This window comes from Eptesicus fuscus, chromosome 21 (genome assembly GCF_027574615.1).
Source record: "Eptesicus fuscus isolate TK198812 chromosome 21, DD_ASM_mEF_20220401, whole genome shotgun sequence".
Taxonomy (NCBI): Eukaryota; Metazoa; Chordata; class Mammalia; order Chiroptera; family Vespertilionidae; genus Eptesicus; species Eptesicus fuscus.
In genome coordinates this window covers 23,033,403-23,176,039 of record NC_072493.1, presented here as the reverse complement: position 1 = coordinate 23,176,039, position 142,637 = coordinate 23,033,403, and the positions used below count along the sequence as shown (strand labels likewise).

At 51.6% G+C, this 142,637-nt stretch overlaps 2 protein-coding genes and 1 pseudogene across 2 annotated transcripts; 1 reads left to right on the top strand and 2 right to left on the bottom strand.

Moving 5' to 3' along the window:
- Positions 1-65,682: 65,682 nt before the first annotated feature.
- On the top strand, positions 65,683-141,898 carry ACSF3 (acyl-CoA synthetase family member 3). Its single transcript, XM_008139765.3, has 10 exons — positions 65,683-65,719; positions 72,995-73,702; positions 74,810-74,965; positions 89,025-89,179; positions 90,897-91,045; positions 105,349-105,461; positions 124,328-124,454; positions 137,006-137,140; positions 137,286-137,397; positions 141,570-141,898. The coding sequence occupies exons 2-10, from the start codon at positions 73,019-73,021 to the stop codon at positions 141,715-141,717; spliced, it is 1,779 nt and encodes a 592-aa protein (XP_008137987.2). The 5' UTR covers positions 65,683-65,719; positions 72,995-73,018; the 3' UTR covers positions 141,718-141,898.
- On the bottom strand, positions 101,827-102,222 carry LOC103284459 (60S ribosomal protein L22-like). Its single transcript, XM_054711090.1, has one exon. It carries the CDS (start codon positions 102,220-102,222, stop codon positions 101,908-101,910), a length of 315 nt encoding a protein of 104 aa, XP_054567065.1. The 3' UTR covers positions 101,827-101,907.
- Positions 121,039-123,982, bottom strand: LOC103284675 (Y-box-binding protein 1-like; annotated as a pseudogene).
- Positions 141,899-142,637: the final 739 nt, after the last annotated feature.

The window sequence follows — 142,637 nt, the reverse complement described above, 5'->3', positions numbered from 1 at the left end:
ACGCAGTGACAGCTGTTGAGTGTATGGACGCGACGGTCCTACCAACGAGCACCCGAAGAAAAGATGCTGAAGCCGCTCTGCACAGCGTCTCCAGGCAGCTCCATCCTCCGTCGCCCCATCCCCGTCATGCCTCTCTCCATGTTGCATCTCCTGGATCCTGCCGTCAAGCCTGTCATAACCAGGTTTCCACGGGGTGGACAAAGGGAAGAGGGGGGACCACCTTCCCCTAAAACAAAACACCAAGGTCCCCTGGACGAACAGATGGGACCTTGGAGGGAGGCTAGTGGGTCCCAGGCTCTGTCCCCAGGGTACTCTTCTTCCAGGAGAGGTTCTTCCAACGTTGGCAGCAGGGCTTTGTAGAAGCATGGTCTGTGATGTTAACTTTGCGTTAAGACCAATATTTTTAAAGCTATTAGTATGCATTGTACATGGAGAAAGTAAATAGTGTTTGTGAAGCTTTGGTTAGGGCAGTGGTCGGCAAACTCATTAGTCAACAGAGCCAAATATCAACAGTACAACGATTGAAAATTTCTTGTGAGAGCCAAATTTTTAAAACTTAAACTTCTTCTAACACCACTTCTTCAAAATAGACTCGCCCAGGCCGTGGTATTTTGTGGAAGAGCCACACTCAAGGAGCCAAAGAGCCGCATATGGCTCGCGAGCCGCAGTTTGCCGACCACAGGGTTAGGGGGATGATGTGTGAGTATAAGGATTGCCAGTACTGCTCACCAGCCACCCTCACTCTTCTGTTTTACACAGTCACTTGTCCATGCTCACAGAGGCTCCGTGAGCTGGCTGCGGGCATCCCCTCCATTCCACAGCTGAGGAAACTGACGCGCAGGGAGGTTAACTGCACATGGTCAGCTGGGAGCTTGGAGTCAGCTAGCTCCGTGCTCCAGCTTGAATGTACCCACATAGGCCCCCTCCGTTCTCTGAACCTCCATTTCCTTGTCTGTAAGTGGGTATGACCCCAGGGACTTCCCAACAAGGACGCTGTGAGCGGTAAGCAGGGCACACACTGGGAGATGGGCACCGCTGCTTGCAGACGCCCCTGCAGCACTTCCCTGTGCCCCCACCTCCTGGGCCCCAGTGGCAGACAGGGCGAGGCCTCCTCCAGGCTGAGCCAATGCCAGCAAGCACCTTCAAAGGAAAATTTACAGAACACAAGGAGAGAGGCCATAAGGAAAGCCAAAGTCCCAATTCCCCTAACTCGCCGGGCACGCGTGGTGGTTATGAAGAGCCCACCATGTCCTTGGGGGCATCAGACCCTGCACATTAGTGCAGCTGGCCTCTGGCCAGTGGGGGCCATTTCTCCCCGCACCGTCCTCATAGCGGCTCCTCATCACGTCGACTCCAGTGCCATCGCTCCCCTCCCTTGAGGCTGCTCTGCTTCTGCATCTGGCTTCATTCATAAGCAAATGCCAACTCACGCAGATCCAGAGCTCCTAGTCAGCAGAAAGCTCTGGGCAAATATCAGCAATCATTAATAATCATTAATGAGAATTATAATGGGCAGGTCTCTCTTGAGAGTGGGCACCCAGTGGGCACAGGGAGCTGTGGCTGACCCATTTACCCCCCCTCCCGCCCCCCGCCGCTCTTTATCACAGTCTGGGCTGTGGCTGCTTCTGTGTGGTTGGGACAGTCCATGTGGTTCTGGGACAGACCCGCCTCCTCTACAAGGCGTGGCTCTGATGGGCAGGTGGCCCTAGTGTTTCCAAGTGTAGAGTGTGGCTGGGTGAGCTGGTATCTAGAATTGGCTAGCATCCCACCATCTTTCTCTAAGCTTTGCAAGGAAGACGCATGAACTGGGGGGGGAAGGGGGGGGAGGGGGTGTCTGTGTGGTCAATGGGAGCCCTGGCTCCTCCTCTTTCAAGCTGTGGGACCCTGGACCAGTCACTTCCTGCTCTGAATCTCAGTTTTCTCATCTGCAAAAGAGGCATAACAGTGCTGACCTCACAGGCCAGTCTGGGGCTGACATGAGCTAACATGTGGTGCAGGCAGTGCAACCGGGACAGAGGGGTCACAAGGTTTCTGTGGCAACCCCAGCCCTGTTGCATTGGCCAGGCCTGCCCAGGAATGACAAGCAAGTGCCTGCCGTCCTGGTGGTGATGCCGAGGAGTGTGGGGCTCTGATGCTATAAAATGCCCGGGAGCAGAGGTCCTTCTAGAACTGCACCTCTGGCCATGGTGCTGAACTATGGGAAATGTTGTGGGAAATGTTGCTCCCCTACCCAGGCGCCCCATCCAACCTTTCCAGGCAGCTTGAGCCAGGTGAGAGGCAAGAACGTGTCAGGAAGGATGGGAGAGCAGGGGGAATACAGAGAGCCAGAAGGAGAGAAGGAAAGAAAGAGAAACACAGAGAGACAGTGGCAGAGAGAGAGAGATAGTGGCAGAGACAGAGAGATAGTGTCAGAGAGATACAGAGAGATAGTGGCAGAGAGACAGAGAGATATAGATAGTGGCAGAGAGTGACATAGAGAGATAGTGGCAGAGAGAGACAGACAGAGGCAGGCTGAGAAACAGACAAGGGGGCCTTCAGTGACTTGTCACCAGGACAGAAGAGGAACTCCTGTGTTGCTGTCATTTTTCAACAATCGTGGTTCCTCTGGAGGATATATTTCATATGGTTACTTGCCACAGTTCTCCTTCCAGGTGCTCCACTGTGGTCCCCCAGCAGGTCTGTGCGAGAATCCCACAGAGCACAGCCAGAGAAGCAGACCCATTGTGCATGTGTGTACGTGTGTGCGCATGCACGGGTGTGTTGTTAGAGGTGTGTGTGTGTGTGTTTGTGTGTGTGTGTGTGTGTGTGTGTAGATATAAGATATAAGATATGTATGGATTTGTGACAGTGAGTTGACTAAGTTTGGCATCTTGTTAAACAGCTACTTAGGGCTGTTGTCTGAAGAAAGGTTTCTGAGAAGTGGGGGGAGGAGAGCACACGCCACCCCACGTGTGAGCTGGAACTCCAGGACAACAGCCCCAGGTGTCTCATGCTTGTGCCTGTGACCTGAGAGTGGGGGAGGCCCCCTCAGGGGATGCTTGGCCCCGAGAGGGAACGTGGGCAGCCTATTTCCCAGCCCCACTGCCCCAGCCCCGGGCCCTTCCCTGTCCCCAGGGAGCTTTGGTGGGACCACAGCGGCCCATGGCAGGCCCGGCTCTATCTCTTCATCCCCACCCAGGCCAAGCCTCCAGCCCAGAGAGACGTGGAGAGATTCTCAGATCAGGAAACCACGGGGGAGAGCTTTAAAAAATGCAATTAGAGGGAAAATAATTAAATCCAATTAAAAACAAGCCATGAGGGGAATTCTGGGGACTCCTGGCCGGCTGCTATTTTCTGCTGCTTTTCCACTGAACGCCCAGCCGCTCCACCCGCCCTTGGCAGCCTTCCCGGTGCTCACCGGCGCGGCTTTTAAGGTGGAACAAAGGAGGTCAGGCACCCACAACACCTGTGCTTCCCTCTCCACGTCCTGCCCCCTACTGTCCTTTCCTGCCTCCTAGGTCACCTCCATGTCACCCCTTCTCCCTTTGGGGTGCCTAGTGAGTCCTGCTCTCCCCCAGTCAACCCCAAAGCAAAGAAAGCATCTGAAATGCATTCACTCAGGGCTGCCTCCAGATCCTCTGAGTTTGTGACCTTCATTCTGTGGCATCAGAATGAAGGTCACAATGATAACCCGGGTGCTTGTTAAATGGATTAGCTGGCCCCAACCCATCCTGGCTGGTGGATCTTGCGACTGAATTTATAGGAAGCCCCAGGCAATGCTGGTGGCTGGTGGTCCTAGTCCGGAGCCCCCCTTTCTGAGAGGATTAACCCTCGGCACAGAGAGAAAGCCTGGCCCGAGGCTTCACAAGAGCACTGGGATGGCCACTGTGGAGGAACCCCAGGCAGGGGCCAGCACCCAGGGGCCGGGTGAGGAAGGCAAGAATGCCTTCTGTGTCTGAGGGCCTGCGTAGGAACCATCTTGCTGGGATGGGCTTTCTCAGGAATCTGGCCGCATTCCTCCCCTGAAACATTCATTCTCAGGTGGGGCCCAGCTGTTTGCCAGGTGGGGACTGAATTCTGGGCCGAGTTCCATGAGGCAGTCTCCCCAGGGCCCAGCCCAGAGCAGGCCTGCGTCAGCGACACGGAATTGTTCAGGGCCGTCAGCGGGACAGCCGCAGAGGGATCGGCTCCTGCCAGGTCATTTGCACACCTCGAGCAGCATCTGGCCCTTTGCATGACAAGTTCCTAGTCCTGGGGGCTGAGATGGAAGCCCTGCAGTGGGAGGGCTGAGGGGGCCAGTCTGTCCCCAAATAGTGCTCCAAGGTCATTGCTGACCAGAAATCTATTCTTGGAGAGAGAGCAGTGCCTGGAGGAGGCACCATTTTTTATTTAAAATTTTTATGTTAAATGGAGAATAAATACCAACAATAACGACAAAGGCCAAATGCTTAGCACTTTAAGGCAGCCCCCAAACTTCCCTTCCATCCCCACTCCAGGACCTCTGTCCCCCATCTTCCAGAGACAGCTGTGCACAGATAAGCATCTGTGTGATCACATGGTATCACATGATGCTCAAGTGTGCAAGTTTGTATGATCACATGATTCCAAGTGAGTGTGAGCATGCGAGTGTGCGAGCTACCTGTCCGTGTCTGGCATCTTACATTTTGTACCTGTCCAATGGCAACAACTACAGAACAGTGAGGCCCATTGTCCCTGGTGGTCACACTCATGGAGGGACGGGAGTCTGCCCACCCCCAGAGGTTCTGAGCTCATTCCCAGAGGTGTCTGGGGCAGAAGTTATTTTGTGTTTTTAACTTCTCAGATAATCTCAGCATCCAGCCAGTACTGAAAACCCCACGGTGGAACCCAGTTGTGTGACTTGCCATTTTTCCTTTGACATGTCTAGTTCTGTTTCTACAATTCTCTTTATTTTTTATTTTTTAAAATCTTTATTGTTCAGATTATTACAGTTGTTCCTCTTTTTTTTCCCTCCATAGCTCCCCTCCACCCAGTTCCCACCCCACCCCATATCCTTACCCCCTCCTCCACTGTCCTCATCCATAGGTGTATGATTTTTGTCCAGTCTCTTCCCGCACCCCCCATACCGCTTTCCCCCCAAGGATTTTCAGTCCACTCCCTTTCTATGCCCCTGATTTTATTATATTCACTAGATTATTCTGTTCATCAGATTTTTTATTCACTTGATTTTTAGATTCACTTGTTGATAGATATGCATTTGTTGTTCATAATTTTTATCTATACCTTTTTCTCCTTCTTCCTCTTCTTAAAGAATACCTTTCAGCATTTCATATAATACTGGTTTGGCGGTGATGAACTCGTTTAGCTTTTTCTTGTCTGTGAAGCTCTGTATCTGCCCTTCAATTCTGAATGATAGCTTTGCTGGGTAGAGTAATCTTGGTTGTAGGTTCTTGCTATTCATCTCTTTGAATATTTCTTGCCACTCCCTTCTGGCCTGCATAGTTTCTGTTGAGAAATCAGCTGACAATCGTATGGGTGCTCCCTTGTAGGTAACTAACTGTTTTTCTCTTGCTGCTTTTAATATTCTCTCTTTGTCTTTTGCTCTTGACATTTTAATTATGATGTGTCTTGGTGTGGTCCTCTTTGGATTCCTTTTGTTTGGGGTTCTGTGCGCTTCCTGGACTTGTAAGTCTATTTCTTTCACCAGGTGGGGAAGTTTTCTGTCATTATTTCTTCAAATAGGTTTTCAGTATCTTGCTCCCTCTCTTCTTCTGGCACTCCCATAATTTGGATGTTGGTACGCTTGAAGTGGTCCCAGAGGCTCCTTACACTATCTTCATATTTTTGAATTCTTTTTCTTTTTGCTTTTCTGGTTGGGTGTTTTTTGCTCCTTCGTATTTCAAATCTTTGACTTGATTCTTGCAATCCTCTAGTCTGCTGTTGGATCTCTGTATATTATTTTTTATTTCAGTCAGTGTATGCTTAATTTCTAGTTGGTCCTTTTTCATATCCTCGAGGGTCTCACTAAATTTATCGAACTTTTCTAGAAAATTCTTGAAAAACTTTATAACTGTGGTTTTGAACTCTATATCCATTCATTTGTGTTCCTCCATTTCTTTCATTTGTGACCTGTTTCTTTGTCTCTGCATTTTGGATGCTTCCCTGAGTTGATAGAGTGGCTTTGTGTGCTAGGTGTCCTATAGGGTCCAGTTGCTCAGCCTCCCCAGTTACCTGAGGTGGACTCTCTTGGTGCACCCCTTTGTGGGCTGTGTGCACAGTCTTGTTGTAGTTAAGCCTTGATTGTTGTATCACTGAGGGGAATTGACCTCCAGGCCAGTTAGCTGTGAGGATCAGCTGTGTCTACGATGGGAGAACTTCTGTGCTGGAGACACCCTTAAGGGGCAGGACTTGCTTCAGTGGGGCTTTGGTGCTCACTGAGTCTGCCCCCTGAGTGTGTCCCTTATGGATCTGAGGAGTTGTAATCTGGATGGTCCTACTCTGGCCCCTGGGTACACTGGCTCTTGGATCTCAAAGGAGGTGCTAATTTAGCCTCTGCCTGAGGCCACCCAGCAGGAGTTATAGAGAGATCTGCAGATTCCTCTTCTTTGTTTGGGTTTTGGAGGTGCCCAGATGAGGCCCAGCTGTGAAGCAATGCAAGGTGCTGTGGGGCCTTGGGCCTTCTTTTGGATGTTCTGGGTCTCTCTGACTCAGCTGCAGTTTGTTAGATAAGTTTAGATTTCAAAGGACCAGGCCATTCATATTCAAATGCCTCTGCGCACAGCTTGGATGGGGCGGAGTCTCAGGGTGGAGCAAACAGCAATGGCTTCCCGTCAGCCCTGCCCTAAGAGGCCCCCAGGTCTCAGTGTCCCACAGTAATCACTGCAAACACCTCTGAGAGAAAGCCACCCTCGAGTTTCACCCACTGCCAGACAGTCCAGTTTCTCCCTGTATGAGTCTGGGTCCCCAGAGTCTTGCCCGGAACTGGAGTTCAGAGCAGTTAGGAGCTTGTGTCTCCCTCCTACTTGAAAAAGACAGCTGCATACTCAGTTGCCAGCCCTCTCCGCACGTGCCTCTATACCTCTGCACTTTACTTCTGCAGCTCCTCTGAGTCTCAGTGTGCTTTTCTCTTCCTTTCTAGTTGTAGAATTTCCACTTAGCCAGCCTTCCTGTGGTTCTGGATGATGTCCGTTTTGTCTTTTAGTTGTAGTTTTAAAGTGGTTGTGTGAGGCAGCAAGTTCAGGTGTTTACCTATGCTGCCATCTTGGTTTCTCCTATATGGCCATGTTTTATTTCTACAATTCTCTTGAACATGAGCTTTTTGTTGTACTTAATCTATAGTCGTTCCTCAGTGATGACATTTGGGGTATTCTCATTCCTCTGCCTCCACAAACAGGCTGTATTCCCTGGGCAAGCACATCAGAGGTGAATTCCTAAAAATGGAGTTGGTGGGTCAAAGGGTATTTGAATTGAAAATCCATTTGGATATTGTCTTTTTATGTCTTCATTGGGGGAGAATACAGCATACAGTCTTGCACATTGGAAAGAGGGTGAGCATCTTCTCACTTGTACACAGGAAAGTTATATTGTGTTAGTTGGGAGCATGCTTGATTATTATTGTTGTGACTTGGGAATTCAAGTCTGAATAAAAGGATGGCTTTTGAGTCATCAAAAGGTGGAATAGGGAAGATATTGTAGATCTGCTCTGTTCCACCATCTTTCTATTTGGAGAGACAAAAAGCTACTGTATGGTTCTGGACTCCCTTGCAGCTAGCTTTCTGGATGCAAATGAGGCTCCACTAACTAGCTGTTTTCACAGAAGTTGGACAGGCCCTGGTGGTAATCAAAATCGTGAAACATGACTATCTCCAGGGAAAGTGGACAGAGTCTTACACACACACATGACACACACACAGATACATACCACACATACTACACACACATAGACACACATACACACCACATCACACATAGACATACATTCACACATAGACACACCTATACACCACATATACACTCACACACTACACAAAAATATACACGCCACATATACCACACCATACACATAAATACACACTCACACATTCACACCACACCACAATACTCACATCCCACACACATGTATTCATGCCACACCACACATACACACACACCACACCTTGCACTCCCTGGGGGCTGCCGCCCAGCGTCTGGGCCTTGGTGATTGTCCCCCTGCAAGGAACTTGCCCTGCAAAGCCTTCCTCTGTCCTGTAGGGTCTCAGGTCTTAGGACTGGGTCTCTGCATCAACAAGGGGTGGGGATGGCAGCTGGGCTTGGTCCACCCACATCCTGGGACCTGCCCAGAGGCCCCTTCTGGCAGCCTGCCTCCTGTCCCCCAAACTCAGACCCCATCCATTGTGGGCTTGAGGCTAACAGTCTCCCAGAGCCTCCACGGCCCCACCCCTTCTCTGCCCCCTTCCCCCTCTCCCTTTCCCACTGCGCTTGAGGCTGGCTCCTCCACGCATCAGATTCCCATGTTTGGTAACAGCTGGCTGAGCTTAATTAAGCCCCACAGTGCCGGGTTCCACCTGGCAAGGAATTAACAACAATAACAAAATAGCAAACATCTGAGGAGGGGTGTAAAGAGGCAGGCGGCGGCGGGGTGAGGGCCTCCTGAGGCAGCTCTCAGGTCCTCTCTGTCTCCGACCGACCAGTGCTCGACATTTTCTGTGCTGGCATGGTGGCCTTGGTCTGCAGGTGCCTCCATGTCCTCACTGTGCAGGCAGCAGCCTCACTCCACAGATCTCAGGTCTTAGGAGCTGGGGTCTCTGTATCAGTAGGGGCTGGTTGTGGCAGCTGGGCCTGGTTCACCCACATCCTGGGACCCTGAAGAGGGCCAACTTTGGGAGGCTCCATAGCGTGCGGGGTCCCTGTGTGGCTGTCCATGGCATGGGCAAGTTCCCACCAGGATCCAGGCAGAATGACACGTGAGCTGTGGTGGAGGCCCCATGCACTGTGTTCCAGGAGTGGGGAGGCTGGGCGCTGGATTTTCAGTGGAAATCAGAGGGCTTCCCTGATGATGTTCTGGCTCTCTGTAAGGGGTGAGGGCAAAGGCAGAGGCAGTGGAGGGTCCAGAGCAGGGGCTTGGAAGAGCCACAGAGCCAGCAGTGTCCCTGGACAGGCTCATGGCCTTGGGAGCCATGGATTCTTTTGCTCGTGGACCTGGTGCTCTTCAAAGGTGGATCTGGGAGGGTCCTGAGTCCCACGCGGTAGGGCTGGAGTTGCAGGGAGAGTCGCCTGACTCCCAAGCTAGTGCTCTGTTCACAGCACCAGATACACCTATCACCACCCCAAGGTGAGAGTAGGGCTCCCCCAGGAAGCAGGCTCAGGTGACTCCAGAGAGGAGAACCAGCAATGAGGACGCACCCCGGGAAGGCACTTTCCAGGAGACTCAGTGCTGGGCAGGACTGGTTAGTGAATTGTGAGGTCCACCTGTGCCCTCAGATTGCTTTCTTTAAACATGTTATTCGTAACTTGTAACACAACAGCTTCCAAAAGGACTTTGGGACACGCAGGAAAATAATAGAATTGTGCAAAGTGGCAGGTTGAGTGCATAAATTATTATACTCCAAATAGGTCTGAAGTTGTATTCCGAACTTCCCGGCACCTAAGGCAAGAAGGGAGGCAAGAAGGAGGTGTTAGCTATAGATTGATGTTTGTATGTTCAGATTTTCCAGGAAATTGTAGGAGAGAAAGGATCTTTCAAGAGAAAGCCATGAAAGGCCTAGGATGGGTCCCCCATTTCTGGCCTCAAGAAAATCAATTGACCTGCTTAAAGCAGGAATAATAATAATGTCACCTGCTCCCTGGGCGGTGAGCAGGCTCAGGAGCACAGTGCAAACTGTAAGATGAGTGTGGGACTGTCAATATAATGGTTACTGTATTACAGTAAGTTCCTGAGAGCAAGGATGCTGTAACACCTTCCAATCAGGTCAACCATCTGTCCTTGTTTTTTCAAACCAGCCCTGGTCTGTGCCCGTTGTCCTGATGTAACTAGCAGGAGAACCCCCTTTCACTCTCTAAGTGTCCTGTCTTGGAGGACAAATTTCATGGTCAATACGTCCTATATAATAAAAGCCTAATATGCTAAGTGTCTGGTTGGCCGTTCAACCAATCAAAGCATCATAATATGCTAATAATATGCTAAGGCCACTCAACCACTCGTTATGATGTGCACTGACCAGCAGGGGACAGACGCTCTGACCAGTAGGTTAGCTTGCTGCTGGGGTCCGGCCAATTGGGACTGAGTGAGACAGGCCAGACAAGCCCTGGAGCCCTCCTGCAATCCCTCCTCAGCTGGCCAACCTCCCATGTCCCTCCCAGGCCCCGATCGTGCACTGGTGGGGTCCCTTGGCCTGGCCTGCACCCTCTTGCAATCCAGGACCCCTCGGGGGATGTCGGAGAGCCGGTTTTGGCCTGATCTTGCAGGCCAGGCCGAGGGACCCCACTGGTGCATGAGTTTATGCACCAGGCCTCTAGTATATTTATATTTTATTACTAATATATTAATAAAATGGGGCATCTGATCTCCAGGAGCATGTGTTATGAAAGAGTCACAAGACACTTAGTCCACAGGACAAGCAGAGATGTTGTCCAAAAGATGTCACTTTGAAAAACATAGGTTGATTCCTCAGCTCACAGGGATCTTTATCCTTTGTCTCCAGGGCTGTGAGTGAGAAGGAAAAGAAGTGGGTCCTGGCAGGTGTGGCTCAGTGGTTGAGTGTCGATCCATGAACCAGGAGGTCAGAGTTTGGTTCCTAGTCAGGGCACATGCCTGACTTTCAGGCTCAGTCCCCAGTAGGGGGCGTGCAGGAGGCAGCCCATTGATGTTTCCCTCTCATCATCGATGTTTCTCTCTCTCTCTCTTCCTCTCTCTCTGAAATCAATAAAAATTTTTAAAAAGGGAAGGAAAAGAAGTGGGAAGCATGCTCTATGTACTCTCCTTGCTGTGGGCACTTGGAGATTGCTCTGCCACCTCCTGTGTAACATTGGCAATAAAGAGAACTTCTCTGAGGCCCTCATCTTCTCATCTGCACACTAAGGTTGTTGTGAGTGTGAGAAATGGTTGGATAAATCAGCAGGCGTGGTGCCTGTGGCAGACATGGCAGAAAGGGAGGTGTCATTATGGTTCCTGTCATCGTCATCACATGTGCATTAACCTTTCCACACCTTCTTCAGCAAAACCCATGACTCACCCTTCCTGGGACGGCTTCCACCCTTTCCAATGTGTGTGGGTTAATTACAAATTCATTTTGTTATCAGATATACGTCTTTTAAAATTTCTATTCCTTCTTGTGTCAGTTTTGGTAATTTATGTTCTTCAAGGCATTTGTCCATTTCCCTTAATTGTTGAATTTGTTGGCATTAAAATTGTTCGGGCTGGCGCCATTTTGGGGCTCAGTCCATCTGATTTCCCAGATGGCCTAATAAATTCATAATCCTTTATAAAAATTGCTTGTAATATTATCTTATTTTCCTTTCAATATCTATAGGATATATGGTGATGTCCTATCTTTCATTCCTTCTACTGAAAATTTGTATTCTCTCTCTCAGTAATCTAGCTAGGAGTTAATTTTATTAACCTTTCAAAGAACTAACTTTCGGTGTGTTTTTTTCTATCATTCAATTTCTGTTTCATTGGTTTCTACTCTTTATTATATCCTTTCTTCTACTTTGAACTTAATTTGCTCATCTTTTTCTAGATTTTCAAGGTGGAAGTGTAGAGGTTTTATTTAAAACCATTAGAGCCAAAACCGGTTTGGCTCTGTGGATAGAGCATCGGTCTGTGGACTGAAAGGTCCCAGGTTCGATTCCGGTCAAGGGCATATACATTGGTTGTGGGCACATCCCCGGTAGGGGGCGTGCAGGAGGCAGCTGGTCGATGTTTCTCTCTCATCGATGTTTCTAGCTTTCTATCCCTCTCCCTTCCTCTCTGTAAAAAAATCAATAAAATATATAAATATATATATTTAAAACCATTAGAGTTTTTAAACACAAGCATTTAAAGCTATAATTTTCACTTTAAGCACTGCTTTGGCTATAGCACACAAATTTTGATATTTCATGTTTTCATTACTGCTTAGTTCAAAATATCTAATTTTCTTTATGATTTGTTCTACTTGTGGATTATTTAAAAGTTTTTTGTTTAATTTCCAAACATTTTAGAGAATTTTACAGATATCTTAGTGTAGTTGATTTCCTACTGTACTACAACTAGAGACTATATCTTGTATAATTTTAATATATTTCCATTTACTGAGACATTTAATGGTGAATACTCCATATGTATTTTTAAAATGTGTGTTTATTCGGCTCTTGTTGGGTGGAGCACCCCATAAATGTTAGTCAGGTCATGCTTGATAGTGTTGTTTAAGTCTTTACATCCTGGCTGATTTTCTGTCCATATGTTCAGTCAGTTATTGAGAGAGGAGTATTAACATCTCCAACCATAACTGTGGATTTGTCTCCCTTTAGATCTGTTAGTTTTGGCTTCACATATTTGAAGCTCCTATTGAGTGTGTACTCATTTGTGAGTGTTTTGCCTTCCTGATGTGTTGAAAATACTTATATTTCATCTTCATTTTTGAAGGACTTTTTTTGTTGCATATGGAATTTTAGGTTCACAATTTTGTTTTTAAAGATGTCATTCTACTGCAAAGAAGTCGGCTGTATTTCTCATCGTTTCCTTGTATGTGATATGTCTGGTTTTCTCTGGCAACCTTTAAAGTGGTCTCTTTATTCTTGGTTTTCATATGTTCCTAAGTATGGTTTCTAAAAATGTTTATGTTGCTTAGGTTTGATTGATGTATGGGTTGATATTTTTCATCAAATTTGGGAAATTATCAGTTATTATTTCTTCAAATATGTGTTCTGCCCACTCCCTTCTTCTCCTCCTGGCACTTATATATACACATAGACGGCTTGATATTGCCCCACAAATCACCGAGGCTCTTTGTTGGTTTTTTAAAGGTTCCTTTCTCTCTGTGCTTAAATTTGGATACATTTTCTGGATCCATCTTCAAGTTCACAAATTATTTCTTCTGTAGCCTAATCTGCTATTAGACATACCCAGTGAATTCTTCATTTCAGGTTCTGTATTTTTCAGTTCTACATTTTCCACTAAATCCCCCCTACCCCACATAGTTTCCATTCTGTGGAGAGTTTTCATCTCTTCACTCATGTTTTTCTTTTGTTTTAAATCTTTCTTCTGTAATTTCATCATCTGTGTCATCGGTGGGTCTGTTTTATTGACCAGTGTTTCTCTTTTTTTCATTTTCTAGTTAAATTTTCTTGCTTTCTTGCAATTTTTAATTGTATGCTGGACATTGTGAACCCCTTTATTAAGAGTATGGGTTATGTTTTGTTCTTTACAGAGTGTCCAGTTTTGATCTGGTGGAGAGTTTACTAGAAGTTTTGATCTGTTGGAGCTTGGTTTGGGGCTTTGTTAGGGCAGCATCTCAAGCAATCCCTATTCTAGCGCTAGAATAGTCCTGCTTCTGAGTTCTGAGATGCTCAGTGTGGTCTGTCTGCTCCAGCTGTTTGGAGTGCACAGTGTCTCCCAGCAGTGTATCAACATACACACATGTACACATGCATACACAAATGTACAAATGGATACACAGGCATGCATGCACACATGTGAGCATTGTCAACTCACAGCCCTTAGTGGTTCTCTGCCAGGTCTTTTTTTTTTTTTTTTTTTTTAAATTTCTTTATTGATTAAGGTGTCACATATTTGTCCTCATCCCCCCATTCCCATCCCACCCCTCTCCCCACGCATGCCCCAATCCCCTGTTGAACTTAACCGTTGGATAGGCTTATATGCATGCATACAGGTCCTTTGGTTGAACTCTCCCCCTCCCCCCCACCCTCCCCCTACCCTCCCCTATCCTCCCTCTGAGGCCCGATAGTCCGATCGATGCCTCCTTGCTTCTGGTTCTGTTCTTGTTCCTCAGTCTATGTTGTTCATCATTTCCCCTAGATGAGCGAGATCATATGTCACTAGATATATACTAATAAGAACTGAATGTGAGACGAGCAATAATAGTTATGCTGACAGGCAAATGAATCAATCTGTAGCGAGCTTCCCCCTGGACCAACAGTTCTTTTGAGACCCAATTTCAATGTCCAGTAGTTCCTTATGTGTACATGTCAGCACTGACCCCTCAGCTCTGGATGGTAGACAAATGGTGGTAATGGAGGTCCGACTCCCTCTGGTTTGGTCTCGGCCGAACCCAGGGGCACGGCATCACCCGGACTAAGGGGCACGTGGCCTCACCCATACCCAAGGGGCGCGTGGTCTCACCCGGGCCTGGGACCCAGCCTCACCCGGATGGATCCAGGGGCGCACGGCCTCACCCGGACCCAGGATCTGGCTTCACCCGTACCCAGGGACGCTTGGCCTCTCCCAGACCCAGGGGCTCGTGGCCTCACCCGGGCTTAGTTGCACAAGGCCTCACCTGGTTCCAGGGACACATGGTCTCTCCCGGACCCAGGGACGCTTGGCCTCTCCCAGACCCAGGGCCACTTGGGCTCACCCGGGCCTAGGTGCACGAGGCTTCATCCGGATCCAGGGACACATGGTCGCACCCGGACCCAGGGACGCTTGGCCTCTCCCAGACCCAGGGCCACTTGGGCTCACCCGGGCCTACGTGTACGAGGCCTCACCCGGATCCAGGGACACATGGTCTCACCCGGACCCAGGGACGCTTGGCCTCTCCCAGACCCAGGGCCACTTGGGCTCACCCGGGCCTAGGTGCACGAGGCCTCATCCGGATCCAGGGACACATGGTCGCACCCGGACCCAGGGACGCTTGGCCTCTCCCAGACCCAGGGGCACGTGGCCTCACCCGGGCCTAGGTGCACGAGGCCTCATCCGGCTCCAGGGACACATGGTCGCACCCGGACCCAGGGACGCTTGGCCTCTCCCAGACCCAGGGCCACTTGGGCTCACCCGGGTCTAGGTGCACGAAGCCACCCGGACCCAGGGGCGCGTTACCTCTCTCAGACCCCTGGTCGCATGGTCTCACCCGGATCCAGGGGCTCACGGCCTCACCCGTACTCGGGACCCAGCCTTACCCGGATCCAGGGACCCACGGCCTCACCCGGACCCAGGGTTCAGATTCGCCCGGACCCAGGTCTGCCAGGTCTTAAGGGTCCCGCCTTGCATATGCACAGCTTACGATTCAAAGACTCAGGGAACGCCATGCAGACTTCTGGGCCTCCTTTACACGGCTTCCTTCTCTCTGTACTCTGCAAATTGCAGGCACCTCGGAACCCTGACTTCCTGTGTTCCCTCTACTTGTCGGGACCACTGCACTATATTGAAGCTCTGCTTCCCTGTGTTGGTTTGGGAAGGGCTTGCAGGCAGAAAACTGGGGTGAATTGGAGCTGTCTGTTGTGCAATGTCTGAAAACATTTGTAGCATGTATTTTGTCCAGTCCAATTGTTGTCTATAGCAAGAGGGTAAGTCTGATGCCCTCTGTTTCTATTGTGGCCAGAAGCAAAAGCCCACCATCTACTTTTGCAACCTATTGCCTTCCATTTGTAATGCCCTTTCTGAAAACACCAGTTCCACCAAAGCCCCGCTCGCTCCTATGGACCCCATTCAGATGCTATGTCATCAGTTACTTTCCCCCATCCCTTTGGGGGTGGAGCAGTCTCCACGCTGAACCTTATCCCATTCTCTCAGGTGTCTTCGCTGGCTGTGCATCTTCTGGACAGTGAGCACCTTGGAGTCCAGGACTCTCCACTGTGCTCGGTAAACACCCTTCAGTGTCTGGCACATTGCAGCTTTGATAAATGTGAGCTTATTTAGTTATTGCAACAGCAGAGGGAACTGCTCTCCCTCTACCGCTGGCCTCTCAGAGTGGACATTGAGAAGAGTGGGGTTGAGAGTCCTCGGCTACAAGAGATCCAACCCTTTCGTTTTCTATATGAGGAAATGGCCCCAGGGGAGTTTAGTGATGTCTTTTAATATGCCATTCATTTATTCATTGTTTGACAAAAAGTTATCGAGCACCCACCATATGTGAGGCTCTATGGCTAGAGATAAAATACTTTGTCCTAAAAAATCTGAGACTAGGGTGAGATGGAAGAAATGGGGGGGGGGTGGGGGAGGGCAGGGGGCGGAGAATAAATGATGTCTACTCAGGGACCCTGAGAAGTAGGAGCGAGGAGGGGCTCAGCCAGCTTGGTGAGGACATGGAAGATCTTCTAAAATAGTGGTCGGCAAACTCATTAGTCAACAGAGCCAAATATCAACAGTACAACAGATTGAAATTTCTTTTGAGAGCCAAATTTTTTAAACTTAAACTTCTTCTAACGCCACTTCTTCAAAATAGACTCAGCCAGGCCGTGGTATTTTGTGGAAGAGCCACACTCAAGTGGCCAAAGAGCTGCACGTGGCTCACAAGCCACAGTTTGCCGACCACGGTTCTAAAAGAAGGGAGGCCAGAGCTTCCTCATCAAGGAAGAAGAGCAGGAAGAGCATGGGTGGGCCAGGGAGAGGCCCTGAGAGGGTGGGTCTGCGGAGCACATGTGGGCTTGCCAAGGATGTGGGGCACTCATGTGCCAGAATAAGGAGGATGAACTTGAAGAGGAGAGGCATGGAAAGCTCTAAACCAGGTAGTGTGTCCGCTGTGTGCATCTCTCAGCCACTGAGGCTGGAGGAGAAAGAAGTGAGGAGGCAGGGAGTGTGGTGGGAGCTCTTATGGCAAGGAGCCGTGAGGATGGAGAGGGGATGGTGGGCACAGGGGGACCAGGAGATAGACAGGGAATAAGATCCAGTCACTAAATGCCAACTTGCTGTCCCCAAGCTGAGGCTAGGCCCAAGGTCATAGAAGAAAACAGAGCTTCACAACTTTTCACTCAACATGTGTTGGGGAGTACCTACTGTGTGCAGATGATGCTTGTGAACAGACAGATGTTTTACTCTTACCACACACCTTAAGAGACAAAGGCTCAGACAGGTGGTGTCTTGCTCAAGTTCTCACAGTACAGCTGACTGAGCTGGGGCAAAACACAGCCTCCTGACTCCGGTCAAGCGCTCTGCTGTACACTGTCTCTCTTTGGGTGTCCCCACAGTGCAGGGCTCAGTGGTGATGAATATATGGCCAGAATGCCACACACATTCTCACATGTGCACCATGCACACACAATCACTGGCACAGAAGCACATGTGCATACACACAAATATACTTGTATACACTGTCACACATGTATGTGAATGGGTACACATGTGTATGCACTCTCACACTTGTGTGCTCACACTCCCATGCACTTGTGAACACACACACATATGCACATGTGCTCACACACTCATACACAATGTATACATGCACACACAAATGTACAAATGGTCACACGTGTGTGCACACACATGCACACTGACACACATATGTGCATCTGCATACATTCATATCCACACTATTATTCCTGTGCACATGTATGTGCATGTTCGTGTACATCTGTACACATGTGTACACATGCGTGCATGCACATACTCTCCTGGGCCTCTGTGTATACTCATAGTGCATGAACATTCATACATATGTATGCTCATTCCCACAAATACACAAGCATGCACAAACTTCCACTCTCATATCCATATGCATATATACATGTGTGCATACTCACACATGCTCACGTTTATACATGTATGCACACATTCTTACAATGTGAGCTCACAATCCCACACTCATGTGCATGTGCACACACACCACTCTGAGTTCAGGTGGAGGGGAATCATGGGGAGCTGCCCTTGCCCCCTGAGTCTTGGCAGAACACTCTTGAGCACGCAGGGAAGGCTGGGCCGACTGTGGGCACAAGGTGGCAGGAAAGGGTGGTGGGTGGGAGGGTGGGGGGTGCACAAGGGGAAACACCTGCCAGGTGTGGGTGCCCACATACACATGCCAGGCCAGCTCTCCTTGGGGACCTGACAGGATGCCTCACAGTGAAGTCTCCAGGGAACCCCAACACAGCAGCACCAAGGCCAAGTGCACCCTGCCTGGGGGTGGCCAGCACTCTTAGGAAAGGTGATGAGAAGTGGTGGGTCCCCACAACCTTGTCTGGCCCTGTGCTTTCAGATAATGAAACAACTTTGTTTTGACTATGCTTGCCAATGAGGGGGGCAGGCAGAGCCACAGTTTCCCTTCGCATGTCCCTGGCCCCAGGGTGGCTGTGCTCTTGGGGTGCTGGGTGCCTACAAACAGCATCCATCCCAACCCTGACCTGCCCCTCCCCATGCCCCACTCCCTGTTCCGTCTGCAGCTTCTTCTCTCGCTTTTCTCCTCTTTCTCCCTCCACTTTTGTCCTTTTCTCTTTTTCTCTCCCTTCAGACCCACCCTCTCCTCCTGCAGCAACAAAGAAATCGACTGTCAGCCAGCCCTCCATCCCCACCCCACGGCTCTCTCCCAGAGACACTGATGCGCAGACCTGTTTATTAACTTGCCAATCTTCCTCTCCTCCCCTTCTCTCCCCTTCTCTTCCCTCCCCCTTCCCTTTATCCCTCTCCCCCCTCCCATCCCTCCCCTCTCCTCATTTTTCTTCTCTCCCATAGTCTTTATCTTTTTCTCTCTCCCCCTTACTCCCCTTTCTTTCCCACACATTCTTTCTCTGTTTTCCTCATTCTCTCTTTCTCTCCATCCTCCTCACCCCCCACCTCTCCCCTTTCTCTCTCCCCCCTCTTAAAAGGCAAGAGAAATGGAAGTCAAGATCTTCTCTTGGCGATAATTATTGAAAAGTTCAGTGCAGAGACAGACAGCAATGCTGTGAGGAGGAGAGAAGGGGGAGAGAATATTAAAATGCATGTGCACAGCTTGGCTTTGCAGCAGATGTTGGCATAATTAGAGAGGAAAAAATTATGAAATTAATTTGTGGTTCAATGTAAATTTCAGCAATGGGGGAAAGCTGGGCTCAGTCACCTCATGTGCACAGATAGACACGCACACACGCGTGCGCTCACACACACACACACACACACACACACACACACACACACGCAGAACACCCCAGCTGCCAGGGAAGTGGTAATTGTCAGAACCTATCCAGGGGGAAAGACTGGCATGAAAAACAGGGAAGAAAGGGGGGAGTGGATTCCTCCTCTTAAAGGCACAGGTACTCTGATGAGCAGGAAGAGAAATGCCCCTCCCCCAAGGAGGAGGCAGGAACTTGAGGTACTGTCCAGCGGGTCAGGGTTCGAGCTCAAGCCCTCTGCTATCGCAACAGCCCAAGGAGGACACTGCTGCCCTCAGCTTGGGAGAGGTGCTCACACAGCTGGGTGCAGCCTCTTGCCCCGGGGTGTCCCTGCACCACCACTGTGGACAGCTGTCCTCTGACGGAGGGGCACAATCGTTCAGGACCCTCAGCGTGGTGTGATACGCTTCATGGTAGATCAGAAAGGAGAGAAATTCACTCTGGGGGCGGGGGCAGCAGTCCAGCTGGTCTGGGGGTTCGGTCAGGCAGTCGGAGTGGGCCAAAAACACCCAGGTGCACAGGCCCTGTGAGCGAAGCCAGGGAGGCCGGGTCATGCAAGTTTGGGGGCAGCGTGTTGTCACTCAGTTTGGCTGGTTGTGAGGTACACTGAGGGGCAGGTGCCCAGCCAAAGCATTGTTCTTGTTCAGGTGGCACTGGGGAGCCGTGGAGGTCCCGGGCAGGGGAGGGGTGTGCACAGAGCTGTGTGGCTCCTCTCACCGAGCCTCCTAGCCTGGGCTGCCTCTTCCTCTCCTTTATTCTCTGCCCTTGCCACATGTGGCTTCCCTCCCCCTTGTTCCTCCCCGCCCCCACCCCCATTCCCACCCCCTTGAAAGGAGACTGCACGTCCCCACAGCCGGCAGATGTGGCAGAGGCTCCATCTCCAGGGACCGCACAGGCCGGGCCACCCCTCCGGTGCTGTCCTCTACCAAGCTGGGCTGGCTGAGACCCTCGGCGCCTCAGTTTCCCTATCTGCTCACTGAGGGCTAGGCAGGGGCTCCCCATCTGCATCCTGGTGCCCTAGGCTATGGCAGGGGAAGGGGCTGTGGCCGTGGAAGCCTCTGCCCTTTGCTCTGACTGCCCCACGGCCTCCCCAGCCCGAAAATAACGACAACTTATTTGTAAGTACAACACCTGCCACCCTCCCAGCGCACCCCGCCATGCTGAGGAACCACCTCACAGCCCGACTTGGGAGCTCCAACCTGAGCCTGGGAGCTCCAAAGCCCTGCCCCCCACTTTCCGTGGCCTCTTCCTGGCTGTAAGCCTCCCCATCACCTTCCTCAGCTTGGTCCTTTCCAGGCATCCCGTCGAGGTGCATGTCCCTGAGCTCGGACATCGCACCTCATGCCCTCGAGCGCCGTTCCTGCCTGTGTGTGCCTCTCCCCGGTCACTCCTAGTCACCCTCTCCACTTCGTCCTCCAGCTGTCCTGGACACAACCCCTCCGCGGGCCTAGGCCACTCAGCCCTATGCTCCCTGGGTGAGTCTTCACCCTGATGTGCCAGACACCAGGCCTTCCTCGTCCAGGCAGCCCTCCCTGACCACCCTCGGAAGAGTGGGTGCTCATCCCGCACTGTCAGTTGTGTCTGCGCCCCTCCCCACAGGGCCATGAGCCTCTTCAAACACCACACGGTGCGCTGCAGGCCCAGGGCTCATGCCTTCGGGCTCCTGGTTCTGCTCTGTCCTCTCAGGAGCCATGTCTGCACATCCTGAGATTCATTACAATGCCATTGGCTCTCCTTTGCCCCTTAGATCGGCCTCCCCAAGACGCAAGCACTGGAGTCCATGGAGTGCTGGCCCGTGGGCCATCTGAGCAGTGGCTCCACAGGGTGGCTGCTGGTTGCAGAGTCACCTAGTAGGGGCTTTGTCACAGCAGAGGTCAGGGGTTAAACGTGGCCCCAGGGAGCCCTAGGCAACTGCAGAGGAGACAGCTGGGTGGTGATGGGGCTCTGTGATTTGTCCAGAGCCATTCAGTTCTTGGGGCTGGGGCTGAATTTTCTCTACCTGTCAGGGCCCCGTGGACCCATACCCTGTCTGCTGCCCCCTCTGGTTGGGGACATATCTTGTGCAGGACTCTGGGCAGAGGCTGGAGCCTCTCTGAGACTCTCCTAGTAACTCAAGCCCTGCCTATGACAGGGCTCAGGCCTCTCATGACCCTTGACCCTGCCTGATGTCAGGGCTCAGGCCTCTCACCACCACTCCTCCTCTCCACCCCCTTCCTGCCCTGCTTGGGATCAGGGTGCCAGGTGGTTTCTGGTCCTCTCCAAGGTGCTGAAATAGTACCAAGCTGGGACAAGGGGCCTGGGAGCTAGGAGCATCAGTGGGCTTCCTCTGACTGTCTCTTATCCCTGCCTGGCCAGTAGAGGCCGATGCCACCTCCACATTCTCTGATCTTGGCTCCCAAGAGTGAGGAGAGAAAAGGGCACACACAGGCTCTGGGGGCAGACAGATCAGTCCCCATGCTGCTCTCCCACAAGACTGAGCTGTGTGACCCAAACAGATGGCATTACCTCTCAGTTTCCCCTGCTGTCCAGTGGGAGTAATGCCGCCCGCCTACCCCACTCAGATGGCACAGAAGGAGGGGTGATGGAGATCAGTCTCAGGCTCCTAGCGGCCCGAGTGCAGGGGTGATGTTTGCTACTTAGGCCAGCAGCCAAGGGGCTCACCTGCTCTCCCTGAATGCAGCCCTGGGCTCCCTCCAGTCCCTGGCCAGGGAACTAGCCTCACCTCTTTGTTACTCTGCATTGTTTCAACCCCCCTAAACTTACATCTTACTTATCAGCTAAATAAGGAGCAACTGAAAGGGAGGCTGAGGCTGGTGAGGACTGTGTCTGTGTCCATTTCAGGTGGGAACCTTTAAGCCTGTGTGCACATGGGCATGCCAACACTTGAGGGCAAGCTGGGGGTAGGCTGTATGTGGAGGAATGAGTGTGCCAGTTGGGTCACGTGTCTGTACGTCCATCCGTGTGTGTGTGTGTGTGTGTGTGTGTGTATGTGTGTGTAGACATGCATGTTCCCGGGGTTATTCCCAGCAGCCCCCACCTCGCTCCGCTCCCCAGCTCATTAAGGCTCTCCCATTATTCTGACATTTGTGCGCGTCACGTACCGGCAAGAAGTAATTTACTTAGAAGAAATTAAAAGTTCATTTTAATTGAGCGCACACTGCAGTATGCAAATGAGCACATTATGCACCCGATGCAGAGACAAAGCTATAATCAGTGGTTAACCCTATGCACGCCAGCTCCTCAGCTCCGGTGCTGCCTTGGCTTTGAGGGCGGGTGGTCCTGGCCTTATGGAGATCTCCCTGGCCCCAAGTGGGAGGGGGCTGGCCAGGCCCTCTATGAACCTTTTTTCCAGATGTCGACAACTGCATGAGCCCCAGTGCCCTAGGAAGAGATCCAGGCTCTGAGCCCACCTCAGGCTCCCGCCAAGGCCCCAGACAGCAGGGACTCAGCCTGTCCCCGGAGCACTCCATGGGGCTGACTTCACCAAGCTCCCAGCAGCCCCAGCCAGCCCAAGTGCAGCAGCAGAGAATGCCTGAGGCCTGATGTTCCTGTCCCATCACAGAGGGATGGTCTCAGGGGGTGGGTGCTGAGGACATACTTTCCAGACCTGTGGCTTGGGGGCCAGCATCCAGTGTGTACCCTGACCCCATGAGAGAAAGATGGTGGTGGTCTCCCCTGAGAGGTAAGCACATCACTGCAGCCCAGCGCCTGGTGGAATGAAGCAAGCACAGGGTGATCTGCAGGGCCGGTCCCACCATGTCCTTCATATGCTCACGCAGTGCACATCTGCCCACCTACCACCATCTACAGCTGCAGCCCCGGCAATTCAGAAAGGACCAGTGGCTTGCCTGAGTGATGGAGAAATCTCAAGAAACAAGGCTGGCATCTGTCCTTGTGACCTGCGCCAGTGCTCCACAGCCCCGTGTCCTGGTGTGGGCACCAGGCCTGCTCCAGTATCCAGGGAGATACTTCAGATCCTTCCCCAGGGCCTGAGGGACCTCCAACAGGTGTACCGCCTCCACCCAAAAGATCAGGAAGTCTGAAAGCCTCACGGAGAGGTGAGTGTTAGCCATGTGACTGTGGTGCGGGGCACAGCCTCTGACCTGACATGTCTCCTTTCCTCATCTGTCAATGGGGCAGCATCAGGCCACGGGGGCAGTGTCCAGTGTCCTTTGTGATGTGTAGGTGTGGCCTGGGCAGGTCCCTGCCTGTGTTCCCTCTCCTCCTCTTCCATCCCTTCCCTCTGTCTTCTCTCTGTGTCTTTTCTTTGGTCCTGCCGTGCTGATGGCAGGCCGACACCTGTTTAGCTTACCCATTCCACCCCAGAACAGTGGGGAGCAGGGCAGGCTTCCCACCTTGTCTCCCACGGGGGCTTAGCCCTGGGCTGGAAGCCAGGCTCCCCCTGGAGCTTCAGTTGGTCCCTGGGAGGTTGTTTTTACATTGGATTTTCTCTACCTGTCAGACCTGGGATTTTTAATGACAGTGAAAATGAAGCTGGTTCGCAGATGTGAGCTGACAGCCAGCTGCAGGAGGCAGACAGATTACCTCCAGACCCAGCCCACATCGCCCGTGGAGCCGAACAAAGGAGCCATCCTGACTCACTTGGATGAGCGAGACCGGCAGGGGGCCGAGCAAGCTGCTCTCACCCACTGCTGGGCAGCACCCACCCGACCCGTCACAGCTCCTTGGGGGCCTGTGTCCACATGCTCAGGGGTCTGTGCTCCACTGGCTCCCCCCCGCCAGCGACAGCCCCTCACCTCTGCCCACGGCGCAGCTTTTGTGTCCATTGCTGTTTCATCTCACACGTTCCCTGAAGGAGGAGGTATTGGAGTTGGAGGCTGTTGCCCCACATGAGATTTGAGGGAACTGGGCTCTCAGACCCAACAATCAGCCAGTGGGACCTTGAAGGTGGTTCTGGACTCACTGGGCCTGGTTGGGCCCAGGAATCTGCATCCTGAGCAGGTGTTTTGGGAACTCCGTGAGGGTGGCTGGGACCACCCTGAGAAGCCCTATGGGCACCCTCCCTCAGCACCGCCTGCTGACCCTGGGCCTCCTCACTTCCCTTTGCCGGAGGCAGGAGACCAAGGGTGGTGGTGCTGGCCTGCGCAAGACTGGGTGCCGGGTTGGGCTTAGTTCCCTCCCCCTCTACCAGGTGCAGCAGTGATGTCAGCCCTTTCGAGTGCCCTGCAGTGACTTTTTCCCAGCCTGGGGTGGGCGGGCGGCTAGTCTGCCTCTGTGTCCGCCAGGCTCCTGGGCTGTGCCCCTGACAGTTCTCCAGAGCACCAGCCCTCCACCAGAGTCCCTGCAGGGTGACACCTGAGAGACCAGGGAGGTAGGGTGAGCCACTCTGCACTGGCTGTGTGCTTTGGGCAGGTTAGCCCGCTGTGCCTCTGTTTTTTCTACACCACAGCCGCACATCTTGGCACCTTGACTGAGTGCGTAGGGGCTCCATAGTGGCTGCACCCACCCCCCCACACACACACACAATCACCTTCATGACCCCCCAGCCCAGGGGTCTACGTTAAGGGGCCAACTGGGGACCTGACCAGGTTGGAGGCATCGAGGGCTTGTCCAGCTCTGACTCACTCACTCCCCCTGGCTCTGGGTGCCTTGGAGCCTGCTGCTGTGTGGCCACTGGTCCAGGGCCACCTCTCATGTGCCAGCCCTCATCTGCTTATCACAGCCAACAGCTCTGGTTCTGCCGCTGTCCCCTCCTGCCCGCAGCTCCCAAGCGCTGGGCCAGCCGGTGGCACGTGGGTGCCGTGTGTGCTTTTGTGGGGCAGCTCCCCCCGTGTTCCCTTCACCTTCCTTCCCTGCCCCCAGCCCATCCCCATGTCCTCAGGCCTCACGTGCTGGGAGATGCATGTCCCGTGTCCCACGTCATGGCCCGCTGATTGCTCTGCAGCTTCTGTCATTGTCAGCTCCGTTGGTTGAGCATGTGTTTTGATGCCCACTGGTGTTGACTTCACTGAGCATGTGCTATGTGCCAGGCACGTACATAACCCCGTGATAGGCATCCCATCCGGGCCATGGGAAGGTCATTGGCAGAGCCCAGCCTTCCAGAATCCAGGTCTCTGACCCCAAGCCCGTGTTCTTGGTCACAGTGTGCTGCTGCATGCTGGGCAGATTTCGCATCTGGTGTGGGAGCTAGCCCACCGGGTTGCAGACCCCAGAGTGCACTATTCCCTAGCAGCTAGCAGGTCTGGCAGCTGGGAGAATGGTTGCAGGGAGCAGGATGCCCATGGGTCTGTGGCCCAGACCTTTGATGCTGGCAGACACGCAGGCTCCTCAGTGCTCGGCATGCGGGCGTACACGAGCCCTAAGACATTTGGAGCTCATCTAATTCTGGTAGCAAAGAGCAACGCCTGGAATCCCAGGGAGGGAGGTGGCTGTGGGAGAGGCACTGCGATTGATTAGTGATGTCTGTCTGGCTTAGGTTTGGCCAGGCCTCTGGTGATGCAGGGAAAATGAGTCTTCAAGAGGGCAGGTGGCTGACCTGGCCTGCGGACTCAGGTATCCATCTATTTGGTCATCCCTCTTCCGGAGCCTCCCGTGTCTTGTTATTCATGCCCATGGCCCCCCTGGGTTCTCAGGTTGCCCACAGCAGCTGCCCTCAAGTCCCCCACTCAGCCACCTCCTGTCAAGGGGGCACAAGGTTTAGATTCTAAAGAAGGTGAAATCCTGCGTGACCAGCTGTGGTTTAGGGTGTCTGAGCACTTCAGAAAAACGCTTTTTCTTGTCCCACGTGTGGCGTGTGCTCCTAGTTGCTGTCAGGCGCCATGACAATGGGCAGCTCTTATCCAGATCCCCACATGTGGAGCGGGCACGGGTGGCTCTCTGCAGCTCGCCTCATCTGGTCCTCACCAGACCCCTGGGGGATGAAGCACAGTGCCTGTCGTCATGTCTGCCGTGTGAAGATCAGGCCTTCGGCTAGAAACATCGCCCCCATTAAACACTGTCTCTGGGGAAACAGCGCCTGCGTCACCGTGAGGCATCTCATCTTCTCTAAGTGGACTCTGCTGTCCTAGTGAGTGGGAATCTCAACCATAGCACGTGGTGGCATTGCCTGAAGACACAATCCATGCCAACTGTGCCGAACATTTCATAGCGTATTATTCCATCCTGAAACAACCCTCAAAAATATTACTATTCACCTGGCAAGCTAGGCAGAGGCTCCGAGTGGTTTAGTTGTTTGCCAGGGCACACACACCTCGCTCAATCTGTCATCAGGGGCCTTTCACAAACCTTTCCAGCGTCAGAGACCTCACAAGCCCTGAATCTGATCAGAACAAAGAATCCAGCTCCCCAATGGTTCTGTGTGCCCACTGCCTCCCAGGCACTTCCCCTCACCAGCTCCATCCCTTAAAGAGACATCCTACCCTGACAGTGAGAACACTCCTCCTGCAAAGCCTGGGGCAAATGCCTCCTCCTCCAGGAAGCCTGCCTTGACCACTCCAGCAGAAGCTCATCTTCCTCTCTGAAACTGGAGGGTTCTCAAACCACCTGTGGGAAGGACCGCCATGTGTACCTCCTATGTCCCTGGCACTGTACTGAGATTGAATTTGGTGTGCTACGGAGGTTGTGGAATAAATAAACGGATGAAGATAATGGGGAGACTAAGGAGACCCAGGTATCTCTAATTCCTAAAAATTGTGGGTGAGGGTCAGCCGAGAAAAGCACTTTGGCATCATAAGCAGATCTATCCCCAGATCACCACCACCACAGTGCCTGCATCATCTGGTCCCAGAGGTGCCCCCATGTGGACCCTGCAAAAAAAGAGGAGCTGAGATACAGCAGGAGGCCCAGGGAAGCCAGGAGGCTGTGGGTAGGCTGGTTGTGCCCTCACCATCGCACCACCCTCTTTCCAAGGCTCCAAACAGCAAGCAGGAAAGAGTTAAGTCCTCTGTGAGCCACTGGAGAAGGAAGTGGTAAACAATTTTTCTCTCCCTCGGCTAAATTAATATGCAAATTCCTAAGCCCCCCTCCTACTCCCTTCCCCTGCCTTGAAATTAGCGAGGTAGACTGCTCAGCTAATTACGCATTCAAACGAGCAGGCTGTGTTCTCAGAGCTAAGGGGAGGCTGAAATGATTGTGAGAAGATGGAACTGACATTCGAGCACAGCCCTTCTGGTACATCCAGAGCCGCTCCCCAGTGCCTGGCAGATGTGACCCAGCAGTGACCGCCAATCACCCAGGCTCGGGACAGGGGCGCGAGGCCCCCTCCACTCTCTGGCCCTGGCAAGGGGAGGCCCTGCGCACCATCCCGCTTCCCCACCAGCCAGATCCTACATTCTTCCTGCAACAGGCTTTGCAGGAGGAGTGTTCTGGCTGGCAGGGAAGGGTGTCTCTTTTGGTGCCTGTTATCAGGACCAACAGCAGCCGCAGCCGGGCAGGGCGGTCAGCTCCACTAGGCAGGCAGGGGTTGGCTGAACCTGTGGGACCCTCGCCCCCAGCTCCGTCTCAGGGGTGCGCCTCTCACGAGTTGTGGTTCTAGGTTACATTTCATTCTGAAAGGTGTTTCCCTGCAAAGAGGGGGGGGGCGGTTTGAACAGCAGGAGAGAGGAGGGAACAAAGGCCGCTTGGGCACCAGGAGTGTGTAGTGTCAGCAGGAAGCTGGCAGGCTTGGGAGCTAAAGATGGCCCAGACCACCACCACCACCACCCACACACACACACACACACACACACACACACACACACTCTTTTCTTAAAGGTCCCCATCCTTCCTCTGCCTGTAAAGCCAGAGCTCCCTGCCCATCAGTCCCAGGCCTCCTGACCCATCCGTGCAGCCTCCTCTCACATTCCCCTCAGCAGCCTGACTCAAAGGGGACTATCCCACAAGTCTCCTCCCAACCTCCCCCCGCCCCCTCCAGTCACCCACCCTGGACCAAGCTGCCGACCAAATACCCCAGCCCAGGCCTTGTCCCTTCCCCCCATTCCCTAGCCCACTTCTCCTGAGAAGCCTGGTGGTGCTACGTTTATTCTTGTCGCATATGGGATTTAATGTCCTGGAGTCTGAGAGGATCTCCCCAGCTTGTCTCCAAGCCCCTACAAGACAACACCTTGTGCTGGGCTCTGTAGCAACCGTGGCTCCTGGCCCTCAACGCAGCATGCCAGGGATCCGCCCACGGAGTAGCCTGTGAGGCGACTGATTCGGTGCCCTGTTCTGCTAGACACATTGGTAGCCACAGAGAACGAGGCTTCTTCGCTGCTGGCCTCCGTTTCCCCCATCTGTGCTTTAGGACTGTTGGACAAGATACTCTCCAAAGATCCTTTCTTGTTAAAATTCTGAGTCCAGGACCCTGTTCACTAACATGTCCATCTGTCCCTCCATCCCTCCCTCCATAGCATTGACTGAAGGCCCTGGGTGCCCAGCACTGACCTCAGGAAAAAGAGTGGGGTTGGTAGACTGCTCTTTCTGAGAGAGGTGCAATTCCAGAGTGGTGACCCTCCTCTCCAGGGAGAAGAGAAGTGAGGGACACAGCGAAAGCAAGACAAGAAGGCAGGGACGACGCCAACTGTACATGCGGGGCTCCTTGGCCCTCAGGTCCAGTGAGAACCAGCAGGGCAGGCAAACACCCCTGCCCTGTGCAGCTGCCTTTTTTCTGCTTATCCCAGGAATAGCCTCGATTTCCAGAGTTAGGAGGGTCAGGAAGGCGAGCAGAAGCACAAAGTCCCCACCAGTGGCCAGCCCAACAGGGGTGGATGGGGGACATTAAGAACCCATTGAATGCAACGAAGTGGCAGGGCTCTCCCATGAGGCGTGATGTGCCATCGAGCTCCCCCCTCACACCTAAGGCAGACAGTCAGACGAATGGGGGTGGGGTGGGGTGGGGTGGGGTGGGGTGGGGAGTCAAGGAAGAAGGATTGCCCAGGAGCAGCCAGCATCACTATGGATCAATAAGGACCTGAAGCTCTGGGCAGCAACAGTGAGTAATAAATAAATATGACGAACAGGCAGGAGGGTTAACTGGGCCTTGTGGGGAAGGCCTTGGGAGGGGCCAGGAGCTCGAACCTTGGGTGACAAAGGAGACAGGAGGTGGGGTGTGTGGGGGGGGGGGGGGGGGGGCGGCGCTAAGAGTGCAGTGTCCAAGGCAAGACTAGCCCAGAATTCACTTCTGGAGCCAGTGGGTGATCTGATGCTGAGAAAGGACAAGGCTGCCCTCTAGCCTGATGCTACCAGGTGTGACCTGGGTTCTGGAAGAAGGGATCCGATGGCTGCCACACCAGACCACACACCTGACCCCACACTGCACCCCAGTGGTGCTGTTGGGTGGGCCCAACAGTGGGCACTGACCACCCTGAGCAGGGACCTCTAGGATGGGAGAGGGGCTGGGAAGTCGCTCTTCTTGCCTCCCCAGAAGCAGCCTCCTCCCGGGAGGTGCAGAGCTGCCCGGAGTCAGGGAGTGGGGTGCTTTGCGCCTCTGATGGTGATGCATGGCCCTGCTAATTCGCCACACACGGCTGTCAATTCTGGTGCAGCTGCTGCCCCCGCCCTCTAGGCGCTCAGTAACGCCAGGCTGCGGAGCACCCTGCAAATTAGCACCATTTGTTTTGCAGAACATGTTCTGTTTCTACACCACACGCATAGCTTATTACCTCACCAGCAGCGCGGGAGAGAGGCAGCTGGGGCGGGGGGCTCCCCCAAGCCCACCGCCTGCGATGGGCGGCACTGCGCTCTTTGGAGGGCTGTTGCCCAGCTCGGGGGGGGGGGTCATTCTCGGGGAAGGGTCCCAGCTCCTGTCTGCCCATCCTGGTGACAACAGCCAGGGCTCTGGGCCTGACACTGCCAGGCAGCTTCATGTCTGCACCGTCCGGCTTTGTGGCCTTGGGGAGGTGATTTGACCTCTCTGGGCCTTGAACATGGAGCCTTCGCATCCGCCTCAGACAATTAGACAAAACCACTGGGGCAAAGCTCAAGCTCTACTCTCAGTAACTGGCACCCTTATGGAGCTTTTATCTTGTCACTCTAGGGGACAGTTACCAAGGTCAGAGCAGGCCGTTAATGACAAAGATTCAGCCCAGAGGCCAGGGCGGCTGGCAAGGCCCCGCGTAGACTTGGGGAGGGCTGGAGCCCTGGAGCCCACCAGGAGCCCCTTCCAGGCCAGGGCCTGCCCCTGCGAGTGGGCAAAGTGGAGCACAGGCGTGGGCCCTGGTTCTGATGCTAGGCAGAGTCTCCTAGAGCAGGTGGACCCCCTAAAAACACCCAAGGAACACATGTTGCCCAGGGAAGCCTATGGGGCAGGACTTGGGCTTCCCTGTGGCCACCACCTGCAGACCAGTGTCCTGGACCTCTCACACAGCGGGCCTCACTGTGCTTCCCTGCCCCCTGTGGGGATCTCAGGAGCAGCCATTTGCCCCCACCGCCCCCCTCCAGACCAGGCTGAGCAGAGAGACCAAATGAAGACCTCTCTGGGTAAGACACATCCACCGGCCCCTTTGCCTCCTCCTGAGGTCCCCAAGCCACCTATTCTGGGGGCTTCACTCTTCCATCCAGGTGTGGGATCCAGCCTAGAGAAGCCTCTAATCTCCCAGCCCCCCTTGCTCCGAGAGTTGACAGGCCCCTGCAGGAGGGCTGGGCAGCCTCGATGGCCCTTCAGGGAAGGATGGTCCAGTCCAGAGTTCAAGACTTCCGAGTCCCTCACCCTGCCAACAGCAGCGAGGGCTCCTTGGCCCTTCCTTCCTAAAGGCAGATAAACTGAAGTGTCCTCTGGGCCCAGGCTCTCCTGTTCTCCTTGAGGGTAGACCCAGGGGACAAGGTGGCGGAAGGGTTGTCTAGATCTATGGTGGCTGATGTCAGGGGACGGCCTTGGCCGAATGGAGCCTGGTCACTACCTGCTGGCATTTCCTGAGGGCAATTCAGGCCAGGCACCAAGCTAAGAGTCATCCTTCTATGAACTCTAGTGTGGCCGGGACCATTTTACAGATAAGAAAGTGGAGGCTCAGAGAGGACAAGCACAGAGCTGGAGCTTGAAGTGGGCCTGGCCGGCCCCAAGCCGTGCACTGAGCGTCAGCACTGCCCCCACACTCGTGGCAGGTTACATGCTTCTACACCCCTCCATCCCCCATCCTTTCATTACCACCCCCGCCCCTGACTGTGAGCAAAGCACCAAGTGGACAAGGGTATCAAGTTTCACAAAGTGTGAGGGAGTCACCCGAGCCTTGTGCATGCCACCCTCACCCTCCTCTTTATCTATCCAGCCCTCATCCTCTCATCCATCAACACAGCCATGAGGACCCATGGAGTCTCACCTTCCTGAACTGACACACCCCATAGATCCACCAGGCGGGAGGAACGTTGTGACGCCTTGGAGCTTGAGTCCAAATCAGGGAGAGAAGGGTGGGGCACCCAGGTGCTGTCCCTGCCTGAGCAGAGGTACAAAGGTGCTGCCCAGGGCAGGGCCAAGCAGGAGGGTACAGGCAGCCAGCCTCAGAACCATCGGGTGCAGCTGGTACCATCAGTGAGTGTCTGCCTAGGGCTCACCCAGGCAGGTGGCTCTTAGATGGCCACCCATAGGCATGGACAGCAGGGCTTGGGCCTGGAGCCCCAGCCGCCAGTTAGTGCTCCCGTTTTGTAGAGCGCTGCAGCAGGATTAGGGAGGCTGTGGGGCTGGGTGCAGTAGCCCACCTCACCCCGGGCCGGATGTGCACATGTGGAGCACCTAGCCAACCTGTGGAAGCCATTTGCACAGTTAGGGGACACTGGAGAAGTGGCCCCGTTGAGGCCCCTCACCCAGCTAGCCCCAGAGCCAGTCCCAACCATAGCCTCCTGCCTTCCTGAACTTGCTTCCCCTAGGCATGGCTGGGGCGTGGAGACAGCAACTGAGATCCTATCCATTGCATTTCAGGGATCTGGGGTGACACCTGGGCTGGCCATTGGAAAGCTGAAGACAGGGTTCTCCGTGGACTTTGCAAAGCCTTGGGGAATGCCTAGTGGGTGGAGAATATCACATGTGTCTGGCCCAGAGCACACAGGGCCAGTCCATTTCACTTGACATCATGGAGTTCAATTTCCATGTACAGAAATGGCACATAGCAGGCTTTCAGCTGATATGGTACAAACAGATGAAAGGACGGGTGGACAGATGAGTAGAAGATCAGTTAATGGATGGACAATGAAATGGATGGATGGATGGATGGATGGATGGATGGACGGACAAATGGATGGCAGGTGACCAGAGTGCCAGTATGAGCTCTGGCCACCACACAGCAAGAGGGCATTTTGGTGGGCTATGGGTCAGGACTTGTTGGTGTGGAATGGAGGCCATCAGAAGCTATGGGTCTCTCTCCTGCTGGGCTGCAGCGTAGGATAGCTTGTCCTCACATGGGGTGGCTAAGATATGGGGCGGGCAGGGTAAGTGGGGATGGTCTGTGCCTACTCACTCCCAGGACCCTCTGGGAGGTGTGGAAGCCGCGGAGGCTTTTCTGCCAAGAGGCAGAAAGACTTCATGAATATTTCATTAGGGAAGCAATGTGGCGGTAGAGGAACATCTGGTGGACTCTCCAGGGAGCTGGGAGCCCATGCAGGAAGCAGGACTGTGAAATTCGGAGGTGGTACGAGGGGGTACTGGTCTCTGCCGCTGAGGACAGCTCTCTCCCTGGCAGCACACTGGCTCGGGCCACTCACCCCAGTTCTGGGGACAAAGACCCGCCAGTGGGGGCAACTCTGGGCAAGGCTGTGGGGGTGGACATCATGGGTCAGCTCCCTCACAGCACGGCTCCTTCTGCCTACATTCCCCACCTAGGCCCGAGGCCAGGTCAGAGCTGCTCCAGGGATGGGACCCTGTGTCTCAATTTCCAGATGAGGCCACAGGCTGGGGCAACCCTGGGACCAGGGGCAGCTCAGGAAGCAGGGACCCCACCTGGACTAATGGGCGTTGGGCTGTGGAATGAGGCTGTGGTTGGGGGGCTTCCTGCCTCCCATCGCTAGAGGCACAGTGGACCACTGCCCACAGCCCCTCAGGCTCTGAAATCCCCAGATGGGTGCTCAGACCGGGGTTCACCTGGGACAGGGCAGCACCTACCCTAGGTAGTGGGAGAGTCAGAGCTGGTGATGGAGAGTCCTAGGGGGCTGGGGCTAGAAAGACCTGGGCAAACCTGCACCTGTGCCAGGGCGTGATCCACAGGACCCACCTGGTCCGCACCAGCCTACATGCTGAATGGTGCCTGCCCTCCTCACAGCCAACCAGGCGGAGGCTCTGAGACCTTAGGTGGTTCTGTTGTGTGCAGACCCCGGACACGGCTCCTGGCCAGCACCCAGGGGTCTGCACACAACAGAACCACCTAAGGTCTCAGAACCTCCGCTTGGTTGGCTGTGAGGAGAGCAGGCACCATTACACTAGCTTCCAGGGCTGGCCAGGCTGGGCCCGGGCACACTCTTCAAAAGTCTCCATTACCTGCTGCTCAGGACAGCCCATCACTGAGGGCCCCTGCTCTCTGCCCAGACAATCTTGAGGTTGGTCCTCTGCCAGGGCCTGAGCCCTGCCTGAATCCCCAAAGCACCTCGTGTTCCATCTCCACCTGCCTAACTCCAAATCCTGCGTTCCCTAGGCCCTCAGTGCTGGGTCACCCCCACATTGCTGCCCCTCAGCGAGCCCAGACCTTGGAAGCTCCTCACTGCCCTCTCAGGGCTAGGCTCCTTGGCCTTCACACTCTCATCGCCCAAGCCCCTTCCTACTTGGCAGAGCTGGGACTGGCCACTGCCCAGGGCACAGGCCCCAGGCCCTTTCCTGCCACGTGCCCTAGGCCCCCTTGTGCCACCTTCTCTCTGGATCTACTCTAGCTGCTCTGAACATCACACAGGACAGCATCCAGCCCAGAGTCCCTGGAGTGCCAACAGTGTCCCCCCCCCCCCCCCCGGTCCTGTGCCCCAAGCCCAAGGTCTGTGTCCCTGGAACCTTTGCCCCACGTGCTTGGAGGTTCCTCCCACCCTCACCCCATGGAGGGGTAGCTGGGCACCATGGCTAGCAGCACTCCACACGAGTCCTCCTGCCACCACCTCCTGGCGGGTAAGAAGTCCACATAGCCTCTCCCACTGCCTTGGCCCTTTCTGCCCAGCAGGGCTTTATCCATGGAACCCCCCCCCCCCCATGCACGGCTCCTCCCCACCCAGCTCGCCCCATGCCCTCGGCAGCTGGGCTCCTTGGCACAGCCGCCTGAGCTCCCTCTGATGGCCACGTTTGGCTGTGGTCCCACCAGTCTGCACACAGGCACTGCGGTGCCAAGCCAGGCTGTAGGGCTCTGGGCAGATGGGAGGGAGGGAAGTAAGATGCTTCTCCTGGGATCTCCCAGCCCCTCCAGGTGTCACCCTCCAGCCCTCCTCCCGTCCCCAATTGAGTCCCTGGCTTGGCCTGTGAAAAGAAACAGACAGACATTCAAGGACGGTTTGGGGACACTATTCCAAAAATGGGGCAGCGAGGACCTGGCCCTAAGAGCCAGCAGAGCTTGGGGTGGAGGGGACTCAGCCCAAGACCCCAGAGGGAGGGGCCTGAGTGCCAGAGGCAGAGGCACTGCCGCGCCAGGGACCCTGGATGTGGTTGCTGTCCTCTCAAACCTCGACACTACCCGTACCCAGCCGGCCAGCCCTGCTTTAATCCTCTGTGCTGGATGGCACCTGCGCCACCTGACGGACTCCTGGCCACCACACCTGGACACACAGGCCCCAGGGCGGTGGACAATCTCCTGTGCCCATGGCAGTGCTCAGGGAGCCAGGGGTGAAAGGATTGAACCTGCTGGCCCAGAACCCTGCTGGACACAGCCGTCCCCGCTGTGCCATGTCACCTGCACCCAGGCCGAGACCCAGCCACCTGCCCCGGGAGCCCCACTCAGTTGTTACCTGTGTCTCGCCGGCTGCCACTGTCCAACTGCTCCCAGCCGGGTCCTCCGTGGCTCCGCTGCCAGGCGGCTGCCGCCTCCCCAGGATGGGCTGCCAGCGATTTGCTGTGGTTTTTGTTTGTGAGTTTTGCCCCCGTGAGTCCGCGGCACCCAGGAGGCGCCCAGCCTGCCGCTCGTCCATGGCAAGCGTCCATCTTCCCCTCGCAGCGGCTCCTCACCTCTCCCTCCTCCTGTCCCCACAGTGCCAGCTCAGAGGCAACTGGCACGGACGGAGCCCGGCCAGCCTCTCGCAGCTGGGTGTAGCCACGCTTCTTCTTCTTCTTTTTTTTTTTGTATTTTAAACACACACACACATACTCACACATGCACACACACACATGCCAAGCCCCCCGCCCCCGACAACATGCGTCCCTTCTGTCAGGAGCAGCCCCAGCCAAGAAAGCCCAGAAGCGGGCGGCGGCAGAGAGCCGGGCTGCCGATCAGTGGAAACCCCAGCCCCGAGCCCATCCCTTCCTCTCCCATCACCCTCCTCTTACGTAAGAACATCACATTCATGTCGCACTTCGGAGCCTCCTGATTGGGTCCACCTTGTCACCGGCCTGGTCCTTCCGCCCACCCTGGCCCCAGCCATCCTGGCCCCCTGCCCAGCCCCCCAGCCTCCGCTTTGCTGCTCTGTCCCTTCCCTGAGGTGTGTTTATTTATGGCGTGCCCACCCCAGGCCACGTGCTGAGCAGCCAACTAGATGGAGGGGGGCCTGGCCTCCTGGAGCTGACAGTCCAGCCAGAGATGGGATTAGACCCACAGCTGTGAGGAGACGTGCTGGTACTGTGATGCACAAGCCTGGCTGTAGGGTAGCGACAGTCCACTTGAGGGGTCAGAATAGGGTCCCAAGGGGACGTGAGGGTCAAGGCCAATCTCAGACCAGCGTGGAGATGCAGGAAGAGACCTTGGTCGGAACTCCAGCTGATGGGGCAGCAGGTGGAGGCTGCCAGCTGTCTTCTCCAAGCCATGAGCACCCTCTCCCGTTTGCTGAGACAACCTAGGTGGGTGAGCCCACCACCTGCCACATCCCTGGAGCACGGAGTGGCCCATTCAGGGCCTGGGGAAATGTTGGGTGCAGATGCAGCTGTCCCACCTTCACCCTTCCCTGCTCTGAGCACAGGCTGGGTGTCTGGAGGTAGAGTCCGAAGCAGTGGCCTGGGTGGCCCCAGGAGTGGCCATTCAACACACTTCCTACCTCCTGCCTTCTCCTCATCCGGGAAAAACAACCCTGCTTGCAGGTTCCCTTGCCAAGTCTCCCATGAGCCTGGCAGGTGACTGACATCCTCGCAGAGGCGGGTGGGAGGCAGGCACCAGGGCAGGAGGTCGACACAGCCAGAGGGCAGGTATGAGGGGTCCTCTCGGGGTCTGGCCTGGGCCCTCTGGCTGGGGTCCATTTGGAAACCCCAAGGCCAGGTTGGCTCTGGGTCAAAGGTGACCCCAAGTCAACTTGCCTGATGCAGATGGCCTCACCAGAAGGCCTCCCCGCAGCTGTGACTGGGAGGCATGGCTGATGGACCGATGGGCCCCAGGTGGTGGAAGCCTCTTATAAGCCTCTTGTCTTCAGGCATCGCTTTGCTTTCCCAGGTATTCATTTTTTTCTTGCCAATTACTCTAAGGACTTGGCGACCTTCATTAGCTTCCAAACCCCTTCAAGTGCCCCAAATGGACAAGAAGGAAAGGGCCCCAGGATGCGCATGCTTCTGCGAAGCTGAGGCCCAGTGACCACAGGGAAAGTTCTGAACTGAAGAAGTGCCGATTGCTGGCACAGAGTCAGTGCCCACCCAAGCTCCAGCTGCTCCTGCTCACAGTTGGCACTTAGGCTCTGAGGTGCCTCCCAGAGGCAACCTCTGACCCCTAGGCCACTGGCCTTCCTCCGTAGGGTTTTCCCAAGCTCCAGGCTGGAGAAGGTTCTAGAAGGAATGGCCTCACCTGGAGGCCTCCTAACCTTTCAGCCTTGCCTTCCTGTAGCTTCTTCCAACCTCCTGCCTTTCTGTGCTCACTGGGCCCCCTTCGTCCACACCACCTCCTCGCTGCTTCCGGAACATTCTGGCAGCTCCTGCTGAGGTACCAGCCATTTCCAGATGCTCCTCCTTCACATGGCCCAATGCTCTTCTTTATTCAAGACTCTCTCAGATGCCCCCTCCCAGGGGGTTTCCCTGACCATTCCTTTTTTATGAAAGTGTGATAAAAATGCACATCAAAGAAAAGTCACCATCGTCACCGTTAGAAAGTGCATGATTCAGTGGCATCTAGCATATTCAGTGTTGGGCACCCATACCTCCTAGCTCCAGAGCGCTTCTATCACCCCAAAAAGAGATTCTTCCCCACCCACAGTCACCCCCCTCCCCAGCCCCGGCCACCACAGGCCCGTTTTCCACCCATGGGATTGCGTGTTCTGGGCGTTTCAGGTCCATGGAATCGTCCCCACGCAGCTTGGCGTTTTCCTTGCTTGTCCATGCCGTGGACTGTGTCAGAGCTTCCTTCCTTCTCTTGTCGCTGATGTACGTTCTTTGTAAGTGATGCTTACCCTCCTTGTAGGTCCATGTGCTCTCCCTCCACTCCGGTGGAGGGCTGCTGGGCCTGGCCCATGCTCTGTCCAGGGTAACCAACAGCAGGACGCAGCTGGGGCAGGGCCAGACTCGCTATGAATGAGAAGAGAAGCCCTTTTAGTAAAGAGGATGCTCAGTCCCGTGACAGAGGGCTCTGGGTGTGGCTTAAGAGATAGGGAGGACTTCGCATTCCCATGTGTGAACACAAAGCCCTGGTCTCAGTCGGGGTTGGGATGGCCATCCTATGCCAGTCCACACCCTCTCTCTCACCGAGCTCTGCTTCCTGCACTTTGCAGGCACATGATGGGGCTGGAAGCACTCCGGGGCTGTGGGACCCAAGGTCTATGGCCAACGTAGCAGCTGCCACTCTGCCGGGAGGGGATACCTGCTGTCTGGCCGTGGTTGTGGGAGCCTGCACCCCTCTCTGCGCCCCTTCCCATTCTCAGTCCATGCAGAAGTGAAGGATGGACGGCAGCAGAACATCCTGCTAAGATGGAATAAAAGGCGCTCACTGCCCACTGGGCTGCAGAGAGCTGACATGGGCGTAGGGTGATAAAAGACCAGGCATCCAGTGTGGGGTTAGGACTGGCCATGTTTAGGGCATGGTTGGGGGAGGGTAGCCACGGTCTGACCACAGAGCTACACCAGGTACAGAATGACCCCAAGCCCTGTCGCCCTCGGGACACCTGTGCATGAGCCTGCTGGTGGCATGGCCTCCTTCACACTTGCCCACCCTCCAGTCCCCCTGGGCTCCACCTGTCACCTTGATGAATGGGCTGAGACAGAGGACCCCCAGCTGGGGTCAGCACCCTGCCGCCTATGGGACTCACGCCTCATCCATTACTGGGGGCTGCTGGCAGGCCGGCCACAGCAGCTGCCCGAGCCATCCAGAGGCATACCTTTAGAGGCTGCCAAGTGGGTACTAAGTGCCTCTCACCTCATTCCCTCCCCAGCCATGGTAGGTGGGTGGGTGGCCGGGCCACACGTGCCTCCCTTAGCCCCTAGAAACCTGGCCAGGTGCCAGCTTGGCAGAGGGGCTTCTTCCAGTGGTCGGGCTGCAGGAGGGACATTCCACAGGGTGCCCTGGCTGCCCACTGCTCTCTCATGGGCTGACAGCTCTATAGCCCACCCTGGCCCTGGGGCTGTGCAGTGGACAGAACCGGGAGTCAAGGGGACGGGGTCGTCTGCAGCTCTGTCTGGTGACTGCACATGCAGGGACATGCTGACCAACAGCCTCGGTCCAGATCCAGTCTTGTGACATTGCACCTTCTGTAACCTTTTGTGCCTCAGTTTCCCCCAGTGTAAAATGACAGCACTTCTACAGACTAGGTGAGGCCTCCGTGGAGCTCCAGACATAAAGGTGAGAGCAGGTGCTATACAGGTGAAAACCCTTGTTTTCACACCTGAGTACGGGATGGTCTGTGAGGCGGGTGCCTGCCTGCCTACCTTGCTTGTAAACATGTGCTTGCGTGAGCATGCGTGGGCATGCCTTGGAGGTGTGTGCATCTTAGGGTGAGCGAGTGAACAGTATGTCAGTGTCTTCCTTTCACATCCTCTGCCCCTTTCCACTGTTGGAGTCCCAGACGTTGGAAGAGATCTTGGGTGTTGGCCCATCCAGCCCTATAGGTAGTCATGAGTCCTGAGGTCCCCAGACCCCCGCTGTGGGCCCTTCCAGCTCTGCTGGGTGTGAGGAGGGACACATCGGGGTGAGATGCTGCTCCCCAGAGTCTTGACACATGTCGCCAACTCTTCCACCCCCAATAGGACAGGAGGGCTTGGGCCAGTCCAAGTCAGCCTTTCTGGCTACGTGACCTTGCGTTTATTTCTGTCATGGTTTGCCCTGAAGGGCTGGAGGAAGCGTCAGTGCAGTAGTGATGGAGACTAATTTCGGGCATTCTCTCTCCTGTCCTGCCTTCTCCCCTCCAGCCACTCAGGCCTCCCTGCTCTTCCTGGAACACACGCTCCCAGCTCTTGCCCCATCCAGGGATTTTGCACACATTCCATCATCCTGGAAAACGCCTCGTCCAGAAATCTGCGTGGCTCCCTTCACTTCCTCCAGGTCTCTGCTAAAATGCCCACTTTGCAGCAACGCCTTCCGGGAGGAGCCTTCTGTGTCCTTCACACACGCTCAACCCCTCACCGTGGGCCACCCTGCTTGGTTGTCTGCCGTAGTGCTGCGGCTCACGCGCTCTATTTTACTTGCCCGTTTTCTTTGCTGATCGTCCCCCACTGGAATGGCAACTCTGTGAGTGGGAGGGCCTTTGGGCTGCTCTAGCTGTGCCTCCAGACAGGGGGAGCTCAAATGAGTCAGAGGAAGGAGAGCTCCCAAACAGGATGGCCAGTCCCCATTCATGGAGCTCCTGCCCCTCATAGACCCTGATCTAAGTAGCTACGGGGGGACTGAATGTGGCTGCCCTGGGGCTGGCCTGGGCGAGGCCTGTCAGGTTCTCCTCGGGGCTTGCACTGAGGCCTGCTTGGTGACACACAGGACTGGCAAGAGGCACAGGGCAGGCATTACAGCACCAGTTCCTGGAGTGATGACAGTTAAAGTCTGTGGGGCATGCGCCATGTGCCAGCCACGCCCCCACCCCCCAGCCCAGGTGGGCTTTACCTGCAGTCAGTTCTCCTAACGTCCCTGAAATGTCGGCACTGCTATCTACAGATGAGGAAACTAAGGCGGAGACTCAGGGAGTGGCAGACATGAGTTCCAAGCCTAGGGAGTCTGATTTTGACACAATCCCAGCCCCCCGCCCCCTGCCCCCACGTCCATGAGTAGGACCGTGTGCGCCCTCCCAGCTGGGTTGTATGGTTGTATGTGCATATGTGTGCACTGGATTGTGGTAGCATGCTGGTAAACAAGCCCTCCAAAAACAACATCAAAACGCTGCTTAGCAGCATTTGCTCGTTTCCTGGTGTGAGTCCTTCTACTGTAGCCAATTTCAAGTCCCAACATGATGTCACTGAACTGGGCATATCTACATGTGCCTCAGGGTGCCCATGGCAGTGTGGTCACCTCTTCTGCAAATTGGGTGAGAGTCTTCATTCAGGCCTTATATGCCCCTCAGGAAGCACAAGTTTTCTACTTGTCTGTCGTATAGTTTTGGCTCTGCAACCACATCTATGCTGGAAGTTTACTATGAAGGTTGTTGCTTTTCATTTTAAAAATGTTTAGGGGCACCCGGCCAGTGTGGCTCAGTTGAGTGTTGACCCATGCACCAAGAGGTCCGTAGTTCAATTTCCAGTCAGGGCACATGCCCTGGTTGTAGGCATGAGCCCCAGTAGGGGGCCTGCAGGAGGCAGCTGATCAATGTTTCTATCTTTCCCTCTCCCTTCCTTTCTCTCTAAAAATCAATAAAAACTTGTATTTTTTATAAAAGTGTTTAGGGGCAAAGAAGCACCATGTCTGACTTACTCTCAATATTCAGAAAAATATAATAATATGTTTATGTTGGGAAAAAGTGATAAAGATATGCAGTAAAATGTTAACAATAGGGAAAACTGGGTAAACAGTGCGTAGACATTCTTTATACAATTCCTCTAAACTTTAAGCATCTGTAGGTTTGAAATTATTTTGAAATAAAAAGTTACAAAATAATAAACAAACACATCCTCTCCCAAAAGATGTAATGAATGATAATGTTACCTAGTGGAATTTTCTTCGTTGGTGTGTTGATATAATGATTTATTTGAGTTATTTAAATAGATTTCCTAATATTGAACTATCCTTGGATTTCTGAATGAACCATATTTGGTCACACTACAGTGCTCTATAATATACCAGTAGGTTCAATTTCTAGTATTTATTTCCAGTTTGTTAGGTTTATATCCATAGCAAAAGTGTTCTGGTTTTCTCTTTTTTGTGTGTGTTTGTTTTGTTTTGATATCAGGATTCAGCTATCTTTGTAAAATAAACCAGAACTTTCTTTTCCTTGACTATTTGAAAAACTTGCCTATAAAACCTTCTGAACCTAGTGCCCTACTTGGAGTAATTTTTAAATTATTTTTTCAGTTTCTTCTTTAATTATGGTGTGTTTGGATTTTCTACTTTTTTAATGTAGTTTCTATTTCTACAAAATTATGTATTTTAATAAGATTTTAGAATATATTAGGATAGAAATATGCATATTTTCTCCTGACTTTTAACCTCTTAATTGGTAGGTATGTACCCTTTTTTATTCTGCACTTTGTGCCCAAGTTTCTTTTAAAAAAATGTTTTTATTGATTTCAGAGATGAAGGGAGAACGAGATAGGAATATTAATGATGAGAGAGAATTATTGATCTGTGCCCCAGTTTCTAATTCTCTGGATTAGATTAAGTACAAGTTAAACTATTTTATCGTCTATTTGTTTAGTCAACTTCTCAATTAAACAGTTGCATCTATCAATAGGAATTTTTCTGTCTCTTAATTTATTTTTTGTGCTTTATTTCTTTCTTCTATTTTGTTAGGGTTTATTTTCTTTTTTTCTAACTTTTAATTTGGATGCCTTTTACCCCATATTTTAATAATAAAAATATTTCAAGCCATGACTATGCCTTTCAGTCTAACTTGAAGTATATCCTGTAAGTATAAAGATCTAATTATTTCATTATTTTCTAGATATTTTGTAATTACAGTTTTGGTTGCCTTTTTAAGATAGTCAAATCAGTTATGTTTTAAATTCCAGTTGGGAATTGTAACAAACTTTTCATTAGTAATTTAAATTTTTAATGTATTGCAGTCTCTGAATTCTGCCTGGATAACATCTGGGGTGTCCATCTATCTTGGCTCCCCAAGACACAAGTCCTTTAGTGCCAGGCAACTGGAAAGAGCCGGTCACCCTGATAATGGAGGGTTTTTTATCACCTAAAATGTGATTTGTTTTAGTACTTGCTACAGGGAACTTGAAAAGAATGTGTTTCCTGATTATAGGGTGCAGAGTTTAAATTTAGATCTACTTAATTAACTTAATTAATAATATTTTTCAGTTCCTCTATATCTATTTTTTGGCTAATTTGATTAGTCAAAAATTGAGAGAAGTGCACATTACCACCTCTATTCTATCCACCCTTTTCTCACATTTTTTTTCAAACAGATTTTGCCTCATATAGTTTAGCACTGTTATCGTTACATAAAAATTTATTTTTCTATTACTTGTCTCTGGATCTATTTTTGTTCATCAGTTTATGTTGATCATTATATCCCACATATGAGTGAGATCATGTGATATTTATCTTTCTCCGACTGGCTTATTTCGCTTAGCATAATGTAACACTGAACAGACAGTCCAACCTCAGAGAGAAGGTAGGGGAGGGGGATGGGTAGAGATCAATCAAAGGACTTGTGTGCATGCATATTAGCATAACCAATGAACACAGACACTGGGGCAGTGGGGGCTAGTCCTCGGGGGTGGGAGTGGCCGGGGGGATCAATCGGGGGCGGGGCGGGGGGAAAGGAGACATGTAATACTTTAAACAATAATAAAATACAATAAAATAATTTGTGTATCATATATTAAATTTTCATATCTAAAAAAATTTATTATTGTAAAATTGATAAACCTCTAGCAAGACTGACAAAAGTGAAAATGAAAGAAGACTGAAATAGCCAATATCAGCAATGTACCAGGAAATACCACCACAGACCCGGCAGCCATTAAAAAGATCAAGAAATAATACAAAAAAAACTTTATACTAAAAAATTTGACAACTTGGAAGAAATGGACCAATTCCTTGAAAAGCACACACTACCAAAACTCAACCAAGATGAAATAGACAATCTGCATAGCCCTGCAACCATTCAAAAAATCTAATTCATACTCTAAAAGCTCCCCAAAAATAATTTTCCAAGTCCCAGATGCTTCACTGGAAAATTCTATCAAGCATTTAAATTCTTCTCAAACTCTTCCAGAAAACAGAAAAAGAGAGAATACTTTCCAACATATTCTATGAGGCCAGAATTACTTGGTTACCAAATACAAAGACAGTAAAGAGAGAGAGAGAGAGAGAGAGAGAGAGAGAGAGAGAGAGGAGAACTATAGACCAATATCCCTCATGAACTTGGATGCAAAAATCCTCAACAAAATATTAGCAAATCAAATGTAACATACATAAAAATAATTAAGCATCATATCCATGTAGGGTTTATTCCACCTATGCAAGGTTGGTTCAACATTTAAAAATCAGTAAACAGACTAAAGAAAAAATGATGTGATTATATCAATAGGTACAGAAAAAGCATCTGACAATATCCAACACCCATTCATGATAAAACTCTTAGAAAATTAGAAATAAAAGAGAACTACCTCAGGTGACAAAGAGTATCTACAAAAACTTACAGCCAGCTTCATACCTAATTGTGAAAACTGAATCTTTTCTCTGAGATCAAGAACAAGGCAAAAATGTCCACTCTTACCCATCTTATTCAACATACGGTGATCGTGAACATTCTAGCTAGTGCAATAAGGCAAGAAAAAATAAAAATCGCCCTGACTGGTGTGGCTCAGTTAGGTGGATCATTGTTCCGTACACCAAAAGGTGGCAAGTTCAATTCCTGGTTAGGGCACATACCCAGGTTGTAGGTTTGATCCCAGACCAGGCCCCATGTGGGAGGCAACCCATCGATGGTCTCTCTCACATTGATGTTTCTCTCTCTCTCTCAAATCATTTTTTTTTTTAAATCAAAGGTCTAAATACGTGGAGACACATACCATGCTCATGGATTAGAAGATTCAACATAGTAAAGATGTCCATTTTCCCCGCATTGTTTTAGTATAATCCCTATCAAAACTCCAGGAAGGTGTTTTGTAGACATAGACAAGCTTGTTCTAAAATTTATACAGAAAGGCTCAGGACCAAGAATAGTTCAAAACAACACTGAAAAGAAAAAGAAAGTAGAGGAATCATTCTACCTGATATAAAAGCTTAATATCATCAAGATAATGTTGGTGGAGGGATAGATCATCAATCAATAGAACAGAATATAGAACCTAGAAATAGACCCACACAAATGTCCCCAACTAATTTTTGTAAAATGTATAAGAGCAAACAATTCAATGAAGGAAGAATAGCTTTTTCAACAATGGTACTGGATCAATTAGATATCTGTAGTTTAAATATATATCTATATCTACCTTGACCTAACACTCATACTTTACACAAAAATTAACTCAAAATGTATCCAGAATAGACAAATCCATAGAGACAGAAAGCATATTTGTGACTTCCAGGGCTGGGGTAGGAGGGAATGGGCAGTGACTGCGTAATGGGTTCGAGTTTACATTTGGAATGATGAAAAATTACTAGAACTAGTTGGTGGTGATGATTGCAGAACATCATCAATGTACTTAATGCCACTGAATTGTGTACTCTAAAATGATAAATTTATATTACCAGACTAAAAATTAATTCAAAATGAATCACAGACTTAAATGGAAAACTATAAAACTTTCAGGGGAAAAAAAAACACAGGAAAAAAATATCTTAGGGCCAACTGAGAGTTTTTATTCTTAGAACTGACACCAGAAATATGATCTGTAAATGTGAAAAATTGATAAATTGAACCTCATCAAAATTAAAAACTTTTTTAAGAGGATGAAAAGATAAGTTATGCACTGGACGAAATGTTTGCAAACCACATACCTGACAAAAGACAAGTATACAGAGTATATAGAAAACTCCCCAAACTCAACATTGTGGAGACAACCCAATTAGAAAACGGAAAAAAGACATAAACAGACAAAGAGGACATCCCAAATAAGCACATAAAAATGTGTTCAACATCATTAGTATCAGGGAAATTAAAATTAAAACTACAATAACATTTCACTATACATATCTCAGGATGGTTCAAATAAAAAAGAGCAGTCTGCCCTGGCTGGTGTTACTCAATGGCTAGAATGCCGTCCCGTGCACTTAGGGGTCTCCGGTTCAATTCCCAGTCAAGGGCACGTACCTGGGATGCAGGCTCGATCCCTGGCCCTGGTTGGGGCTTGTGCTAGATGTGTTTCTCTCCCATTGATGTCTCTCTCTCTCTCACACGCTCGGACTCTCTCTCACTCTCCCTCCCTCCCGTCCTCCCACTCTCTCTAAAAAAATATCAGTGGAAAAAAATATCCTTAGGTGAGAATTAACAACAACAACAAAGATAGCAACCACACCGAATGTTGGTGAGAGTGGGGAAAACTTGGATCTCTCAGACAATGCTGCTGGGAATGTCAAATGGTACAGCCTCTCAAAAAAAAACAGTTTGGCAATCTCTTATAAAACAAAACATGCAACTTCCACATGACCCAGCATTGCGCCCTCAGGGGATTTACCCCAGAGAAATTAAAGCTTATGTTCACACTAAAACCTGTGTTCATAGCAGCTTTCATAGTAACTTGACGGTAACAGTAAAAAAGCTGGGAACAGCCATATGTCCGTTAATAGGTGAAAGGTTAAACCAACTGTGTTCTCTCCGTACCAGTGCAATATAAGGAGCAAACTATAGTTGTATACAAGTGGGATGGATCACAAGAGATTTAGGGTGAGTGAAGAAGAGCCAGTCCCACTGGATCACATACTGCATGATTCCATTTGTGTATCGTTCTTGAAATGACAAAATTATGGAAATGGAGAACAGACTAAGTCAGTGGTCGGCAAACTGCGGCTCGCGAGCCGCATGAGGCTCTCTGGCCCCTTGAGTGTGGCTCTTCCACAAAATACCACGGCCTGGGCGAGTCTATTTTGAAGAAGTGGCTAGTTAGAAGAAGTTTAAGTTTAAAAAATTTGGCTCTCAAAAGAAATTTCAATCGTGGTACTGTTGATATTTGGCTCTGTTGACTAATGAGTTTGCCGGCCACTGGACTAAGTGGTTGCCAGGGGTTAAGGAGAAGGTGGGAGTGGGAGGGAGGCTAAAGGGCAGCAGGAGGAGTCCTCGGGGCGGGAGTGTTCTGTCTTGACTGCGTCGGTGTCAATATCCCGCTGTGACATTATGCTATAGTTTTGCAACATGGTACTATTGGGGAAAACTGGATAAAGGCCACACGGAGTCTCTCTGTATTATTTCTTACAGCTGCATGTGAATCTATAATTATCTCAAAATAAAAAGTCCTGTTTTAAAAATTGCCTTAATAACTTGAAAACAGTCTGTTTGTGATGGTTTGGGGACTCTGCCTTCAGGATTGCCAAACAGTCATTGTATATGTGGTCTATGCAACGCATCGTCCATTTAATAAATATTAATGAGCACTTTCAATATTAATGAGCACTGGTTTTAAGTGGTTATGACTTTGCTTTACTTTATACACTTCATCAATACGATTTCATCTCCTTTCCCTTATATTAAACTTTGTGTGCGGAATTTCACTTTTAACACCGAAACTTATTTCTTTTGGTTTGCATTTCCTGCCTTACCTAACTTATGAATTTAATTGTGCTGATTTGCCTTCTTTTAGATATTTTCTTATAGATTTCAATTAGATTTTTTTTGGCCAAATCTGAGAGGCTTTGTCTTTAAAAAATGAATCAAATGTATTTATAGTTATTGTCACACAAGCCCGTGATATGTTTATTACTCCTGACATCTAGGGCCGTTGTTCTGTTTTGTTTTTTTTGTTTTTTTTTTGTGTGTCTGTGTGTGTACATACACATGCATATGCCCATATGCTTGCTATTTCCTTCATTTTCAAACTATTGGCAGATACACTATACTTTATTTATCTTCACTAGTTGCTTGTGAGATATTCTTTCTGTTTTAAGACATCCTGTAGTTACCTTATTTTTAAAAACGTATTTGACCTCCTACTGTTCTAAGTAGCTGCATCAGTTATGAGTCCTCTCGCTGTGTTTGAGGAAATCTGCCCACATTGACTCCTGCTCTCCACCCTCCCGGTTCCACCTTCCTTACTTTTATTGGCACATGAGGAAAAGGAAGACTCAGTTGGTTGATGTTGTTTGTTTTAATATATTCAATTTTCTTTTAAAGTTATTTATGACACTTGCATCCTGTTTTTTATTCACATTATAATGATTACTTAGATTTCCTTCTATTTTTAATTGTTCTGTCCTCAGATGGTCTTCAATGCTACCACTTCCTTATTCTTATGAGGTTCGCCCCGCCCCCAATTCATTTCATTGCTAGATTGTGGTTCACTTGTGGCATAATTTCTGAGTTTTAGCATAACTGAGAATGTCTTCGTGCTAACACCACATAAGATAACGTCTTGGTGTTGTGTGAAATCTGGAATCAGAATCATTTTCTCTCAAAACTCTGATAGTGTTGCCTGATGTTTTCAGAATTTATCTTTTTTTTTTTTTAGCCTTGTCAAAACAAGGCCACCAAAAATTAGGTTGCCGCCCCCACCCCCCCAAAAAAAAAATGGGAGAGAGAGGATCAGAATTTATCTTAAGGAAGTGCTGAATTTAATGTAATATTTAAAAAGTTTTCAGCCTGGAAGATAAGAGAATTATCTCTTTAGTCTCAACGTTTAAAATACTTTTTTCCTCTGAGAATCGTCTAAGGTTTTATTTTCTTTCGTTAATCTCACCAGATGCAAGGTGGGCCACCCCTCCTTCCGCTGGGAGAGTTCCCCTGCCTCATCACAGCCTGCTGCTTCTGCCTCACCTGGGCTCTTCACACCAGGTCAGCCACCTGTGCAGGACCTGCGGCTGCTCTGTGTATCCAGCTTCTCCCTCACGTTCTCATGCATTCTAGCATATTCTTCAGGTTCGCTCTCCAGGCCACTAACACCATTCTTCAGAGTTATTGAGACAGAATTGACATATGATAAACTGCACATATTTAAAACATACGATTTAAGTTTTCCCATTTGTTCTGTCACAAAACCATCACCACAACCAAGGTGCTGGTTCATTTTGATGTTTCCTTCTGTGCCCCTTTGCACACCTCCCTCCCGCCTCTCCCACCCAGGTGCAAGGCATGGAGCCTCGGTGACTAATTAATGAGGGGGCAGGGTCTGGGGAGGGGAGGGCCATGAAAGGGACTGAGGAAGAGATTCCGGGAGTCCAGCACGTGGGCAGTCTCAGAGGCGGGCAGGTGGGGAGTGTTGTGGACACAGACGGGTGGGGCGAGAAGTGCCCCCTGCGTGTGGTGTTGGAGCAACCTGGGTGGGTTTCGGCCAGACCTGGTCTGCAGAGTCCAGAGAAGGAGGGAGCTTGAGGCAGCTAAAGAGGAAGGGTCCTGGAGAATGTTCTAGGGAGGCGCACCAAGGTCCTGGAGAGAAGCTGAAAGTGCTGGGTGCAGGCTTCCTCACGGAAAGAGGCCTGAGAGGAAGGGAGGGGGCACTCTCTACTCTGAGCTCATCTGAAGCTACCTGCCGGGCACCGGGCACCGTCAGTCCTGAGTTTTAGCTTCAAAGGGGTAAACACTGAGTGGTTCAGGGAGGGCTGTGGGTGGTGGCTGGGTCTCACAGATGGTCCTGGGGATGTGGGGACTCTGAGCCTGTCATCATCTTCAGTATAAGTGTGTCCCTGGCAGCTGTGCATTGACCCAAGGACAGAGCCAGGACCCCTGGCCCTAAAGCAGGGGTGGGGAACATCCAGCCCGCGGGCCCTATAAGGCCTGTACAATCATTTGGTCTGGCCCTGCCAAGGCATTAGGGGTGAGTTAATTAAGGGTTTGACCAGATACAGCAGGCTAATTTTTAAAGTTGATAATTGTGTTTGGCCCATGAATGATGTTATAAATATCCCAATGGCCCTTGGCAGAAAAAGGGTTCCCCACCCCTGCCCTAAAGGGTCAGTTCCGCATGCCTGATGGGTCCCCAGGTGGGGGTCTGGGTCTTCTGGACCAGCCCCACTGGGCTGGAGATGATGGTGCCTCTCTGGTTGCAGGAAGGAAGCCCAGCCAAGTAGAAGGCAGAAAACAGGGCTCCGAGGCTGGTGGGTGGGTGGTGGCCCTGCCCCTGTTCTGGCTTCTGGACCTGGTGTTGTTCTCCTCTCCGGCAGCAGGTGCACGTGGTCGTATCCAATGAACACTGCAGCCACCTCAGGCCTCGCCGCACTTTCTGGAGATGGGTCAGTGTGGGGCTGCTCGGGCTGCGTAGCTGGAGACAGGTGTTGCCCATGCTCTGGGCCTCAATCTCCCTTCTCTACCTGGAGGGGTGCAGAGGTCTCGAGAGGCCTTCACCCCACATCCCCTCCTTGTGGGAAGAGGCTGCTGGCTCTTGAGCCCTTGGGGTACTGGGGTGTCCATAGAGCCCCCGGAAAGAGAAGTGAGGGGGTAGAGGCTAAGAAAATGGCAGGCACAGGCAGCAGGCCATGGGCCGCAGGTGTGGTCCGGCTAGGCCAGGCTAGAGGAAAGAGGAAGGGAGACCGGGCACGGGGAGGGCCCGGCTCACGGGAGTTTCCCAGCAGCACAACCAGCCCCATTAGATACCCAGTGGGGCCCCGGAAATGTGGGCTGGCCTGCAGTCAAGCCGAGCTCGTGACCCACCCCAGCCTACCCACCCTAGATCATGGGACAGCAGGACAGCTGGCTGAAGGCCGGGGCCATGTGTCACCCAGGGGTACCCTGGGCCTGCTGGGAAGGGAAGCCACCCAAACGTCCCAATTCTGACCTGGGATGCCATGGTGGTCAGCTCAGCGAAGAGCCTCGGGGCAGAGGAGTGGCACAGAGGCTCCAAGGGGGTTTGGGCCATTCTGCCGACCCCCAGCTCCCTCTGAGCCCCCGCACCTCTGAGTCTTGCTGTTTCACTGTAGAAGCCACATCCCTGACTCCACCCTAGCCCTCCAGCCCCGAGCCCCATAAGCCACCACAGCTCGGCCCTCTCATCTCTGCTTCCTGTAGGGGTGGGGGTGGGAACAGCTGGTGGCTAGGGTCTCAGGTGCTCTGTGGGAAAGCAGGACCCCTTGCCAGCAAGGAATCCACCTGGTCCCACCAGGCCCCTAATTGGGCCCTGGGAAGGTGACAATTGGAGGCTAAGAGCTGCCATCCACTGGCTGCCTGTTTATCTGGGAATGGAGGTCCCTAGTACAGCTGGTCCATCCGAGATGCTCCTCGTACTAGCTCCTGTTCCTCCCTGTCTTATGCAGGCACCAGTTCAGGGGTATGGGAATCCTCTCCTTTCTTTTCTCCGTGAATGAACTCCCTTTGGGGAGGCCACGTGGTGATTCAAGGAGAAAATGTTGATTAAGCAAGTATCTTCTCTGTGTCTGCTACATCCGACCCTCTACGCTTTACTAGTACAAACATTCAAGCATGAACGCCATACATTGTCACCACCATTCTTCTTAAGACACCCACTCAAAGCCCTTTTAGTGGCTCCCTTTGCCTACAGACCAGACCCAAGACCCCACTGGCCTCTGGAGCCCAGGGCTCAGCCCCACCCCTCAGCAGGGTGGAGGTCCTGGGCGAGTTGATCTCTGGGTGGATGATTAGCTATGGGAACATCAAAGGCATAGCCTGGACCCCAGAGGCCCGCCAATGTCCCATAGACAGCCAGCCTGCAGGGATCCAGTCCCCTGTCATTGCTCCTTGGTCACCCTGAGCCAGAAGGGCCCCTAGGGAGCCAGAGAGAAAGAGTGCTCATCCACAGTCCCCCTGACTAGGACCAGGCCTCACATCCCAGGGAAGAGTGTCCCTCTGGTCTGCAGGGCCCTTCTTCCAGTGGCCAGGGAGCCCGGGAGGCTGCGGGAATTCATATGAATTATCCTGAGGAGCACTGAGGACGGCCTGTGAGAGGGCTCCGCCTCAGGCCAAGTTCCTTGCTTCTAGAAGGTTCCATAAACTTGAAGGCATGTGCAGGTGAGCCGCTTGCTTTGCTAATCACATACTCACTCTGTCTAGTGGCCTAAGGAAGGTGTCCCAGACCCAGCTGGTTTGGAGGCCCGGGCTGGCCCTCCTCAAGCATGTGTCTCCTGTTGCCATCAGCCCTGGGGAGGGACCATCTGTTCCTGCTGCAGCCCAGGCCTGTGAGAGGGGAGAGGCCGTCCTGGCTGACCCCATGTGCTGGTAGCCTGCCCCATCTAGTCGGTAGGCTCCTGGAGGCGGGCCCAGCACCTGAGCTGATGCGCACAGTGCGTGGGCGCAGGGGTGTTCTGTCCGCAATGTCCCCCCACCCACCCAGGACTGAGAAGTGAAATTGCTAGGTGTCTGGGTGAGGGCCAGTCGGGTCCACCAGGCAGGTTTTCAAGGGAGGTGTGGGGCTGGTCTTCTGTCCAGGCCCCTGGTTGGACTCGGTATCCTCAGCACAGGGTCTGAAAGGACTGCACTTCAGGAGTAAGGGAAAGAGGCCTTGCCCTGCCCAGCCAGCTGACAGGTCGCCGACAACCGACTCCCCTGTCAGAGGAAGAGGCAATTCTGCGGCCGGGTCAACAGGGCACTCGTCTACATGCCCTGTCCCAGGGTCCCTCGTGGGCAGTGTGCTGGAGAGGGTCTACGTGGCAACACTCCTGCACCACGCCCTGTTCTCGGCGCCCAGCATGTGTCTCTCAGCACCGCCCCATAGCAGCTGTCGCCGTTATCCACTCTACCCTCTTCTGCAGATGAGGAAACCGCGGGGCCCATTGAAAACGAAAGTTTGGGCCACTTGTTTTAAAAGTATGAAGCATTTCAAGGCTTTGACAGCAGAACATTAACCAAGCTTGGACCTCGTGAGCTTTACCAGGTACTCAGGGCTTGCTCCTGATCAGCCCCCAGCCCCCAGGGAGCGCTTGGACCACCGCACACCCCCAGGCCAAGCTGCCAGGCAGTGGGTCCCTCTGGTCTGATGGGTGACCCAGTGCAAGCATTCTCAAACTGGGTTCCCTAGAGAATAGGGTTCCGTGGGCCCCTCATAGGCTGCCCTGGGTGTGGTCAAGCAAACTCCCCAGCATCACCCTCAAGTCTTTGAAATTCCAACTGTCCAGTTTACATATTTCTGGTCAATATTATTTGGAATAAGTGAACATTGAGCTTCCATGTAAAAAACATTGGAGGGAGGATGGTTCAGAGAGACAGATATGTTAAAAATGTAAACCATGGATTTCATCCAACCCCATATTTCAACAGAAGGGAAACTGAGGCCCAAGAGCAGCTATGGAGCCAACCCAGGAGCCAGATCCCCATCTGGTCATTTGGAGCTGGTCACCCCTGGTCTCTGGGAACCTGGCTGGATAGGATCGAAGCTGATCCCCTGAGTGGAGGTTTGGGGGGCTCCTGCTAGTCTGAGGTTCTTTGGAATGTCCCTCCTGCTCACAGCTGGAGCTCCCAGCTGGACTTGGGGAGCCCTTGCACTGCTCGCCCTTGTGACACTTGTACATCTGCATATGTGAAGGCTGGTTACGGTCTCTTCCCACAGAAGGGTCGGGTAGAAGGGACCGTGTTGCTGTGTCTCAAGGTGCTGGTCACCTTTAGGAGGGCAGGACGTATGTGTGGAATGGGCTGAGTCAGGGAGGGGCAGGTGACAGGAGGCTGTCTGTCCCTCACACCTGGCTGCTGTCCCCATACACACCAGCCGCCAACCAGGAGCAGTGACAGCCAAGGAGGGGCACAGCCAGGTGCACACCAGGAGGTGAGTGGAGGGGGCGGGGGGAGGAAGTCGCACCATACCCGAAGAAAATCAAACTTTTAAAACGTAATCACTGTGTTGGTCAAATAAACTGCCTCCACATCTGGCCCGACCCAGTGCCTTCGAAGGTCCTCTTTCCTCTGCACGTGGACACGGGCACACCCTACTGCCTCATCGCCGCCATCTGCAAATATTTGTAGGGCACGTTAGGCGCCTGCCCCATGTTCTGGACACACCAAGAGCAGGGGCCAGACCTCCCCTCTGCTCTTGGTGTGTGAATCCTGCTCTGCTATGGGCTTGCTGTGTGGTCCTGGGCAAGCTGCTAGACCTCTCTGAGCCTGTATTCCTATCTGTAAAATGGGGCAGCATGTTCAACGAGGGTAAAGAGCTGGCCCAGGGGAGGGAAGCTCATTCAATAGGAATTTTGTCTAGTTTTTTTTTTTTTTTGGGGGGGGGGAGAAGGGTCTTCCCATGAGCCCTGTGGCTAAAGTGGGGAGGGGACAGCCTCCGGGGAGGCTCAGAACCACCCAGCCATTACTTCCTTATCCGGAGGATCAACTGGGACAGGAGTGGGACACCTGTGTCATCTGCTCTGGGAGGCTGGGTATCAGGTGGGCACTGTGGTCCCACTGGCTCCTTCCCAAGCTTCTCTTTTCCAGTTGGCCTCCGCTTGATGGAGAGATAGAAGGAAGATAGAAACAATACCTGTCAAGCCTCCCTCCCTCAGAGGTTCTCATCCAGTCTTCCCACCACTGTGCAATTGGACCCACTTTACAGACCAACAGACTGAGGCTCAGTAAGGTATGAGCAGTGAGTGATGGAGCCAGGGAGGCTCCCTCCCTTTCAACATCGCCCCTACCCCTTGCCAAGGATGTGTCTGTTCTCCGGCCTTTGCTCAGGGGACTGAACTGGACTTGATGCAATGGTACTGGCGTGGTACCTTACGAGGAGTGTCTGCCAGGCAGTGGGTCCTGCTGGCTGCTCACTACGCGTGGCCTCCCTGCTGCACTTTCCTCAATAGTAGAAGCCCCTTCTGTGGGCTTGGGAAGTTTCCCCCGGTGGCTTTGTGGAATCACTTGGGTCTGGAATTAGAGCTCCGTGAACTACCCTGTATAGTTGTCACTCTTGTCATCATTGTCGCTTTCTTGTTATTGTCACCTTATCCTCCCTGTGCCTTCTCCGGTTCCCCGAGGGCCCTTCCCATACTGCTCTGGACAATCAGTGGCCCATCAGTCTCTGCACACAGCCTCCAAGTACTTCCCCTCCCTGTCTCCCTGGATGATGTTCTGCTGGGCCAAGAATCGGCCTGATCCTGCATCTGTGTCAATAAAGGGTGCCCAGGGGCTGGCTGTCTCCTGTGCTGCCTCCCGAGTGCAGGTAACCCAGGGAAAGCAGCTTCTGTCTGGCGGGGCAGGACGGGGTCCTGCGCAGGAAGGGCCCTGGCAGGGCATGGGACCTTCTGGTCCACCTCCTGCACTCCAGGAAGAGAGACTGAGGCTCAGAGGGGCCCAGAGAGGTGGTTGGAGGGGTACAAGGTCAGGACGGCTGTGCCGCAGACTGGCTGGCACGGAGCCCACTCCTGGATGGCCCGGAGTAAGGGGCCGAGACTGCTCAGCTGTCATTCTGATTAAACCCAGATGTCCTCCTAGGGATGCAAATGTGCTCTGGGAGCGTGTAAATGAAAAGCACAAGAATCGAGAAGTGTTCCTGGAATAGCTTCGTGGGGAGCCTGGGGGGAGGGGAGCTGCAAGAAACCGCCTGTGGAAGTCCTGGGCCCAGTGCCCAGCAACCCCGCCACCCACTGGCCTCTGCCAGCTGCTAGAACAGCCCACACCTGCTGGGGGGCCAGGAGCAGGCAGGTGCTGGGACTGGGCCTAGAGCCACCTTGCCCCCCAGCCCTCAAGGCTGCCCAGGGAGAAGCCTGGATGGAGCATGGCCAGCTTCTTCCAAGGATTCCATGCTGGGTCTGGAAATGGGGTATTGACCCCAAAGTGACCTGCATTCAAAAATCTTTCTGATAAAACAGCAGAGGAGGCCAGGAGTGGAGGCTGAGTCCAGGCCCCAGGATGGGAATGGAAGGGCAGGTCCCAGCCAGAGTGCTGAATGGAGGATAGGCCAGGAGCTCTACAATATGACTCCTCAGGGCCTGAGCCCTTGCAGTGGGCAGCGGGACTTGCCAAGGGGGCCAGGCAGGCCTCAGTGGACCAAGACTGTGCCCTGCTCACCTCCTGCCCCAGGCCCATGCTGAGCCCAGAATGTGGGCCTAAGCTAGGTAGGACTCCCTCCTGCTGGGTCCAGATTGTGGCAGAGCTGGGCCATGGATTTAACCTAGTGCCCAGGCAACCTCTCCAGCCACTCAGACCCATGGCTCTGCACTGGGCAACCTCAGAAATTCCTGGACCCTGGAGCACTGTGGCCTCATGGACATAGCGCTCAGCTGCTGTCCTCCTCCTGGACCTCATGTTTGCTGGCAGGTGAAAGGGCTGTTCAGGTGTCCAGATGTTCAGGTGGCGTGGTCTGGCTCACCTGCCAGGGCAACTAAGGATCAAGTAGACTAGCCTTGCCTGCACACAGGCCCCACACACTCCACCTCGGCTTCCCCGGACTCCTGGCTCACCTCCTTCTGCTGTGCTGAGGCCTGCAGGGGGACGCCCGAGAGATCACGGTGAGAGAGGAGGAAGAAGGGGAGGGGATATGGAAGGCTCTGCACAACCTCTCTTGGACTTTGGCTCAGGGTGGGAGCCCACATTGAACAGTTAGCAGCGTGCTCTGTACACACCCCCATTTTCAGAGACTCTAGGGACCCTGGATGAAAGGAAGAAACATGCCAAAAAGAGAAGCACCCCCCCCCCATCCTGTTCCCCACCCCATGATGAGGCAGGGGATGCACTGGCCACTTCCTGCAGCCCTGGGTGCAGTCTCCCTGGGCCTCCCCACCCCTTCTTCTTAGGAATATATATATATATATATATATATATATATATATATATATATATATATATATATATAATTGATTTCAGAGAGGGAGGGAAAGGGAGAGAGATAGAGACATCGATGATGAGAGAATCATTGATCGGCTGACTCCTGCACTCCCCACACTGGGGATCAAGCCCAACCGAAGTGTGTGCCCTTGACCGGAATCGAACCCGGGACCCTTCAGTCTGTAGGCCAATGCTCTATCCACTGAGCCAAACCAGTCAGGACTCATTTTTATCTCAAAAAAAAAAACAATTTTTCGCCGAAACCGGTTTCGCTCAGTGGATAGAGCATCGGCCTGCGGACTGGAGGGTCCCGGGTTCGGTTCCGGTCAAGGGCGTGTGCCTTGGTTGCGGGCACATATCCAGTGGAGGGGGAGGGGATGCGGGAGGCAGCTGATGGATGTTTCTCTCTCATCGATGATTCTAACTCTCTGTTCCTCTCTGTAAAAAAATCAATAAAATATATTTTTTTAAAAAACAAACAATTTTTCCATTTTATTTTCAGGTTATGATCAGGGTTTCACCTCATTGCATTTAATGCACCTCTCTCCCCACCTCATTCCCTTTGTCACAGCCTGTGACCCAGTAGTTCTGACCCATCTCTGACGGGTTGGCACCCCTCAGCCCTTGGTCACCGGCATCCTGAAAACATTCTGCGGATGAGATGGTTTCCCAGGGCCTGGTCCACCTGTGGGTCCATCCCCCATTCTACCCCTCAGAAAACCCCATTTCTGTCTGAGGCAGGATAGTAAGAAGCTAGGAAAACTCCTTGGCAAGTGGAATGGGGAAAGTGAGGCAGGCGGCTGATTCAAACTGATCCCGTCCAGCACCTTGACTCACCTGCCTTCTTCTCCCTCACTCGACCACTCCCTTAAGCATTGAGCCCTCAGGACAATGGGGTTCTGATCCGCATCAAACAATCTTAGGAACAAAGCCTTGGGTCTGTTGACCACAGAGACAGAGTTTTGATCAAACTAGAGATAACATCTAGGCCTCAGTTGTGTTAGCTCCAGGCCCAACATCAGAACCAGATGCATGACTAATGACCCTCTACCCTAGCACCAACCAATCATTAGAGACCATGACCCCGAAAGGACACACCTGGATTGGGATCCTCCCCTGAGACCTCTCCTAAAATTCCTGCTTTTAGAAAACAGATTTTTTAAAAAAACCTTGAGACAAAGGATCCAGTGTACACACACACTCTCTCTAGGGCACACCTGCGCCTTTCTCCCGCTTCTTTCCTGAGACACACGGTCTTTGCTTTCTTTCTCCCAGGGCCCTTCTTTTGTCCTGGGAACTTGTTTCCTGAGTCCACGCAGCCCAGCTGGCTCACTTCTTCTGCCTCTGTGACTTCCTAAAGGGGCAAGGCAGCCACGCCTAGGGTTCACTCTTCCTCACCTTGCCAAAGGGCCAAGGCAGCTCCATCTAGGCTCAATCCTGTGGCTATGATCTTGCTTCTTCTATCTCACGCCCTTCCTTTCACTGCCCCAGCTTCAATAACGTGCACTCAAAGTCATCGGGTCTCAGGAAATCTTTCCTGCACGACGTCAAGAATTTAGAGCCCACATAGCTGCCGACACATCTTCATCCTTCTCCTCCCCCGACCCCCACATATTGGTTGAAGGGAAGAATGAATGGATGGGCATCTTACTTTTCAGACACGCCAAACTCAGCCAGACTGTGGCTCAGAGGATCGGTCGCTGTGCCCAGACAGGTCCCACACCCTCTCCTGGCACTCCCTTCTCGGGCCTTTGGTGGAGATGGCAGTAATTCTGAATGCTGCAAAGATCAATTCTAGTGGCTCAGCGTCTGGGAAAGAGCTTTGTAAATTGGAAAGTGCCCAGTGAGGACACGTTCTGCTCATCCCTGGGGCTAAGGGGCCATCTGGTTTGCACACCCAAGACTCCCAGGAACTTCCCTCTTGTCACTTGGCTCCGGGTTTTCCCATTCAAGTCCAGATTTTCCTTGGCTCAGGAAGAGCCGTGTGATTTTGCAAATTTTCCTTTCTCCATAAGCATTTCTGGATCCTCAGGAGCGCAGGTTCCCTCAACCTTGCAGCACCCGCTGTCCTCTCTCTGGGGGTAAAACGTGCTCAGGGACCCCAGCACCGTGAGGCAGACAGTGCCTTGGCCAGGAGCCCTTGCAGGAGCCCATGTCTGCCTCGGTGGGTACTCCTGGTCCTGTGCAGTGAGAGGCACGTGGGATGTGGTGGGGATGGGTGGGGGCTCAGGGGTGACAGCAGAGGAAGGAGAGAGGGCCTGAGGAGGGGGAGGAGCACGGTGGGAGGAAGGAGGGTTTGGAAACAGATTCAATTCCCAGTTGCCAGAAAACTCATCTCTAAGCCACAGGTAGTTGCTGAAGTAGTGGCCACATCCCAACTAGCACACTGGCGTGGGCCAGGGACCCTCTTAAAGTGCTTCCAAAGCCGGCTGCTGTGCCATATGCAAGCAGCCAGCACTGGGCAGCCGGCAGACACTGGTGGTTTCACCTCCCCTGGCCCTGTGGAGGGAGGCGCTGCCAGCAGGGAGCTGGGGCTGTGGCACAACCATGCTGGGGGCTGCTTTGTCCCGCTGGGCCTTCCCCGTGGCAGCGTGGCAACGTATCTTCTGTACTGGATCTGCCGATTCAGATGCTCATCTCTTCTAGAAGCAGCCTCATGGAGACCACAGAAATCAAGTTTGCCAGCCAGTTGGGCACCCCTGAGCCCAGTCAGGTGGACACATGCAATCAGCCTCCAGAGCAGAACTGGTTTGCATGCACTTCCCACTCTGTCACAGAAGACATTTAAGAAGGTGATGACTAGGGGTTGAGATTTAATGTGAACCGTCGTTCTGCTGCCTCATCAAGGACAGTCTCAGGGGAAGTGGCATTTCTTTGTATGTGTGAGCATGAAAGACACAGTGACCCGGAGCGCAGTGTCGATGGGGCTCGGACAGCCAGTTTTGCCAACTTTGCGTCTGCACCGTCAGTGCAAAGGTCAACTTGTGAAAAAAGCCAGTGAGGCCTTAGTGCCATTGCGCAGCTGGTTTTGGCCTCACCGACCCACAGAGAGAGCCCTGGGGTCCTCGGGTTGGTAGACTGTGAGGAGCACTGGTACAGAGGATCAAGTTCAAGCTCTCTGAGCGCCTCCCACATGCTGCACAGACCTTGAGAACCAGGCGTGGCCTTGCCAGGAAGTGCCATGCTTTGGGGTTCCTTCCCAATTCCCATGACTGACTCAGAATCCTCCAGTGGCTTCCCACTTCTCACGAAGCAAATTCTAGGCTCCTTAATTCCAGCACTCCAACCTGACCTCAAGCAGCTTTCACAAATCTTATCTCCCATTGCATATCGTCAAGCCCCAAGTTTCCACTGAGCGTGAACTGTCCACAGTGGGCACTACTGCCCTCTCCTCCCCTTTCCCCGTGTGCAAGTCCTGCTTATCCTTCAAGGACCAATTCAAATGTTGCTTTGTCCACAAAGCCTTCCTTGAACCCACCTGTCTGAACCTGATCAGATTTTCCTGATCCTTTCCTTTCTTATGATATAGATATTTATATAGATGTTTTATAATAATAGTGATTACTTAGCCATTTGCTAGATTCGAGACACCATGCTAACAGCTTTACATTAAATACCTTATTTAATTTTTATAACACCCATCAGAGGTAGGCATTCTTTAGTTGAAAAAATGAGACTCAGTGAGATTAATTTGCTCCAAATCACACAACTATAACTTATAGAAGTAGTGTATTAGGTCTTTATTGCTATGTTCCAATTACCCCCAAAACTTAGTGTTTTAAAATAACAAATACTTATTATCTCCCAGTTCCTTTGGGTCGAGAATTTGGGCACAACCTCAGCTAGATGGTTCTAGCTTAGTGCCTCTTGAGAGGTTGCAGCTGGAATGTCAGCAGGGGCTGCTGTCTCAGCTGGATCAGGAGGAGCCACTTCCAAGGTGGGCAGGAGGCCTCAGTTCCTTCCAATGGGGGTCTCCACAGAGCTGCTTGAGTGTCCTCACAACATGGCAGCTGGTAAGCCCAAAGCATGTGGTCCCAGTGAGAGCCAGGAGGAAGCTTACTGCCTTTTATCACTTCACCCAGAAGCTATTCACCATTCCTCAAAATCCTGTTGTTAGCACAGTCCGTCTTACTCAGTTTCAATGAGACTGTGGCACAGATTACCAGGAGGCAGGGTCCACGATGGCCATCTTGGAGACTGGCAGCCGCAGGCAGGGTCAGAACCCAGATGTTGCCTGACTCTAACACTGGGGTCTGTAACTCCTACCCCAGGCTGCAGCTGACTAGAAAATTCCAAGTGCTTCCTGAGCTGACTCAGCGCCATCAAACCCCTTCTCAGTTAGCAGTGTGAGAGCCTGCAGCGGGAAGGTAATGTGTTCACAGTTTGCAGAAGCTCTCTTTGTGAAGAAATTGCTGCCAGCCAGATTTGTGTTTTGCTTTAATCGAGTGAAAAGGTGTGACCCAGACGCCCCCAGCAGTTTGGGCTCATTAAACTGGAGGTGTAAATGGAATTGAGGGAAGGGGGGATGATTCCTACTCAGCCGCTGTGCCAGTTCCCAGGATGTTCAAGTGCAAGGATTCCCTCTGGAAAAGGTTGTGGGTTGGGAGTGGATGGGGGTCCTTGGGGCAAGGCTGAGCTGCACCAGAGCTCTGCCCAAGTTGTTGGGGCAGGCGGGAGCCATCCACCCCACCCAGAGGCAGAGACCACAGCTGCTCTTGTCTGCCCCCGGAGAAACCATGCCCATTCCTCAGCATCCATTTACCAACGCCTGCTCTGGAGTCTCTGTTTGAGGGGCTGGCCATAAGGGTGCTGATAATGCCAGCAGCAGTTAATATTTATGAGCAGCTTTAAGTGTCCAGGCTCCTTGATCCTCGCAGCAGGATTAAGCTAGGACCTGAGGTGGGTGCTGTCATTGCCCCCTTTTGTAGATGGGAGCAGCCAGCCATCAACAAGGCTCCCTTACATTTGTGGGGGGCTCCCAGCTGGAAGCGTCTGCAGACTGAGAGGCCAGCGCCACGCAGCAGTGCAAAAGTCCTGCCCATGCAAGACTCCCTCCCAAGGGCGCCTCTCCTCCAAGTGCCGCTCAGGTCCGGAACAGATGGGATTCTCTCTGGGAGGGTGGAGGGGCAGTGAGGAGCTCAGCCCAGTGGACTCATCACCTCCTGGATGACAAGGGCTTCCCACCTCCAAGCTGCGGAGGTGCAAGATGGCTTTCAGCACTTTCACATGCAGGGCCAGCTCCCCACCAAACTGAAGGGCCCTTGAGGCCATGCCGGCCCCTAACCACACAGGCAGCTGGTGGGGAGAATGTGTAGGTTCAAGAGGCAGAGCTAGCAGCGATCTCGGAGTTTGTCTCTTGGGAAGATAACTGCTTCCATTTTTCACATTTTCCTTTAGAACCTGCTCAAGTACACAGTGGGGAAATCCTAGTGCACACAATTTTGTATTCTAATTTTTAAATTGCAGAATTTAGGAAATTATTTTATGCTACTTTTATTAACCCCAACTAGCTATAGGCAATTCTAGTGTTTCTATATAGCTTCACTATTATCCTTTTAATGGCTATGTTATCTTTCATTATTTCGCTCTCTCCTAATTTACTAGGCCTGCAGTAGGACACTTAGGTGCCTAGAATGAAGAACACTGCCTTGGACACCTTTGAGGATACAGCTCGTGGAAATGATTTATTCTTTGTGGAAGGGGTTGCTCTGGTGTTGTGTGGGGAGAGTGTGGTTTTAAGCACAGGGACACGTGTGTCTATTTGTTTGGCCTCATAGAAAGGTGAGAGGCATGTAGCAGGGAGGCGGGACATGGAGTTCTGGGTTCCAACCCCAGCTCTGTCACTTGGTAGGAGTGTGAGCATAGACGTAGGACATAACTTATCTGAGCCTCGGTTCCCTCATTTGTGCAACGAATACAACGCAGTCCTTTCCAAGAGAGTGCCATGGCTCATGGCCTCACTGCCCGCAGGCCCCTGCTCCTAGGGATGCCCCTCCTTAGAGGAGCCCTGGGACCTCTGTACCTTCCCCATCACTTTGCCTGGCTCCATTTTCCTTCATAGCACTTATCCTCTCTCTTAGTCAGTTAGGTGACCAAAACAAAATGCCACTGACGGGGGGGAGGGGGGGGTGGAGAGGGAGGGGGGACTGGGGGCGGCGGGGGCTTAAGCAACAGATATTTATTTCTCACAGTTCTGGAGGCTGGATGTCTAGAGTGGAGGTGGCAGTAGGTCTGGTGTCTGATGAGAGCCCACTTCCTGGCCTGTAGATGTCCCTCCAAGTGTGTCCTCACACGTTGGAGAGCAGAGAGGAAGCAAGCTCTTGGGACTCTTATAAAGCCACGAATCCCACCCTGGGCCTCCACCCTCATGACCACATCTATTCCTAATCGCCTCCCAGAGAACTCACCTACCACCATCACATTAAAGGGTTGAGTTTCAACGCATGAATTTTCGGGGGACAGAAACATTCAGTCCATAACCTCATCACATGGCATATTACTTGTTTATTTGTCTATTTATTCACTTTTCTTTTTCCCTCCAGTAGCACGTGAGCTGCAGGAGGGCAAAGGCTCTGCCTAAGCTCTGCCTAAATGCCTGTGCCTGGCACATGCCCGGGGACACATTGCACCTGAGCATACAGCCGCCTGTCTGTCTCACAAACTCTGGGAGGCCAAGGGGAGGCGGTGGGAGCACGGGAGTCCTGTGTACTCTGTGGAGGTTGGAGGCAAGATGATAGGGTATGCATGTAGACGGTAATCTGGTTCCTCTTCCCATTGTGTGTCTGGTGGACAGCAAATCCTTGGAATTCTCTGAAAGTGTTTAGGGGACCAGAGGCCAGAATGCAGCCAAGGTGACAGTGCTGGGCAGGGGCTGCCCGACAGCTGAGAGGAGCCACACTTACATGGATACCTCTGAAGCACCTCCTCATCCCCTCCCCTTAAATGTATTTCATGGTCTAGTTTAACTTTTACTTTTTACACACGGCTATACATCCACCCGCACAGTGTAAGGAACCACCCTCCCCTTCTGAATCACCAGAGGCATCGACTTTCAATTGACTCTTTTACTATTTATCACCACGTGCCTAAATAGCCTCCTCAGTCTCCCTTTAGATCTCTGTTTGCTCCTGTGATGGACAATCCGGGTTCACTCTCTCCCACCACACCCCTGTCCTCCACCCCACACCCTTCCTGTGCCCCTTCCCTCCCTCCCAGAGTCCACTATAAACTCGGTTAGATCAACATTCATGTTTGCATGTTCATGTTTACATTATAAATGTTGGCATTATTGTCATTCTGTAAACGTTATTGGGAATGGAGTCTCCTAAAACTTTGCCTTTGTTGCACATCTTCTGTTTTCCCAGTATTTCATCATCGCCTCATTTTTTCTTGATCAGTTTTCTATGTAGTTCTCTCTCTTCTATGCCCAACCTCTCCCTTAATTGTTCAAATCTCCTCTCCATGGAGCAAATTAACCAAATATCCCATTAGTGTTGCCTTCCTGAGGATGACTGTTCCCATCTGTCAGGTGGGGGTCCATCAGGAGTTGTAGGAGACCGGGCCAGTGAGGAAGCTAAAATTTGACTCGGGTTTTAACTGGGCCACTCCAGCTGCCATGCTAGGAACAGACTGAGGAGGGTGGCAATTAGGGAGACCAGGAGGAAGCTATTTTAGCAACCTGGGTGTGAAACTAGGGTTTCGTAGGGTCCCCTGGGGTGGTTGCAGTAGAGATGGTGGGAAGTGACTGATTCTGAAAGATTTTGAAGGAAAGGCCAACAATACTGGAAGTGAGGCGGGAAGGAAGGAGAAGAAGCAGTATGACTGAGCACCGGGAATGAAGGATGAATGGGAAGGCTTAGGAAATGCGGCCTGCTGTAACAGACACTACAGACAGGGAGGCTCATAAACAACAGACATTTTTTCCCCATAGTTCTGGAGGCTGGAGGTCCAAGATTCAGGCGCTAGCAGATTCAGTGTCTGGTGAGAGCCGCTTCTTCCTAGATGGCCATCTTTTCTCTGTGTCCTCCTCACATGGCAGAGGGAACAAGGGAGCTCTCTGGGGTCTCTTTTATAAGGGCACTCATCCCATTCATGGCAGCTCTGCCCTCATGACTTAAGCTTCTCCTAATACCATCACATTGGAGGTTAGATTTCAACATATGAATTTAAGGAGACACAAATATTCATACCATCTATATATATAAAAGCCAAAGCAATCGAACTACTGAACGCCCAAATGACCAGTCGACTGGTCGCTATGACATGCACTGACCACCAGGGGGAAGATGCTCAACACAGGAGCTGCCCCCAGTGGTCAGTGTGCTCCCACAGCAAGAGCACCGCTCAGCTGACCGCTGGTTGCCAACGCCAGGCTCACGGCTGGTGAGCACAGCTGCGGCAGCGCTACCAAGCTGCAGTGGCAGCAGGCACTCGGCCCGGGCTCAGGCTCCTCCCTGGCTGGCTGCCGCTTCATGCACTACTACATCCCCCGAAGGGTCCCAGATTGCGAGAGGGTGCAGGCCAGGCTGAGGGACCCCACGGGTGCACGATTCCGTGCACTGGGCCTCTAGTAAGACCATAATAGGGAAGATCCTGAGTTCAGGTGGAGCCACATCAGGTGTTGGACTCTTTTGGATGTCCAAGTGAGATGTTGGGTGTACGGTTTAGGATCTTCAATAACCCCGTGTTCTGAAATATCCCAATGCTATTTGCTCAGTTGCTATGGGCCCACTTTTCCTCACTGCACAAGGCACTCTTCGGCCCTCAACCCAAAAGCTCATGCCCCTTGGTTCTGCTAATTTTCTTAAATTTGTTTAATGATTTCCTCCCCTCTGTCTTCTCTGCTTTCCCTTCCTAAAACTACTATATATTTCATTTTGGATCTCCTGGACAGACCCATTTGCTTTTCTTTCCTATCCTGTTTCCCATCTTAGTCCTTTGGTTCTGTTTCTAGATATTTCATCCCTTCTTTACGTGGGCTATTGCATTCTTAAAGAGCTGGAATGTTCTTTCTTAGAGCATCTTGTTGATTTATAACAGAGAATCACACTCATTTCTTCTGCATGACACCTAGCGGTGTGGCACCCAAGGCCCCACAAGTTCAAGTTTGAGTCCATGTTCAATGCCACAACCTTCCCTGTGACCCAGATTTTTTTTTCTCCCAACAAAACCATCCTCAGGCTCTTGAGGAATCTCGGGGGCTCGCCAAGGACAGGTCAGCTGCCTCTGCAACAACCACCAGGGAAGAAGAGGGGCACAGAGAAAATATACGCGCTACACACCGTGTGCACGTGGTTCTACGGATAATTTGTTTATTGTTTTTACAACAAAGCCGTCCAAGTGTTATTTTTATTTTAGAGAAGAAAAAGAAACACATTTCAGCAAACTGAATGGACTTTGGTGTCTGGCGGTAAACGTTTTCTGTTGCTGTACCTGACGTTAAAACATCAGGATCCAGGTTCCAAGTCCTTTTCAAACCCACGGAGCCAGCTGACCTGCAGGCTCTCCAATCCCAGGGAGGGCTGGGGGCCAAGATGCGTTTTGGTCGACCTGCTCTAAGTTCTAATTTTGAGACGCTTTGGTCTAGAGCTGTGCTCTCCAGTCGGGGTAATACATTAAGTGAGATTCAAAGGAAATACCTCTCGCTCCCTAGGCCTCGCTCAGAGCGTACAGGGGACGGGGACAGGGGCGGGGCGGGGCGGGGCAGGGCAGCGGGTGTGCGGGGGAACGTTCGTGGTCGGAACCCGCCGCCGCGGCGTCGCGCCGAGCCGGGGATGCACTTGGGCACCGGACCTGGGGTGCGCGAGCAGCTGCGGTTCCGGTTCCGACCCGGCGGGAGGAGGAGGAGGAGGAGGAGCGGGGAACCACGCTGGCAGAGGTAGAGCCCTTGCCCCGCCGCCGGCCCCGGCGTCTCCTCGAGTTCCCCCAGACCCGCAGACACGCGCCGGCCCGCGGCGGCTCGGGCTCCTGGCTCCGCGTCCCAGCCCCTCCCCCTTCCTCCTGCGACCCGGCTGATTGCCCTCTGCTTGACCGCAGGTGCCTGTCACGTGGAGGGACTCTGCCCTTCGCGGGGTGCTCGCGGGCAGGGTCCCTCCCCAGGCGGTGGTCCCGGAAGGATGTTGGAATTAGTGGAGCCCACGTGTAGCCATTGTTAGAGGAAATGACATTGTTGATCTGTTGTGTCTAAAATTCACTTCTGTTCTCAAGGGCCTGCAGGAATCATCCTAGAACTACCTTGAGCAGGTGTATCTCTAAACAAACAGAGCGATATGGAAGTGCCAGGTGTTTTGAAGGCCTTGTGAGCAGGCAACTTTCCGGAGAGAGGGGAGACTTTTAAAAGGAGGTCATACTGAGCCGGGCTTTGAAGGATGAAGAGGAGTTTGCCCAAAAGGGAAATGATGAGAACTTAAGATGTGGGAACAGGAATCACCTGTTTGGGAAGCTGTTGATTCCCTCAAGAGGGGAGATGTTTGTCGTTGGGGGTTAGGCATGGACTGATCAAGGGGGGACAAAGCTGGACCTAGGAGCACAGGCATTCTCAGTGGGTGTCAGGGGGCCCTAGGAGGTTCCTGCGGTGAAACATGGTGGTCTGGTGATCTTTCCATAGTCTCTGCTGTGGGTGTTGTAAAATGAGGCTTCCTTGCTCTCACCCCATATCCCCAGAACCCGTCTTCAGGGCAGACTGAATTGGTGGATTTAAACTGTGGACCTGGAATAGCAGGCTTCCTGCCTCCAGGTGGCATTTTAAAAATAGCATTTTACTTGCTAATATGGATGGGGGTTTAAGTGTGTGTTTTTCCCTTTTGGTTTTTTTATTTGAATGTGGTACTCATGAATGCAATGTGAATGTCTGTTGCTTAAAAATACAACATTGAAAACAGCCTCCCCCAAACCGCAGGCTTTGTGTTGAAGCAAATGTCCTCCACCACAGGGAGAGTGAAGTTCACTTCTCCCACCCCACACCTTCGTCAGGCCGCAGACAACAGGAAGTGCTGGGCTCTGCTTTAAACTCAGGGTCAGAGGGGTGAGGGGTTGGGGTGATGTTAATCAGTCAGGTGCCATTTCATTCATTTTGAAACTAGCCACCTTCATTTGAATGCAAGTATCATTCTTATCAGGTCATTTTTGTCATGCAGCTCCATGGTGAGGATGGTGCAGCCACTTGCTCACCCCTTGGTGTGTGCCAGGTCATTCCCACAGAACTCTGTGTGCCGGTCTTGTTATTAGTCCATCTATAGATGGGGCATTGAAGGCTTGGACAGGTGAAGAAAACTAGGAAGAAAGGAGGATGTCCCAGTCTGTGTCTGTGTTGACTGAAATCTAACCTCTTAACCAAAAGATGTGAACTTCCTGGTGTTGAGTGAGGGTTCTGAGAAGTCCATGTGCCCCAGGGGTCTGACTTGAGAATCTGGATGGTTAGAACACCCAGTGGTCTCTGCTGGGTCTCTGGATGGGCTTCTGCCTCGCAGAGGAATCTAAGAACAACACGTCCTCTGGGAGAAGGCCGCCCTGGCTCACAGGAATGCAGGTTTCTGTGCTTTTCCCATCAGTGCACGGCTGTCTAAGGTTGGTTAGGGTACTAAGAGCAGTTTTATGAAGCTTGTTCATTGAAACAGAGAAAACTCATGGTCAACCTGCATCTACTTGGTGGCAGCTGTGCCTCTAGGGGCGGAGAGCCTCGTGACTAAAGGAGGCCTTGTGGTTGTAAGGTGGGGAGCTCTCTTCCTGGGGTCCAGAAAGGTCTGGACCCGGAGTGTTCAGGACACAGACATCTTCCCTGAACCAAGTTTGCTTGTTCAAAGCCGTCCCCGATCCCCATGACTTTGAAGATTTTAGCTCTGTATTGAAAGAATTATGATGGAGTGTTTCAGGGTCCCATACCTGCGGGACATAAAAGCTATCTTTAAAGGGTGGTGGCCCCGTGCTCCTAGTGTTTGGTGACAGAATAAATTAGTGCAACCTCTCTGGAGGCTACTCTGGGTAATATTTACCCAAATTAACATTAAATTTTCTTGTGAGGCTCATGGGGAGCACCGGGCAGGGTCACTTGTCAGCATCTGCTCCACAAACACCCAGATACGACCACAATTACAGTTGGCCACCTAAGTCTCCGCTGCATGTTTGCTTGCTGGCTCCTTCATCCTGAGCTCTAGCTCTATTGCTCGTCCTAGGAGGGCCTGCCTGCAGGAGCAGTCTGCTTAGAGACCTGGACTGTGTCTGCCTGGCTCATGCCTGTCCCCCTGCAGAGCCCAACTAGGTATTGCCACCTCCCAGACACTCAAGAGATTTGAAGGCAGGCGATGCAGGATGGGGGGCATCCAGGTCTCTTGCTGCCACAGATGCAGGGTCTAATTGGTGCTCAGCGTTAGCAAACCATGTATTTGAACTGCTTTTGTCAAAACTTACTTTTTAATTGTCTGCATAGACCTTTTATGAACCAGTAGCTTTAATGGAAAGAAGAATGCTGTTGCCCAGGCCAGATGGCTCAGTTGGTTCTAGCATCGTCCCGTACACCACGAAGGTTGCAGGTTTGATGCCTGGTCAGGGCACATACCTAGGTTGTGGGTTCCATTCCAGGTCAGGGTGTGTTTTGGAGGCAACTGATTGATGTTTCTCTTTCCTCTTTCTCTAAAGTCAATAAAAAACATATCCTTGGGTGAGGATTAAAAAGAAAAAAGAAGAATGCTCTTATCTCATTTTTATTTACCTCTATCATTTTGAGAAGTTAAAGAGCTATATAGACAGTTACAAACACCCTGTAGGTCCACCATCCAGAGCACATTTTTTATTTCTTTTTTTGTATAAAAGAAAAAAATAATGCTGAAGTTGAAGCATCTCCATTTAAAAAAATAATAAATGACATTTAGTAGACTTTTAAAGTCTGATTACAAAAGTCATACATGCTAATAGTAGAAAGATTGGAGAAAGTTGAGAAGCACTAAGAAGAAAACAAAGGTCACCTTGTAGCCCTGCAACCTTATGACCATCTGGGTGTTTACTTCGAATCTTCTTTTTAACTCTGACCCTTGGCAGTACTGGGGGAGCCTCTCCCAGATAGCTTGTCCCACCCACAGTGGGGCTATGGCCCCAACACCCCACGTGTATATACCCTGATTTCCTCAGCCCTCTTCTGGACCACTTGGTTCAGTTCCAGTTTTTCAATATTGTGTATAACACCGCAGTGAACATCCCATATGTGCATCTTCATGTTCATCTCTGATTATTTTCTTAGGATACATTTTTAAGTACAACCATGGAATAAAGGACCCACGTTTTCTATTTTCATGTCTCATTTTTAAGTGATTGGGAAGTGCCCTTTGGGGTGGATGAGTCAATGCCATGGGTGTCACCTACACTGGGACAGCCCTGCAGGTGAGACACCGTTGAGTTAATAATATGCGATGTCCTCTCTCCCCATCACTGACACTCCTCCGTCACTGAGGCCTCACCACTTAGGGTATGACGGACACGTGGCATCAGCCAAGTCTGGGTTTGGATCACTGCTTCAGGCCTATTATTTTGTGGCCGGTTTCCCTTGGAGTTGTTGCTGTGACTGCTCACTGCATCCATTCACAGCCCACAGCACATTTACAGCCTTAACCTATGCCCCAGGCCAGGGAGGTAGGGTGGGTCAGGTGGGTCAGCCCCGTTTTCCATCTCAAGCTGACTTCCCCCTCCCCCAGCCGAGGGAAGCTCCTAGTGCCCCAGGGGAATGAGGCAGAGATGGGAGGTGTCTGTTCCCTTTGTAGATTCTCTTCGTTTTAGTCCCCCTTTACCCAAGCAAATAGAGATGGATTTGCTAGAAGTGAGAAAAGGAAACATGTTAAAGCTGCCCTGGTTTGCTTTTCGATGGCTTTCTTTCTGAAACTGGCGTATCTCCCATGTTTATCACACTTCTTGTCTCTGGTCAAGCCTAGCTGTTTTCTTACAATATGTGAGGTTTCTTTATAGTAACAGAAATCCAGGGTATAGACCTAGATGTGAACCCGCCTCTGAACATGTGTGGAGGGCAGAATACAGAGAAGTCCTAGGGCACTCTCTGGCTTTTTCTTTCTATTTTTGTTTGTTAATCCTCACCCAAGGATATTCTTTCAATTGATTTTTAGAGAGAGTGGAAGGGAGGGGGAGAGACAGAAAGAAACATGGATGTGAGAGAGACACATCAATTGGTTGCACGAGCCCTAACTGGGGCTGAGGATGGAGCCTGCAACCCAGGTACATGACCTTGACCAGAATTGAACCTGTGACCCTTCACTCCTCAAGCCGATGCTCTAAGCCAGTGGTCGGCAAACTGCGGCTCGCAAGCCACATGCGGCTCTTTGGCCCCTTGAGTGTGGCTCTTCCACAAAATACCACGGCCTGGGTGAGTCTATTTTGAAGAAGTGGCGTTAGAAGAAGTTTAAGTTTAAAAAATTTGGCTCTCAAAAGAAATTTCAATCGTTGTACTGTTGATATTTGGCTCTGTTGACTAATGAGTTTGCCGACCACTGCTCTAAGCACTGAACCAAATCGACTAGGGCCACTCTCTGGTTTTTAATAAACGGCCTCTTTCATCTGGAAACAGTATGGGCAAGTGTATTTGGAACTGAACTCTGTTAAAGGTCCTGAAGCCTTAAGGAATATTTGCACAGAACCTGGGAGCAGTCAGCCAGAGCTGAGAGGCCTCCGAATGAAGCCCCTCTGGGCAGTGAGGGGTGTCTCTGAGGTGTGGGGTTTCCTCCCACCTGGTCAGGCTGGGAGACTACCTTACCAGGAGCCAGGGGCAGCTGCAGAAGCCAGCCAAGGAGGCTGATAGGCACAGGCCATTTCACATACTGAGGGTGTCAGTACAAAGCATAGCTCGGCTCAGCCATTCTTATTGTTGTAGAGTTTTTGTTAGGTAATTATAAAGTACTACAGGCCTGATGCACAAAATTTGTGCAAGAGTAGGCCTTCCTTCCCCCGGCTGCTGGCACCTGGCTTCCCTCTGGAACCCGGGACCCAGGCTTCACTCCGGCCCCGGCTTCGTCTCCTCGGGAATGACGTCCAAAAGGACATCTGGTCTAATTAGCATATTACCCTTTTATTATTATAGATTGTGTAGAATCTGTTTGTTAAATTAAGAACAGAGAACAAAACTGTTTCGTACATGCATATAACAAACAATGGCACATTCCTTTTCCCTGGGTAACAAGTTAATGACAGAGAGAAAAGTGTGGCTTTGTCAGGAAGAATGAGCTGAGCACGGAAGAAACAGATCCCTCCAAGCAGCACTATGTGGGAAGGGTTTGGAAGACCTTAGAGAGAACTCTGAGGGAGGCAGTGCCAGCCTCGGGACAGCCTGGGTACCTCCTGCTGGGCAGGGCCACCTGCTGGGTGATTCCTGACCTTCCTAGATTTTCAGGGCCTGTTGGAAGGCGGGGAGGGGGCGGATTTACAGCTTTTATTCTATAATGTAACTGGATGGCCCATTGGAAGGCGTCGTGTCAGCCCCTGGCATTCAGAAGCACCCTCGGGGTTTCCTGTGCCTGCCCCACCTTTCAGGAAAAACTCAGCTAGTCCACGCCTCAGCTCCCTATGCCGGGTGCTGCTCTGATCCAGAGCCACAGTTGAAGCTGAGAGGGGAGCAGAGGCTAGGAGGTGCTTGGGGAGGGCGGAACAGAGACCCTTCTTAGCTCCAGAGGCTGTAATGGGAGGAGTGACTCCTGAAGGAGCTGTGAAATTGGGGCATTCAAACCAGGGCAAATGGTTATTAACCTTAATAGGCTGCACTGGCACTGGGAAGGAGCCGATTTCAATTACACTGGTAGTAAGGAGTGTAGGGCAGCGGGTGGGCCCCTGACCTCTTGAACTGAGCTAAACTTCGGTTATAAACTGCCGTCAGTGCACAAGCAATTGGAAAGCTCACTCACGGGACTGCCGCTGTGGGGAAGTGTCCCACAGCGGAGCGCGAGCCGGCGCTTTGGACTGACTAGGGCCCTTCCCAGGTCTCTCTTCTCTCTGACTCCAAAGAATTCTAGTTGAAAGTCAGCTGATCACAGCCCCTTCCAGCAACTTCTCACTTCTTGCTGACCATTTTGGTCATTTTTTAGTAGTTATGTTTTGGGAGAGAGAGGGAAGAATTACGTTTCAGCTAAAAACCAAAAAAACAAAAAGAAAACAGACTTCACACACATGAACTTTATTTAAGACCTTGCTCATCACCAAGTTCCTAAATGTTCACCGTTTTGAGAGGAGAATCAAGCCCTGACTCTGTGTGGGGATGCTTGGAGTCCTCTGACCTCGCCTGCTGATGGAGAGGGCATTTGCTTAGTGGCCCTTGGTACTTATCCCTCTTAGCTAGTCTTTTTTTCCAGGCTCAGATTTTTAAAAACCATTATTCAGAATTTACCTTAAGTATGTGGGAGTTCAGAATCAGCCACCCCAAGATGTGCCTCATTGGTACATGGATTATTTTGAGCTAAAGGCAACTCAAACCCTGTGGGCTCAAGAAAAACTGCCCCCCTTCCCCTTAACTATCTAAAGGGCTTTAATTTCCTAATTGCCCATCAGAAGGGATTTTCAGAGATAGCGTTTCTTGACCTGCCTATATGACAGGGCAAACTTCTAATTACTGCCCCTCTGCTCTTTCTACCCTCCTGCAGTGACCTTCCTCTCCTGAAGCCCGCAGCTGCCTTACCTCATCCCTAGCTCAGAATGCCCTATACAGCCTACTAACCCTTTCTGTCTTTGAACCTCTTCTATAGGGGGGGTCTCTGACTTGCTCATGTATGTGGGGCTCCCATGCACATGAAATTAGATTTGATTTTCCCCTTTCAATCTCTCTCATTGATTGGATTATCAGTCTAGCCAAAAGAGCCAGAGGAGGGAAAGGGGAATTTTTCCTCTTCCCCACAAGTGCTTTGGATTCTATGTGCTTCTCCTCAGTTTTGCCTAGTTTAGTTCATTGTTTTCAAATCTTGTGTATTTTTGAAACCCTTAAACTAATGAGATTAAATGTTGGCTATTTAAATTCCAAAGGTAGTGTATTGTGAGAGTCAGTGTTTCCTACTTAGGATGTTATCTTATGATGGAAAGTTAGGCCCACGTGGCCTGGTTGGGTATTTTAAATCTTTGGGTGAGTCAGGACGGGGTCAGGCACAGTAACATGCGGTGCTCTCTCTTCCTCTTCCAGCCCCGCCCCACGGAAGCCAAGGTGATGTTTGTCGATGCAGCAGTGCCACCCCGCGTGGTGATGACCTTCCAGCGCCTGGTATGTGCACTGGCCTCCCGCCCGCTGGCTCCCCTAAGACATGGAGGAAGCCGCCCTCTGCACGTGGCCCTTGCAGCTCGCTCTGACAAGAGCGCCCCAGTGTTCACCCGCGCCCTGGCCTTTGGAGACAGAGTTGCCCTCGTTGACCAGCATGGCCTCCACACGTACAAGGACCTTTACTGCCGCAGCCTCCGCCTGTCCCAGGAGATCTGCCGGCTCCTTGAGTGTGCCGGCCAGGACCTGCAGGAGGAGAGGATCTCTTTTATGTGCTCCAATGACGTCTCCTACGTGGTTGCACAGTGGGCCTCATGGATGAGCGGCGGCATCGCCGTCCCTCTCTTCAGGAAGCACCCCCAGGCCGACCTGGAGTACTTCATCCAGGACTCCCAGAGCTCTGTGGTCCTTGCTGGCCAGGAGTACGTGGAGCTCCTGAGTCCAGTGGTCAGGAAGCTAGGGGTCCCACTCCTGCCTCTCCCACCTGCAGTCTACAATGGGGCATCCGAGGAGCACGGGGTGGGGGAGTTGCCGGAACGAGACTGGAGAGACCGGGGTGCCATGATCATCTATACCAGCGGGACCACGGGGAGGCCCAAGGGTGTCCTGAGCACCCATCACAACATCAGGGCTGTGGTGAGTGCTTGTGTGGGCCACCACTATTGGGAGGGGTCAGGCTATTGTAGACACAGTTATGGCATGGCCGGTGTTCATGTACTTTTCTGTAGGGCATTCATAGCTGTCACCATCCTACCACCATTTCTTGTGTGTTATTTTTGTGTTCTGTAGCCTTAGTTACCATCTTTGCAAAACTCCCCAGCCATGTTATTTATCTGTAATTTATACCTTTTTTCCTTCCAGAAAAACTCTTCAATGCACAATAAAGACAATTGCACAGTAGGAGAAATAAAATAAAACAGAAGCTCAAACCACAAAAGGAAGGAGGTCAATGCCATTGAGTCTAGGCTAACTCAGTCCCCTAAATCAGTGGTAAGCTGTCCAGGCTGGCTGCAAGGGAGCACGATTGATATATCACCTAGACCTCCTAGAGGAGATGTCCTTCTCACCTGGAGAGCCGTCTCTTGACTTGCATTTCTAAGGGGAGTGGTTATCTCGCATGCGTTTGCACATAGCAGTCACGAGATATGCAGGACAGTGTGCTCAGTGGTGACTTCAGGTGATTCAAATGGACGAGTCTCGCGCTGCTTCTCAGTAAAAGCTGAGGATATGCCTGGAACACCCAGCTCTGGGTTCCTTCACGGCCGAGCTGAGGATGGTGCTGGAAGTGCCAGGGAGCTCAGACAGCTGTCAGAGGTTGGGCAGCTGGATACAACACTGGCCTCTGGTGAGGCCCCAAGTCCCAGGGCCTGTCAGAGCTGAAATTGCACCTCTGACTGCCCCAGAGTGGGGGCGGGGTCGCCACCAAGAGTGCAACTCTGAGCACCTGGGAGGAAGTCACCAAAAATGTTTGCAGAGGCCTTGGGACACCAAGTCAGAGACCCTTTCATAATGACTAAAGCCCCTGACTGTGTGACTGTTCAACACGGGTAACCAAGTAAACCACAGACCCTCAGTCAGACCCTCGTCATTTCGTTATCATCTCCTGTAGATGCCATTAAGGGTGCAATGACAAAGAATGAGCTGTCTCTCCCCACTCCTCCTCTCAGCTGGGGAAGCCCCTCTGCGTTCCTCCACCTGCATAGTGGCTTCCCTCCTGTCTGAGGCTGTGCTGTTGTCTTGCAGGTGACGGGGCTGGTCCACAAGTGGGCGTGGACTAAAGACGATGTGATCCTTCATGTCCTCCCCCTGCATCATGTCCATGGCGTGGTCAACAAGCTGCTCTGTCCACTCTGGGTGGGAGCCACCTGTGTGATGCTCCCGGAGTTCAATGCCCAGCTGGTAAGTGGGGGACAAGCTCTCACCGTAGTCAAATTGGGCACCTGAGGACCAGGCACCTTCCTCTGGTGAAAACTTTGCCAGCAGTTCAAGTTTTCTGTTGCTACCATAACAAATGATCCCAATGTGGGGGTTTATAATAGCCAGAATTTATCATCTTACCGCCTGAAAGTCAGTGTCCAGAATGAGTCTTATGGAGCTAAAATCAAGCGGTCAGCAGTGTTGATTCCATCTGGAGGCTCCAGCGGAGAATCTCTTCTTGCCTCTTCCAGTTTCTAGAGGCACCACAGTCCTTGCCTTGTGAGTGTGTCACTTCAGTCTCTGCTTCTGTGGTCACCTCTCCCTCTCTTTTAAGGACCCTCTGATCACAGTGGGCCCACCCAGCTACAGGGCCACCTCCTCATCTCAAGATCCTTAGCTTAATCACATCTGCAAAGTCCCTTCTGCAACATGAGGTACCACATCCCTGGAGATGAGGACATTTGGGAGCCATTCTTGAGCCAATTTCACTGGCTTTCAGCAGTTCTGGAGCAGAAGGTTCAGCTGGGGGCTCTGTATTAGTTTCCTTGATTGTCCCCTTTTCCACACACTGTTCCTTCCGAACATGCTGTGAGGTGACAGGGGAGGGGACATGTGGTGTGGCCGTGTGGAGAAGGAAGTGGGAGCGGAGCCCTCACTACTGAGCAGAGCAGAGCCATGAAGGACACTGCTTTGAAGGGGAAAGGACTGGGATCTGACCTGCCGCTTGACACTTGTGACCTGTGTGCAGCTCCCCTGGAGCCTTTCACACCCTGTCCTGAGAGCCCGGGCTCAGCTCGGGGGTGGTTGCTGGCAGGCAGGGCTCTGGGACTCCCTCCCCTCCCTCAGCCTTTGAGCTTGCCTTCATCTTTTTGCGTTGTATTTTTCAGCTGCAGGACTCTTAATGGTTTACATGGTTTTACAGAAAGTCTGCAGCTTAAATATGCCCTTCAGGGCACGGTGCTGAGGCACTGTTTGCCTTCAAGCATAAAGACCTACCTGTGGCCTCTTAGCCCAGGGGTCAGGCCACTTCCTCCACCCCCCAACCCCCTTTCACTGTGGGCCCCTGACTGAGGGCCCTCCCAAGTCTGTGATTCTCAGCACTGCTCCCTCCAGTCCAGCGATCGCAGAATTGAAGGGAAGCATGGGGATGAGGAGTAGGCGTCATCCGAGGCTGTTGTCTGCTTAGTAAGGGCAGGTGGGGATGGCAACAGGCGATGTGAGAAAAAGCTCACCTCAGGCAGGGGAAGCTTCACCTGACTGTCTGGGAGGCTTGTGCACAAGAATGGACCAGTACTTTGGGCTCTCCAAGACCCCCTAATTCTCCATCCACTTGGAGGACCTCCCCGGACCAAGGGCACACGGGAAGCCTCCTCCTTGTGTAAGTTACTGCGTGCTGCTCCCCCAGCACAGCCCACTGCTCCACCGAGGTTTCTCAGGAGCAGAGCTGTGCTTGTGGGTTCCGTCTGTCCACACTCCAGCGCTGGGTGATTATAGGGGCAAAGGAGGGAGAGCTGAGTCTCCAGAATCCCTGTAAGCAGAGGGAGAGCAGGTCCACCCTGACTCGGAGCCCCAGAAAGCCCCGATCAGGAACCTAGCAGCCCAGCCCGTCACTGACGGACTTCTCAAGTGGACCTGCCAGAGTCCTCATTTCCTAGTTCTGCTTCAGGAGCGACATGAGTGCCCAGTAGGCCTGGCAAAGATGTGTCGGGCTGGCACAGCAGTGGAAAAAACAAAAACTGAGGCGGCCGTTTCTTCCCCAAATACAGAGACCCCGGAATGAGAAGAAAAAAAGCAGGAAGGAAGCATGGCTGGCCTTCCTCCCGGCTGTGCCAGGCCTTGTCCCCTTCTCTTCTCTCCCATCCCCACCATTTTGCTCCAGCTGCATTGGCTGCCCTGCTGTCCCTACACTTCACCCACCCACCTCTGTCAGCACTCTGCCTACCCTCGGTTTGCTCACCTCTCTGTAAGTCTTTGCCCATGCGTCACTCAACAAGGCTCTGGTCACTCTAACCATCACTGCAGATGTCCTTCCTCCCCCCCTGCCCACCCCCAGTGGGAGCAGAGCCCCTCTTTTACTCACACCATCCTGGCCCATGGCACTTACCTCCTTGAAGCCCATAGAATCAACTCTCTCCTCCTAGAAGGTCCACCCCAAGGGCACAGGTTTGCCTTCAGTTCACAGTGTGTCCCCAGGGCCTAGAGCATCGGTAGGTCAGAGTGTTAGTGAACAGATGGGTGAATGGATGGTTATCAACATGATACATGGGCTCCTGGGCTTCTCACTTCCCCACTGGTTGTGTGGACCATGAGGACACGCTGCTAGGCAGCAGGTTCATACCCCTCTACAAACTCTCTTGCTTTATTTCAGTATCATGACTGGCTGGATTTGTCCATCAGGTATATGGGGAGAAAGTCCCTTAAATCACTTAGGGGAGAGGTTATTTGTTTGATGAAATTTTACTGTATCAACTCCTCTGAAGTCAGAACATAAATAGGTACAATATAACACGATCATCTACTTAAAATCCATTACCAGAGTCCCTTAAAGCAATAAACTTCTCTGCAAAGCTTTGGGTTGTGCATGTTCATAAAGGCCAGGACAATAGGACTCGGCCTCTTGTGCTCATGGCCTATGGCCTATGGCCATGGATGCTGTGATGCATGGGATGTGGGAGATTTCACATGGAAACATGACAAAGAGCCTCATCCTTGGCGAGTGGGAGGCCCCACCGGCCATCCTTGGTGTTCCACCCTCTGAAGAGGTCTGTAGTTTAAAGCTTGATGGAACTGATTTTGTTGAATACATACCTGCATAGCTTAGATGTTGTGAAAATGAGAATACATTTTGGACAAGTAAGCACTCCGCAGGGAAAAAACCTACAGGGTTTTATATCTGTTCTCAGAGTCCATGTTTGGTGTATTCTTTGGCTTGGGCACTCTCCCATCTCTCCACAGGGGCCTGGAAGCGAATGGGTGCCTTAACTACCAAGCGGGGAGGGCCATTGTCTGTCATTAGGATGCTCCTTTCTCCTGTTGAGGTGCTGAGGAGGGAGCACCTCAACAGGGGCAAAGGAGGGAGAGGCCACCAGGGGAACTCACAAGAAGGATCAAATCTCAGACCTTTGTGGTTCTTTGCCCTAACTTGGAATTTCTCAAAACTGTGCAGCAGAGCTAAATATCGAAACAAGTTTGATAAAAGATTGCAACCCTGAGTTTCAGAATTTTGTGAATTTAGACATTTATATTAGTAAAATCCTTTTACTAAATATTGGGGTTTTGTTTAAGCTTGTATTTAAGCAGTGGTGTGGGGTGACCAGAAACCTATAGTGGTGTTTAAGTCATAGATCCCAGGATCCTCAGGTCATCCTGCTAACAGTGGGTGACAGGCTGTCCGTCCTGCGAGTCTGACTGATGAGGTGACAGTGACTTGGAGGACAGGCGGAAAGATGGATGGGCGAACTGCCTGATGTCACCCCTGAAGAACAAAGTCTGGCTGTTGATGAGCTGTCCAGAGTCTCAATCGATTTCTTGTCTCAGATGACTTGGCTCTGGCCGACTTCCTCAGGATCCAGCAGCAGGAGCACTAAATCAGGGACGGACCTTGGGGCTGGCGCTCCCTCCTCTGTTGACCTGCTGGGTACCTGCTCAAGGGCAGGGACTGTGCCGCGCCGGAGGCTGGGGAAGCTACCAGTGCATTCTGTTGAGGCCGGCACCCCTGCCCAGGACACCATTTCCTGTGATTAAACATGCTGACCTGTGGCCCCAGACAAAGTTCATTCTGTGCTCTGAGAAACTGGATCTTGTTGAAAGGGGGTTCAGGCAGTGTGTGTATCAAGGTGCAGGGAGAGTTTGGAGAAGAGAAGCAAAGAACATTATGCTACACTGGCCCCATAAATCCAATCACAGAGTGGGGGTACTACTGGGCAGGGGTGCTCAAACTCAGATCTGCTCCACAGTGTGGGGTCACTAGGACAGGGGGTGCTCACACCTCAGATCTGCTCCACAGTGTGGGGTCACTAGGACAGGGGGTGCTCACACCTCAGATCTGCTCCACAGTGTGGGGTCAGTAGGACGGGGTGCTCCACAATGTGCAGGTCACTAGGATAGGGGGTGCTCATAGGTCTTAGGAGCCAGGCAGGCAGCTATTTGCCCATCTCCAGCTTTCATTATGGAGTGTCCTTGTTGCCAGATTTTAGCCAGAGCACCTTAAAAACAGAACAAGAACCCCTTCCTGTGTGTGGTGTAGAGTTACCAAAAATTGGGTGATGGCTTCATCTGTGGGGGTTGTTGCTTTAAGCTGGTTAAGTGTTGCAGTTTCTCACCTGCAGTCAATCCTGTCCTTGCTTTTGCTCGGCATGGCAGTACTGCCGGTTGGGATCTGACCCCAGGTTTCCAGTCCTGCCTGTATAGCAGGGTGACCTTGGGGAGATGGTGAGTAAAAGAGGGGCCTGGAGCCCTCACGTTTGATGCCTGGCAGTACCTGGACTACCTGCAGCCTGATTTGGGAACTGTTCTTTGGTCTGCTATGACAGCTCGCATCGGAGCAGGTAGAAGTGTTCTCACGGGCGAAATACAGGGTCTAGAGAGGGATCCCCCAGAGCTATGGTTTTTAAGTTACGAATGTGTCAGAACAACATGGAGAAGGAATATTGCATTAGTACAGCAGCTGCCCTCTTTACTGACTTGGGTGAATCTAAAAAGGGTGAGGCCTTTCCAGTGGTGCAGTTCTCAGGAGGATGTCTCGGTGCTGAGGTGAAGGTGTTGTCAGGCCTTGATGCTGGTGGAGTCTATGCAAAGGTCAGCCACACTAAGCACAACCCAGCGGTTCACCTCTAAAAGCACGATGCGTGAGAAGGAAATGGGGGCCCCCCGCGGCTGCTCCTCCTCAGCCAGCTCAGCATATCAACGCTCTCTGGAAGCCTGAGTGGTGTCTAGTGTGTCCACTTGGCCACGCTCCTCCCAGGCCCCACACCTTCCCTGGTGGCAGGTGGCAGCCGACCTGCATTTCTTTATAAGCCAGTGGGAAGTAGGATGCCACACAGAGTTTCCAGCCACTCTGCATTTTAGAGCTTGGAAGGGACTTGAGGGATTTAGTCGTAATTAATATCATGTTGTGAGAAGACAGAAGCTGAAGGGCTTGGTCAGGGTCATAGCTGCTCCTGGGCCAGTGAGGGTAGCCTGTCCGTGGTTTTGTCCCTGTGGATTTGCTAAGGTCTGGATTTCCAGCGCTTTGTTCTCGCTGCTGGATCACTGCTTAGTGTGCAGTGATTCTGAGCCATTAGGTCTTATTTCCTCTCTATTCAGCATAGGAAGAAGCGCAATTGTAGGAAAGGGCTCTTCATGACCACATTTTTTTTTTTAATCTCCACTTCTCATTTCTATACACATTGATTTCCTACCTACTCAACAATACAGAAATGGGAGTGGTTTAACATAAATGAACTCCCTCAGTCATACCAAAGGTGGGTTCCTTTAACATGAGTTGTTAATATTTTTATCATAAACTAGAGGCCCGGTGCATGAATTCATGCACTGTTGGGGGTGCCTCGACCTGGCCAGTGATTGGGGCCGTCTCGCCCAGTCCCAATCAGGGCACATCGTGGCTGGCCGGGAGGCTAGCTATGGGAGCACACTGACCACCAGTTGAGCATCTGCCCCCTGGTGGTCAGTGCACATCATAGCAACCAGTTGTAAAGGTTGCTTAGGCTTACATGTGTGTGTGTATATATATATATATATATATATATATGTATATGTATATATATATGTATATATGTATATATGTATGTATGTATGTATATATGTATATGTATATGTATATGTATATGTACATACACATACACACACACACACACACACACACACACACACAAGAGGCCCAGTGCACGAAATTCATGCACGGAGCGGGGGGGCGGGGGGGGCGCGCAGCATGGTTCCCTCAGCCCAGCCTGCACCCTCTCCAATCCGGTACCCCTTGGGGCATGGACCACTGGCTCCTAACTGCTCACCTGCTCGCCAGCCTGGTCGCCCCTCAATGTCCCCTCCCCAGTCGCCCTCAACTGCCCCCCCTACGGACCTGTTTGCCCCACACAGCTTGCTGCTCGATCATTTGGTCGCCCCTCACTAACCCCCCTGCGAGCCTGGTCACCCCACGCAGCCTGCTGCTCGGTTGTTTGGTCACCCCTCACTGACCCCCCTGCCGGCCTGGTCGCCCCACGCAGCCTGCTGCTTGGTCATTTGGTCGCCCCTCACTAACCCACCTGCCAGCCTGGTCACCCCCAACTGCCCCCGCTGTGGGCCTGTTCTCCCCACACAGCCTGCTGCTCGATCGTTTGGTCACCCCTCACTAACCCCCCTGCTGGCCTGGTCGCCCCCAACTGCCCCCCCTGTGGGCCTGTTCGCCCCACACAGCCTGCTGCTTGGTCGTTTGGTCACCCCTCACTAACATCCCTGCCAGCCTGGTCACCCCACGCAGCCTGCTGCTCAGTCATTTGGTCGCCCCTCATTGACCCCCCTGTCGGGCTGGTCACCCCACGCACCTGCTGCTCAGTTGTTTTGTCGCCCCTCATTAACCCCCTGCCGGCCTAGTCGCCCCACGCAGCCTGTTCGGTCATCTGTTCGATTGCGATGGTCACTTAGGCTTTTATGTGTATAGACTAGAGGCCCAGTGCACAAAATTTGTGCAAGGGGGGGGGGCGGTCCCTCAGCCTAGCCTGCAACCTTTTGCAATCCAGGACCCCTCGGGGGATGTCCAACTGCCGGAGGATGGTCTCAGCCCATCCTTCCTGCAGGATCAGGCCTAAACCAACAGTTGGACATCCCTTTCACAATCTGGGACTGCTGGCTCCTAACCACTCTCCTGCCTGCCTGCATCATCGCCCCTAACCACTCTGCTTGCCTGTCTCATCATCCCTAACCACTCTGCATGCCTGCCTGATCACCCCTAACCACTCTACTTGCCTGCCTCATCATCCCTAACCACTCTGCATGCCTGCCTGATCACCCCTAACCACTCTACTTGCCTGCCTCATCATCCCTAACCACTCTGCATGCCTGCCTGATCACCCCTAACCACTCTGCCTGCCTGCCTGACCACCCCAACCACTCACCTGCCTGCCTGATCGCCCCTAACCGCCTCTGCATGCCTGCCTGATCGCCCCTAACCACTCTGCTTGCCTGCCTGATCACCCCTAACTGCTCACCTACCTGCTTGATTGCCCCTAACCACCTCTGCCTCGGCCCCTGCCGCTGTGGCTTCTTCCGGAAGGGCGTCCGGAATGACGTCTTGAAGGTTGTTTGGCTGTCTGGTCTACTTAGCATATTATGCTTTTATTATTGTAGACTAGGGGCCCTGTGCACAAATTCATGCACCTTGAAAGGAACTGTGGGTCGCAAGGCTGCAGTGGGCACAGGGTTGGGTATCAGCCCATCCTTCGTGCTCCTGCCGCGGCCCCTGGTCCCCTATCTGCCAGCAGCTCCACTCCCACTGCTGCCGCTCCCACACGCTGCTGGCGCCGGCCCCGCTCGCTCCTGCTGATGGTGCGAGCTAGTGGGGCCAGTGCCTTCAGTGGTTGCAAGCAGCAGCTGCTGGCCCCAATGGCCCCTGCTGCCGGCCCCAATCGCTCCTCAGGAGCAGGGGTAGGTGGAGATGCACTGAGGGGCAATCAGGGCTGGCAGCTGCCACTCTCACCCGCTGATGGTGCAGAGCAATCAGGGCTGGCACTGGGCGCTGGCAGTGGGTGCGAGCAGTGGCTCTGACGCTGGCAGCAGGTGCAAGCGGGGCCTGCGTCGGCAGCAGGCATGAGCGCCAGGCGGGACCGCGGCACACGGGAAGAAAGAATTTTCAGTAACCACCAGAGGCTCTCCCCAATGACAGCAACTGGCGCCCCGCCTTGGTTTGGCACCCCCACTCACCTGCTCCACCATCCCGCCGCAGCCGCTATCCTCCTTGTCCCATGCGCACCCCCTCGTGGTCAGCACATGTCATAGCAACTGGTTGTTAGGTTGTTCTGCCATTCAGTCTATTTGCATATTAGCCTTTTATTATGTAGGGTAGACAAGAGGCCTGGTGCACGAAATTCATGCATGGGTCCCTAGGCCTGGCCAGCGATCAAAGTGTGAGTATCTGGCGTGGAAGGGCAGGTCCCAGCTGACCTCTGGGCCCTGGGAAGCACTTGGACCCCCAGGCCCTCATGCACCCCCCTCCACCTGAGTCACGGTGCCTGAGTCCCCACATGGAGATACAGTGAGCGCGGCCAGACGCAGCGGCCTGGGGCACAGCATGGGCCTCTGGGCCACCCAGTGATGCCGCACAGAAGCCGGGCAGGCAGCGTGCTTTCTCCCTGCTGGCCTCGCAGACCGGCTCCTGTGCGAACCCACAAGGAGCCCAACTGGCCCCTGCGGTCCTGGCAGCTGTAGCCCAGCTCACCTGGAAGAGGCCGCGCGGATGCGAGGAGGGCTCCTTGCGGGTGCCCAGCACCTGAGTGCAGGGGCTTCTCCAGAGCACGAGCCCTGGCGCCCCAGAGGAGGGTAGCGGAGAGTGAGAACAAGCTCGGCAGACACCCCACATTCTCACTGCACCTTCATCTTCATTACCCCCGCCCCCAGGTAGCCAGTGATTGGTCACAGCCCCCCGCCCAGCGCTGCAGGAGGTTGGTCGCTACCTCCACCCCCAGTTCCCCGTTCCAGCCCAGGGCCTGGCCCCGATCAGGCAATCAGGGCCTGCCAGCTGCTGATCACTGTCTGCGGGGTGATCAGTTGGGTCCTGGCCCCCCACCTGGCTCCCTCAGTGCCTGGGAGCCATGCAGCAGCCTTGGCCCCTGCCACCGCCGCTGGTCACCGTCTGCAGGACGATTGTTCGGGGCCAGGCCCCCGCCCAGCTTCCTCAGCGCCTGGGAGCAGGGTGGTGGCCCTGCCGCCGCCACTGGTCGCTGTCTGTGGGGTGATCAGCAGGGCAATCAGACCCCCGCTCACACTCACCTTGGCCTGGCCCCACCTGCTCACGGCTCCACCATCCTGCCACGGTCCCTCTCTCATCGGGGCCCTTCGGGGCCAGCAGTGCCTCCACTGCCACCTGCTGCCAGCGCCGCATCTCCGACAGCCACCATGTTCTGCGCCACCCCCTAGTGGTCAGCACACATCATAGTGAGCAGTCGAACTCCCAGTCAAGGGGACAATTTGCATATTAGGCTTTTATTATATAGAAGGATAATATTAGCTCACTTCTTTGCCTGTAAAGAATTATAAAATACTAGAGGCCCGGTGCATGAAATTCATGCATGGGGGGGGGGCAGTGAGGGTCCCCTCAACCCAGCCTGCACCCTCTCCAATCCAGGACCCCTCAAGGATCAGTCCTAAACTGGCAGTCGAACTCTCCTCTCACAATCTGGGACCGCTGGCTCCTAACCGCTCACCTGCCTGCCTGTCTGATCACCCCAACTGCCCCTCCCTTCCGGCCTGATCGCCCCCAACTGTCCCCCGCTGCTGGCCTGCTCGCCCCCAACTACCCCCCCTGCCGGCCTGCTCGCTCCCAACTGCACCCCCACCCCCCCCCCCGGCCTGCTTGCCCCCAACTACCCTCCCTGCCTGCCTGCTAGCCCCCAACAGCCCCCCTGCCAGCCTGAGTGCCCTTCACTGTCCCCCCGCCAGCCTGCTCGCCCCCAACTGCCCCCTCTGCCAGCCTTGTCGCCCCTTACTGCTCCCCCTGCCAGCCTGGTTGCTCCCAACTGCCCCCCCCCCCACACAGGCCTGGTCGCCCCATGCAGCCTGCTGCTCAGTCGTTTGGTCGCCCCTCACTGACCCCCCTGCGGGCCTGGTTGCCCCATGCAGCCTGCTGCTCGGTTGTTTAGTTGTCCCTCACTAACCCCCTGCCAGCCTGGTCACTCCACGCAGCCTGTTCAGTCGTCCATTCAGTTGCGATGGTCGCTTAGGCTGCTCAGTTGTTTGGTCACCCCTCACTAACCCCACTGCCAGCCTGGTCGCCCCACACAGCCTGTTCGGTTGTCCGTTCGGTTGTGATGGTCGCTTAGGCTTTTATATATATAGATGAGTACTAAGAGCCCTTGGAGAGATAACTGAATCTAACCCCTCTTTCATTGTAGTCTTAAAACATTTTAAATTGTGTAATGTTTCAGACATCTACAAGAGAAATGAATACCCATATACCATTGCCCAGCTTCAACAGTGATTAATTCAGAGCCATTCTAGGTTCATCTAGAAACCTCTTTTCCTAGCTCAGGATTGTTTGTAAACGAATTTCAGATATCAGATCATTTTAGCCTCTTTAAAAGGTAGGGGCATTCCAGTAGCCTGACATTGGTACTGAGCCAGCTGCCCAGTACCAGTTGGGGGCAACCAGGCTGGCAGGGGTGGGCAGTAAGGGGCGACCACATTTGTACACCCTCAATAACTCAGTTGGGGTAGAAATTGAATATCTTTTAAAGTTTAATGTTCTAGTTCTTCTTAGTAAATTTCTGTCAAAATCATTCAGAAATTCTATCTTACAGAATTTTATTATTTGTAAATCACAGAAGATGTAACATATTTAGAATTTTTCATCCCAGGATTTTAAAGTGCCTTTTCAATGTATTGACGGGTATTTTCATAACTTCTTTGTGGAGAGATTATAAAAATAAAAATAATTATTTAATGGAAAAAATAAAATAAAAGGTAGGGGCATTTTTTCTCATTAAGGACACCATGAGGTAATGAGCAAGAATCCCTTAATATCACATATTACCATCAATACTATCACTATCAGTGCCCCTCATTTCTTTTTTTTTTTTTGTAATCCTCACCCGAGGATATTTTCCCCCCTAATTTTTAGAGAGAGTAGAATGGAGAGGGAGAGACAGAGGGAAACACCGATGTGAGAGAGACCCATCAATTGGTTGCCTCCCACATGGACGGGCAGCCTGCAACCGAGGTACGTGCCTTTGACTGAAATCAAACCCAGGACCCTTCAGTCTGCAGGCCAACGCTCTGTCCACTGAGCCAAACCGGGTAGGGCCCCTCATTTCTTACGTTTGTTTGAATTAGATCTGAATAATCTCTGCCTTGAGAATGGTTTATATAAGCTGCTTCTGTTGCTTCACATGCAGGTTTCCCCTCTGTCTTTTCCTTGCAGTTTCTGTTTGCTTAAGAAATCAGGCTTGTGTGTCCTGTAGAGTTTCCCACAGTCTGGTTTTGTGTATTGCATCCCTGTGGTGTCATTTAATATGTGTCCCCATCCCCTGTATTTTCTGAAAACTGGTAATTTGATCTAAAGGCATGATAAGATTTGGGGGTTTTGTTTTGGTGAGAAGACCTGAGATGAGTGTTCCTCCAGCAGGGACAGATTTGCCTGGTTGTCTTCTCTTTTGTGATGTTCGCTACCTAGAGCTGTTAATTCATTGGTGTTTACTAAATGGGAAATGCTAGTGGTTTGTTAGTAGTTTGTTCCTTTTATTCCTGAATAGCATCACATGTATGGCTGTCCCGCATTTTGTTCACCCATTTACCATTTGATGGGCATTTGGATCGCTTCCAGTTTTTGTTTATTAAGAATATATTGCTGCTATGAACATGTGCATACAAATTCTTGTGTGGACATGTTTTTGTGTCAGGGACAGAATTACTGCGTTGTGTGGTAAAGTTATGTTTAATGTTTTAAGAAACTGCCAAACAATACAGAAGTGCTGTATTGTCTACATTTGTGCCAGCAGTGTATGAGCGGCACATTTTCTCCACATCCTCACCAACACTTGTTTGTTTGTTTTTAGTTATTATTATAGTGAACATAAAGTATCTCAGTGTGGTTTTACTTTGTATTTCCCTAATGACTAATGATGTTGAGCATTTTTCATGGTCTTATTTGCATCCATAGGTCTTTAGTGAACTGTATATTCAGATCTTTGGCCCATTTTAAATTTATTTTATTTTATTTATTTATTTATTTGGTCTTCTTGTGAGTCGTAAGAGTTCTTTACATATTCTGGACCCAAGTCCTTTATCAAATGTATGGTTTGCAAATATTTTCTCCCTAAATGGCTTGTCTTTTTATTTTTTAATGGTATTTCTTAAAACATACATGTTTTTTAATTTGATGAAATCTATCATTTTTCTTTCTCTCATTGAAGTGACTTGGCTACTTTGTCAAAAATCAATTGATCATCAATGTATTGGTTTATTTCCGGACCCTTGTCTGTTCCATTGATCTTTGTGTCCCACCTTACTCCAGCATGACACTTCGTTGATCACTGTTGCTTTAAAGTAAGTTTTGGCGTGGGAAGTGGGAGTCCTCCACCTTTATTCTTCCTTTCCACATTTGTTTTAACTCCTCTGGTTCCTTTGCATATCCATGTAAATTGTAGAGTCATCTTGTCCATTTCTGCAAAACAGCTTGCTAGGGTTTGGGGGAGAAATGTGTTGAAGCTATAGCTCAATTTGGGGAGAATTGCCATCTTAGCGATATTGAGTCTTCTGATCCGTAGACATGGAGTATCTCTCCATTTACTTAGCTCTTCTCTTTTCCTCTTGAAGGACTATAGTTATAGTATGTCAGACTGTTTCGTGTTGTCCCACACATCACTCACACTCTATCTTTTTTTCTTTTCTTTGTTATCTGTACTTCAGTTTAGATCATTTCCATTCACTCATGTTTCACTTCTTTTATCTTCTGCTGCATCTAGTCTGTTAAGTCTATCCGATGAATTCTTAATTTCAGATAATATATTTTCCAGTATTATAATGGTTCTTTTTTGCAGTTCTACTTCTCTGATGAAATCCTTGATTATCCCTCGTTTTGTTCATCTTTTCTTCTAAATTCATTAGCCTATTTATTGTAATTATTTTAAATTTCTTGTCAGATAATTCCAACATTTAGATCTTCTGAGAGTCTGCTTCTATTGACTCCCCCTGGCCCCCTTGATCATGGGTCACATTTTTCTCTTTCCTTACCTGCTTTAATAATTTGGAGGGATGCCAGTCATTGTCTTTAAAAGAATTTATTTTTCCCCCCAGAGGACTGTTCTTTTCCTCTGTCTAGCAGCTAAGTTGAGGAGCTAATTACTGTCATCCAGTCAGGAATTGGAATGGGTTGGGGGTGGACTACAGCATTAGTTTCCATTTATCCCAGGTTTCAAATGCCTTAGGGGAGAGCTTTCTGCGGTCAGTCCTCTGGGCTCCCAGCACCGGGAACTCTCTGCTGTCCACCCTGACCATGGGCTTCCACAGCGATGCTGCGGTGAGAGAACCACAGAGTGAGCGTAACATGCCATCTTTTCTTTTTCTTCTTCTTCTTCTTTTTATCCTCACCCAGGGTATGTTTTTATTGATTTGAGAGAGAGGAAGAGAGAAACATCGATCAGTTGCCTCCTGTGCACGCCCTGACTAAGGATTGAACTTGCAACTTAGGTATATATGCCCTGACTGGGAATTGAACCTGCCACCTTATGTTGTATGGGACAATACTTCAACCAACTGAGCCACCTGGCAGGGCACGCCAGCTTTTCTTAGAGAGTAGGGGTAACACACAAGCACTTCACCTGGTGAGAAACTTGAAGCATCTTTATATTAAAACAAGAAACATTTATTGCAGAGTAAACTACAAAATTCACTTGACTTTTCCAATAAACAGAAGATGTCATCCATTCAACATCTGTCACATGCTCATCTGTGCCAGGTACTGTGCTGACTCTCAGGCTCCCTGGTGGCCACTTGGAAAAGTCTGAGGGGCCAGTTGCCACATATCTCCTGATGGAAGATCAAGGCTGGAACCGTATCTCTCTCTGGGCTTCTCTCTCAACCCTCTCCCTCCTTACAGGTCACTCTGAAGACCAGATACGAGTGTCCCTGGCACAGGGCCATTTCCATGGGAATGGCCAGAGGCATTGTCATCCCATAAAAGTGAGATGCCCCTTTAGGTGGGAGCTACTTACAGACCCTTTAACGCTTCAGAAAAGGAGAGCCCTCCATTAAGAACACTGTTCCTGGAACCAGAGGCATTCGTACATTTGGCATGTTTTCCAGTCCTTTTGCCATGTGTTTCCTTTTTTCTTTTTAGGTTTGGGAAAAGTTCTTAAGTTCTGAAACTCCACGGATTAATGTGTTTATGGCAGTGCCTACAATATACACCAAATTGATGGATTATTATGACAAGCATTTTACCCAACCGCATGTCCAGGATTTTGTGCGTGCCGTTTGTGAAGAAAAGATCAGGTAAATGAAAACAGTTCATCTTCCCATCCAGAAAGTATTATATATCAGCAAATAAGACTTATTTCTAACAAATCAGTTCTGCTAAGTTTTAGGAAGCAGCGTTTTCCACTTTGTTTAAAATATACATCTACATATTTAAACCTACATTCTCTATGTATCTGTGTGTATTCTATATCTGTGTCTCTCTCCTATCCTTCTGTAGGTCTATCTACATGTATATCTCTATCTGTATTCTATCCATCTTTGTCTGTCTGTCTGTCTTGTGGCAGAGTTTGAAGGACGAGGATTAGGACAGTGAACTGACCATCTTGCTCTCATCCTTTCTGACCCACATTTGCATGCCCCCCAGCTCCTGCTGTATTATTTCCATCCAACAGTCTGTGGCCCTTTGAAACTCCCTGCTGGGGCCCCATCACACCCCTCCTGACAGAGGTGCACCAAGACTTTTGGGTCTTTCGGTGGAAAGAAGTGTGCTCTGCACTCTCGTAGGAGCTGGTGGACATGGGGGGCTCCTCTCCCTGTTACACTGAAGAGGGACCCACTCAGAGTGCGCACCTGAGTGGGCAGCGTGGTGGGTTCTCACAGCCCCAATAGACACATGTTGCAGACAGACACGACAAGCTATGTCTGTGGTGTGCACAACCTCTCAACACCTCAGTGAGTGAGCTACTAGGCAAACGTGAATTTTAAATTCCAGTGTATTTGTGTGTGTGTTTCTGTGGCCTCTGGGCCGCTCTATGCATCTGATTCCCAGTCCTCAAGAACAAAGGAAGGGCAACTTTGTTTCCCTAAGAGAATTCTGGATTATCCAAGACAAATATTTGATAATGTTATGATTTTGCTCCCACCATTCCTTTGCTCCTCTTCTATAAAGACGTTTTTGTGGAACTACAGCTCTTGTCTGATGTTGCCTGCTACCCGTCACCTAATGGCCCACCCTCTCACAAGCCATTGTGGGGTTGGGCAGCTACAGATGGAGGTGTCCATTGCTCAGCCACCGATACGAAAGCAGGATTAGGAGCACCCAACCCTATAGAACTCATGGCAGAAATGATACCAGAGAGGGGAAACCAGGGTGATTTGTGGGTGACAGAGGCCCTGAGACCTCCCCTGTTTAGGCTCATGGTGGGGGAGGTACTGGTGAGTTGTACACCGTTGTGAGGAAACAGAGCCGTTGTTTCTTCTCCAGCTTGAACTAGAACCAAAACCTTCTCCCTTTCCCCACACAATGCTTACATGACACGCTATACACCGGAGTAGTTAGGAGCTCTCAGATGTTAAGTAAATGTCATCGTCACCATCGTGAGCCCTAAGCGCAATTCCGTGTGCAGGACCTCCGTACGTCCCTTAGCTGTGGACTGTCTCATCTACCCCTCTTACCCCTCAGACTTGGTAGCAGTTTACCCATAATCTAAATTCAGTCATAATCGTCTTATTATTACTGTTATTTGGGATTGTTTGTGAACAGCATATTAATTATTTGCAAAGAGTGTCACCAAAGACCCTAAAATTATTTTTTCTTTTACCTTGATTGTTCATTCCTTTTGAAGACCTATTTACATTCTAAAATATACCCAACAAATTCTTTTCAAAGAACAAAGTTAAATTCTAGCTTCCAACTATAGTTTTTATCATGAATCTTAAAATAGTGACTTTTTTTATGGTACTGAAGATTGTTGTCATCAGAAGCTAAGGCTGCCTCTGGTTTGCCGGGTAGGTTGATGGTTTCGGGATCAGCTGCTCTGCCCCTGCCTGTCCTAGAGAAGTGGAAGAACATCACAGGCCACACCCTGCTGGAGAGGTATGGGATGACGGAGATCGGCATGGCCCTGTCCAACCCCCTGACCGTAGCAGCTCGCTTGCCAGGTACACCAAGTGCCTTCTTAGGGTGCTGGCAGGGTGGCCATGGCCTATTCCCTCTGGGCACTCACTCTATCCCAGTGGCCAGTTAAGGATAGGACAGAAAGGTGTTCTTTATACCAGTGTCTTTTCCAAGTTACCTGGGGGGACAGGTGGGAAGAATGTGAACCACCAGAACCCATGTACTCATCAGACTGCCTCTTAGAGTGCATGCTGCCTATGTCCAAACCAAGTTTGCCACTGGTGAGAGCCTCCTGTCCAGGTGCCCTGAGCCACACAAGGTCAGTGGCAGCAGGAGACATGACAGGTGTTGGGGGAAGGGGTGAGAGAACCACCACCTGTGCTTGGTGACCTGTACATATCTGGATGACCTGCTGCTCTAGACAGGAATTGTTGCCTTTTGGTCCTCCTGCCCAGCCTTCTCTAAGATGTTTATTTCATTTTATTTTTTTAAATCCTCACCTGAGGATATGTTTCTATTGATTTTTAGAGAGAGAAGAAGGGAGAGAGAGAGAGAGAGAAACATCTATGTGACAGAAAAACATCGATTGGTTGCCTCCCATAATGCACCCTGACCAAGGATCAAACTGCAACCTAGGTATGTGCCTTGACCTGGTATGGAACCTGCGACCTTTTGGTGCATGGGACAATGCTCCAACCAACTGAGCCACCCTGGCCATGGCCACTCTGACTTTCATTTAATAGACCTTTCCATCCTGGGTCCTTAACAGGGAATCTACAAACAGAGCCCAAGGCCTAAGATGGGAACATGTTCTGTTCTGTTCTTGGCCCTTTTCTATTACTCAAAAGAAGTCACTTCCAGTGTGTCCAGAATACAGCAATATCTCATTCACAGGAAAAGTAAAATAATCCTACATCAGTACATCCATTTAGCTTGCACATACAGTGAAATTCACCCCTCACGTTCAGTTACGTGAGTAGCCATGTACCTGCTATCACACTCAAGATATAGAAGTGTTTAATCACCTCAAAACCTTTCCCTTTGTGTGGTCAGCACCTCCTCCACCCCAGGGCCAGGTAGGCTTTCTCCACCTGTAATTGCGCTCTTTCTAGAATGTCATATAAATGAATCCCTACAGGACATGGCCTTTTTGAGTCTGGCTTTTCTCACTTAGCAGGATGCATGTGCAACTTGTCCGTGTCATCACATGTCCCTTTCCATTGCTACATGATATTTGTGGTGTGGAGAGGTCATTGCTTATTAACCTGTTCACCAGCTGCAGGACATTGGGTTATATCTAGTTCTGGACAGTTACCAGCAAAGCTGTTGTAAATGTGGGTGTGCAAGTTTCTGTGTGAGTGTATGTCTTTATTTCTCAACTTGGAGTGGGATTGTTGAGTCAGGAGGTAGGTCTGTGCTCTACTTATAAGAAATTGCCAAACTGTCCCCAGAATAGCCCCTGATATAGGGACCACCTTTCCCACTGACAGACGTAAATAAATAAAAATGAGGTCCACACAGAGAAGAGACTGAAAACAGGAGCGGGACAGCCCTGAAGCCCCAGAAACTCACTACCCCACCTCTGAACTGGCCCTGGCACAGCAGGATCAACTGGGCAGTGGCCACCCTCCTAGCACGTGGACAGTGCCCTCTCCTAGCACCACGTGGACAGTGCTGCTCTCCTAGCATCCATCTGGCCATAGTCAGAAGTGGCATGTCATTTTTCTGTCTCTCTTTAAAACAGTTGCCTGTCCTTCCTAGATAGCTTTAATTGGCCTGCAGCTTGGTCCAGCATCTGGGGAGCTGGACCCTTGTCTTTTGTATTTATTTCCCACTGTAATCTGCCCAAAGCCACAGAGTGGGTACCTGACCAGACATTCCCACCATTACACAGGGACACCCACTTTACTGGAGCACAGCAGCACAGCAGACAGCCCCATTTGAAGAAAGAGAGATGAGGCAAAGAAATGGACAGGAGACTTTCTGGGCCTTAATTATAGGAGCAAACACAAGGTCAAGAAGCCAAGACCAGGAACCAGGACAGGAGAGAGCGAGCAGATGGCAATGTGGGGACCACCTGCAGGAAGGAGATGTGGAAACTCTGCAATCTGGTGTTAAAGTGCAGGTCAGAGGCCCAGGGGCCCAGAGGCCCAGCTCAGGGCTCACCTTCGGACAGTAGAGGGACCAGGAAAGCAGCTGCCCTGGACAGAGATATACCATGGGGTCCCCCACCGACTTGGCCTTCAGTTCCCTCTGAGAAGGTAGAACCCAAAGACTCTAAAACCCAAGGTTTATTAGCCAGAAATTTCTGAATCTTAAGTTATGGCTACAGCTCTTACACGCCTCAAAGGCAGTGTGTGGAACATCAGAATGTGGACTGGCTATAGTCTCTCTACACTGGAATCAAATATCTGTGATTGTTTTCTCGACTGTAAAGCAAACCTCTAACAGTCAAGTGTAGTGCCAGTTCCGTAGTTTGGAAAAAAAGTAAACAAAATAATCTCCAACCTTAAATTCAAGAGTGCTACATGAAAATCCCTAAAACATCATCTCTGAGCCTCATTTCTGGAGAAATCAGGTTGAGAAGTCTTTTTCAGTCTTTTCTGGGCACTGTGTCTCCTGAGCTGGGGCACATTACAGCTGGAGGCTATGAACTTGTGTTGGAGCCCCAGCCTGTGTCCCTTTCACACTTGGGACATAGCCGTGCTACCGCTCCTGGCTTTCCCATGCCTCCCAGTGGGGGTTCGTTTCTAGAGGTTCCTTCCTTTCTGCTCCTGCACAGCCTATTAATGTTGCTCCTACAGTTGCTTGAATGACCACCAGGATTTTTTTTTTTTAATTTGGTGATATGGGGGGCCAGGCGGGAGCCCACCTCTAGTGGGAGGACTACCGCTAGGCTCTGGCCTTGCTATCCCTTTTATTGAGACTATGGGATACACCCATTACCCTTAAGCAGGTTTGGGATACGACCACCAGGATTTATTTAAAGGTTCTCAAAACCTGTTGGGGGCATAGAAGGGCATGGTCAGCCTCAAAGGAGGGACTCACTTCGTGGGGTGGATGTTTGCCGTGTGTTAAGCTCTGGGTCGGATCTAATCATTCATTCCCTGTGTCCCATGCGGTTATCGTGAAGGAGGATGAATAATTCATGGCCAAGCGCTGCTGAGCCTAATGACGCTCTAATTGGAGGTTGAGATCAGAGGCGCTAATGGCTCCTGCAGTGGGACTCTGTGGAGCGTTGACAGGAGCTCCAGGACCTTATCGACCTGTTTCCATTCTCTTGGGACTAGCTGCAGAGCAGCCTCGCTCCCCAGATGCTGGACCAAGCTGCAGGCCAATTAAAGTTATCTAGGAAGAACAGGCAACTGTTTTAAAGAGAGACAGAAAAATGACATGCCACTTCTGACTATGGCCAGTGCTGCTGCCAGATGGATGCTAGGAGAGCAGCACTGTCCACGTGGTGTTAGGAGAGGGCACTGTCCACGTGCTAGGAGGGTGGCCACTGCCCAGTTGATCCTGCTGTGCCAGGGCCAGTTCAGAGGTGGTGTAGTGTGTTACTGGGGCTCCAGGGCTGCCCCGCCCCTGTTTTCAGTCTCTTCTCAGTGTGGACCTCACTTTTATTTATCAACATGACTGTGAAACTCAAGTCAGTGTCTCTGCCTTGAGAATTTAACTCTGTTGTTGTGTTTGTGATGCCATAGTTAATTAAAATTCTGTCAGCATTTTCATTATAGATTTTCTTAATGGTTTTTAACTTTCACTTTGTGAGGGGGAGATGAGGCCTTACTGAACAAAGCAGAGAGGAACCACAGGAGTGTGTGTGTGGTGGGGGGCAGTTTCTTCCTTTTAAAAAATATTCAAAGGAGAAATGAGTGGATTGAAAGATGGAAGTCAAAGGGTAGTGGACGGGGAGGCTGGCCTTTTGTGCATTTGAGGAGGAAAGCTGTAGGTCCCTCTTCAGATAAGAAATATAAATTTGGGCTGGTTCAAGATGGTGGCAGAGTAGGTGGATCTTGCTCACAATGCCTACCAGAACCAAACTGAAAATTATAGCTAAATTATGGAACAGTCACCCTGAAATACTAACTGGAGACTATCTGAAGAGGAGACTTAACCAAGGACTGCAGAAGCCACATTGAGATTGCACCTGTACAATAACTTGCATGACATAGTGCTACTTGGAGTTGAGCCTCACGGTCAGCCAGCCCATGGGCTGATCCCACACACGAACAGGCCAACAGCAATCAAGACCCAATTACAACAGGAGGGTTCACATAATCCAAACAAGGGACATTCTTAGAGCATTCAGCTCAGAACATAAAGGACACTGTGCCACTGAGTCCCACAGGACACTGAACTACTAACGTCACCACATGAAGATACAGAGGCATAGCAATTCTATCTAATACATGGAAACAAACACAAAGAGACAGCTAAAATGGGGAGACAAAGGAACAGCCTCCAAATGAAAGAAAAGGAGGAATCTCTAGAAAAAGAGCTAAATGAAATGGAGGCAAGCAATTTATCAGATATATGGTTCAAAGTAATGGTTATACAAGTGAATCTAAAAATCAAGTGAATAAAAAAATCTGAAGAACAGAATGGACTGATGAATATAATAGAATCAGGGACATAGAAAGGGAGGCGACAGACAATTCTCAGGGGGAAGGGGGTCTGAGGGGTGCAGGAAGAGATTGGACAAAAATCTTACACCTATGGATGAAGACAGTGGCGGGGGGGTAAGGGTATGGGGTGGGGTGGGGAATCAGGTGGAGGGGAGCTATGGGGGGGGGGAGAGGAACACCTGTAATAATCATCTGAACAATAAAGATTTATTAAAAAAATAAATAAATAAAATAAAGATTAAAAACAAAACAAACAAAAAAAAAAAAACACACAAAGTAATGGTTATAAGGATGCTCAAGGAACTTAGTGAGAATTACAAGGAAGCTCATGGGAACTACAATGGCATGAAAAAGGAAATAGAAACCATGAAGAATAACCAGTCAGAAATAAAGAATACCATATCTGATATCAAGAATACATTGGAAGGAATTAAAAGTACTGGTTTATTAAATGAAGCTGACTTTGAGGACAAGATATAAAAAACACCCAATTAGATCAGCAAAGAAAAAAATTAAAAAGCAGGAGCATAGTTTAAGAGAACTTTGAGATTACATGAAACCTAATAGCATCTGTCATAGGGGTACTAAAAGAAGAATAAAGTGAGCAAGGATTAGAGAACCTGTTTAAAGAAATAATGACAGAAAACTTCCCTAACGTGGTAAAGAAAAAAGTTACACAAGTTCAGGAAGCACAGAGACCCAATTAAAATGAACATACCAGCGTGGCTCAGTGGATAGAGCATCGGCCTGCGGACTGGAGGGTCCCAGGTTCGATTCCGGTCAAGGGCATGTACCTTGGTTGCGGGCACATCCCCAGTAGGGGGTGTGCAGGAGGCAGCTGATTGATGTTTCTCTCTCATCGATGTTTCTAACTCTCTATCCCTCTCTCTTCCTCTCTGTAAAAAAATCAATAAAATATATTAAAAAAAAAATAAAATAAAATGAACATAAAGAGACCCACACCAAGACATATCATAATTAAAATGATAAACATTAAAGATAAAGAGAGAATCTTGAAGGCAGCAAGAGAGAGACAGAAAGTTATCTACAAGGGAGTATCATTAAGTTGTCAACAGAAACACTTCATGCCAGAAGGGATTGGCATGAAGTATTCAAGTAATGAAAAGAAGGACCTGAATCCAAGACTACTTTATCCAGCAAGGCTATCATTTAAAACAGAAGGTGAAATAAAGTGCTTCCCAGGTTTTTGGGGTTTTTTTAAGGCTAAAGGATCCCTAGCCAGTGTCAGCCTGCAGACTGAAAGGTCCTGGGTTTGATTCTGGACTTGGGTACATGCCCCAGTGCAGGCTCAATCCCCAGTAGGGGGAATGCAGGAGGCAGCTGATCAATGATTCTCTGTCATCATTGATGTTTCTGTCTCTCTCTCCCTCTCTGAAATCAATGAAAATAATAAAATTTTTAAAAGACTAAAGGAGTACATTTCCGCCAAACCAACATTGCAGGAAATGTTAAAGGGACTGCTTTAAGAAAAAGAAGAAATCAAGAGAGAGAGAGAAACACAGGCAGAATGAAAAAAAAATGGCAATAAATAAGTACATATCAATAGTAAACTTAAATGTAAATGGATTAAGTGCTCCAATAAAAGACATAAGGAAGTTTAAGGGGTAAGAAAACATGATCCATATATATGCTGTCTACAAGAGATCCACCTCAGAGCAAAGATTCACAGAAAGTGAAAGGATGGAAAAATATTCCATGCAAATGGTAACAAACAAACAAAAAGCTGGGGAAGCAATACTTATATCTGACAAAACAGACTTCAAAGATCATAACAAGTGGCACTGAAGGTCACTACATAATACTAAAAGGATTGATCCAACAAGAGGATATAACCCTGGTAAACATATATGCACCCAATATAGGAGCACCTAAGTATATTTTTAAAAAAACTCTTGGTGGACTTTAAGGGAGACATTGACAGCAATGCAGTCTTAGCAGGAGACTCGAAGAGCCCACTGATATCACTGAATAGATCCTCCAGACAAAGAAATCAACAAGGAAACAGGCCATAAATAACACACTATGTCAGATGGACTTAATTAATATTTACAGAACATTTAATCATAAAGCTGAGAATATACATTCTTCTCAAGCACACATGGAACATTCTCAAAGAACCACATATTAGGACACAAAATAAGTATTAAAAATTTCAAGAAGACTGAAATAATATCAAGCATCTTCTCAGATCACAATGGCATAAAACTAAAAATGAACTACAATTTTAAAAAACCTCAGAAACATTCAAACACATAAAGGTTAAATAGCATGTTATTAAACAATGAATGAGTTACCAGTGAGATCAAGGAAGAAATCAAAAACTTGGAAACAAATGAAAATGAACACACAATAACTCAAAATCTATGGGACACAGTGAAATCTATGGACTCAAGCAGTCCTGAGAGGGAAATCCATAGCAGTACAGGCCTACCTCAAGAAATAAGAAAAGGGCTCAAAAAAACAATCTAACTCTACAACTAAAAGAATTACAAAGAGTCCCTGGCAGGTTTTGCTTAGTGGTTAGAGTTCAGCCCATGGACCAAAGGGTTGCAGGTTTGATTCCCAATCAAGGGCACATACCTCAGTTGCTGGTTTGCTCCCTGTCTCCCTGTCAGGAGGCATGTGGGAGGCAACCAGTCGATGTGTCTCATATCGATGTTTCTCTCTCTCTTTCTCCCTCCTCCTTCTCCCACCCTTTCACTCTCTCTAAAAATCAATGGAAAAAATATCCTTGGTGAGGATTAAAAATAATAATAACAATTACAAAGAGAACAACAAGAAAAGCCCAGAGGACGTAGAAGGAAGGAAATAAAAAAGATCAGAGCAGAAATAAATTACACAGACTAAAAAAGTAATGCATAAGATCAATGAAACCAAAATCTGGTTCTTGGAAAAGATAAACAAGATTGATGAACCTTTCGTCAGACTCATCAGAAACAAAGAGAGAGGACCCAATAAATAAAATCAGAAATGAAAGGAAAAAGTGACATCACAGAAATGCACAACTATATGCCAACAAATTGGACAACCTGGGTGAAATGGACAAATTCCTAGAAACATACAATCTTCCAAAATTCACCAGGAAGAATCAGAAAACTTGAATAGGCCGATAATGACTGATGAAATTGAACCAGTATTCAAAAAACTCCTAGCAAACTAAAGTTTTGGGCCAGATGGCTTCACAGGCGAGTTTTACCAAACATTCAAAGAACTAACACCTACTCTTCAAACTATTCCAAAATATTCAAGAGGAGGGAAGACTTCCACCCTCTGTTTATGAGGCCAGCATTATCCTAATTTCAAAATCAGAGAAAGACACTACAAAGAAAGAAAACTACAGGCCAATATCCCTGATGAACATAGATGCTAAAATTCTCAACAAACTATTAGCAAATCAGATCCAGCAATACATTCAAAAGATCATACACCATGACCATGTGGGATTTATTACGGAGATGCAAGGCCAGTACGATATTCGCAAATCAATAAACGTGATACATCACATAAACAAAATGAAGGATTAAAAACACATCATATCAATAGACACAGAAAAAGCATTTGACAGAATCGAGCACCCATTTATGATAAAGGCTCTCAGCAAAGTGGGAATAGAATGATCATACCTCAACATAATAAAGGCCATACATGACAAGCCTACAGCCAACGTCATACACAATGGGCAAAAACTAAAAGCATTTCCCTTAAGATCAGGAGCAAGACAGGGATTGTCCACTTTCACCACTACTTCCAGTATTTCAACATAGTACTGGAAGTTCTAGCCATAGAGATCAGACCAGAAGAAAAACAATAAAAGGCATCCAAATTGGAAAGGAGGAAGTGAAACTGTCATTATTTGCAAATGACATGATATGGTACATCAAAAACTATAAAGACTCCACCACAAAACTTCTAGATTTAATAAATTAATTCGGCAAAGTAGCAGGATACAAAATTAACATCCACAAATCAATGGCATTTTTATACACCAATAATGAGCTCTCATAAAGAGAAACTAAAAAAAAATCCCATTTACCATTGCAACAACAACAACAAAAAAGAGATTCCTAAGAGTAAACTTAACCAAGAAGGTAAAAGACCTGTATTCAGAAAAATATAGGACATTGATAAAAGAAATAGAGGAAATTACAGACAAGTGGAAGCATACACTGTATTCATGGATTAGAAGAAATAATATTAAAATGTCCATACTACCCAAAGTAATCAGCGCAATCCCTATTAAAATACCAACAGCATATTTCACAGATCTAGAATAAATATTGCAAAAATGTATATGGAACAAAAAAAGACCCCGAAAAGCCTCAACAATCTTGAGAAAGAAGAACAAAGTTGGAGGGAACATAATGCCAGATATCAACCTATACTACAAAGCCATTGTAATCAAAACAGCCTGGAATTGGCACAAGAATAGTCATATAGACCAATGGAACAGAACAGAGACCCCAGAAATCAACTCACACCATTATGGTCAATAAATATTTAACAAAGGAGGCAAGAGCATACAATGGAGTAAAGACAGTCTGTTCAATAAATGGTGTTGGGAAAATTGGACGGGTACATGCAAAAAAATGAAACTAGACTATCAACTTACACCATACACAATAATGAACTCAAAAAGGATAAAAGACTTAAATGTAAGTCGCAAAACCATAAAAATCTTAAAAGAAAATATAGGCAGTAAAATCTCAGACATCTCACGTAGTAGTGTTTTCATCAATACATCTCCTAGGGCCATGGTCAGCAAACTGCGGCTCGAGAGCCACATGCAGCTCTTTGACCCCTTGAGTGTGGCTCTTCCACAAAATACCACGGCCTGGGCGAGTCTATTTTGAAGAAGTGGTGTTAGAAGAAGTTTAAGTTTAAAAAATTTGGCTCTCAAAAGAAATTTCAATCGTTATACTGTTGATATTTGGCCCTGTTGACTAATGAGTTTGCCGACCACTGTCCTAGAGCAAGAGAAACAAAGGGAAAAATAAACAAATGGGACTATATCAAACTAAAAAGCTTCTGCACAGAAAAAAAAAATCAACAGAAAAGGGAATCCAATGTATGGTATAGAGGAATATATTTGCCAGTGATATCTCTGATAAGGGATAACTTCCAAAATATATAAGGAACTTATACAACTCAACACCAGGAAGACAACCCAATTAAAAATGGGCAGAGGACCTGAATAGACACTGGACAATAGACATGAAAAAATGTCCGGCCAGCATGGCTCAGTGGTTGAGCATTGATCTATGAACCAGGAGGTTACAGTTCGATTCCCAGTCAGAGCTTATGCCCGGGTTGCAGGCTTGATCCCTAATGTGGGGCATGCAGGAGGCAGCTGATCAATGATTCTCTCTCATCAGTGATGTTTCTATCTCTCTCCCTCTCCCATCCTCTCTGAAATCAATAAAAATATATATTTTTAAAATGCTCAACATCACTAATCATCAGGAAATGTAAATTAAAACTACAATGAGGTATCACCTCACATGTCAGAATGGCTACCATCAACAAATCAACAAACAACAAGTGCTGTTGAGGATGTAGAGAAAAGGGAACCCTAGTACACTGCTGGTGGGAATGCAGACTGGTGCAGCCACTATGGAAAACAGTAGATTATTTCCCCAAAAAATTAAAAATGGAACTGCCATTTGACCCAGCCACCTCACTTCTAGGAATCCTGAAACACACTTACCAGAAAGAATAAATGCACTCCTATGCATTCCTAACATGTTTTTTACAATAGCTAAGATCTGGAAACAGCCCAAGTACCCATCAGTAGATGAGTAGATAAAAAAGCTGTGGTACATTTACTCAATGTAATACTATCTATCTATCTATCTATCTATCTATCTATATATATAAAAGCCTAATATGCAAATTGTCCCTGCTGGAGTTCAACTGGGAGACCGATCGCTCGCTATGACATGCGCTGACCACCAGGGGGTGGCGCGGAACAAAAGAAGGCCCTGGACAGCAGCCGGGGAAGGGAGGTCCCAGCCAGCAGCCAGTAGGCTCTGATTGGCCTTGATTGCCGGCCAGGCCTAGGGACCCAACCCATGCACACATTTTGTGCACTGAGCCTCTAGTGTGGCTATAAAAAAGCAAGATCTCTCTCTCTCTCTCTCTCTCTCTCTCTCTCTCTCTCTCTCTCTTTTTCTCTCTTTTGGTTTCCAAGTTTTATTCAAGAACTCATACAAAATTTGCCAGATAAATGAGCTTTAATCCTCATCTTCCTCCTCTTCTTCATCCTAGTTTATCTGGAAGTAAAGCAATTCGTAACTCTCTTTGCTGTTCACAACTACACGCAAGCAGTCATGTAGGTTATTCTTTTTCAAATATTTTTTGGTGAAACATTTCAAATATCTTTTGGGAAAAGGCACCTCAGACGTTACAGTGATCTTACTCTTGCTTCTTTCAATGGTTACAACCCCTCTGCCGAGATTCCCAGCTTTTCCATTCACTTGGATTCTCTCCTGAAGAAACTGCTCAAAGTTGGCAGCATCCGTGATTCCATCTTCTCCGGGGTGGGTGCAGTCAAGGGTAAGCTTTAGAACCTGCTTCATTTTTTGCCCTCCTTCGCCATGAGCTTTTTCACGGGAGCCATGGCGGCTGCAGAGGCAGAAAGAAGACCTCTTAACTTTTGTGACAGCATGTATAGACCTGGGGATTATTATGCTAAGCACCTGGAAAGCAGGGAAGCTCATGCCGCCCCTTCCCCCATACCTGCCCTAGGCATCTCTTCCATCTGGCCATTCAGAGGTTGTAGGCTTTATAACAAACTGGTCTTTTAGTAAGCAAACTGTTTTCCAGGGTTCTATGAGCCGCTCTAGCAAATTATTGAACCCTGGGAGGAGGTTTTGGAAACCTCTGATTTGTAGCCAAGTTGGACAGAAGTTGTGGTTAACACCACTTATGACTAGAAGTCACTGAAGTGACCCACTAACAGCTGTGGGACTGAGCCCTTAACCTTCTCCACATGTGCCCCCAACAGCTACTGCAGATGGTCGGGCATGGCTGAGGTGACACACGCCTCCCCTGTCCTGGGCAGACCCAGGAGGACTCCCTTGTCCACACACATCTCTCTGGTCTCAGGGCCTGTGTGGAGCCTCTGCTTCCTTCCTTTTTGGGGAGATGAGCTCCCAGCTCACAATTGAAGAGGCATCACTGTCGGAGCGCACTCAGTCAGGCTGAGCCAGCGTCACACTGCTGCTCAGACAGGCTCCTCAGAAGGAAGGGGATGAGAAGCAGGCTTTCATTTCTGAGTGAGGCAGTTGGTCCTGCTTCAGATTCTGCACTTAAGTTGACGAAATGCCTCCTGATGAAATAACCACATTCTGCCTGACTCCTTGAGGTGTGTTTATGAACTCTATCTCTGGCAGGTACTTGAAGAAATCATATCTGACCAGTCTCAGAGGGCAATCAATCATTTTCCAGTGTCTGATGTTTTCTTCTTATTCGGGCTAATCACCCTTGTTCAAGCAGCAAGAAAGATCTTATTGATACAGATTACGAGAGCATTGTCAGCTCCATACGGCCTGTGGCAGTGCCGGGGGCACGGGGTCAATGTGGCCTGAGTGTCCTCCTGTGTGGCCTCAGCCTGCCTCTCACACGTGGCCTTTGTCTTCTGCATGTTATCTGCCCAATTTCTCCCTTGAGCCCTTTGTTCTGTGGCTTTTACACACACACTTATTGTAAATTATGACCAACACTCTGGTCACTAAGGGCTTAAAACCAAGGTCAGCCTACTGAAGTTTGGCCATGAAACACGAGTGACTGGGAGCATCTGGAGACCTTGGACCCCCGGCCCAGGTGAGTGTCCCAGCAATCCGGGCTGTGGCCCTTGCTGGTCACTCTGATCACTCAGCCGGTGTGTCTGTCAGTCCTCATCAAACCATGAGGTCCAGGGAGGAGCAGTGTAAATGACAGGAGTTAAACTTGTCACTGAAATGAGAGATCGACAAAGAAAGGCATTATTTAATCTAGAAAAGATAATGACCTTGGGGTCAACTGGAAACCAAATTTAGAGAGTGCGGAATGGCAGCCGGTCTTGACTGCGCCCAGGGGCAGGCTGAGCCATCAGCAGGAGAAGCATAGCTTGTGATGTCAGAGCAGGCTGGGCTTGGGCCCACCTCCACATTCACAAGCTAGTCCTTATCTCTGGTTCCAATGTCTTATCTCTACACTGGAGATGAAATGCTCTTGCTTCTAGGTTCTCTTGAGTCCTGAATGTCCTCAAAGCCTGTGTAACCACAGACTCGAAGTATATGTACAACTAAGAAGAGATAGGAGGGCACATGTCATACAATTTCTTTTATATGAAACTAGAGGCCCCGTCTGTCTCGCGGCCCCGCCCCCCGCCCACTGGTCGTTCTGAAAGGTCGTTCCACTGTCTGGTCTAATTAGCATATTAGCTCTTTATTATATAGGATTTCCAGAGCAGGCAAATTCATAGAGACAGAAAGCAGATTAATGGTTACTGGGGGTAGGGGGCTAGAGGTGGGAAGTGACTGCTGATGGACACAGGCTTCTTCTGGGGTGATGAAGATATCTGGAACTAGATGGTGATTATGATTGCTAAATGCCACTGAATTGCCTCTCTATAATGATCAATTGTAACTTATATAGATTTCACTTTAATTTGAAAAATCTTTGGAAACCAAAAAAAGGGGGTGGGGGCGGGGAGAGGATGCTGGTCTGTCTGTTTCCAGTTGGGACCTGACACAGAGTACTGACCAGAGTTGAGGAAAAAGTCCTCCAGAACCTGGAGAGCTCACCATAGCCATAGGGCCCAAGCCTCGCCCCTAGACCTCAGGTGCAGGAGACAGGCCAAGGAGGATAGGATGGTGCTGTTTTACAGAAGAAGACTGATACAGCCAACCTTGTGAAGAGTTTGGATCCGGGGCATGAAACAAATTGCAGAGTTTGCTGATCTGACTTCTGGGGACATTTATCCCCTGACAAATCCTCATTGATTTCAGCTGTTATAATAAAGGTCTTAAAACCTTGAAGTGAATTTGCATAGATGCTGGGAGTTTGGTCTTGGAACCTCTGTTATGCCTTAGTCATTTATTACAGTGGCTGTGGGACACATTCAAGCCACCTGCCTTACCTTTGTAGGTTTGAAGTTTGATTGTAAGCTGGCCCACTATGCTGGGGCCTTTGAGTGGGATGAAGACACTGAACAAACCCTGGGTGCCTAGTGAATAAACCAGAATGCCAGCAATATTATCCCACTGCCATGAGGATCCTTGCTCACTGCCCAACTTTCAGCATCGGTGCCTCTTGGGACCTGTTCTGGACAGGTGCGCTTCAGTGCCTTTACTCCTCAGCCAGGTACAAGTAGAAGCCGTGCCTGCATCCCGCCTGGGTGCAGGAGGCCTTCCTAGGATGAACTGAGTGCTCTGGAGCAGCAGTCGCCAACCTTTCGGACCTCACGGACCACCAGTGGTCCACAGACCACCGGTTGGTGACCGCTGCTCTGGAGCATTCAGAGCCTCGCCTTTGCACACTGTTGGCAACTGCGAGCACTGGCTGCTGCTGTGGCAGGGTGGGCGCCCACTACATGCTCCCAGGTCTTCTCTCTGTGAGCGATGTCCAGGCAGGATCTGAGAGCCACAGGTGTATAGCCCTCTCCTTTGAAATCCCTTTGACGCCATCTTCTTTCTCTTATATTTCTCCTCTCCTTGCAGGTTCTGTGGGGACCCCGCTGCCAGGCGTTGAGGTGCGAATTGTCTCAGAAAACCCACAGAAGGAGGGCTGCCCCTACATCCTCCACGTGGAAGGAAACGAGAAGGACACCAGGGTGAGCCACTCTCTTTTCCATGGTGGCACATGGGCGTTGCACTGTCATGACCACCCAGCAGGCCAGTCACAGAGGTCTGGGTCTCTGTGCTTTGGAGGTGGAATCCCCACTGCTTGGGGATGGCCCTCCTGGATGGTGGGGATGCTGGCTGGTATTTACCAAAGGTGCCATTGTGGACAGTGTGAGGGCAACCAAGGCCCAGCTGTGCCCCGATCTCCAGTGCTCTGCCTGGCTTCTCCCTGGGCTCCGTGCACTGGTGTTACTTTGAGGTGGGTCATGACAGCATTGCTAAGGACAACCCACGTTAAAACAGAAGTCACGGAGAAACCAAGATGGCGGCATAGGTGAAACACCTAACCTGCAGCCGGGCACAACAATTTCAAAGGCACAACTAGAGGTCAGAACGGACATCGTCCAGAACCACAGGAGAGCTGGTGGACTGAAATGCCCACAGCTGGGGGGAAGGAGAAGGCCACGGGGACAATCGGGGGAGCTGTAAAAGCCTGAGGTATGGAGAAACTGGCGGAGACACGAGCACGCGCGCCTGCGGGGAGGATGGAGCCGGAGAGGAAGGGGCGGCTGACGGCCTGGCCGGCGTTCACTGGCAGGAAGGAGATAAAGGCTCCGGAGTGTGCTAAGCGCCGGCTCCGACTGCACTGAGCGCCAGTTCCGGGCGAAACCCTGGGAAGCCAGGCGCAGGCTGGAGGAATGAATCTGGGCTGTGGGGCGCAGGCACAGAGGAGCGGGGGAAGGCAGAGCTCCAGAGGCGCGCACGGGAAGGGGCGCAAAGGACGGACTGTTGCCTGCGCCACTGAACTGCCCTAGCGGGAAGGAGACATAAGCTCAGGACCGTGCTGAACCCCAGTTCTGACTGCACTGAACCCCAGTTCCGGGCGAAACCCTGGGAAGCCAGGCGCACGCTGGGGGAATGAATTTGGGCTGTGGTGGCGGAGGCACAGAGAAGCGGCGGCTCCAGACGCGCGCACTGGAAGGTGCGCAGAGGACGGACTTTTGCCTGCGCCACTGGGTGGCCCTGCTGGGAAGGAGACAGGGACGCCAGACTGCGCTGAGACCCAGTTCCAGGCGAGAATCTGGGAGTCCAGATTCATTAGGGGAGGGACTGGACTGTTTGGCAGTGGGCGAAACTCCAGGGCGCGTTTCTCTCAGAGGTGTTTGCAAGGAATACAGAGGGACACAGACGCAGGAGCCTCATAGGGCGGGGCTGACAGGAAGCCAAGGTTGTAGGCTCCACCCTGTAGCTCCGCCCCAGCCAAGCTGAGCAGAAGCTTTTTCCTGCTGAGTGCCTCAGGTAGTGGCTGACCCACACTACATTGGAGACCCAGAAACGAGGGCATCTAGTGGTTGGTGGGAGATGACACCAGATTTCAATCACTTGCATAAGGGAGGCATTCTAGAGGCAGACTCAGTGAGCGCCAAGGCATTGCTGCATCAAGACCCGGCCCACAAACATGTCTCCTGCACAGCAACTCTTCCTATATAGACAAAGAGGGTCCTCGCGGCCAATTGGCCTGGAGGAAAATTCCTCCCAGTGACACCAACAACAATCAAGACTTAACTGTACAAAGGAGGACCAAGATGGAGACATAGGGCGGCAGCCTGATCGTTGCCTACAACAACAGTATTGAGACTACGACGGGAGAGCAGAGCAGACACCAGCCAGAAAGACCGGGGGGCTGGCTGAGCAGATGCTCTACAACTAGAATAAAAGAGAGGGGTACGCAGGATGATGCTGATGCCGGTGACCCAAAGTCCACACTTTAAGAACTATGGCTCAGGCGACACAATGGTGGCCTGGAACGTGCTCGGCGCAGTTCCCCCGGCGGTCTCCGGATGAGGGGACGGCTCCACTCGCTGCCGAGCACGGACAGATGAGCCCTTGGGAGACATGGGAAGGGAGACTCCGTGCTTGCTGACCTCCGAGTCCTTCAAGAATCTCAATGCCCCGAAGTGGCCAGGTGCGCACGCTCAGCGACTGGCCACCGTTGCAGACCCAAGGGCCGACGCAGCGACACCGGACCAGCCCACCGCCGGGCACCGGGCACACCAGAGCCTTGCCGAGCCCGCCGCCCAACGAGTTCTGCGGCAGCCGCCCTGGAGCTCTGAGAAAATGACCGAAGGAATTGCTGAGAGGGAATTGACCAACAGGAATTGGGATCAAGAAGACGAAACCCCGCTGAGACCCAAGTCCAGGCGAGCCTGCGAGCCTCTGGGCTCAGATGTGGTCACACGCCTCTGGGTCTAGGTGAGGCCTCACGCCCCTGGGTTTGGGTGAGGCCACGCGCCCCTGGGTCCAGGTGAAGCTGGATTCCGGGTTCGGGTGAGGCCATGTGCCCCTGGGTCCGGGCGAATCTGAACCCTGGGTCCGGGTGAGGCCGTGGGCCCCTGGATCCGGGTAAGGCTGGGTCCCGAGTACGGGTGAGGCCGTGAGCCCCTGGATCCGGGTGAGACCACGCGACCAGGGGTCTGAGAGAGGTAACGCGCCCCTGGGTCCGGGTGGCTTCGTGCACCTAGGTCCAGGTGAGGCCACGTGCCCCTGGGTCTGAGAGAGGCCACGCACCCCTGGGTCCAGGCGAGATCATGTGTCCCTGGATCCGGGTGGGGCCTCGTGCACCTAGGCCCGGGTGGGGCCGCGTGCCCCTGGGTCTGGAGGAGGCCAGGCGTCCCTGGGTCCGGGTGAGACCGTGAGTCCCTGGATCCGGGTGAGGCCTCGTGCGCCTAGGCCCGGGTGAGGCCACGTGCCCCTGGGTCTGGGGGAGGCCAGGCGTCCCTGGGTCCGGGTGAGACCGTGTGTCCCTGGATCCGGGTGAGACCTCGTGCACCTAGGCCCGGGTGAGCCCAAGTGGCCCTGGGTCTGGGAGAGGCCAAGCGTCCCTGGGTCCGGGTGAGACCATGTGTCCCTGGATCCGGGTGAGGCCTCGTGCACCTAGGCCCGGGTGAGCCCAAGTGGCCCTGGGTCTGGGAGAGGCCAAGCGTCCCTGGGTCCGGGTGAGACCATGTGTCCCTGGATCCGGGTGTGGCTTCGTGCACCTAGGCCCGGGTGAGCCCAAGTGGCCCTGGGTCTGGGAGAGGCCAAGCGTCCCTGGGTCCGGGTGAGACCATGTGTCCCTGGATCCGGGTGAGGCCTCGTGCACCTAGGCCCGGGTGAGCCCAAGTGGCCCTGGGTCTGGGAGAGGCCAAGCGTCCCTGGGTCCGGGTGAGACCATGTGTCCCTGGATCCGGGTGAGGCCTCGTGCACCTAGGCCCGGGTGAGCCCAAGTGGCCCTGGGTCTGGGAGAGGCCAAGCGTCCCTGGGTCCGGGTGAGACCATGTGTCCCTGGATCCGGGTGAGGCTCGTGCACCTAGGCCCGGGTGAGCCCAAGTGGCCCTGGGTCTGGGAGAGGCCAAGTGTCCCTGGGTCCGGGTGAGACCATGTGTCCCTGGATCCGGGTGAGGCCTCGTGCACCTAGGCCCGGGTGAGCCCAAGTGGCCCTGGGTCTGGGAGAGGCCAAGCGTCCCTGGGTCCGGGTGAGACCATGTGTCCCTGGATCCGGGTGAGGCCTCGTGCACCTAGGCCCGGGTGAGCCCAAGTGGCCCTGGGTCTGGGAGAGGCCAAGCGTCCCTGGGTCCGGGTGAGACCATGTGTCCCTGGATCCGGGTGAGACCTCGTGCACCTAGGCCCGGGTGAGCCCAAGTGGCCCTGGGTCTGGGAGAGGCCAAGCGTCCCTGGGTCCGGGTGAGACCATGTGTCCCTGGATCCGGGTGTGGCCTCGTGCACCTAGGCCCGGGTGAGCCCAAGTGGCCCTGGGTCTGGGAGAGGCCAAGCGTCCCTGGGTCCGGGTGAGACCATGTGTCCCTGGATCCGGGTGAGGCCTCGTGCACCTAGGCCCGGGTGAGCCCAAGTGGCCCTGGGTCTGGGAGAGGCCAAGCGTCCCTGGGTCCGGGTGAGACCATGTGTCCCTGGATCCGGGTGAGGCCTCGTGCACCTAGGCCCGGGTGAGCCCAAGTGGCCCTGGGTCTGGGAGAGGCCAAGTGTCCCTGGGTCCGGGTGAGACCATGTGTCCCTGGATCCGGGTGAGGCCTCGTGCACCTAGGCCCGGGTGAGCCCAAGTGGCCCTGGGTCTGGGAGAGGCCAAGCGTCCCTGGGTCCGGGTGAGACCATGTGTCCCTGGATCCGGGTGAGGCCTCGTGCACCTAGGCCCGGGTGAGCCCAAGTGGCCCTGGGTCTGGGAGAGGCCAAGCGTCCCTGGGTCCGGGTGAGACCATGTGTCCCTGGATCCGGGTGAGGCCTCGTGCACCTAGGCCCGGGTGAGCCCAAGTGGCCCTGGGTCTGGGAGAGGCCAAGCGTCCCTGGGTCCGGGTGAGACCATGTGTCCCTGGATCCGGGTGAGGCCTCGTGCACCTAGGCCCGGGTGAGCCCAAGTGGCCCTGGGTCTGGGAGAGGCCAAGCGTCCCTGGGTCCGGGTGAGACCATGTGTCCCTGGATCCGGGTGAGGCCTCGTGCACCTAGGCCCGGGTGAGCCCAAGTGGCCCTGGGTCTGGGAGAGGCCAAGCGTCCCTGGGTCCGGGTGCGACCATGTGTCCCTGGATCCAGATGAGGCCTCGTGCACCTAGGCCCGGGTGAGCCCAAGTGGCCCTGGGTCTGGGAGAGGCCAAGCGTCCCTGGGTACGGGTGAAGCCAGATTCTGGGTCCGGGTGAGGCCGTGCGCCCCTGGATCCATCCGGGTGAGGCTGGGTCCCAGGCCCGGGTGAGACCACGTGCCCCTTGGGTATGGGTGCCCCTTAGTCCGGGTGACGCCGTGCCCCTGGGTTCGGCCGAGACCAAACCAGAGGGAGTCGGACCTCCATTACCACCATTTGTCCACCATCCAGAGCTGAGGGGTCAGTGCTGACATGTACACATAAGGAACTACTGGACATTGAAATTGGGTCTCAAAAGAACTGTTGGTCCAGGGGGAAGCTCGCTACAGATTGATTCATTTGCCTGTCAGCATAACTATTATTGCTCGTCTCACATTCAGTTCTTATTAGTATATATCTAGTGACATATGATCTCGGGGAAATGATGAACAACATAGACTGAGGAACAAGAACAGAACCAGAAGCAAGGAGGCATCGATTGGACTATCGGGCCTCAGAGGGAGGATAGGGGAGGGTAGGGGGAGGGTGGGGGGGAGGGGGAGAGTTCAACCAAAGGACTTGTATGCATGCATATAAGCCTATCCAACGGTTAAGTTCAACAGGGGATTGGGGCATGCGTGGGGAGAGGGGTGGGATGGGAATGGGGGGATGAGGACAAATATGTGACACCTTAATCAATAAAGAAATTAAAAAAAAAAAAAAAAAAAAAAACAGAAGTCACTGTAGGTGGGATCTGGTTAAAAATTCTGTGCTGGCAGGACCTTGGTGCCCACTCAGAGTGACGCCAACACACACTTCCAGGGCAGGTGTGGCCATGCCAGCAGCCTCGCTAAGGCTCTTTGGGCAGGTCCACAGGACCCTTTGAATTAAGGTTACCCATTTCTACTGAAATTACTAGTGGCTCTCTTAGTTTGTATGTGATTCTAAAATTCACAAGAGTGAAACAGAAACACTCTCCATTGTCTTATTTCAGTGAAGATTTTAATAGCTACAAATGTGTTGGTCATAAGTGAAGGGGAGTCACAGAAAAGTTTAGGATTAGTGGGAAGTGGAATTTTTATTTAAAAGGAAATGATGTTTGCCGTGGCCGGTTTGGCTCAGTGGATAGAGCTTTGGCCCTTGGACTGAAGGGTCGCAGGTTTGATTCCGGTTAAGGCACATTACCTCGGTTGCAGGCTCGATCCCCAGCACCAGTTGGGGCACGTGCATGAGGCAAACAATTCATGTGTCTCTCTCACATCAATGTTTCTCTCTGTGTGTCTCTCCCCCTCCCTCCCACTCTCTCTAAAAAAATCAATGGAAAAATATCCTCAGGTGAGAATTAACCAAAAAAGAAGAAGAAGAAAGGAAAGGAATTTCTCTATAGCTGATATCCATACTAGATATCACCTGTGATTGGTTTCTGTTACTCAGGTTTCAAAAAATGACAGTAGTGAGTCCTTATTCCAGCTTATCCTTCTTCGTGAGCACTGCTGGGCTGGTCGGTCCCTGCTCTGCACCTCATGTGCCAGGAGGGGCTGGGTACAGGCCATGCTCTGTGGGCCCCAGTTTCCACATCTGAAATGGGAGGACGGAGGAGATTGTTGTTGAATGTTTTTGTGGGCACAAATAGGTGGAACTTGGATGCTTTAAAGTATAATTTTATGGAAATTTTAGAATGATGTCAAAAAGTAGGCATTCTGTTTACCGAGAACACCTCTTACCTGGGCCCTCACTAGGTTCTCACTCTCTCAGCCTCTGTTCCCAGATGTGATAATATCTAGACACAGCCTTGCTCCTCCACTACCACCCTGAGGTGGGTCATGACAGCATTGGTTAAGGACAGTGCTGTCCTAGAGCCATTGCTGTCACTCCCTGACCACCCTCTGCCAGAGCTCTTGCCTCTGCCCTGCTGGTCCGGGGCGTCAGCCACACCCATACCATGGGGTCCTTTTCTGGCTCTCAGTCTGTGCCCTGCACTGCCTCCCAATACCGCCGCCTCCTCGTGGACTCCCGCTATCCCCTGGTCACCAGCCCTCCCTGTATTTGATGACTGCCTCCCCAATGGATGCTTAGCCTGTGTGCCAGGTCAGGGATGGCCAACGGAGAATGCAGGCCAGGCTGTGGGTTCCAGGGACACTGCTCATCAGGAGGTCCCCAACAGAGAGAAACAGTGTGGGTTTGTGGATCCATCAGATGCTAGTGGCACAAGCAGCAGGATCCATGACTACTGCCTCCTCCAGGTGCAGATCACCTGATGGCTCGGCCTCCGTGTGCACCTGTTCCACTGGAAGTGGCAGGGATGCTGCCAGAGAGAAAGGGTGGGGTCGGGAGCATCTCCCTCCTGAATGACGATACAATTTAAGTAACTCGCACCTGTGGTGGCAAGCAGCTGGCCATCTGACAGCTCCTCTCCCGTCTTTGATTGTTTCCATCTACAGAGAGTTGTGCACAGAAACTTGCTTAAAATAGAAAAAGCCGCAGTCCTGGCCCAGAGTGCTTGACAACCAGGGAGAAGGAAGCAATCATTCCACAGGTTGGGGGCTCCAGGGGAATGGGTACCACTGGCTAGGGCTCTGAGGGGCCATGGAGATAGGAGGGGGCATAAGGGAGCTGGGTCTGGTCCTCCCTGCATGGTGAGTTCTGTACAGGTACACCCCAACTGTCTAAATGTGAACATAAGGCGATTTGGCACTCGTGAGGGTGTGTTCTAGAACATTTTCAACTCATTGAAGGGATCGGAGGACAGACAGTCCAGACTGCAACCGCCCTGATGGCCACACAGAATCTGAGGGCCACTCCATGGGAAGACACACCAGAGGGCCTGTTGTCCCACACAGGGGTTTGGTCCTGGACCTAGTGTTTAGTCTTGTGACAAGTGAGGCTGTGCTCGGCAAAGGCCACCTCTGGGGTAGCCAGGGCCACAGGAGGGACCCCTGGTTAAGTCCCAGCTGCAGGGACCTGCCTCTTTCTCCCTGTGTCTGTCTTGAAGGTGGCCCCGCCATGGCGCTGTTTATCTGACCCCACCTCCAGTGCAGTAGGACACTTGCTCTCGAGGTTGTTAACCTTCAAGGGCCGCAGACCAGAAACAGGGCTTTGGGGTCTCACTCATGGGTAGAGTGACACCTCCCTCTTGTGTTTGATGGCATTTGTCAATCTATCTTTAGCCTTTAAAAGTAGAGACTCAAAAGTCCCCCCTCCCCCCAAGACTTTGTAGAGTACGAATGAAGCAGCACTCAGGCAGTTGCCTACATGGAACTTTCCATCTGGGCCTCCCACTCCGTGAGATGTGGCCTCAGCTCCAAGCAGGTCACAGCTGTGTTTCTGTGCCTGTACCAGCCCATCAGCACTGCAGCCTGCAGGAGAGCCCAGGCCATCCTGAAGGAACTCATTTCGATCCATTTCAGTGGCGTGTTGCAGCAGAAACAGGAACTAGCATGGCCTCGTTGGGGACCATGATTACTAATAAGAAAAGGAGGAAGCTACGATACCCATGGACTGTCGGTGTGGAGTGGCCTCATGCTGCAGGAGGCTGCAGTCTGCTCAGTTCCTACACGATTGTGAACCTGCTGCTGAAAATTGTTGATACTGTCTCTGAACAGAGATTTGCCAAGCAAAACCTTCCAGTACCTGTCTGATACACTATAAATTCCCAGTTAGTGCAGCCAGACTGGTAAGGACTGACTCTTTAATGTTCATAAGTTAGGATGACTGAGGTGATTTGTTTCAAGTGGTGTGGGCTTTTTTTTTACTTTTAATTGGTAATAAATTTATAGAAAAAATGCAAAAATAACAGTACAAAGAACACCTGCATGCCCCTCACCCAGATCACTTACCGTTAACACCCACTGTTCTTTCTCCACTCACAGGATTCCTCTGCGCCGTGCGCCATGGCCCTTCACCCAAAACACACACAGTGCAGCAACCATGGCACGGGACCAGCATCTTATCCCACACTGTGGTGTTCCCCTTGCCTACTGACCTCATGATGTCACATGTAGCATCTTTCTCCACTGCAGGTTCAGGCTGGGGGCAGCTGTTTCCTTGGCTTGTCCTGAGGACAGGTCTTGAAGCAGGCCCGTACACCTGAGTGATAGGCATGATGTCAGTGCAGGTAGCAGTTATCAAAGAGAGAAGTGCCCACTGAGCAGAAGTGTACCGCGTGGTGATGGTGAGCATAGAACGAACGTGGAGGTTCAGAGAGGACATCGCTGAGAACCTCCCTGGAGCCAGCCTGCTGTGGGAACTGTGGCCTCAGCCTCTCCCATCCACTCCTTCCTTTCATCCAACTAGCACATGAGGAGACCCCTCTGGGCTGGACAGCAAGCCTCATGTTGCTGCCAAGATCAGCAGAGAGGTGTCGGCAGTAATGGCACCCATCATGGCAAACGCAGTGCAGGGTATGTGTCCTGCAGGCCATGCAGAACTTCCCAGACAACAGGAGATCCCTGTTAACTCCTACAGGCCCAGAGCAAGGGGTTCTCACAAGCCCACATCACCCGTAGCTGTGGTGCCTGAGGGGCAGATATATATGGGTCAGGAGAGCAACTTGTCCTGGGTGCCCCACAGAATACAGCCTGGGCTCACTGCGGGTTGTTAGGCAGTGACACCATCGTGTCTCCATGTCCCTGCGTGTGTGGCTGCCCTGGCTGACCAGCACCCCAAGGGCTCAGTTGTCCCTGTCGTCTGTGGCTCTGCTGCCAGCACTTCCTGATCCTTGCAACTTCGGTGGGACGTCAGGCACTGGTAGAGCGGGCGCCCTCCCCCACTGGGAGGTTCTCTGGCACCATGTGAAGTAGTTCCACCTTCGAGGCTGCCTCTGGCTGCGCCCTCCCTGCTGGGCTGGGTTAACGCATGGCTTTGTTTGCTGCCATGCATCTTTCATGTGCTGCAGCCTCCAGCTGGCTCCCGCCTGTAAACTCTGCACGTCGCGCACACTCTTTATTTATTTTTTATTTTTTGAAATTGCTTGCTTACATGAGAGCCGAGCACCAGCCAGCAACAATGGGGTCCATTAGCAGATAAAGGACTTCACAGCTGTATGTAACACAGAGGATAACCAGGCCTCCACACAGAATCATCTCCTCTTGCTGAGGAAGCAAAGAGACCCATGTGGGATGTGCATTGGCTAGAGCAGGACAGGTGCTATGAGTTCTGCTTCCTTTTATTTCTTCTTAAAAATTAATTATCTCATATCTTATCCATATGCAGGCTGTCACTCTGGACAGCAGACTGCTCTGTTGCCTCTCCTCCCCACGCCACCAGCATCTCCAGTCCCCTCCCCTGTCACGGCCATCTGTCGCTACGTGTGCCGCCAACTGCTGCACGTGACCCATAGTGGGGCCTGGAATGCCCTGCCCCACGATGGTAATGGTGCCTTCCCCACAAACGCACTCACTTCAGACAAACAGCTGACAGTTCCATCCTACTTGAGTTGTGGTGGAGTCTGTCACCTCTATCAAGGGCCAGGTAGGAGGCAGCATGACCCTAAAGAAAAAGTCTCGTATTTGTCACCCTGATGTGCCAGGTGACTGCCTGAGAGCACTCAGCAGCCCTGTGCCTCTCTTTCCAGCTGTCAACCAGAGCCTGTCCCCAAATACCCTTTGCTCTGAAATACAAGGCAAGAAGTCCCGCCTTCCCCCCATTGGCTCATCCCTATGTGGATGGCCAGTTCTTTCTGGTCCAAGCAGTGGGCAGTGCTTGACTGGGCAGCCCTTCATCAGGATACAAGGGGAGCCCACAGTCAAGGAGGGGCCATAGGGACAAGTGCTGTACCTTGTGTCCTGCACCTGCTCACCTGCCTGCATTCTGGCACCTTCTAGTATGCCCTCCACCACAGAGGGGCAGAGCTGTCTTCTCATCATGAATCGGGCAGGTGTCAGGGGTTCCACCTGTTTCCAGCAACACCTGCCACTGATAGAGGAAAGTACAGTGCTGCTTCCAGCAGGTCACTAGGCCAGTGGAACATGGGTCAGAGTTGGGGCAGACACTGCAGTCTGTGAGAGTGGGATTCAGGCTGCTTCAGATGAGGAAATGTTCATTCTTGTGTTGGCAGCTCTCAGGCATGGCACTGATCATAGTAAGTGGAAAGCCCTCACTCAACCAGTGTTCCTGTAGGCACAAAGACGGGGAGTCTCTTATGAACACAGCCCAGATTTTTATTGCCATGTGGAAAGCAGGTGTGGCATGAAGTCATGTGAGACTGCCAGGCACCCAGGGTCTGGCTGCGTGCCCATCCAAACTGCACCCAAAATACCCTCAGGAACAGCTGGTCCCCAGAGCATGGGGAATGGGCCCCACTGACCACCCACCCAGCCCTACTTCTCGTCCTAGCAGGTGAGGGTGTGAACCCTGAGTGGTTCTAAGGAATCCCAGCAGAAACCCCTGCAGGGCTCTGGCTCTGTGCATGGCCTGGTGACATGAGTGATAGATTTTAGTTGAAGGCAGTGTTTGCTGTTATACACTGCTAGAGGCCCAGTGCACGAAATTGTCCCTAGGCCTGGTTGGCAATCAAAACGCGAGTATCTGGTGTGGAAGGGCAGGTCCCAGCTGACCTCTGGGCCCTGGGCAGCCCCCACGCGCTCCCCTCCGCCTGAGTCATGGCTCCTGAGTTTCCACATGGAGATGTGGTGAGCATGGCCAGACACCTCGGGCTGGGGCACACGGTGGGCCTCTGGGCCGCCCAGTGGCATGCTCTCTCCTAGCCAGCCTCGCAGACTGGCTCCTGTGTTAACCCACAGGGCACCCGACCAGTCCCTGTGGACCAGCTCACCAGGAAGAGGCTGCGCAAGGGGGAGGGCGCTTCCCCAGCACTGGAGCCCTGGCATCCCAGGGGAGGGAAGCAGGAAGCAGAGGGAGTGAGAGCGAGCTCAGGGATACCCCGCATTCTCACCACATCTCCCTCCCTGTCACCCTGGCCCCCCAGGTAGCCAGTGAGAGGTCGCAGCCCCCCTGCCCTAGTGCCGCAGGAGTTTGATCGCCACCACCCACCCCCAGTTCCCTGTCTAAGCCCAGGGCCCAGCTCCAATCGGGCTTTCAGAGCCTGTCAGCCGCTGGTCACCATCTACAGGGCGATCGGGCCCCTGCTCGCACCTGCCTTGGCCTGGCGTCACCCACATACCTACTCCACCATCCCACTGCAGTCCCACTCTCATTGGGGCCCACTGCCGCCCGCTGCCAGCACATCAATGACGCCCGCTATTTTCCGCACCTCACCCTGGTGGTCAGCGCATGTCATAGGGAGTGGTCAAACTCCCGGTAGAACAATTTGCATATTAGACTTTTATTATATAGGATTTTAGTTTGTTATTTCTCTCTGATATTTTCCTCCGGCCATTCTCCTGGTTTATCTTCACTCTTGATATCCTGTCATACCCTTGTCTCTAAAATTTACCACCAAAATTAATTTGGCCTTACTGTCAAGGTCTGTCCAGTAGTTAGTATGACATAAGCAAATGTGTAATGGGTGCTTGGTGGTTCATTTTTCCCTCTACCCCAAGAAATGAAAAGGCCTTGTCTTTTTTAGCATAAAGAAAATGATGACAGCCTTAGCCAGTTTGGCTCAGTGGATAGAGTGTTGGCCTGTGGACAGAAGGGTCCCAGGTTCAATTCCAGTCAAGGACACTTACCTTGGTTGCAGGCTCTTCCCCAGCCCAGGCCCTGGTCCGAGTGCATGCAGGAGGCAACTAATTGATGTGTTTCTCTCACATCGATATTTCTCTGTCTTTCCCTCTCTCTTCCATTCTCTCTAAAAATCAATGGGAAAAATATCCTCGGGTGAGGATTTAAAAAAAAGAAAGAAAATGATGACAGCCTGGCTGGCATGGCTCAGTGGTTAAGCGTCAACCTATGAACCAGGAGTTCACAATTGGATTCCTGGTCAGGGCACATGCCTAAGTTTCAGGCTCGATCCCCAGTGTGGGCGTGCAGGAGGCAGCGGATCAATCACTCTCTTTCATCATTGAGATCAATATCTCCTTCTTTCCTCTCTGAAATGAATAAAAATATTTTTTTAAAAAATAGAAGAAAATGATGACATATCTTAGTTACTTGATATGTGCTTTCCATAGACGGGAGACGCCCTCGACAAACCTGTGCTAAGTTAGAATTGGTGAATCTGCCTGCCTTTATGGTATTTACCTGTGTTGGTCAGGTGAATCGAAAAAGGGGCTCAGATTAAGTGTTGAGTGGGATTGAGCTCTATTGATGGGATTGAATGGGACTCAGGGGCTCTAGTTGAAAGAGAGTTGGTTTTGGTTCCAGAAGACCCCAACTCTGTACTCTATGTGTCTGTGGCCACAGAGCCTGTGTGCTGGCAGCTGCTGTGCTTGAGGGCTGTCAGTGTATCATGGGGCATTGATGATGCTGGTGTCATAAAATGAGTCGAGAAATGTTCCCTCTTCTGTTTTCTAGAAGAGTTTGTGTGTAAATGGAGTTTTGTGTTTTTATAATATTTGATAGAATTTACCATCTGGGTCTAGAAGTTTCTTTTTTGGAAGATTTTAACTGAATTCAATTTCATTTAAGTTGCCAAATTTATGTACATAGAGTTTTTCATTATTAATATTTAATATATGTAGAGTCTGAAGTGATACCCTTTCCATTGCTCATACTCGTCATTTGTGTCTTCCATTTCTTTTTTCTTTGTTATTGTTGCTAGAAGTTTACCTGTTTTGTTCATCTTTCTTCAAAGAACTAGCTTTATTGGATTTATTAAATTTCCTCTATTGTTTTTCTCTTTTTAATCCTAGTTTCTGTCTTATCTTCATTGTTTATTTTTTTGTGCTTGCTTTCTCTTTCTCTAGTTTCTTTTTTTCTTGTTTTTACACAAACAGTTATTTAAGGCCTTTTATTAACAGGTGCTTGCAGTTCGTTGAATTTTTGAAAAAGCAAGTTGTAAACTTTTATTACAAACTAGAGGCCCGGTGCATGAAATTCATGCATGGGGTGTGTGTCCCTCAGCCCAGCCTGCACCCTCTCCAATCTGGGACCCTTCGAGGGATGTCCGACTGCCCGTTTAGGCCCGATCCTACCGAAATCGGGCCTAAACGGGCAGTCGGACATCCCTCTCACAATCCAGGACTGCTGGCTCCCAACAGCTCACCTATCTGCCTTCCTGATTGCCCCTAACCGCTTCTGCCTGCCAGCTTGATCACCCCCTAACCACTCCCCTGCCAGCCTGATTGATGCCTAACTGTTCCCCTGCCAGCCCGATTGCCCCTAACTGCCCTTCCCTGCAGGCCTGGTCACCCCTAACTGCCCTCCCCTGCAGGCCTGGGTCCCCCCCAACTACCCTTCCCTGTAGGCCCGGTCGCCCCCTACTTCCCTCCTCTGCCGGCCTGGTCACCCCTAACTGCCCTCCCCTGCAGGCTTGATCGCCCCCCAACTGCCCTCCCTTGCAGGCCTGGTCCCTCCCAACTGCTCTCCCCTGATGGCCATCTTGTGGAAGCCATCTTGTGTCCACATGGGGGCAGCCATCTTTGACCACATGGAGACAGCCATCTTGTGTGTTGGAGTGATGGTCAATCTGCATATTACTCTTTTATTAGATAGTATAGAGGTCTAGTGCATGGGCGGGGGCCGGCTGGTTTGCCCTGAAGGATGTCCCGGATCAGGGTGGGGGCATGGGGTGGCCTGGGCAAGGAGCCTGTGGTGGTTTGCAGGCCGGCCATGCCCCCCGGCGACCCAAGAGGAGGCCCTGGTATCTGGGATTTATTTATCTTCTATAATTGAAACTTTGTAGCCTTGAGTGGAAGCCAGGGCCGGCCAGGGCAGCAGGGAAGCTTGGCTTCCTCCATCGCCGGGGAAACCCAAGCCTCCTGCTTGCTGCAGCTCCATGATTGCAGCCATCTTGGTTAGGTTAATTTGCATACTTGCTCCTGATTGGCTGGTGGGCGTGGCTTGTGTGTAGCAGGGTGATGGTTAATTTGCATGTTTTTCTTTTATTAGTGTAGATTAAAAATAAGGTCCTTAAAAATCTTAATTTGCCAAAACCAGTTTGGCTCAGGGGATAGAGCGTCAGCCTGTGGACCGAGAGGTAACGGGTTCAATTCCGGTCAAAGGGCACATACCTTGGTTTCGGGCACATCCCAGTAGGAGGTGTGCAGGAGGCAGCTGATCGATGTTTCTCTCTCATCAATGTTTCTGACTCTATCCCTCTCCCTTCCTCTCTGTAAAAAAAAATCAATAAAATATATATTTTTTTAATATTAATTTGACCAAATATGAAACAATTTTAAAAACCTTTAACCTTTTGCACTCGGATGTCGAGTGTGACTCGACACGGTTAGCATCAGTAGCAGCTCTTTTTATACTCTTTGAATGTATCAATAATTTGAAATATAAAAAAATCCAAATAAATAAGTTTGTATGAAAAGAAACTCCAGTTTTTTATTCTACTACCGCACTTTATAAAATCTGGGGTATTTAAAAAATTAAATCCCGAGTAGAATAAAGGAATAGAGAAAAAAGCAAGCGAGTGCAAAGGGTTAAAGGTATATTAAGAAAAACCAGGCTTTTAAGAAATAAAAACCTCATTTGTCATTACCAAAATGAGATTTCTATAGGTAAAAATAATAAAAACCCCATGCTGTATAGCAGATAATGCAGATAGTTCTAGTTGTCTGGTTAACAGGCAAAAAGCAAGCACTGAAGGCAGAGGTAGGGAACATCCAGCCCATGTAAGGCTGCGAAATCACTTGGTCTGGCCCTGCCGAGGCATTCGGGGTGAGTTAATTAAATGTTTGACCAAATGTAGCAGGCGAATTTTTAAGTTGGTAATTTTGTATGGCCTGCAAGTGATGTTATAAATATCCAAATGGCCATTGGCAGATAAAAGGTTCCCCACCCCTAACTTAAGGTCTTCAGTTCTAATCTTTTGTTCATTTCTTATTGCTGAATTTCATATTCATTTCTTGTTGGATGACTAAACTGGATGATGGTAGAGATGGTAAGCTAGAATTTATTCACCCCCGCCCTGCTCAGCCTTGGGAGCAGATGAATTCTCGGCAGGTGGACCAGCTGCGTTTGTGTCTTTGCCATCTTGGGGTTTAGCGTTTTCTGGGCATCTGATTGGTGATTGAAGCTTCGGCAGTACCGATATTGAGGTAGCTGCAGACCTTGGATCTCATCTCCTTGATTTTCCTTATCTTCTTCATTGTTGTTCTCTCGAGGCTGTTTTGGCGAGGAGGACCCCAGTTAATCATGGTCTGTAGCTCCAATACATATTCTGTCTCACTGGCCTACCTTGTTCTCCTGTACTCCGGTTGTCAGCACCCGCCATCATTTCTCCTTGCATCTGAGGGTTGGAATACTGTGGTCGACGCCCATAGGGTGTCCGCACGCAGTAAGGTGGGAACTGTTGCCTGCAGTAGGGCAGGTGCTGTTGGGCCTGGCCTTCGGGAGCACTCTGGGATCTCTCACTCTTTCCCCCACTCTCACTACTCGGGTAGTTCTGCTGGTGTTTGCACGGAGGACCTCTGCAAGGTGGATAGTGCCTAGAATGGTTACTGTCTGCTGCATATTTCCTGCCTTGCATGTTTACTGGAACTCCACCAGGGCCTGTAACATTTGCTGCTCCACATCCTTTTCTCCTTCAACAACATCAAACTCCACAATCTCTGCATCTCCTACACTGCAAAGGTACTTCCTGGGGTTATTCTTCTTTGCGGCAGTCTGGTGTGCAAATACATCTTCCTTGGTGTTATTCCTGTTGATGAAACCATATCTGTTTCTTACATTGAACCATTTTACTGTTCCCAAAACCTTTTATTTTTATTGTTGAAAGTATTACATATGTCTCCCTTTTTCCCCCTTTGACTCCCTCCAGGCCACCCCCATCCCAGGCCCTCACCACCCCACTGTCTGTCCATGAGTTATGCATATATGGATTACCTCCCACCCATCCACCCTCTCCCACCTTTCATCTGAGATTCCATATTCTGTTCCATGCTTCCATGTCTCTGGATCCACTCCATTCATCAGTTTATTTTGTTAATTAGATTCAACATATGAGTGCATTCATGTGATACTTGTTTTTCTCTGACTGACTTACTTCACTTAGCATACTCTCCAGGTCCCTCCATGCTGTCTCAAAGGGTAAGAGATTTTTTTTTTACTGCTGCATAGTATTCCATGGTATAAATGTACCACAGCTTTTTTATTTACTCATCTGCTGATGGGAACTTGGGCTATTTCCAGAACTTAACTATTATAAATTGTGCTACTTATGAACATAGGGATGCATACATTCTTTCTGATTGGTGTTTCAGGTTTCTTAGGATATATTTCTGGAAGTGGAATTACTGGGTCTAATGGCAGATCCATATTTACTTTTTTGAGGAAACTCCATACTGTTTTCCATGATGGCTGTACCAGTCTGCATTCCCACCAGCAGTGCACGAGGGTTCCCTTTTCTCCACATCCTCACCAGCACTTGTGATTTGTTGATGGTAGCCATTCTGACAGGTGTGAGGTGATACCTCATTGTCATTTTAATTTGCATCTCTCTGATGATCAGTGACTTTGAGCATTTTTTCATATGTCTCTTGGTCATCTGTATGTCCTCTTTGGAGAAGTGTCTATTTAGGTCCTTTATCCATTTTTTAATTGGATTGTTTGTCTTCCTTTTGTTAAGTTGTATGAGTTCCTTATATATTTTGGAGATTAACCCTTTATCAGATGTATCATTGCCAAATATGTTCTCCCGTACAGTGGGCTCCCTTTTTGTTTTCCAAAACCTTCTTGTCCCTGCCAACAGGCACCGCTGATGTGAGGCCACCAGGACCGCCAGTCCCTGCACCACTGCTCGCCGTGCCAAGCTTGGTGTGGGCAGCCCTGAGGTGGTGGCGGCAGGCTGCAGCAGCGGCAGCTCTTCCCGGGTGTGATGGCAACTAGGCCGGCGGCGCTGGGGCTGCTCAAGGCTCTCTGGGGTCCACTCTCTGCTCCCAGTACCCATTGAACTGTTGGTTTCTTAAGTTGAAACTTTAGGTTATTGATTGGAGACTTTTCTCTTTTCTAGTATATGCATTTAATTATATAAATTTCCCTCTGAACACTGCTTTAGTTGTACTCCCCCCTTGTTGATGTGTTGTATTTTCATTCAGTTCAAAATATTTTATAATTTTCCTTAAGACATCCCCCTTTGACTCATGGATTGTTTATAAGTGTGATATTTATTTTCCAAGGGTTTAGAGATTTTTCTGTTATTGATTTCTAGCTTTTGGTCAGAAAACATGCTTGATAAGATTTTAGGTTTTTTTAAATTTGTTAAGGTATGTTTTATGGCCCAGAATACGTGGTCCTGCTTGTTGAATGTTCTGCTGGTTTGGGCTGGAGTGTAAATGTCAATTAGATGCAGATGGTTAAGTTCTTCCACAGCCTTGCTGGTTTTCTGACTACTAGTTAGTTCTCTTACTAAGTGAGGAGTGTTGAGTTCTCCAACAGGCCAGCGGTGGCTAACCAGAGGAATGGACCTGTGACAGTGGATAGTGTCTAGAATACTTGCTCACTTGGGCAGGTGACACAGAGTGCAGACTTTAGTAGGGAATAGGGAAAGGAATGACCCACACCACAAATTCCTCCTCTGCAGATGCTTTTCCTGGCACCATGCAAGCCCCTGCTCAGTTTCTTATAAAACCCAATCTCCCTGCTACCCTTCACTGTGGTCACACTAGAGAAACACTGAGCTTCCCTGCCTTCCACGACCACGTGAATTCCAGTGCCAGTGTCTCCTGGCACCCAAGTCTTCCTCCTGGAGCCGCCCACTCCGTTGACTGCTCTGTCAGCTTCCTTTTCACCAAGCAAAAGCACCTCCAAAAGGCTCTCCAGCAGGTGCTACCAACTCGGAGCTGCTCCAGTTGCCACAGGCAGGGTGCGGGCTGCTGCTTGCTTCTCCTGGGTTCCATGGTTTGTCTGAGAAATGCCCTGGACACAGGATTTCATGGGAAGCCAAGAACATGGCTTTTAGAAGCTGACAGCTAATCCATCCAGGTCCAAGCTCTGAGACCTGGCCACTTACTCACATCTACAATCTACAGGATGGAGCTGTTTGAGGATGAAGAGATGACCCACAGCCCCAGAGCAGCTCTGAGTTTCTATGTTGAAAGCTGTGTGTCTCAATCACCCAACAAAATGTTCAATTTCAGAAAGGCGTGGTGGTCCTCAGGTCGGGCAGGGGCACAGTGAAAGCAGGTGGAGACCCCATCCTGGGGGTGTTGCTCTGACGTGCACATTTCTCTCCCACACCACAGGTGACCCCAGGACTCAAGGAGAAGGAAGGGGAGCTCTTGGTCAGGGGACCCACTGTGTTCCGTGAATACTGGGGCAAACCAGAAGAAACGAAGAAAGCGTTCACCTCAGATGGCTGGTTTAAAACAGGTAGGGGCTGGGGCAGAGAGGGAGAGCCACGGAGGAGGGGGCCTGAGGGGAGAGAAGGAGTGTGACGTGGCCACCCCAGGTTGTCACCACACCTGGACACCCCCGAATCTTCTGTCAAGGGCAGAGACAGGGCTGGGGGGTGCACTTTGTGTCTCACATCTTTGTGGCTGTATCCCTTTCAGCCTCTGAAAGGAGGCTCCTGAGGCCACAGCCCTCAGCAGGGCCAGCAGCCCCCACCTGGTGGTCCCATTGCCCATCTTAGGTCAGGACACACACACCCCCTTCCCAGTCACCACTGCACTCTAAGTAGGAGATCCTGCTCACCCTCTCCCACCCACCCTCCCTCTTAGCCCATCATGCTTTGAAAATTTCCCCTCCCCCACTCAGGATCAAGTTGTTTGTTGGAATGTGGTTTATTTGTGGTGTGGGTCATTCCTTTCCCTATTCCCTACTAAAGTCTGCACTCTGTGTCACCTGCCCAAGTGAGCATGTATAAACCTGGGGCCCCAGCGCTGGGCAGAAAAAAGCAGCACTGCTGGAATTCCCTGGTGGGGCCCCCCATACTGGCATCCTGTCACCTGGGACACACACCCAGAGCCTGATCTGAGGCACCTTCCACCCCCTGCCCCTGCCCATCCCACATCCCTCCACCCTTCTGCCCCTCACCCTGTCCCCTACTGTCCCTCCATCTCCCCACCTCCTTGGGCCTGGCAGACACTGGGATGTTTAGGCTTGCGGCTGCATGATTCCCTAGTGTTTGTGCTCATCTAAAAACACACACAGAACATCGGTTCCTGACACCTAGATGGGGGATTCTGGGTGGTCTCTCCTTTTCTTTTTGCCTATTTGTATTTCTAAAACTTTTGTCTTGGACACACATCAGTTCAAAATAATCTCAAGGAAGTATTTTCTAAAAGAAAGGCCTGTTTTCACATGTTATCACATGTGGCCCCGTGATCAAACGTGCCTTGATCCTTCTGTGAGAGCAGAGCTCAGAAGGAAGGAAGCTGCTGCAGGTGGTATGGGATGCCGCCGGGGTCGCTGTGCAAATATGATGGGAGAGAGGATGTGTAAGAGATGGCCATGGCCATGGCCCTTAGCCTGGTGACCCCTGTGCCATGTGCTGCCTGGGGCTGACACTTGCACGCATGTCATCTCAACAGGCTCAGGTCAGCGTGGATCTATAGGGGGTGGATTCCATGTCCACTCTCCAGTCTGCCGCTGTCATGGGCCTGAGGTCACCAAGTGACAGAGCAGGGAGCTGTGTGGGCCCATCGAGTGGGGGCTAGAGGGTGAAGGGGCAGATAGAAAGTCCTACTAGGAGGTATCAATGGCCCCCTTTCTACCCCCGTGCTGGTGGCACTTAGGGCTGGACTTGCTGATCCCAGCCAGTTCCATGTCCACCCTGTGGTCCCACAGCCATCATGGCTTTCTCTCTCACGTACCCCCAGAAGTGTATTTCCTAGCAGCTGTAGTTGGCATGTCCTGTCCCCCTGGTCCCTCCACACTGGGCAGAGAGCAGATTTGTGGAGGGTTCCGAAGGGTTTGCAGATCAAATGTATGTTGGCCCCCAGAACAGAGACCAGTGCCCCAGGAACCCTGGCAGGAGAATCTGGGGTGCTGGTCAGCAGAGGGCCCCATTTTGGGGACTCAGGAGTCCAGGTGACCTGTTTTGGGCCCTCCTATCTCTGCCTGTGACAGGATGTAGTCAGTATATTAACACACGCCCATCTGGTTTACCTATAAACATCTGCGTTAATACCTGTCTGTCTCTCTATAATTGTCCTTCAAATGCAGATATTTAGGAAATACTACTTTTGAACTAATCGTGCTTTTTATGCATCCCTTCTTTAGCCATCTAAATGGCCCCAATTTGGAAACCTGACTTAGTTTGTAGCCATCTTCTTTTATTTTAAAATTCAGATAAAAAGCTGCAGATATTTTTTCTTTAAAAGCACAGGAACCAAACCCTGTGGATTTTGCCGATAGCAGGGCTGACTGAGCACTGGGGTGGCAGCCATGCAAAATGTGTGGCAGTCAGCGTTCAAACATTTTAGTCACTGCTCCTGATGAATATTTCAGTTGAAAAGGAATAGTATGCATTAATTATTGTAAAGAGATGTCTTTAGGAGAAAATGATTTTGAAATTCAGTTTAATTTCATTGTAATGCACTGCAAACAGGAAGGGAGTATGTGTGTTTAATTGGCTCTCGGGGGTGAGGCCTGGAAGCCGCATGCCTTTGTCACAGGCCATTAGCGATACAGACTGCATAATGAGAGCGCGCAATCAGCTCACAGCTGCCGGCTCCTACGGGGAGAGCATGATATTAAATAGAAATCAGGATAAATTAAACTTAACCCTTTCCCTGGCCAGCCCCTCCTGCCATTCAAATTCGAATTCTGGCAGGAGCTGGCAGGTCCTCCTCCGGCCAGTTCCTCTCAGTGGCCTCCTCCATGTCTAGATGACAGGAGACAAGCTGGCCACTTCCATTCCAGCCACTGTGGCCCTCCCTGCCCTGTGTGTGCCTGCCTCCTTCCCTGCAGCCCAGTTCTGCCAGGGAGAACACGTGGGGAGCTCCTTGTTAAGCCCCCAGGGCTCCCAGCTGCCTCTCAGGGAAGAAATCAAAGCGCCCTCCGCCCGACCCCACCCCCGACACTTTCCTGACAGCCACAGTGCCTTTGGGCTCTCTGAGTCCACCGAGCACTGCCACACCCTCAGAGAAGGTGGTCCACACACACAGGCGATCCTAGGACCCAGGCATCCTCAGGGCTTTACATTGACCCTGCTGTCGGAGCTGAGGACATGGGGATAAAGACACCGATGTGAGGACAGGGCTGGAGATGAGGACGCGGGGATGAGAGCACAGGCTGCACCTGAGAATACAGAGATGAGGGCGCAGGGCCCAGGTGAGGACACGGAGATGAGGATGTGGGGAAACGCGGGCACGGGAGGGAGTGAGGACAGAGATGACAACATAGGGATACGGGATGGCACTGGGACACGGGGGCAGAGCTGAGCAAACACATGGCTCCTACTGCCTTCTCGGTGCTTTTCCCTGAGCAGTTTTGTCGTTTTAAAGAGACTGATAACTGAACATGAGGAAACAAAAATGGCATCTCTGATTACTTCAAAGAATATGCATCATACACTGTTAATGTTGAAAAGTGACATAGTAAACAGTCAACTCTGTTTACCTAATCTTAGATAAATACATGTGTAGAAGGTACTTAGGTACCTGGGAGAAAGAACCATGGGAAAATCACCAGAACATCGCCAGGGTGTCTGGTGGTGCCTCTTCCCTTTTTGTTCTGCAATGAGCACATGATATTATTATCAGAGACAAACATTAAAAGCTATTTATTTAAGAAAACACGTCTCCAGTAGGACAGCAGAAGAGAGAGCCTGACGTGGATTGGCTGGGCTGCCCGAGGTTTGCAGCCTCAGTGGAGCGTGGAAATTCTCTGAGGTGTCGCTCTAATCGAGAATGCGGGCTGACCATGCAGCCCAGGGAGTCAATTGCTCACAGAGCCGGTCAACTTTGAGCTAAGATAATGGCAGATCACAAAAAAGAAATACAACTAGCTAAAAAATACAGAAAATGTTTCACTTCCTAGTGATAAAAGAGATAAACATGGAAACAAAGATTGAATCCTTTTGACTAAACTGGCAGATTCTTAAAGAGCTGATGCTCAATGCAGTAAGGCCGATGGGATTGTGTGGCCAGTATTTCTATGAATCTATTTAAAGAAAAAAAATAGAGGTGGTCAAAAGTGGATGCCCAACGATATCTGTTGCAGAATTACCTATAGTGTGGGAAATTGGAACCACTTGCTCAGTGATGGGGAATGGTATGTACATTGTGATCCATCCAAACAATAGAATAATGTGAGACCTTAGAAACCTTATTTTCAAGACTGATGGCATGAGGGAACTCTGTTGGTGTGTGTCATATACACATGTGTGCATGGGTGTCACATGTGGGCATGTTTGGCACAGAATTCTGACTCTTGCTATCGCTGCATGATCTCATGTCCTCTTCCATTTTCTCTCTTCTGGTACTTCCGCAGTAAGCTTGTTACTCTTACAAGCACAGATAAGTATAAGTGGTTTTTAAGTTTTACACTGAAGTTTAAGCCTTCTCATGTTAAGAAGGCCCCAGGATAGCACTCAGGAGTGACATTTGCTCCACTCACATCTTGCCAAGGCCACTCACTCATAGCTGCTCTGAGCTCTGATGGGTTTCTCCTCAAGGAATCCTTTTATTTTGGCCAGTGAACCATAGTTAGGAATTAGGCAAAGGGTTGAAATCAGGGACCCATGTCTCATGCTAGTGAGTGTGATAGCACATGTAACTGCAGGCTGTCACCACCTTCACATCTGGCTGACCAAGAATGACCATCTCATACCCAAGCCTCACTTTTCCCTGGAAGACAGGCCCCTGTTCCAAAGACTTGGCTGTTCATTCTGCAGCTGTCCGGGGGTTTCCCTGACTGTACGATGCTGAGCCCGGCAGTGACACCCATGGTCCCCTTTGTTGGTGGCACCTCCTGTGTGCGGACGCTTTTGTTGTGGTGTAGTCCTATCTGGCAGCCATCTCCTGTGTGTGTGCTTTATTTCTTTATGTCACTTAAAAATCCTTTGTTCCCAGTGGTCATACAGACGCTCTCCTTTATTTTCTTCTGAAACTTGTCAGACTTTGCTTTCACGAAGTTGAGTCTTCGATCCACCTGGAAGTGGCTTTCGAGTGAAGGGACGAAGCGACGTCACGGCATGTGTTGCCCTGTGCAGACCACCCTGGCCTCGTTGTGTTGGGCTCCGCTGCCCGCGGCTGCTCCTGGGCCTCAGTGCTGTTCCTTTGGCCTTTTTTGTCTGCACTGGTCAGTCCCAGACCTCTGGGCAGAGGGTGAATGTTTTGAGTTTTTGTTTTTCATCAAAGCTGTACATCAGGGCTCAAAGGTGCCATTGGTTTCACCAGTTTGGGAACAATACCAGTGGCCCCCAAGCTGTGTTAGCTGTTTCTTTGATATTGATCTCCATGTCCGAACTGACTGCTGATCCCGCCCACCCCATGGCCGCAGCACTCTCATCAGCGGTTGGTGTGCAGTGTCGACGCATGAGGCCCTGCACATTCCGTTCAGGGCTGAGCAGTGTGGGAACGGTGGCTGTTCCCCAGCTCAGGAAGAGCTCATTTGTTCGTCTATGTCCACATCCCCAGGCATGGATGGCCACCCTCTCTCCTTGGGAAAAAACCCTTCAGTGTCCTGCTGCCCCCAGCTGGGCTGTCACCTCTGCATCGCACACAGCTCCCACCTGGGCCTCCACTGTCCGCGGTCCCCTCCTCCCTCCTGTTCCTGCACCCATGGCTTCCTCCTTCCTCTCACTCCTCAGGTTGCAGCCCACATCCCCCAGAGGCCTCCTGAGAATGGACACGTGTCTGGCCGTGTCTTCATTCGGGTTGGGCGGGGTACGGAATAGTGGGTTAGAAGTCGTCCCTTTATGGGTTTTAGCTTCCATGTTTGCTGCCAGCTGCAGCCATTTTTCTGGTACTTTGTGACCTTCCCCCTGTGGAGTCCTAGAGGATTTTGTTTGTCCCCAGAGCCCACAGTTTGACTGGCCATGCACTGTGGGTGCTCTGACATTCCTGGTCCGCCAGCACTCGGAAGCCAGGTCCTGTAGTTCTGGGAATCGTTTGGCTGATTTTCTCCCCTCTGATGCCCAGCGACCTCTGGTGGCTGACAGTGAGAAGGGTGGTGGGACGGCCAAGCCCTGGGCACTCACAGGCCCACTACCTCCTCATGCCCGGCCAGACGGCACCTTCTATCCCTGGAGAATATAACATGCTGCGAGGCGGGGCAACCTCCACCTGCTTCTCACTGTCAGTCCTGCCCCCTCCTCTCCTCCATCTCCCGCCAGGGGCCTCTGCCCACGCCTGGGGTGTGAGTCAGCACCTGCTGCCTCTCTCCACGCCCTCATAGGGGCTACTTCTTTGGGCCTGTGTAGTTCTTGACCACTGATTCATCTGCTTTTCAGCTTCCAATTTTTTAAAAAATACTCTCCTTTCCTATTCTCCCTGTTTAAAGCTTTGTACTTTTAAGAAGTTACTGTTGATTTTGTTTCAAGGGAGAGAGAACTTGAGTTCACCCTGCCATCTCTCCCTGCTGGTTTTCAGGTGAGGTTTATGCTCCTGGAAGTTGTCGTGTCTTCATTTCCTTCTGGTGTCTTCCTTGGTCTCTGTCCCCCAGGAGTGGGTCAGCACAGCAGCCGCCAAGGTCTCTGCGTGGCAGCGGCACCTCTCTTACACCACGGGCATCCATCTCTGGAGCCCACAGGATAGTTGCAGCACCACCTAGCCTGGTGGGTGACCTGCAGACAGAGTTGAGACTCTGAGTGGAAACACGAGGGGCTCCAGGGCAGAGCAGCTGGGGAAGAGCTCACAGCAGTGGTCTCCACTCCCTCAGTTTCTTCAAGGACCAGAAGCCTGAATGCAGGATGCTCCGTGGCCACAGTAAGAGTGGGTCTGGGTCTCCTTCACTTGGTTTCCTCGCTCGCCTGCTCTAGCTTTCTGCATAGCCCAGGATGCCGCATGTGGGGTGCCCAACACACACACCCTCCCCCCCCATCAAAATCTCAGGATCCTTATCGTGGCAGAGACGGTGCTATTCCCATGTCACTCCAGTCTGGATTCTCGCCCATCCAGGAGCACTTAGTCCCAGGACCACACCTGGGCAAGGCCAGGCTCACCGCCCATGGTTAGCCTCTGAGTGTGGGGAGATTTATTTCCATTACAGTTTCAGGCGGAGAGCAGTGTGTAGGTCCTGCTGCAAATGCACGTGCCTGAGCTGTGTGCAGCACACTGTACTGATCACCAGGCCGTGTCTGTCAGAGCACAGCTCCCTGGCTGCAGCTGGTGGCAGGGCCAGGACCTGGCACTCATCAGCAGGAGACCGACTCCAGAATTGGTACATTTTGATAAATACGTTGTTAGAAAAAGTGAAGGTTGTTGATTTGTTTAGGGTCTTGTGTCTGAAGCTCCCCAGCAGCACGACCCTCCCCTGGGGCTGGCCTCCTTCTGTCACTCTGTTGAGGCTGTGTTTGGCTTCCACGTGCCAGGCCCTGAGGATGAGGCTAGAGCCCATGGAGAGCACAAAAGCAGGGCGGCCCTTCAGATCCTGGTGTCCGGAAGCCTCTCTGAGAAGGCGCCAGCCAGGGGAGGCAGGGCAGGTCTCCAAGGGGAACCGCAAGCTCAAGGTAGAAGGGACATGGCATTGGTGCAGGGCTAAAGGAAGACTGGGCACTGAGAAATTTCACCCTAGAGTCTCCCCTCAGCAGCTCACAGGGCCCATCAGGAACTTGGGATTTCTTCTATGTGCCTTGGGGGGTCTTGGGAAGCCTTCTCCTCTACAGCTGGAAAGGAATTCTGAAGCCATCAGGGGGTAGAGATTCCGATGTGGGACAGCAGTAGCTGTGTGGCAGTGGCTGCCTTGAGGGCCGGCACGTGGCTTCCTAACTGTCATGGTCCATGGCATGGGTGCACACACTCCAGGCGAAGAACCACCACACCCAAGGCCAGGCAAGTTCCGGGCACCCCCAGAACCTCCTGAGGCAGGTGGGGGGCTGGGCTTTTATGGAAAGACAAGTCTCCTGACCTGCTGCTGTAGGAGTTCAGGCACAGCCTGTTACTGACAGGTGGCTGCCACGTCCTCTGACTCAGAAGCCTGGTGCCTCAAGGACACAGAGCTGCACTGGCCCTCGGGTCTGCCCTCAGCGTGACTCAGTAGAACGTGCAACCCTAGTGCAGTTGCTGGGTCAAGTGGTGACCCTACCTGGTCTCCTTTCACCCAGACAGACAGACAGACACATACACACACACACCCTGGTGTGGGCCTCCATGGAGGTGTCAGTCCTTCACTGAGGGAAGAGTTGACTCAAGAGTCACCTGCACAGCCCTGGCGAGCGAGCTCTGGCTCCTACAATGCAGGGCCTGCCAGGTCAGAGGGGTTGGGGAAGAGCTGGGCTCTCCCTCAGGATGAGCAGAGCAGGTGTTCCCAGAAAGGTGGAGCACTACACCTGAAGAAGAGTCCAGCCTGATCAGGGGCATCTAATTGGCATCCTGATAGGCAATTTCCCACACTTGTGACACTTGTTCTCAGTCATAAACTTTGCTAATACCAATTCTTCCTTTAAGGAATTACTGTTCATTATAATGTGCTGCAGATGCTGCAAGTGACTTGCATAGGAGTGAGCCCAGGGGGCTGGGGCGGGTGAGCCCATGGGTGGGGGCGCTCCCCTGGGGTTTGAGGAGGGGGATTTCTCCATAAGCCAAGCAGCAATTTCTTAAAACTTCTTATTTTGAAATACTTAAGGATTCACAGGAGGTCACAAGTAATGTGCAGAGAGGTCCTTGCTCTTCGCCCAGTTTCCCCAGGTGACGGTGTCCAGCGTAACTCGCGTTTCACCAGAGCCAGTTCCGGACACTGTTACTGCTCCATGTGCGTCTTCCGGCATGAACACCAGGGCACCGTCGGGCCTCGTGCCCTTTCATCCGGGCGGGTCTGCCCTTTCTCAGTGTGGCTGCACAGAGGCTCTGGGAGTACAGTCTCTGCTCCCAGGTGCAGAAATTCCCCGCCACACTTCCTTCTTTCCTTAAGTCTGTCTGTCCCGGGCTCTTTGGGGGTTTGGAAACTTGCTTTGTTCCTTAACTCTTTCCCTCCTGGACACGGCCCAATGCAGGTGCTTTCATGCCGAGAGTGGGAGCCAAGGCAGGCACACCTTGTCCTGCTCCTCTGCGTGCATGACTGGGGGTGGCACGGTGGGTGCAGCGAGCAGGCACAGCACTCAGCAGTCTTACTGTGCAAATAATGGTGCTGTGGGGCTGCCCTGTAAGCAGATGGCTCCCACCCTCGCAGGCTTCTGTGCTGCATCATCTCCCCATTCCCTCGAAGGCCGAGGACCCCTTTTTCTGAAACCACTTCCGTCAGCACCACTGAGCACACATGTCACGGGCCTGCAGGCAAGCCTCATGCTCAGAAAGAGTGCCCTGGGTCAGAGGCTCTCTGGAGCCCTACAGAGGACATGTCCTTTGCCGGGATTTAGCACTGTCCCAGACAGTATCCAAGGCAATGGTTGAGGGATGTTCAGGGTCCCCATTTAGAGCCTCAAGGAGCCACATGGGCCTCGCCTCTAAATTCTGAGCATGCCTTTTGGGTGCATTGCCTGATCATCCTGCCCCCAGTCCAGCCAGGACCTCCAGGTCTCCAGGCAGCACGGGGGTACCCTGAGAGCAGAGTGGTACTACACTGACACCAATGGACCCTGCCCTCCACACACCCTCCATGCTCACCCCTCGTCCCTCCACTCTTTCCAATTGCCCTCAACCCAGAGAAGGAGGGTGCCCCAGCCCGGCCCCCTCCCACCTTCCTAGAGTCTGGCGACTCCTCTCCCTCTCTCCAGGGCCCCCTCAAAGCTAGAATCCTCAAGAGTCCTTTCCTCCACCGTCCCAGACCTTCATGCCACAGTAGCACCTCCTCCACTGACGGTCCCATGCCCTTTGCATTTCTGAAAGCAGTGTTAATCTCCGTGCTGTCTCCCAGACATTCCCCTCTGTGAGCCTTTGCCCACAGACCTCTGGTTGGCTCCCTCGCCTCTGGCCTCTGCTCCTCCACGGGGAGCTGAGCGGTCAGAGCAGGTGGCTTTGAGGAAGCTCTGGGAGAGCTGGGCTTGGTGGGCCTCACCCCTGTCTGTTCACTCCCACAGGCCCGAGGCTGTCTCTGCAGCTTTCCCAGCAGCTAGAAGACCCTGGCCAAGTTCCAGAAGGGTCCTTATGAGACAGGCTTTCTCAGAACTGTTTTCCTGGATGACCACCTTTGCCCCCTCCAGGTTCCGTGCCCATCCTTATAAAGCCCCCTGTGCACCCCACGCAAGAGGTGGGCCAAAGAGCTCGGACTCCTTTCTCCTTCACCTGTTGGTCCTAATCCAGGCCTGCCTTCCTGTGCTCGGGTGCCCTCGTTCTGCCTGCTGTCCCTCCCATCCTGTCTCCCACCTGGGCATGGCTGCAGCCACAAGCAGGCCCAGTCACCCCACTGCCCTCCAGTTTCCACAGGGCAGCAGGAAGGAGCTCTCAGATGCAAATGTCCCTTCACCCACAGCCTCCAGGGCTCTCAGTAGCGATAGTGTCCCGGCACACCCTGCACTGTCCACCCCACCACCCTCCAGGCTCCTCACAGCCTTGCTGCCTCCGCGGGCCAGGCTGCCCTGCCTCTGCGCCCAGCCGACCAGCAAGTGCTACTGAGCTCACTGCCCCAGGACAGAGCACAGCTCCTCACCTGGTGGGGTGTCCTGGGGCTGCTGGAACCACTCACCACTAACCAGGACTTCAACAGGAATCTGTTCCCGCCCAGTCTGGAAACTAGAGGCCACAGGGCCATGTTCCCTCTGGAGGCTGAAGGGGAGGCTCCCCTGCCTCTCCAGCTCCTGGGGGCTCCACGTGTTCCTGGCTTGTGGCTACGTCACCCCGACCTCTGCCTCTGTCCTTACATGGCCTTCTGTGTGTCGTATCTGCCTCTGCCGCCCTCTTAAGGACATGTGTGATCACATGGGAAGCCCACGGGGGAATCCAGCATGATCTGGACTACCTGTCATCGTGTGTTGGTTTTGCTGACAGTGATCCAAATAAGTGACCGGGACTCTCCCGAGTGTGCACCTGTCCTTCCTTGGCATACAAACCCCCAAATCCCTCCATGATACAGCTTCCATATGTCTCCAGCACCATCCCCTCCGTTTCCATGCCTGGCTTCTCTCGGAGGAGACCCTAGTTCTCACTGCTCTGCATCAGGCTGGTGACAGGAGACAGGTGCTGGAGGAAGCCACCTTCCACCGCGCGCTGGCGTGCGGGAAGGGGACACCTGGAGATGCCAGAGAAGTGATGTCTGAATAGGCTGAAGGGAGGAGAGACAGCAGATGGAGGACTAGAATATTGCAGGCCGGAGCCGTCTTCCTGCTCCAGGGTAAGGGGATATGTCAGGGGCTGCGGAGTGGCCATGTGGGTGCAGCTATAGGGGGCTCTCACCCTGGCTTAGGCTGCATTTACTGCATTTACACAGAGAAGGGCTGAGAGCAGTTCAGAGAGGGTGCAGGTGACATCGACAGAGGCCTTGAAACCACAATGGCTGTGCTCCGGGCAGTGGGGACAGGCAGGGCCTGGGGCAGGCGGCAGTACCTCTCCGCTGAGTCCCTGGGCTCGTGGAGGCCAGCAGGGTCAGGTCAGGAAGCCCCTGGAAGGACTCAGCCGGGGCGGGGACAGGATGACGGCCTGGGCTGAGGCCGCACTCTGCATTTACATGGCAGGCAGCTGGCAGCCATGGAAACATGGAAGACCGTGCAGATGTTTAGTGCAGAGAAGACAGGCCAGAGCAGGGATGGGAGAGAGGTCACGGAGGCCTTGTGGACTTAAACGGGCTGTGTCCACCCCTGTCCCTGCAGCCACTCCTGTCACTTCACACCCGCGCCTCAGGCTGTCCCAGCCCCATGATGCAGCTTTCGAATACCTCTCATTTCTTATGCTTCCTGTCGGGGTGGGTGAGAACCACCACACTGCCGCCTGTGCTCTGGGAGTCCGGCCTTCCCGCTGCACTATAAATAAGCCAGCAGCCCGTCCAAGCACACCCATCCGTCTTGTTTAATAGACTGGAGAGCGCCCCGCACCGCGGCAGGTCTCAAGGAGTGGCGCAGTGATGGATGGCTCCTTCCTGCGTCGGACGCATGATGTATAATGAAATATTTATGATTTATTTCAGCTAATAACCCAGCATGAAGTGCAGGGTGTGAGAGCAGGCGGGTGAAACAGCACTCCTTGCAACGGGCGGGATGGGGGTGTCCCCAGGTGCACATGCCACACATTCACACATGTATACACACTGACACACGTGTGTGCACTCACACAGCCCGCCTCACCACGCCTTCGATGCCCCGGGCTGGAGTGCAGACCTCCAGCTCCTGGTTGTCCTCCATCCCACCCCCCTCATGCTCGGTGATGTCTGAGAAAGGACACTGGATCCTTAGCTGAGAGAGTGATGCCCAAGAGAAGCAAGATGGGAAAGCAGGCAGTGAGCCAAAGGAGCAGGAAGTCCCTCTTCTCCTGTCAGAGACCCGCATGGCACCAGGAGCGCCCCACCAGGAAAGGGCCACAGTGATACCCAGCTCTACCAGGGCCCCGCCAAGGCTAGAACCCAACTGCGGACATTGCCAGACAGCGATCCTCTTTCCTGTCTGTTTTCAGGGGCCTGAGAGACAGCAGGTACCCTGGGCAGTGACAGTGTGGGCCCCTCCATCACACCCGCAGAGGGTCACAGCCAGAGGGCTGTTGCGCTGTCAGCACCACAGATTGAGAGCACAGCCATCAAACTTGGTGCTTGCTGCCTTGTCCCCAAACTGCCCCCCACACAGCCAGCGCACCAGCAGTATTGATGGGCACAGATGCAGGCGCCCACCCATGTCCATGTGTCCTCTGTGCCTGCCCAGCACGCCTCCTAGTGACCAGAACCCCTTTCCTCAGGCGACACAGTCATGTTTAAGGACGGCAGCTACTGGATCCGGGGACGCACATCAGTGGACATCATCAAGACCGGTGGCTACAAGGTCAGCGCCCTGGAGGTGGAGCGGCTGCTGCTGGCGCACCCCAGCATCAAGGGTGAGTGGCTGGGGTGCTGCCAGCAACTGTTTCCCAGGACTTGCTCCAGGGACCCCACATCCCGGCATTTCCTGTACGTTCTTGCTACTCTGTAGCCTGCAGTGGTCACTTGGCGTTTAAGGTGCCCACCCTGTTCTGTGCACAGATGTGGCTGTGATCGGTGTCCCGGACATGACGTGGGGCCAGCGGGTTACTGCAGTGGTGACACTGGAAGAGGGACACTCCCTGTCCCACAGGGAGCTCAAAGAGTGGGCCAGGTAAGGGCAGGCAGGGCCGGCGGCCCTCGTGGGGTCGGGGGAGGGAACTTTCCCACCTCAGAGGAATGGATGGGCAGGGAGTGGACTGTCCCATGGCCTGGAGGGACGGGTGGGGGCGTGGGCCTTGCTGTCATTCATCTTTGGGAGGACTTGGAAGGTCACGCGACGTGGTACTCACGTGAGGCTGCCCCAATAGGGGGCTCCAGGGACACTCTGTAATGATGGCAGAAGCAGAACCCGTGCGTGCCCATCGCCACAGGCCGTGAACCCTCGCAGGGAAATGGGAGCCCCCACTCCCCACCGTACGACTCAGATGAGGTTCGAGGAAGGTTCTGAGGTGCCAGAAACACTTGCTCCAGGACAGTGCCCCCTGTGGTGAGCGAGCAGGTTCTCTCCTGGGTTTAGGAAGAGTCTTGTCAGGGGACATCCGGTTAACCCGGAGCCAGATCCAGAGCACCCAGCCCGGCCCCGGGCGCTGGGGTGAGCCAGCTCGGAGGGCCTTCCTGCGCCTCTGCCGCCCCAGCATGGCACCCACCTCTCGGCTGTGTTCTAACCCAGCGGTCGCCAGCTGGTGGTCCGTGAGGTCCAAAAGGTTGGCGACCGCTGCTGTAAACCACATGCACTGAGCATGGGCATGTCCCCATGCCCATTGGGTGCTCACTGCCCACCCACGGCCAGAGCTCCCCCATTTCCAGGGCGCAGTCCCTGTCCCTCACCCTGCATCTTGGCCCGTTTGCCTTCGCCTAACCCTAGCCCCTCCCTCAGGATCCTTTCTGCCATCTGCCTGGTCCCGTAGTTTCTCTGTCCCAAGGCTTACAGGCCCCTTCCCTGGGCCCTGTGGTCAGTCCCAGGGCCCACCCCAAATCCCTGCCCCATCCTTGTCAAAGCCAGACAGAACTGGACAGGACAGGGGAGGGTGTAATGGAACCATGGAGCAGTGGCCCTGCGAGCTCAGAAAGGACGCAGTTAGTAATCTCCTTTCCTCATATCTCTCTCTTCTCCCCACACCCTCCTCCACCTCCACCCCAGCTTGCCTGCTTCTCGGTGCTAAAGATATTTTTGGCTTGTCCCACATGATTTCACAAACAGTAGGAATCCTGGTTTCATCAGGGGCAGCACAGCTGGGCAATTAGATCCCCGGGATCTGCAGAAGCACAGTCGGAGCACTGCTGTTTAACAAGAGGAGAGGCAGCTTTGATTAAACAATTATTCTGTTAACAATTACATGTGTGCATGTGAGTACGGGTGGATATGTGTGCATGTGTGTGTGTGCATGTGTGCACTTGTGTGCATGTGTGCGTACATGTGTGTACCCTATCCCGAGAGCTCCCAGAGAGTTTTCGGTCCAAGTCTGCACATTAACCTAGGGCTGTCCTCAGGCAGGTGCCCGCATGCCCCTTCGCCCTCAGCTCGGCTCTACGTCTCTCTCAAATTCAGCTCAGGCTTCTGGCCCAGCCCCCATCAGGGTCCTGTCCTGATGGTCATGGCTTGTGACTGTGGGTGTGCGAAGACCCTAAAGTGGGCTCTTTGTGCAGAGGATCTGGGGGTGCTTTGGGGAGATGCTCCTAGGAGAACAGGACTGGGCGGAGCAGTTGGCTAGCCTGCCGTGTGTCTCCATGAGGACTGTCAGACTGAGGCTGGTGTCTGGGCCTTTGTGTCCTCAAATAGGGCAGTCACTGGGTGTGACACAGAGGCTGTCCACCCCATGGAGGGAGAAGAGGTTCCTCCTTCCGGAGCACCCTCTGCGTGCCCCCTGTGGGTGCAGGGATGGGGAGAGGAGCCTCCCTCCGACTCTTTTGGACACTGACTTTTTAGTAAGGCTGTGTTTCTATGTTCACTACCATTTGGAGTCCTTTAAAAACTTTTTTTAAATAACGTTTTCTCTTTTGCTATTTTTTTTTTTTAATTTCTGAAGATTCTTGCCGTCCTCTCAATCTCTCTGCTCCCCAGGTAAAGAGCTGCCTGCCTCCCCCATGCTGCGCTTTTAGCAGGAGTCGCAGGGAAGCTGGCAGCCCCAGCTCAGGCAGCGCATCTCCGCGGGGCATGGTCTCAGAGCTGGGTAACACTACCGTGTGTGCAGGGTCTAGGGCACAGGCAACCTACCACCCTTCCATCCCCGGACTGCCAGTTGAAGCGGGCCGGTGGGACTCACTCACCCGGGAGGAATCCTCAGTGTCACCGTCCAATCAGACCATGATGAGTCGTGATGGTGGCTAACGTCCTGTCCCCGCTGTGCCCCGCCATCCCTCCGGCAAGGAGACGTGTTTGGGAGGCGTTGGGCAGTGTCTCCACTGTCCATGTGGATTTTTTCACCGGGAAACTTGCTCTTAACAAACAGCTCAGCTTTGCTGGATTCCTATGCGAGATCTCACTTTGCCTTGAAGCAGTTCTGAGAGCTTTGTATTAGACCAGTTGCTAAGCTGGGACCCTTGGAGGAAAGCAGGCCCAGCTTACAGATTCTGTCCTGCAATGAAGGGATCAGTGTTCTTGGAAATGCAGGGTCTGCAGATTTTAAGCCTGTGTTCTTCACAACACTTTTAGATCATTTTAATTTTTATATTTTTCCCCTTTTTTAGTGGTTGCTAAGTTAGGGTTTATACTGTGCATCTTTAACTTTCCACAGTCTCTCTCCCGTGACATCGGCCTCTTCACGCATAGACAGCTTGTGGCTATTATTGCCGTGCATCTACTTTTATATTTGTCACACCCCCACACTGCCGCCTTTTATTTTTGTTAAGCGGTTACTCCCAAAGAGAAGTCAATAATAAGGAAATGGTATCTGTTTGCCGGCTCTGCTGCTCTTCCTGCCTTGGCTCATCCTCAGTTCTGTCGGCAGCATTTCCTCCTGCCTGCAGACACGCTCCCATCTGGTGCTGGTCTGCTGGCGAGGAACTTCGTCAGCGTCTGTGTGTCTAAAAACGTCTTTAATTTCACCTTCATTCTTAAAAGATACTTTTGCTGGACATGGGATTCTAGATTGACTGGTTTTTCTTTTGATTCCTGGGAAATGGTGCTCTACTACCTTCTCATCTGTACTGTTCATCTTGGGAATCTGCCGTCATCTCAGGCCACACCCCCAGACCCTCCTGGGCCCTCTTCTAGTCCTGGTGGCTTATTCCAGCAAAGTCCAGCCTGGCCCCACATGTCCTCCAACCCGTGGGCAGCCCCGGTCATCTCCTACAGCTGCCAGGACCACATATGGTGGCATGTCTCTCCTCATGAGCCAGCAGCAGCCTGCACTCAAGTACCCTGGAGTGGGAGCCACACCATAGCCCTGGCCTACAGCAGTCTGTTTAAGGAAGGAGCTGCCCCAAGATAGTAATGTGTTCAGGGCTATATTGCTGATGCTTTCTGCCTATGGGCAGATGGACCCAGCCTGCAAGGGTGATTGGGCTCATGTTTATTCATAAGCACCAGGCTGTTTAGGCAAGAATTGGGGTTTCTCATCCACCCCTACCACCAGCTCCATGCTACTAATCCTTAGTGGCCAAGGCCCCACGCCTCAGAATGGAGGGCCACGGCCACCTGTTGGCCCTGGGCAGACACTGGGGGCCATGTGTCCTGCAGCCCGCTATCTGCATCACTCCAGCCTGGCCTGAAGATTGTTGTCAGCAGATTGGAGACCCTGTGTCCCAGGAGGTATGGAACTGCCACCCCAGGCAGCATCCGGTGCTTCTGCAGTTTCCTTACAAAGGGGCACATGGCCCGGGTGTGGCTGTCAGAGAGCAGGGAGCAGCCGCTTGCCCAGAAAGGGCCTCGGGAGGGAGAGTGTGAGCCTGCAGCCTAAGGAGGAGTTCCCGAGCAGAGCCTGTGGGTGTGGGACCCCAGCATATGGCCACACACAGACGGACACACCATGTAATGGGGTGCCCCTCGTGGGAGTGGGGGCTACAGGTTACAGCCATCCCTGGACTAACGCTGGTGCTGCTTGAGTGCTGGGCTCTGTGCAGGGAGGCCACCTTCTCCACCCGTCTGGCTAAGGCTGCTGCAGTGACCAGGTGCAGGGTGGGCTTATCCTCACCCCCCACCCCGCTGGGCAGAGGGGCATCTCTGTGTCAGCGTGTCCTGCAGGAGGGCACCCTCCTGGAACAAGCACAGATATGGCCAGGCCGTGAGGTGGGTGCCATCTGGGCCTGGAGTTCCTGCCACTCAGGTCACACTTGTCTCTGCAGAGGCGTCCTGGCCCCATATGCCGTGCCCTCAGAGCTCCTGCTGGTGGAGGAGATCCCAAGGAACCAGATGGGGAAGATCAACAAGAGGGACCTGGTCAGACAGTTCTACCCGCACAGCCAGGGAGCACCGGAGGCCAGGCACCCATGAGCCAGCATCTACTTTACACCAAAACCCCCAAATTGGGTGGAACAGAGTCCAGCCTGATGGAATAAGATCACAGCCAGAGGCCTCCTCTGTCCGTCCCTGTGGCCACATCCACACCTTTGCCTGCTCAGGCCCCAGGAGGGTCCATGGATGCCGGTCTCCACAGGAAATTCAGTAAAGCTGCTCAGAGAAAAACGCCTGTGCTGTGCTGTCTACCCGGGGCCTGTGTGGGGGCTGTGCGGCAGGGACAAAGAATGCACTTGTCTGCACACATGTGCACGCACGCAGCCCGGGGTGTCCCCCCATTGTCTAGGATGCCCATGCCGCTGCCTCAGGTGGCCTCGACCCCTATAGAGCCTCCTGATTGAACTCTGACTGCTCTGAGGAGCCCACCTGGAGGACAGGCCCAGGCATCCAGGTGCGGGGGTTTGGGCGTGCCATCATCTCTTCTGTCCTCCCTGGAGTTTCCCAGTGTGGCTCTAGGGCAGTCCACATCACAAGAGTGGCCTCACTGAGCCCCAGAGAGTCTGGCAGAGGCTCATGTAGGCCTTCAGGCCAAGCTGACCACTGTAGGGACAAAGCTCAGGCAACCAGAGGGCCAGGGAAGCTGAGTGTCTGGACCCTTTGCTGAGCAGCTGGGTGCAATCCCTCAGCCCCCACAAAGGGCCCACAAACTTCTGGGGTGGGCCAGGTGGCAATATTTCAGTCTCTGTGGCTACATGGTCCCTGTGGAGCCGCTCCCCTCCATGGTTGTGGCATAGATCCCGCTGTTCTGTGGAGTCCAGATCCTCTCAGTAGCCAGAGGCTGACCACCGGTGGCCCTGCAGCTGCTCCACCTTGACCCATGCTGTCCCCACCACATACCCCTGTACCCCCACAACCCCTCCTTTCAGTCTTTGTCTAAATGCCACCTTCTCCTTCCC

What these genes read in the sequence shown, in the direction of transcription:
- ACSF3 (XM_008139765.3), top strand. Translation starts at nt 73,019, where the DNA reads ATGTTTGTCGATGCAGCAGTGCCACCCCGCGTGGTGATGACCTTCCAG. An exon ending in CGTAGCAGCTCGCTTGCCAG is followed by an intron (nt 91,046 to 105,348) that starts GTACACCAAGTG and finishes CTCTCCTTGCAG; the next exon opens with GTTCTGTGGGGACCCCGCTG. An exon ending in AGATGGCTGGTTTAAAACAG is followed by an intron (nt 124,455 to 137,005) that starts GTAGGGGCTGGG and finishes CCCTTTCCTCAG; the next exon opens with GCGACACAGTCATGTTTAAG.
- LOC103284459 (XM_054711090.1), bottom strand. Translation starts at nt 102,222, where the DNA reads ATGAAGCAGGTTCTAAAGCTTACCCTTGACTGCACCCACCCCGGAGAA.